The sequence below is a fragment of the Carya illinoinensis genome, chromosome 8 (assembly GCF_018687715.1).
Source record: "Carya illinoinensis cultivar Pawnee chromosome 8, C.illinoinensisPawnee_v1, whole genome shotgun sequence".
Taxonomy (NCBI): domain Eukaryota; kingdom Viridiplantae; phylum Streptophyta; class Magnoliopsida; order Fagales; family Juglandaceae; genus Carya; species Carya illinoinensis.
Window position 1 is genome coordinate 16,067,471 of NC_056759.1, and position 125,183 is coordinate 16,192,653.

General features: G+C 35.3%; 6 protein-coding genes and 1 long non-coding RNA gene across 12 annotated transcripts; 5 read left to right on the forward strand and 2 right to left on the reverse strand.

Annotated features, from left to right (window-relative positions):
• The first annotated feature begins 23,006 nt into the window (after positions 1-23,006).
• On the forward strand, positions 23,007-32,084 carry LOC122318354 (protein NETWORKED 1D-like). 3 transcript variants are annotated; one of them, XM_043135630.1, is made up of 5 exons: positions 23,007-23,248; positions 23,613-23,689; positions 23,819-23,966; positions 25,390-29,636; positions 30,686-32,084. In XM_043135630.1, exons 3-5 carry the CDS (start codon positions 23,864-23,866, stop codon positions 31,886-31,888), a joined length of 5,553 nt encoding a protein of 1,850 aa, XP_042991564.1. In that variant the 5' UTR covers positions 23,007-23,248; positions 23,613-23,689; positions 23,819-23,863; the 3' UTR covers positions 31,889-32,084. The 3 variants fall into 3 exon arrangements, with proteins under 3 accessions (XP_042991564.1, XP_042991566.1, XP_042991567.1); XM_043135632.1 differs by lacking the exon at positions 23,007-23,248 and adding an exon at positions 23,318-23,363; XM_043135633.1 differs by lacking the exon at positions 23,007-23,248 and adding an exon at positions 23,420-23,439.
• Positions 32,085-41,474: 9,390 nt separating this feature from the next.
• Positions 41,475-49,084, reverse strand: LOC122318355 (sulfate transporter 3.1-like). 2 transcript variants are annotated; one of them, XM_043135634.1, is made up of 12 exons: positions 48,718-49,083; positions 48,386-48,593; positions 47,832-48,003; positions 47,419-47,484; positions 46,049-46,162; positions 44,656-44,772; positions 44,434-44,560; positions 43,584-43,870; positions 43,115-43,305; positions 42,099-42,184; positions 41,923-41,999; positions 41,475-41,790 (listed from the first exon to the last, which is right to left on the reverse strand). In XM_043135634.1, exons 1-12 carry the CDS (start codon positions 49,016-49,018, stop codon positions 41,608-41,610), a joined length of 1,929 nt encoding a protein of 642 aa, XP_042991568.1. In that variant the 5' UTR covers positions 49,019-49,083; the 3' UTR covers positions 41,475-41,607. The 2 variants fall into 2 exon arrangements, with proteins under 2 accessions (XP_042991568.1, XP_042991569.1); XM_043135635.1 differs by lacking the exon at positions 46,049-46,162 and having other exon boundaries at positions 48,718-49,084.
• A 940-nt stretch (positions 49,085-50,024) lies between these two features.
• Positions 50,025-52,117, forward strand: LOC122319178. The gene is made up of 2 exons (XR_006245032.1): positions 50,025-50,352; positions 51,724-52,117. It is a non-coding gene; the product is annotated as an uncharacterized LOC122319178 (long non-coding RNA).
• A 16,727-nt stretch (positions 52,118-68,844) lies between these two features.
• On the forward strand, positions 68,845-75,358 carry LOC122274273 (serine/threonine-protein kinase Nek2-like). 2 transcript variants are annotated; one of them, XM_043083313.1, is made up of 15 exons: positions 68,845-69,001; positions 70,214-70,320; positions 70,405-70,471; positions 70,875-70,940; positions 71,084-71,130; positions 71,254-71,299; positions 71,435-71,515; positions 71,604-71,646; positions 71,778-71,827; positions 71,915-71,996; positions 72,104-72,153; positions 72,870-72,943; positions 73,163-73,214; positions 73,603-74,061; positions 74,499-75,358. In XM_043083313.1, exons 2-15 carry the CDS (start codon positions 70,235-70,237, stop codon positions 75,126-75,128), a joined length of 1,833 nt encoding a protein of 610 aa, XP_042939247.1. In that variant the 5' UTR covers positions 68,845-69,001; positions 70,214-70,234; the 3' UTR covers positions 75,129-75,358. The 2 variants fall into 2 exon arrangements, with proteins under 2 accessions (XP_042939247.1, XP_042939246.1); XM_043083312.1 differs by lacking the exon at positions 68,845-69,001 and adding an exon at positions 69,485-70,035.
• A 1,889-nt stretch (positions 75,359-77,247) lies between these two features.
• On the forward strand, positions 77,248-79,216 carry LOC122274457 (protein FAR1-RELATED SEQUENCE 5-like). The gene is made up of 4 exons (XM_043083494.1): positions 77,248-77,322; positions 77,388-77,462; positions 77,608-77,742; positions 77,831-79,216. Exons 1-4 carry the CDS (start codon positions 77,248-77,250, stop codon positions 79,214-79,216), a joined length of 1,671 nt encoding a protein of 556 aa, XP_042939428.1.
• Positions 79,217-79,249: 33 nt separating this feature from the next.
• On the forward strand, positions 79,250-80,649 carry LOC122274458 (protein FAR-RED IMPAIRED RESPONSE 1-like). Its single transcript, XM_043083495.1, has 4 exons — positions 79,250-80,104; positions 80,204-80,293; positions 80,413-80,490; positions 80,587-80,649. The coding sequence occupies exons 1-4, from the start codon at positions 79,250-79,252 to the stop codon at positions 80,647-80,649; spliced, it is 1,086 nt and encodes a 361-aa protein (XP_042939429.1).
• Positions 80,650-96,951: 16,302 nt separating this feature from the next.
• LOC122318286 (protein LIFEGUARD 2-like) lies at positions 96,952-100,255 on the reverse strand. Of its 2 annotated transcripts, none has more exons than XM_043135518.1 (4): positions 99,724-100,255; positions 99,504-99,617; positions 97,483-97,640; positions 96,952-97,354 (listed from the first exon to the last, which is right to left on the reverse strand). In XM_043135518.1, the coding sequence occupies exons 1-4, from the start codon at positions 100,226-100,228 to the stop codon at positions 97,151-97,153; spliced, it is 981 nt and encodes a 326-aa protein (XP_042991452.1). In that variant the 5' UTR covers positions 100,229-100,255; the 3' UTR covers positions 96,952-97,150. The 2 variants fall into 2 exon arrangements, with proteins under 2 accessions (XP_042991452.1, XP_042991451.1); XM_043135517.1 differs by having other exon boundaries at positions 97,483-97,646.
• Between the last annotated feature and the right edge of the window lie 24,928 nt (positions 100,256-125,183).

Sequence of the window (125,183 nt, forward strand, 5' to 3'; positions counted from 1 at the left end):
CTTAAAAATAATTAGCATTAGGATTTTTAAAAACTTAAGGCTTATATCTTAGGGTTTTAGTCCACTGTATAATCATGGCATGGTTTTATATATATGTCCATCACTTAAATGAACAATCACTTCCAACAAAGTCATATTAGTTAGGGGTGCTATCTACTTCATACAAATGGATAGTGATGTGAACCCGTACAATTGGAATCTCTTGAACCCACAATCAATTTGAAAACTCACACAAGAAAGTCAAAATCAAGTCAATGGATTGAGAATACAAACCTGTTAAGAACTCATTTCAAGAAATTAGATTATATTAAAATTTAGATCCGTTGAAAAACCCGTCTTAAGAACCCAAATTACAAAGAAGGAACACCACAAAGGTTGTGATTTACCTCTGATAAGTTCAAAAGTTCAATCAAGAACAAGAGGAGATAAACTTAACTCACAATGAAAAAAATTAATCAATTTTAATAAACTTTCATAGATTGTCTAACCTGCTCAAATGAGGTTACAAGTGGTTTAAATAAATAATCCCTAAAAACTCTAATGAATAGTGACGCGGTACTATAGCGTGAACAGTACCGCGCTACAGTAACTTCTAAAATCCTAGTTCAAATAAAATAATAACTTTCTAAATAAGCAATTGGTCAAAATACAAGGTCTTCCCAAAAACTCTAGTTCATTAAAAATAAGACGTGTGGGCTGGACATCCCAAAACTCAATTATTTTAGATTAATTTCTATGACTAATAAAATAAGCATTTTTAATGAAATAAATAAGTCTATGGCCTTTAATAACAATAGGTTCAAGTTGTGTCTTCCATAACATATCATATGGATGAAACTAAATCTTTTTCTCTCAAACTCATTTTGAATATTGAACTCTTACTAGACTTGACCCAAGTGAATTGCACTAATCCTTATATTACTTCCTTACTCTTCTTAACTCTTGATTTTGTAATTAATTTTTAAGATTTAGTCCATCTAAGTACCCATCAGGTACGTACTCACCATCCCAACCACCGCTTGTAGTTAGCTGTAGGATTTTGGCAAATGGCAACTTCCCGCCAGACTTACGTGACCTAAGGTCAATTTCTAGCTAACTCTAGTCACCATCCTTGGTAATGACTAGAATAATAATTGAAAATTGTCTTCAAAATAATTAGTATTAGAGTTTCTAAGAGCTTGGGGTTCATACATTAGGGATTTGAACTTTTTATTAGATGTGATTTAATTCTTTTTAGAATCATGACATGGCGTTATGTGATGGGAGGGTCCAGATCTCGACCAAAAGTGCACCGTTTTATTTTTTATCATGTCTGATTATGCCGTTTAATGTGATTCATTTTAACTAGTTTTATATGTCAACTGCTTAAATGAACAATCACTTAGAACATGTCATATCACATAGGAGTGTTATCCGTTCCATGCCGATAACATTTAATACGTTATAAAATCCAAATATATATGCCTAGATCCTTATAAATCTACCAAACAATAGGGTTGAATAGCATTTTCTTCAACATTTGTTTTCTCTTGTTCTGAATCTCCAAGATGCAGAATATATTCCATGAAATATGAATGATAATATTCATAAAACTGTTTTACAACTTATTTTAAACCAACCTTTTTTTATTTGAGTTTCAAATTTTACATAACAGCCTCTCATTTAAAATGAGAAATGCTTGTCAAAATGAGTCACTCATCTAAGAAATGATTTAAAAAAAAAAGTTGTAAACGATGATTTTAAAAAACTGTACATGTATTATTACTCATCTATAATTCATTTTGACTCTAATCCAAGTGCACCAAAAATAAAACTTCAAGCATGCCAATCCAAAGAAACTTTGATCGTACTTAATAATCAAACATTAACGGGTTTAGTTTCTGAAAGTAAATAAAATTGGGAAAAATATTGAAATATCCAAATTAAAATGTATAGAATACTTTAAGGATGAGTAATATATATAGTATGAAGGTACGTAGCTAGCTTTCATACCATACATTAGAAATTTCAATCAGGATATGTAGCAACATTAATAGAATTGAAATGTACATTCAACTTTGATTGTTCAAGTATGTCCTTGATTCCAAGAAATAGGTGTATGCATTAGGCCTCAAAATTGAAAGTTTTCAAAAGAGAAATGAAGAATGGCTTAGAAAATCTCACTTTTAGAGGTCTCGATGGAAACTATGCATGGGTTATCTATATAGTTCTAGGGCTACAGACCCTTAGTGGTTATAACCAGGGTTGTAAATTAGCCCCCTTGGTTAAGAGAGGAGGTTAGACCAAGCACCACATCGACCCTAGGTAGGGCGATGAGACAACCAAAGTGGATCAATGGAGTGGTTCCGAGGGCACTGAGGTTAACCTTCCTTAGTGTGATCCAATCGGTTTTATCAACTTGGAGAATCCAAAATGAACAAAAATGGATCAAAAGCCTCACCAAATTCAACAATGAACCATCAACCAATATCCAAATGAAAGTAAAACAAATATGGTTCAAATTTTGGACTGATGTTCGTGTGTCGATTGCAAGGCAAACTCTTCAGCCCTTCAATTCATTTTTTAACAAATCATTCTCAATTCCATATATTTTAAGCACATCTTTCACTATCGTGTGGTGAGAAGGAATACTACATTTAGGCTTCAAGTCCTTAAAAGTAGACTTGGAACCCTTCACCCTCCTCAAATCTAAATGGTAGCTCATCAATTATGAGCATACGAGTTAGAGACCTTCTAAATCTACCTAGGTCAAACTTCACAAACCCCTTCCAGGTGTTATCCCCACTACTACCAGCTGCCACCTTTTTTAATCATATCTTCAATCAACTTTGGTTTTTATCAAGTACAACATGTCTTATAGGACTCTTCTTACATTGGTAGTGTATATGATTTTTCATCTGGGAAATGTAATATCATTTATAGTGACAACCGTAAATAATACCATAGTAGTTGCATTTTGCCTATGGGTCATTAGAGTCACCATTCTCTAATCTATTAAAATGCTCCCACACTAAGGATGCATTTTTTTCTTTGGTGGATCCATTGATGTCTGGGTAGGGATATGCATAGGGGCATAACAAGAGTATTAGTATTTGGATTGTTCCAGTTTGGAGAAGTGGCATGATCACTGACATTATCACAATCACCACTATCTATTTCAAAGTATCAAATACCTGACGTAATACAAAGAATCAACCACATAAACTAAAATCAAACGAAAATGCATGAAGTGAACCCTAGTTGATGCTAGGGTTTCAATCTAAAACCTTATATTAGGTTAAGGTTTCAGATTGAACCCCTAACTTAATTTAGGGTTTAAGAGTTCAATCAAAAACCCTAGTCTAATATGGGGATGAAATCCTCAATAGGGTTTTGGGTTTTATCCCTAAATCAGATTAGGGTCTCAATCAAAAACCCAACAATGTAAATAACATAAATAATTAAACATCCAAAATTAAAAATACTAACTCACAATCCAACTTCGTGCCATCTATAATCCAATCAATATAACCTCATCCTCCATTGAACACAATCTCATTGTCCATAGAACATAATCTAAATGGACTGAATCTAATTTATTGTTGTATGCTACTTATAATGGAAAGGAAGAAGCTTCGGTTAAATAGTTATAGCGACAGTGAGGACGATTATGGCGACATCGAGACAAGAGACGGAGGAGAGAGGGTAAAACAATAAGATTGAGGTATCGAGAGACGGGGAGAGAAGGAGAGAGAGTTTTGTGGGGAAGAGGGGAGGGGCATCTAGAACCTAAAATGCGTTGTTCTGGGGAGTATTTCAACTTTTAAAAATAACATCGTTTTGATTAAATAGATAGACACAATGCCCCACCCTACACCTACACCCACTTGAGGGCCTAGTGCTGACCCTACCCGTGGGTGCCGTGGGTGCTATAGGGTAAAATGAGGACGAAAAGTTGGGATGGTCAATTATAATTTGCTTTTGTTTTTAATCGGGGGTAGTGTGAGTCGATTTAAATAGCTGGGTTAGGTTTTATGAGATGAGTTTAGTCTAATAAGATATAAATAATATATTCTTAGTAACATATAATTATAGCATTTTCCTTTTGGTAAAATAATAATTAATCAAATTAAACATAGTATAAATGATGGTAGAAACCTCGACAAGCATTCCAAACAAGTAAATACAATATGAGAAATAAAAACATAGTTAGAAAATATCAATAAAGAATTTGAGCTAGCCAGCTCATGTTTCAATGATATGAAACCAAAATTTAGGGCTCTTTTGGGGAGGGAGATGAGATGAAAATTTTGTAGATAGTAATAAAATAGTTTGTGTATAATAATGAGATAATTTGAGTTGAGTATTTTTTGGATTTTATAAAAAAAGAAAGAAAAAGTTTAAATATTATTATAATTTAGTTTTATAATATTATTTCTGTTTGAAAATTTGAAAAGATTGAGTTGTTTTTTATTTTTTATTTGAAAGTTTGGAAAAGTTGAAATGATTAGTTTGAAAAAGTTGTAATAATTAATTTAAAAATATTTTTATTCAAATTATATTTAAGAAAAAGACAAAATGAGATGAGATGAATTTTATGATGAAATATATTTCCAAACAAGCCAGCCTCGTTTGTTTTCATAATCATTTTCATCTTATCTTATTTCATCTAATCTAATTATTATAACTAAACTTGTGTAGAAAACCACTTGATCCTACCCGCTCGCGAAACCCAATCCAACATGCATCGAAAAATCGATTTTAACTAATGTTCGGGTTTGACCCGTACAACTCGTCTCTTAAAACTAAACCCATGTTTTATGCTTTGCAGATGAAACCCTAGCCAGCTAGCCCCACCCCCCCTCCCCCCACTTCTCTTTGCATCGCCACCGTTCCCACCCTCCCCACTTCTCTTCGCCATCACCACTTCTAAAAAAATGTCGTCAAGGAGGCCAAGGGTTAGATTTGGGATACTACCAGCCAATGATCTCTCTCTCTCTCTCTCTCTCTCTCTCTCTCTCTCTCTCTCTCTCTCTCTCTCTCTCTCTCTCTCTCTCTCTCTCTCTCTCTCTCTCTCTCTCTCTCTCTCTCTCTCTCTCTGGGTATTACATCAAGTTTGTGTGGATTCTCACCTCCAAGCTAAGGTCCCTAATCGACTGGTGTGGTTTCAAAGAGAGACCATACTTGTGTGGCCGTCGACTCCTAGGTTCTATTGAATGTGTTAGATTTTATATAGTTGAGAAGAAGATGAAATTAAAGCTTGAGCTAGGCTCAATGTTTTATTGTTGAAGATTTGATCATATGGGTGAGGAAGTTTCACTTCAATGGACAAATGCCGAAAAACATAGATTTAAAAATATGGTAAGGTCAAATCTTTCTAATAATGCATTCAAGTACTTTCCAGGGAGGACAAAAGAGAACTTAGTGAGCTATTACTTCAATGTATTTCTTGTCCAGTGTAAAAGATATCAAAATCATGTGACTCCAAAGAATGTTGATAGTGATGATGATGAATCAAAGTTTGGACAATTAAGTGATGGTTTTGGGCATGAAGCATTGAAGGTTCTAGGCTCCAAGTTTCCAGCGTGTTCTTACATGATTGTAGCCTTGAAGGAAAAATATATCGAGAAAATATCATTAAAAAAAATAAAAAATAAAAGTTGACCGGATTCAAGTCAAGTCTGGCCAGTTTGTGCTATCCTGAGAGTCGGGTCAAGTCTAAGCAGAGATCAAATTGCAAGTCTAACTAAAATTTTTCAAATTTTTATATAAAATAAAATAAATAATTTAACTTTTTTAAATCTTAAAACAAAAATAATATTAAAAAGTATATTATAACAATATTTTATTTAATTTTCAACTTTTATTTCAACTCATCTCATCTTATTTCATATGCAAAAATAAAAATAAGTCTTTCTTTCCTTTCATACACCCTTAACAACGATTACACATTCTTTATAAAGAAAACAAAACATATTTAATGTTTAAAGGGGTTATTTACACATTCTAATTGTTACAAAAATTAATACTAAGTATAAGTCTTAAATGTATAAATTTTTTTGTAAAAATGTGAATTTCATTAAGAAAAAATGAGTTTTTTATCTTTATTTTTTTCACAATAAGATCCATTTTTTTAATATAAAACTTGCGGAAGACTGTGTATTGGAAATTTGTATATCATTTCTCTTTTACAAATCCCACGTGAGTCCAAGCTGCCAGCCCACGTGATTCCATGAATGGGAATTGATCACGCCGTTCCTCTCGTTTACCTCAAACTGAAGCATGCCTAAGGTTCTTAAATTATTGTATTGCCCATAATCAAGGAGATGGTTTAGCTGCTTTTGTAAAGTGATCCACCTTCTCTCACTCCATTTTGGTCAGTGCATTAACTCCTCTCTACGCAAGGAATCTCCTTTCTTTCTTTCAAGTTTTTTTTTTTAAACAAAAGGGAGAGGTGGGGACGACACGTATTAATCCTCTCTAGATGTGATTAGAAAAGTTCATTTCCACTACAGAATATCCAGTTTGAACTATAACTACTAGTCTATAGGCGAGTTTGTTATCATAATACATTCAAAATATCTAGCTGATTCAAAACCTATCTCATAACCCAAATGTCAGAATTTACTATTACAAATAATTTCAACCTGTATCTTAAGTCAAATTCATGATCTTAAAATCATAAAATATTGGTCTTTTGACTTTCTTTTGCTTGCTCTTGTTCTAATATTGTCATATTCCGAAAAGAATATAAACCTTTCCCTAAATCCCCAAATGATTGATGTTATGACATTTCATGCCTCTTCCTCCTTGCTGAAGTTCCGATACATATCTACTAGGCTCTAGCAATCAAAGGAGACAAAAAAAGAGAGAAAATTTAGTTCTTTATAGTCTACCCAAGTACTTGATGATGGACTATAAACAATATAAGAAAGTTTCAAGTCACATCTGGGTTTATTATTATAATTATGTTTCTCTTCGAAACAAATTGTAAGTTAAAGCATTTTAGTCTCTATTCTCTCCTCTATATTTAAATTTTCAAGACATTTCTTCAAACTTCAAAAGTTATTGCCATAAAAAATAGAAATAAATCATTTTCTTGTGTTGATGAGGTTCCCCCCACCCCCCATTTAATGATGGAAAAAATGTGAATACATAATTGTGACGACATAATTGTGACTAGAGATGTCGGTCCCATTTGGATTCTGAAAACGTTTTATCTCATTTCATTATTACAATTTTCTTAAATTTTTAAATAAAATATAATAAATAATTCAACTTTTTCAAATTTAAATTCCATTTTTTCAAATTTTAAAATAATAATAATATTAAAAAATAATATTATAATAATATTTTATTTAACTTTTATCTTTCATCTAAAACTATCTCATCTCATTTCTAAATTCAAATCAACCTTAAATATAATTATAAACAATTAAACTTTTTCAAATCTCAAAACAACAAAAATATTAAAAAAATAATATTCTATCAATATTTTATTCAATTTTTATATCAACACATCTCATCTCAATTCACTATATTATGCCTATCATAACGAATTATATGGCTTTGTTTGTGCTTCTCGTGAATATACAATATTTATGCATTTATGTATTGTGGTTACTCAGCAGCTTTATGTTAAAATTGATTAGTATTAACTATATGATTTTAATGTCCAACCGAAATAACCATTGAAAGAGCCTTAACAACTTTGACATTAGAACCTTTTTGTCCATCTCTTACACCACAAAACACAGGCCTCGTGTCCCTTCCTTTATTACCAAAACAAAAGGCACTAAGCTTTTTTTTCAATTTAATTTTTGTGATTACCATATATATCCCTTTTCGTTTAATTAGTCAACTAACAATTGAAACTTGCAGCTATGTACTCTTCTATTAATGTTTTAATTTGTCAAGTATAAGACGATGTTCTTCAATCCTAATCAATTATTTAAAGAAAAATGAGATTTACAGTTGTGATTATGCAAGCGCTGTTGAAATCAACCCAAGTGTGCTCACCCACCACCACCTACCAATTGTTAGGTCACCCACTCTTTTCCAAGTCAGAAATTGCTGCATCGATTGAAGGCTTCCTCTCGGTCAATAAGTGTGGGAGTCTTGTCTCCCATGACTTCTCCTATAAAAAGAAATCATTTGCTAAAGATTAAATCATCCTCACTGCGGTGAGAGATCAAAGTAGAGGGTTGAGCGAAATTTGAGTTCTGGGGAAACCCAGAACATAGGTTATTTGAGAGAGATATTGTTCATGAGCGTTTGTAAAATTGTACAAACATATTGAAAATATTGATTTTTCGCTTCAGTGGACGTAAGCAAGTTGCCGAACCACTTAAATATTGTCTCTCTATCGTCTTGTGTGATTTTTGGACAGGCCGGATGCACAACAATTGGTATTAGAGCTCTGGTTCGAGCTGTCTGAAAATTCAAGTTTGTCAAAATCAATTTTTGACAACTCTAGGGTGTTCCTCGCGTCGAGACGAATCAGTCAAATAGAATAAAAAATGGAGGTCGGAAGAGCCCACATGCGCCCCGAGAAGATCAACACGTGCATCTACTGTAAGTCACGCGCCTCACCGTCCGTTTTTCAGATATTTGTTGGGCTAGATCTAAGCCATTCGGAGTCCGATTTCAGCGATGAAATAGTGGTTTCTAACTATTTGGATCATTTCGTACTCATCCGTATGGTGGGAATGTTGAGATTCGCTGAAATAGTGGTTTCTAACTATTTGGATCATTTCGTACTCATCCGTATGGTGGGAATGTTGAGATTCGCCATCAGTACATTCGATCTGAACCGTCCACGTGTTGCAGATCATTTTGGGCTAGATCCATGCCCGTTGGAGTTCCATCGCGATGATCAAATAGTGCTGACAAACTATTTGGATCATTCCGGACTCATCCGTACGGTGGGAATGTTGAGATTCGCCATCGGTACATTCGATCTGAACCGTCCACGTGTTGCAGATCATTTTAGGCTAGATCTACGCCAGTTGGAGTTCAATTACAATGATCAAATAGTGGTGACAAACTATTTAGATCATTTTGGACTCATCGGTATGGTGGGAATGTTGAGATTCGCCATCAGTACATTCGATCTGAACCTTCCACGTGTTACAGATCATTTTGGGCTAGATTTACGCCAGTTGGAGTTTCATTGTGATGATCAAATAGTGCTGACAAACTATTTGGATCATTCCAGACTCATCTGTACGGTGGGAATGTTATGATTCGCCATCGGTACATTTGATCTAAACAGTCCATGTGTTGCAGATCATTTTGGGCTAGATCTACACCAGTTGGAGTTCAATCGCGATGATCAAATAGTGGTTTCTAACTATTTGGATCATTCCGTACTCATCCGTATGGTGGGAATGTTGAGATTCGCCATCAGTACATTCGATATGAACCATCTACATGTTGCAGATCATTTTGGGCTAGATCCACGCCCGTTGGAGTTCCATCGCGATGATCAAATAGTGCTGACAAACTATTTGGATCATTCCGGACTCATCCGTACGGTGGGAATGTTGAGATTTGCCATCGGTACATTCGATCTAAACCGTCCATGTGTTGCAGATCATTTTGGGCTAGATCTACGCCAGTTGGAGTTCAATTACGATGATCAAATAGTGGTAATAAACTATTTGGATCATTTTGGACTCATTGGTACGGTGGGAATGTTGAGATTCACCATCAATACATTCGATCTGAACCTTCCATGTGTTGCAGATTATTTTGGGCTAGATCTACACCAGTTGGAGTTTAATCGCGATGATTAAATAGTGATAACAAACTATTTAGATTATTCCGGACTCATCGGTACAGTGGGAATGTTGAGATTCACCATCAATACTTTCGATCTGAATCGTTCATAGTTGCAAATCAGTTGTGGGCTTGATCGTAGCCAGTCGGAGTCGTGATGGACTCATTTATTTTGGGCTTGATTGCAGCCAGTTGGAGTCTTGATGGACTCATTTATTTTGGGCTTGATCGCAGCTAGTTGGAGTCATGATGGGCTCATGTGTTTAGGGCTTGATCGCAGCCAGTTGGAGTCGTGGCAGACTCATTTGTTTTGGGCTTGATCGCAGCCAGTTGGAGTCATGATGGACTCATGTGTTTAGGGCTTGATCGCAGCCAGTTGGAGTCGTGACGGACTCATTTGTTTTGGGCTTGATTGCAGCCAGTTGAAGTCGTGCCAGACTCATTGGTTTTGGGGCTTTATGTTAGCCAGTTGGAGTCCAATATTGCCGAACTCAGTTCGTTTGGGCTTAATTTAAGCCAATTGGGATTGTGAAGTTGGAGGAGCAAACTTCAGATCATTGGACGATGCTGATTAACTTGTTATATCAGCAAGTTTTGGCAGTCATACAACTTATAGAGCATAATGTTATTAAGAGGAGAACCGCAATAGATCTCATTGTGGCTTTCATTGAAAAGCCAACTGCAAATAACAAAGTGCAGATGAAGAAATAGTTCAACTTTAGAAAAGGCAGAAGGTACTATTGTTGTAACAGCCCGCTAGAAATTCAATTGTGAAATTTCTATTAACTTTAGGAACCTCGTGAAAACCCCATAAGTTTTCACGAATCCATTAATCGTATAGGTTTTTGTCTAACTATATAGTTAGTGTTATTATTTATTATGGTATCAGAAGTGTGTTTTTGATTATTGGAGATAGTTAAAAGTGTCAAAATGTATTATGGTTTGTGCCATTAGACTCGGAGGGTTATTTAAAGTCTTATGGTGCAATAATATTTTTTCATATTTTCGGACAAAACGTCTGTTCAAAACTGTAGATATTATTGGATAAAAAGAAATATCTTGAGGTAATTTTCATGAATATTATTGGGTAAAAATATTTTGAGTTGATTTTTATAGATATTATTAGATAAAAATATCTTAAGTTGATTTTTTGTAGATACTATTGGATAGAATATTATGAGATAATCTTTTATAGATATTTTGGGTAGGAGAAAACTACACTCAACTCTCAACTCCAGCCTCATCTCTTCCATATCTCACCCATAAGTATCTCCAGCCACCTCTCCCCACAAAATTATCTTCATTTACACTTTCCATTGAAAGAATATCAAACACTCTCTCTCGGACAGCTTTTAAGAGGTCTTTTGCACACCCATTTCGAAGTTTTTGTAAGTGTTTTATCATAAAGTCTCCTTCATATAAGTTGTTCCTTTCTGAGTCTAGTTTACATGGATATCTTATTTGCCCCATTTGAAGATTATTTGGTCAGTCAAATATTATGTAAACTATAGAAAGGTCATTCTGGGAGATAAACTGGAGAATATGTTATAGTTTGGAGTTTTTGACCAAGCTAATGGATAGATATTGGTCCGAAATTTTTATGGAATATTGTTAACATGTATATGTGACTATTAGTTGAGGATTTTTGCATGATTAAAGGTTTTGATGAAAGATTTTCTTAGATTTAGAAACTTAGAAACTGGAAGAAGAAAAACAGTTTCTGTTTTGAGAAAGTTTAACTCTTTGGTGGTCTAAACCTATTCTAATGACTTTAATAATTTTATTGGAGGATCCTAAGTATCTTATATACATGTTATATTATTATTTTGAAGATATTTGATATTAGTTTCAAAAATATGAAACTTTATGCAAAGAGATATTCAAATAAGCCAAAGTGTGGATATTCTTGGCTAAATTTATGTTTTGGTTAATTTATAACCATGTGATCTTGAATTAGAAGCTTCTATATTTTTTAGGACATCTTTTTAAACCATGTGATGGTTTGGTTTGAAGATCATATATTTATAAGTCATAGATCAAGAGATTTATCAAAACTAGTTGAGGAAAAAGTTTCTGTTTTTGGACTAAGTGTAAAACCAAAAACTCCAAATGTTATTTTGTGATTCTGGTGACTTTAGTTTGATGATTTAAAGTATGGTTGATGTTAAGATGATATTATGAATATGTTAGATGTAAGATTTGATTTTTGAAATTCTTGGAGATGTTTTGATTTAAGGTCAAAACTTGTGATTCAAGTGCTTGGATCTTTTTACAAAAAAGTTTGGTGTTAATTATTAGATTTTTCTAAATGGATGTTTTAAGTATGGTTTTGAACTTAGGATTGGAAGATGTTTGTTACAAAATTTTGATTTAAGCATGAGTTTTGAAATTAGAAGGAATTGCAACAAAAATCAAGAGAAATGGCCTATGGATGTTTCGGCCATAGTGTGTTCTTCATAGTTGTGTTTTGTTTTAAATTTTTCTGAGTTGATATTTAAGTTTAGGACAAAATTTACATGAGGAATGTAAATTTTGGAAACTTTTGGAGTTAGTATGCAAAATCCTTAAGTTATGGGTAAAACGGTCATTTTCCCACATGTAGAGAGTAAAATGAAAATTTTACTCTTTAAGTTAGTATTTTCCATATTTCAAATTATTAGTGATTTAGTTCTAACTTTTAGAATCACTAATTACAGTTCCTCGTGGTCTCACTTGAAGTTTTATAAGAAACGCGGAGATCGAGGTAAGTTAGTTTTTAACTTACAAGTAGTCTACTGTGTATGTGTGCTAAGTAAAGGAACTAAAGTGTATGTATGTGTGTTATCATATATGTCATGCCATGCCAAGTTATCACGTAATTGTCTATTATACAGAATTTATTCTGTCGTCAATTTTTATCTGTTACATAATATATTCTGTCATGTATTACTGTACCTTACAAGTATGTCATGCTAAGTATGCCATCTATTACATGTATGTCAAGTCATGTAATATTCACTGTTGCAAGTATGTCATGTTAAATATGTTGTCTATTATATGTTATGCAATGTTACGAAATATTTCTATCTCAAGTTGGTCATGTATTTCAAGTTATATTCAAGTCATGTTATGTTATGTCAGGGCTTCAATCATTTCGTATTCCAGTCACGTTTCATTTTGATTACTTATGTATGGGGTCACAGCAATTGTGACGCATACACTACGTGAGACACAACAATTGTGACACGTAGAATACATTGGGCCACAACAACTGTGGAGTATGTATTTAAGCAGTTAAAGAATAAGTTTCCGTAGAATACATAGGGCCACAACAATTGTGGAGTATGTATTTATAAGTAGAATACATGAGGCCACAACAACTGTAGAGTATGTATTTTTCATGTTAAGTCAAGTTTGTGTAGAATACATGGGGCCACAACAATTGTGGAGTATGTATTTACACGTAGAATACATGGGGCCACAACAACTGTGGAGTATGTATTTTTCATGTTAAGTCAAGTTTCAGATCAAGTTCAGTTCATGTTTCAATTTAAGTTATGCTATGTTGTACGCCAAGTTATGCTTTAATTACTTATGAATTTGATTATGCATTTATGCTTTTACTGTCATCCATGCATCATTAGCTTGTGTGGAAGTTTTTTGTTAACTTACTGAGATTTGTAATCAAATCTCACTTTGGTAGTCCCAACTACCATTCCCCCCGAATGGTAGATCTTGTTACAAAACCTGAAGGAGAATCAGGAGCTGATCAACTAAACACAGTTGACTAAGCGACGGTGCGACGTCAATGTTAATATAGTAGTTAATGTAAATTATTACTTGTACATTGGAGTTGCCTCTTTAGTACTTTTTGGATCATAACCATTTTGGACTAGTGTTGTGATCTATTCAATGGGTCTTTATGTATGAAGTATGTTTTAAGCATTTGGGATATTTTCAATTTGGTGCATAGTATTGCTAAAGAAAAATATTATCCGCTGCGAATATTGCATAATGTTAGATGCATGTTAGGAACATTGCATCGTATATGTCATGAACGGGGGCAGGTAACCTTGTGTTGCATGTCTCGACGCTTCAAATGTCTGTCCGATCCCAAACAGAATTTGGGGGCGTCACAATTGTTGCCCAATAGCATTTGGCGTTGTGGTCAAAAGGTTGGGAGGTCATGAGAATGGCTATGAGTAATTCTGCAAAGAAGTCGAAGTTGAAGTTTCTCAATATAAGAGATCTTATCCTAGATGAGGAGGTGTGCAGAACAGATTCTAGCAAGATCTCGAGTTGTTGGTCCTGAATGTTGATAGTAAGGGCAAAGGCAAGTCAAGATCTGGACAACAGATGACTTGCTAGAAATTGTGGCAAGACAGGCCACAAGTGACTACTAAAATCAGGAGAAAATTGAGAATGATGCTGTGAATATGATGACTGAAGAAATACATGACGTTGCATTTCTTGCAGTGCACAATGCTGTTAAAGACAGCTTGAAGACAGCAGTCATTCAGTAGTGTTTTCTCAAAAAGGCGTGGAAGGTCACGAATGATTCATTGGTCTTGGCTCGTGGTAATGGTCGTGTGAATTAGATGAGGAAGTAAAATGAACTCAGTTTTACTTTTCCTCATCTAAACCTGAAGAAATCTCCATAGACCACGACATGAAGCAAAGGTGTGAGAGATGGGAACAAAATGTCAGATATTCCAGGGATATCTACACCTAAAGTTGATGATCGCATAACTGCCAAGACGATCTGACCTCCATGGTGGTTACTATCTTAAACTATATCCTTCTGAATAAAGGTAGTGAACTACGGTATGAAGAAATCTTGTAAGAGTGGAGCTTATGCAAGTCGAAGTTAGCAGAGACTGTGTGACGCCCCCAAATTCCGTTTGGGATCGGACGGACATTTGAAGCGTCGAGACATGCAACACAAGGTTACCTGCCCCCATTCATGACATATAAGATGCAATGTTCCTAACATGCATCTAACATTATGCAATATTCGCAGCGGATAATTTTTTTCTTTAGTAATACTATGCACCAAATTGAAAATATCCAAAATGCTTAAAACATACTTCATACATAAAGACCTATTGAACAGATCACAATACTAGTCCAAAATGGTTATGATCCAAAAAGTACTAGAGATGCAACTCTATTATACAAGTAGTAATTTACATTAACTACTATATTAACATTGACGTCGCACTGTCGCTTAGTCAACTGTGTCTAGTTGATTAGGTCCTGATTCTCCTTCAGGTCCTGTAACAAGATCTACCATTCGGGGGGAATAGTAGTTGGAACTACCAAAGTGAGATTTGATTACAAATCTCAGTAAGTTAACAAAAAAGTTCCACATAAACTAATGATGCATGGATGACAGTAAAAGCATAAATGTATAATCAAATTCATAAGTAATTAAAGTATAACTTAGCGTACAATATAGCATAATTAACATAAATTAAATTGAAATATGAAATGAACTTGACTTGACATGAATTTGATCTGAAATTTCACTTAACATGAAAAATACATACTCCACAGTTGTTGTGGTCCCATGTATTCTACGTGTAAATACATACTCTACAATTGTTGTGGCCCCATGTATTCTACCCAAACTTGACTTAACATGAAAAATACATACTCCACAGTTGTTATGGCCCCATGTATTCTACACAAACTTGACTTAACATGAAAAATACATACTCTACAGTTGTTGTGGCCCCATATATTCTACGTGTAAATACATACTCCATAGTTGTTGTGGTTCCATGTATTCTACGGGAACTTATTATTTAACTGCTTAAATACATACTCCACAGTTGTTGTGACCCCATGTATTCTACGTGTCACAATTGTTGTGTGTCACGTAGTGTATGCGTCACAATTGCTGTGACCCCATACATAAGAAATCAAGATGAAACGTGACTGGAATACGAAATGACTGAAGCTCTGACGTAACATAACGTGACTTGAACATAACTTGAAATACATGACCAACTTGAGATAGAAACATTTCGTAACATGGCATAACATATAATAGACAACATATTTAACATGACATACTTGCAACAGTAAATATTACATGACTTGACATACATGTAATAGATGGTATACTTAGCATGACGTACTTGTAAGGTACAGTAATACATGACAGAATATATTATGTAACAGATAAAAATTGATGATAGAATAAATTCTATATAATAGACAATTACGTGATAACTTGGCATGGCATGACATATATGATAACACAAATACATACACTGTAGTTCCTTTACTTAGCACACATACACAGTAGACTGCTAGTAAGTTAAAAGCTAACTTACCTCGATCTCCGCATTTCTTATAAAACTTCAAGTGCGATCACGAGGAACTGTAATTAGTGATTCTAAAAGTTAGAACTAAATCACTAATAATTTGAAATATGAAAAATACTAACTTAAAGAGTAAAATTTTCATTTTACTCTCTACATGTGGGAAAATGACCGTTTTACCCATAACTTAAGGATTTTGCATACTAACTCCAAAAGTTTCCAAAATTTACATTCCTCACGTAAATTTTATCCTAAATTTAAATATCAACTCAGAAAAATTTAAAACAAAACACAACTATGAAAAACACACTATGGCCGAAACATCCATAGGCCATTTCCCTTGATTTTTGTTGCAATTCCTTCAAACTTCAAAACTCATGTTTAAACCAAAATTTTGCAACAAACATCTTCCAATCCTAAGTTCAAAACCATACTTAAAACATCCATTTAGAAAAATCTAATAATTAACACTAAACTTTTTTGTAAAAAAATCCAAGCACTTGAATCACAAGTTTTGACTTTAAATCAAAACATCTCCAAGAATTTCAAAAATCAAATCTTACTTCTAACATATTCATAATATCATCCTAACATCAACCATGCTTTAAATTATCAAACTAAAGTCACCAAAATCACAAAATAACATTTGGAGTTTTTGGTTTTACACTTAATCCAAAAACAGAAACTTTTTCCTCAACTAGTTTTGATAAATCTCTTGATCTATGACTTATAAATATATGATCTTCAAACCAAACCATCACATGGTTTAAAAATATTTTCTAAAACATATATAAGCTTCTAATTCAAGATCACATGGTTAGAAATTAACCAAAACATAAATTTAGCCAAAAATATCCACACTTTGGCTTATCTGAATATCTCTTTGAATAAAATTTCATATCTTTGAAACTAACATCAAATATCTTCAAAATAATAATGTAACATGTATATAAGATGTTTAGGATCCTCCAATAAAATTATTCAAGTCATTAGAATAGGCTTAGACCACCAAAGAGTTAAACTTTCTCAAAACAGAAACTGTTTTTCTTCTTCCAGTTTCTAAGTTTCTAAATCTAAGAAAATCTTTCATCAAAACCTTTAATCATGCAAAAATCCTCAACCAATAGTCACATATACATGTTAACAATATTCCATAAAAATTTTGGACCAATATCTATCCATTAGCTTGGTCAAAAACTCCAAACTATAACATATTCTCTAATTTATCTCCCAGAATGACCTTTTTATAGTTTATGTAATATTTGACTGACCAAATGATCTTCAAATGGGGCAAATAAGATATCCATGTAAACTAGACTCAAAAAGAAACAACTTATATGAAGGAAACTTTATGATAAAATACTTACAAAAGCTTCCAAATGGGCGTGTAAAAGAACTCTTAAAAGCTATCCGAGAGAAAGTATTTGATATTCTTTTAAAGGAACGTGTAAATGAAGATAAGTTTGTAAGTGATGGCTGGAGCTACTTATGGACGAGATAAGGAAGATGATAAGGCTGGAGTTGAGAGTTGAGTGTAGTTTTCTCCTACCCAAAATATCTATAAAAGATTATCTCATAATATTCTATCCAATAATATCTACAAAAAATCAACTTAAGATATTTTTATATAATAATATCTATAAAAATCAACTCCAAATATTTTTACCCAATAATATTCACGAAAATTACCTCAAGATATTTCTTTTTATTTTTATTTTTATCCAATAATATCCACAAAATCAACTTAGGCTATTTTCCAAAAGTGGAGAGTATACTTGGAAGAGTAAGGTGGTTAAAATCTTTCCATGTGTCCTATTAAAACTTTCTAACTATCTCCAATAATCAAAAACATACTTTTGATACCATAGTGAGTAATAACATCAACTATACGATTAATAGATTAGTAAAAACTTATCGGGTCTTCACGAGATTCCTAAAGCCAATAGAAATTTCACCGTTAAATTTCTAGCGGGCTGTTACAGACTGCACACAAGATGGGCACATCGACTGAAGACAGGATATGTTAGCAGCAGGATGATCAGTCACCCAGATCAAAGAAGGAGACCTCAATAACAGGTTCTCTGATATGTGTCAAGGTCCGTGCGAGACCATTGATTCCCAGTGCAGTGGGAGATGTGTTGTCCTATACAGATGTGTTGATTAAGGGCATTGTACATGATGAACTAAAGTTATGCATCACTTTAGTTAGTCTTCTAACTTGAAGACATGAGCTGTAAAATTGCATAGATGATAAGGGATCATGTTGGAGATAGAGCTCGGCATGTTGAGAACCAGTCTCCAAGTTTAAGATTGGTGTGATTGGAGGATTATGGAGCCTGGTTTTGAAAGCTATAAAGGCACCAGGTAGATTGTTCGCTCGGTTGTGACTCGAGTGAAACTCAGTGTGCTCAAGGTGCACAGAGTGCGGACTCATGGACTCGAGCAAAAGAAAAATCCTAGAGAGTTGAGATTGTGCAGTAAAGCACTTGTAAATCTCCTCTGAAAAAAATTCCTTACAAGCTCCATGAATGTAGACGATGCTGATGCATTTGAAGATGCATTTGGAGAGGCATCTGGACATCCATTTGAAGACATACCTGCAGATGCATATGATAGCGGAAATCTCTCATGGCTAACAAGCATTCCAATGAGGGAATGAAATCATTTGAAGAATGAATTAGTTTGTAAGCAGCCTGGTACGGCACACTTGGGTGGAGGGGGTGATTGTTGAAATCAACCCAAGTGTGCTCACCCACCACCACCCACCAATTGTTAGGCCACCCACTCTCTCCCAAGTCAGAAATTGTTGCACCGATTGAAGGCTTCCTCTTGGTCAATAAGTGTGGGAGTCTTGTCTCCCATGACTTTTCTTATAAAAGGAGATCATTTGCTGAAGATTAAATCATCCTCACTATGGTGAGAGATCAAGGCAGAGGGCTGGGCAAAATTTGAGTTATGGGGAAACCCAAAACAGATGCCATTTAAGAGAGATAGAGAGTTGTTCATGAGCGTTTGTAAAATTGTACAAACATATTGAAAATATTGATTTTCCGCTCCACGTAGGCAAGTTGCCGAACCACTTAAATATTGTCTCTCTATCATCTTGTGTGATTTTTGGATAGGCCGGATGCACAACAAGCACCACATAGTCTCTTTGAAAAAAGGAAATTAATACGAGACTAATATAAAAAAAAAATAACTTTTTAATCATGGACCTCACTCTTTTTCAAAACAATTGTGCGGCGTTTGTACACTCTACAACTGTATGTAGCATTACTCTTATTTAAAATCAATGTAACTATATTAATTGCAACATAACACAATTGTAACCATCTTTAACAGGTCTCTCTAGGAATATTGCCAACAAAAACTACCTTCATGGCTGCCCTACTCTCGACCATGTGAGAGTTTATTGGCCAAAAAAGTATAGACTTTGGTGCCATTTAGATAACGAGTTAAGATAAGATAAATTAAGATAAAAGTTAAAAGTGTAATAAAATATTGTTAGAATATTATTTTTTAATATTATTATTATTTTATAATTTAAAAAAATAGAATTATTTATTATATTTTATGTAAAAATTTGATAAAGTTATAATGATAGAATGAAATGAGATGAGATAAAATATTTTCATTATCCAAATGAGGTCGAACATTAGTCTCAATTTTTTCTCCTTATATTTTTATTTTTCATTTTTTATTATTTAGCTTTTAGGTTTGAAAATTTTGTAGCAATTGTAGGGGTCCTAAGTCGCTCAATCCCGACTTATTGTGCAATATTAAAAGAATAATGATATACATAAATCTCAAATATACAAGTCTTGGGTACGTTTTAAAAAAATAGATTCCAATATAAAAAATTATGAAAAACTCACTTTTTCTTAATGGAGCCTATCTTTTTTTATAAAATACTTGCGTAATATTTGTGCATTTAGAAATTGTAACTCCTAATGTTACCAACTTACTCTATAATAAAACCATTCCCTCTATTTAAATAAATAAAAGAAAAAAAAAATAAAAACTAGCAGTCAAAACTCCTGCTGATTGAAGATCGATCGCTCTAATAATTTATTGGTTTATAGGAGGTAGTATTCCTCCAAATAATCAATATATTGTTGAAGATTCTCATGCCTTCTTCAATAATTCAGTTTCTATACCGTCTTTTCTCACCAGAAAAGTCCAAAGAATAACACTTCACGTAATCAGGACTTAATAAAATATAGAGGTCGAAATACTATATATTAATTATTCTCTTTCTACTTTGGCCCCAAAACAATCCATATTTAATGCTCTTACCCAATAATCTACACTTATGCAAGTAAAATCCAACCTCCATTTTCTTTCTAAAAGGAAAATCACATGACCAACGAAATCTTCCTAACAAATAATTGGGTCTTTCTCATAAAGCTATATAAAAATAAACAGGAAAGGAATCAGATCGAAGCCAATGAACAAAAACTGTATTATTAGTTTATTGATGCTGTGCATGCTCCAAACATGAAACCTTTTTTTAATCACAGAACTTAAACATGCAGCATGCATGATATGGTGGATATGAGGTGCAAATTAAGGACTTTTATTTTATTTTATTCATATGATGGGTTCGTGTTTTTCTTGTCTCGTTTATTTTTACAGATGAAATAAGTTAAGATCAAAGTTAAAAGTTTAATTAAAATATTATTAGTATAAAGGCAAAAATTGACTAGGATTAAATGATTAAATAATAAGATTTATCTTATCATTATTTGATTAAATTTATATGAATGATAAGATTTATCTTATTATTATTTGATTAAATTTGGATGAATGTAAAATAAGTATCGATTTATATTTAAACAATATTGAGTCTATCTAAAAATCTTAGGTGTTGTTTAGATAAGTCTTTGAGGTTAAAATATTTTGTGTAAAAATTTGAAAAAGTTATAATAATGAGATGAAGAGTTTTGTAAAAGTTAACGAGATTAAGTTTCATTTGACAAATATTTTTTCAGAATGGTTTTAGAGTTTCGATCTCTTTCTAGTACTTTTGGTTTGTGAATTAGTTTTAATAAAATCATGAGGAAAACCCTTTTTAAAAAAATTGATAATACTCTTCTTGATTTTAAACCATGTCATTTCTAATCATGCTAATCCACTACAAGAAAAATGATTATTTATGAAGAATATATATGTGATGAAAATGACTATTTACTATCAAAACAAACTCATTTTTATAGAAAATAATTATTTTCGTAAGAAATAACTGGCTACAACTTAACAGTTTTCTTGTAATGTGATCAACTAAATTTCAAGTGAGTATCACTTAAATGATTAACATGACAAGTCACTTGAAATATAACACATCATTTATGTATGATTCGAGATGACAGAATTATATGATTATAGGATTGATATGAGATGAAGAACAACATTCTAAAAAATACCCATATCGAAGATAGAAGGGATTTTCATCTTCCATGTGTGGCAGAGCTCCGCCATGCATGCATGCTCTAGGAGGAGAATATAGCGCACGCAGTAAAGCGCCTCAGAGGAAGTTAGATGATCTCCCCCACCATCCCTAACTTCATACCCCATGCATGTGAGTCACATGAGATTTTAGGACCTTAGGTGGAATTTCTTGAAAAGAAAGAAAGAGGGAGGAATATAAATGTATATTTGTTTGTGAAATACACGTGGTCCTATATTTGGAAAGTGGAATTCCTTGGGCGAGTGACGAATGGGGGATGACCTTACTCACCGCCCCAGCAGCCGCGGCAGCCCCCACCACCTTTCTCCATAAAAGACAACGACACCGTGTCATGTCACACCTGGCACCACAATTCTAACCTCTATCAATACCTCCTAGGACCCAGACGTTCCAAACGATAATAATGGTACGACTTGGCCGTGGACTTGGAGCTCTCTTATTAAACTTTATCGCAGTAATCAGAAGTCTTATAGATATATACGTGTATAGTAAAATGTTAGTATCTGTCCTTTCTCATTTTATGGTTTATATATTTAATTTTTTTAATCATTATGATTAAAGAAGTAATTCTTAATATGTTGATTTTTTTTTTATTTTTTAAAAATATTTAAATATGTTAAAAAATATAAAAGAAACAGATAAAAATAAAAAAATGCCGGCACTACTCTTATGTGTATAACTGTAGAATAATTTTACATACAGTCATAGAGTATGCAAATAATACTCAATCACTTTGAAAAAGAGTGAACTTTACGATTAAAAAATTAATTTTTTTTATAGAAGTTCCGTATTAATTCATTTTTTTTAAAAGATTATGCGACATTTACACAACCATAATTATAAATATCATTTATCATATCTGTATAAGCCTTCTTTATAGGATTTTTGGTAAATTTTGCATATAGCAACGGCTATTACATTTGCTGAATTCTCTCACATGGGCAGTGCACAGTACAGGGAGTACAACTGCATTTTCCTTATGTGTTTGTTTCTAAAATGTCATAGTCATAGACATGAACAAATCTACAGAATAAATTAAAAAAAAAAATAGTAGGAAGAATTCCCAGGATTAAAGTGTCATCATCAACAAGTGTTAAAATAGGGAGTCAAATCAAGAATATGTGACAAAGTTTACATCCAATCAAACCTAACAAAACTTTGAAAAAGGATTTAAGAAACGAAAAACAAAAGATATTGGAGTTCTTAACTTCTTCACTTTCTCAAAAATTTGTAAGAAATTGTTAATTTGACTAAGAATTTTAATATATATAATTAATTAAAATAATTATTTTATATTAAAAAAGTTATTATAAATAAAATTTTTCTAAGATAAATATTAAGAAACACAATTTCAGTCCTCTGTTCCGACAGTCTACAATTTTTCAACTAATAGAAAGCTAAAATTTTGGAAATATTTTCTCTCGTTATGGGAAAAATCTCCGATTATAGATTTATTTCTATTTCCTATCGAAAAAAATCATTTATTATTTTGTTCGTCAACTTTTTTTTTTCCTTTGCTTTCTACTTTTACAGTTCTCTCTGATCAAAAGGGCCGTAGCTCGCCATAAAAAGCATACAACACGAGAGAGAGTATGAGGTAGAGAAGACATAAAGATCCAACTAACATGGGTTGAGAGTGAAATTGGAAAGGCAGTTGATGGTGCTGATGTAGCAGGAGCTAATCGAAACCAAACCCAGAGTCTAAATATTTGTGGTAAGCCTTTTACTTGGAAAATCTACGCCCGTGTGTCTCCTTCACATGTAAACCTTGCTCTTGTGGTTGCCTCTCTTGTCAGTATATATATATATATATACATACTGGGTTTTTAGTAAGTATCTACTTTACTTTCGGATTCATGGAGTTGTATCCTTCAAGTTGCTTGTGATCAGTTTTTAGTTTATCAGGTTGTGCTGAAAAAAAAAAGTGCTTTTGTATGCATACTCATGTCTTTTTCGAATCGAACAGATGTTTATAATTATAATATTCTGAAGCATGTAAAATTTTGTAGTTTTTTGATCATGCGTTCTTTACCATGATCCTTCTGTTTTCTTTCTTTGATCTGGTAATGTGTCTGTAGTCAGGTAGCTTGAACAAATTTGAGGGAGGGCAGTTACTTTTTGTGAATGATTTTTGGACTGGAGTTCAGTTGATCAGGTAATTTGCGTGCCGATTCTGATCATTTCCTTAAACTCGATCTCACGAAGCCATATTATAGCTTTGTCCTGCTTATAAATCATATATCTGGTTCTGGTTTCATATTTCGGTTTCTTCTTGGGTTTTCAGTCGGACTGAGAGCGGATAAGAGAAGTGGTGTTCTTGGCTGGAGTCATGGCAACCCTGTTGCATGCTGATTCAAAACGCAAGTATTCTTGGTGGTGGGACAGCCACATAAGCCCTAAAAATTCAAAATGGCTTCAGGAGAATCTCACAGGTACTGCTTGTTTCGTTTCAATTTTTGTTTGCATTAGTACTGGAGGTACTAAAAATGGGTGCTAGATCTCCAGAATTTAGAGAGACTAGTTTACAGTTTGGCACTTCAATCCTTCCATTCGCAGAAGTTAAAGAGAAGGAAAATGCTTAAATGGATCATTAATTTCTGGGATGAAAGTCATTCTGATTATTCTGATGGAACAAATAAGCTTAAATGCTTAAATATCTTTTTGATGCATTGAAGAAATTTGCGGAGGATGTTACATGTGACTTTGACTTTAAACTTTTTTTTTTTGTTGTTGTCATCTCGGTTCTGATGACAAATCTGATTCTCTTGTTTTCATATTCAATTTTGCCTTGATTGAGTGGGTTGCATATGTGGTGCACATGGCACCATTAGCTTTGCTGCGGAAACAGCTACTTTATTGAGTAATAAATAGAAGGCCAGTTGGAGAGTCCTCTACTTCTGCCGTCTGGCCACAAATTGCAGCAATATGGAAGATGGCTCCCATATGTTTACTATGGTTCATCTGGAGGGAATGGAATAACAGAAGCTTTGATGATTTCTAGCGGACCACAGATGAAAGCAAAAACTCTTTCTTTAACACCTTGTTCCTTTGGGCGCAAGCGATAGATTTTAATGGACTTAATGTTCATGCTTCAAACTTCTAGCTTGGTTGATTACTTCTCATGAAAATATGGAAGGGCTGTTGTGTGCTTGTCAAATACAAATGGAAAAGCCCCATGCTCTAGGGTTGAGCTCTTAACTACTTTCTCATATTTTCTCCCTCTAGCCATGAACACCGCATACCATTTTGATGAACCATTAATCCCCGTAGCTTATCTGGAAACAACATATGGCAAGCATATTATTCACCAGCAAAACCTTAAAGAATCCTTAACAATTGTCCGTAAGAAAGGGGCTACTATTAAGTGTATCCCCTAAGGAAAGTGGCTCGTAGGAATTCATAGGGAAACTAATTCAATCCATTTCTGCTATTAAGTTACCTGTCCTTTTCACTATAAATATGATCTACTTCATTGTAGACACAAGCAAAGTTAATGTATTTGTTTGCATACTGCTCTTCTTGCTCTCAAGCAAAGGTTTGCATGCTTAATTAGAAAAATGACCTCAACTTTACCATTCTATGAGTCCTTGCCTTTTTTAGCTTTCCTAGGTTATTTACAGATGAATCCCTGGCCTTTATGTCATTCTACAGAACCAAATATGTAATCAATTGACCTTATATTTAACTGTTAATAATTGACAGTTCCGTGCGACATGTAAAGATGGTACAGATGAATGACCGTCATTGATCATAGTAGAATTGTCATTGTAAATTCATATCGATTATTTTTAAATGTCACCTTGTCCATCATTTAATTCTCTCTCCAGTTGAAAGATTTTTTTTCTGGTTGAACAGATATGGATACCAAAGTCAAACAAATGATCAAGCTTATTGAAGAAGATGCAGATTCTTTTGCAAGGAGGGCAGAGATGTATTATAAGAAACGACCGGAGCTTATGAAGTTAGTCGAAGAGTTTTACCGAGCATACCGTGCATTGGCTGAAAGATATGATCATGCAACCGGAGTGCTACACCAGGCTCATAAGAGTATGGCAGAAGCATTTCCGAACCAAGTTCCATTGGTACTTGCTGAGGACTCACCAGCAGGTTCTTCTGCTAACGAGACTGATCCTCAAACACCTGAGATACCCCCTCGTCGTGTAATTTTTGACCCAGGCGAGCTTAAAAAAGATGCTTTGGGACTTTCTTCATCTCATTTCCATGCTTTCAAGAGGAATGGAGATTTTACTGAAGAACCTGATACTGTAACAAGCAGAAAGGGTTCAAAACAGCTTGATGAGTCATTTGAGTCTGGAGAAGCTGTGAGTCGAGCAAATTATTCAGAAGGGAAGGCAAGAAAAGGCCTTAATTTTCATGATGCAGAGGAGAAAGAACAAAGTGTGCAAAACAATGGGAGTGATCATATAAAGGCTCAAATTCTTTCCGAGTCTGAGCAAATGGGTAAAGCTGAGACAGTAATTTTGTCCTTAAAGAAAACTCTTGCTAAATTAGAATCTGAAAAGGAGGCTGGTCTACTTGAGTATCAACAGAGTCTAGAGAGATTATCTGCTTTAGAATCAGAAGTCTCTCGTGCGCAAGAGGAATCCAGGGGATTTTGTCAGCGAGCCAGTCAAGCAGAGGCTGAAGTTCAGACTTTGAAGGAAGCCCTTGCCAAATTAGAGTTACAAAGGGAAGCTAGTCTTCTTCAGTACCAGCAGTGTATAGATAGGATATATAACTTGGAGGTTGAAGTCTCTCGAGCCCAAAAGGATGCTGGAGAACTTGATAAGCGAGTTAGTAAAGCTGAAGCTGAAGCTAAAACTATAAAGCAAGAACTTGTTAGAGTAGAAGGTGAGAAAGAAGCTGCCCTTGCTCAATACAAACAGTGTTCGAACATGATATCGAACTTGGAGGAGAAATTACTGCACGCAGAAGAGAATGCCAGAAGGATTAATGAAAGAGCCAATAAATCTCAAACTGAAGTGGAGACCCTGAGGCAAGAACTTGCCAGATTAACTGAAGAGAAGGAAGCTGCTGCCCTCCGGTACCAGCAATGCTTGGAGACTATCACAAATCTGGAGCATAAAATCTCTAATTCACAGGAAGAGGCTCAGAGGCTAACTTGTGAGATAGATGATGGAGTTGCAAAGTTCAAGGCTGCTGAAGAAAGGTGTCTTCTGTTAGAGAAATCAAATCAGACTCTGCAGTCTGAGTTGGAGTCTTTGGTGGAGAAGATGGGGTCTCAAACTGAAGAACTTACGGAGAAGAGGAAAGAATTGGGTAGACTTTGGACTTGCATACAGGAAGAATGTTTGAGATTTGTGGAGGCTGAAACTGCTTTCCAAACTCTGCAGCATTTACATTCTCAATCTCAGGAAGAACTGAGATCTCTGGCTGCAGAACTTCAAAATAGGGCTGAAATTCTGAAGGACATGGAAACTTGTAATCAGGGTTTGGAGGATGAAGTCCGGAGGGTCAAGGAGGAGAACAAGAGCCTGAATGAACTCAATTTGTCTTCAGCTGTGTCAATTAAAAATTTGCAAGATGAAATCATAAGTTTGAGAGAGACTATAGGTAAACTTGAAGATGATGTTGAACTTCGAGTGGACCAAAGAAATGCTCTTCAGCAAGAAATATACTGTCTGAAAGAGGAACTGAATGAGTTGAACAAGAAACACTGGGCTGTGCTGGAACAGGTGGAGTCGGTAGGCTATGATCCAGAATACTTTGAACCATCTGTGAAGGAATTACAGGATGAGAACTCAAAACTAAAAGAGATATATAAGGCAGATAGAAGTGAAAAAGTTGCACTGTTGGAAAAGTTGGGAATTATGGAGAAACTTAAAGAGAAAAATGCCGTTTTGGAGAATTCTCACTTAGATTTGAATGTTGAGCTACAGGGGGTTGGAGAGCAAGTAAAAGCGTTGGAAGAATCCTGTGAATCACTTTTGGGAGAGAAATCCACTCTTGTAGCTGAGAAGGCCAACCTTATTTCTCAGTTACAGATTGCAACTGTAAATTTGGAAAAACTCTCAGAGAAAAACAACTTTCTGGAGAATTCCCTTTCTGATGCAAGTGCTGAACTCGAAGTATTAAGGGTGAAATTCAAGAGCTTAGAAGACTCGTGCCTGTTGCTTGATAATGAGAAGTCTGGCCTGATCACCGAGCGTGAAAACTTAGTTTCTCAGTTGGAAATCACTAAGCTAAGATTAGAAGATCTAGAGAATAGATTCACAGAACTGGAATACAAGCACACAGTTCTTGAGAATGAGAGAGAATCTGCACTTCATAAAGTAGAGGAACTGCAGGCTTCCTTAGATACTGCACAGCAAGAGCATGCCAGCCTTTCAAGGTTAAGTGAGACCTGGTTGGCTGGCATGGAATTACAGATCCATGTTCTAGAAGAAGAAAGCCAGTGCAGGAAGAAAGAATATGAAGAGGAGCTAGACAAAGCTGTCAGTGCTCAGATTGAAATCTTCATCTTGCAGAGAAGTGTACATGATCTTGAAAAAGAAACCATTTCTATATTGATAGAGTGCCAAAATCTCTTGGAGACATCCAGACTATCAGAGAAACTGATTTCTGAACTAGAGCATGACATTCTTGAACAACAGATGGAAGTAAAATCCTTGTTTGGGCAAATTAAAAAACTAAGAATGGGGCTATATCGAGTTTTAAAAACTCTTGACATTGACGCGGACCATCACTTTGATGATAATATTAACCCCGATGAAGTGCTTCTGAGCCACATAGTGTCCAAGCTTCAAGAGATGCAAGGTTCTTTCTTCAGGAGTTGTGATGAAAATCAGCAGCTGCTGATTGAAAAGTCAGTTCTTGTCACACTGTTGGAGCAACTGAAAGCAGATGCAATACATCTTGTGACAGAAAGGGACACCCTTGCTTGGGAGATCAGGATTCAGTCTGACCAGTTATCTTTGTTGCAGATAGAGATTCAAAAGATTTTGGGAATGAATGAAGAATTTAGGTTGAAAGTGATGGAGGGGGATCACGGAAAGGAGGTATTGAAAACTGAAATAGAGAATCTGCGTGGGCAGTCGTTGGACTTGCAAAGAGCGAACCACAACTTACAGGAAGATAATTTAAAGTTGCTTGAAGACAAAAGATCCTTGATTAAGGAGGCATTTGAATTGGTAGATGAAAAACGTAACCTAGATGAAGCAAACTGGGTCTTATATGGTGACATAATGTCAGAGAGCAACCTTTCTCTGATTTTTAGTAATATCATCTTTGAAAAAATTGTGGAACTGAAAAAGCTCACTGAAGAATTGGATAAACTTCATTCTATGAATAATGACCTTGAAGGGAAAGTAAGGTTAATGGAAGGGAAATTAGAAGATGATAAGTTCAAATACAAGGAGTCATTGAATAAGTCAGAGAATGAGCTTGTGTTACTTGAATCTATTAGTAATCAATTAAGATTCGAAGTTGCAAATGGGAAGGATCTAATATCTCGGAAGGAAAGTGAACTTTTGGAAGCAGAGCTGATGTTCAGTGCAATTACAAATGAGAAGATAGAGTTGCATAAATTGGTGGTGGATCTGAAGAATAAGTATGAGGAGGGTCAAGTGATACTCAAAGATCAAGAGAAGCAGATTCTGAAATTATCTGCAGAGAATGATCATCAGAGTCAGGATATGGGATACTTACGTGAAGTGAATCTGAAATTAGAGTCTGACCTATGCAGGTTGCATGAAGAAATTAGGGAAGCTAAAACTAGGGAGGAAAGCCTAAGTTCTGAATTGCAAAAGGGGGGAGATGAGATTGCACTGTGGGAGACTCAGGCCGCCACATCTTTTGCTGAGCTACAAATCTCGAGTGTCTGGGAAGTGTTGTTTGAAGGAAGAATTCAAGAACTAACCATTGCATGTGAGAGCCTTGAAAAAATGAGTATCTCCAAAGACATAAAGATTGAATTGCTGAAAGAAAGGGTTAGTTCCTTGGAAGGTGAAAACGGAGGACTACATGCTCAGTTGGCAGCTTATACCCCTGCTGTCATCTCAGTTAAAGATTGCATATCTTCTCTAGAGAAACGCACTCTTTCTAATCATAGGCTTCATGCTGCTCAAACTGAAAAGGCAAAGGTAATTACCATCTACTCTACACTGCTGAAATTCAGTTGTTATGAGAACAAGATGATACTAACTGTTTCATAAATGCTTCAAACTATTAATTGGCCCATCTTTTTCTGCATACCATATGCATTGGCAGAATTGGATTGATCTTGCCCCGATTTTTAATTTATTTCTTTAATTTCTATTTTTATTGTGTATTTCTTAAAGCTTCAATTGAACACGCTACAAGAGTTCTTTCATAGAAGTGTTACGTGTGTCCTTTGTGATAGCTCCTATCATCTGTGTTCCTTAAACATACTTACTAGCATCACTTGCATGTTTAAGTCTTTGTTCAATGAGCTGCTTAAAATCTATATAAGTTTTCCAGGGCTCTAGGCAGCTGCTGCTTTGTGATCATTTCACATCTTATGACATGGTTATCTTTTTCTCTTTTTTTCCCCCAGCCCTACCATGTTGTTTTGGGTCTTATGTAATGTCCGTTGCTTATTTTCAGTTTTGAGCCACCTTATCCTGGAGCATTAATTGACCTCATGTAAATTTGTGAATGTTTGGGGTCATATTTGACAGATTTTGTATTGATTTTATGATTTCATGCACTGAAATAATATTTTAAGAGAGCTTTTTTCTTAAAAAGTAGATACATTACAATTTGAGTGACACGGGACAGAAAAAGTTGAGAAGAAGATAACAAATCAAAATGGTGATCTTAGCCTGTCTAAATACATGAGCCACCTTGCCACGTGTCACTTGCCAATAATAATTTACCATAGACAATGGCAACTGATTCTGTTAGACTTTTAATATTATTTTGAATAATTATTTATATTTTTCTAAATAATGAATGGTGTCTCATTAAATTTATCAAAAGAGAGAACTTTTTATAGCCTATAAATGAGCCAATTATGCAATGGTTTGGAATATAAAAATTGTGGAGAATAATTATTGATTAAAGATAGATTTTTATTTTTTAAAATTAATCAAATGTTTTATTTATTTAATTCCACATCCACCGAGGGAAAATTCTAACTCCCCACGGTTTATTATCCAATTGTCTGCAGGATGCTCATTTGGTCACCCATCCACATACAAGCTATCAACCAATGTATGGGGATCGGATTACCATGGTGCCAGATGGATTTTTGGACTTGCAGGATTTGCAAAGAAGGATGAAATCTATTGAAAAGGCAGTGGTGGAAATGGAAAGGCATGCAATGCTGGAACACCTAAATGCTAATGCCAAGCTAGAGGCTGCAATGAGAGAAATTGAAGAATTGAAACTTCAAAGTCGTTTGTGTGAAGAAAATGTTCAAATCAGCAAGCATGTAACTCTACACCTAGCTGAAGAGGAACTGGGGGATGGGCACGGTAATGAGCTCAAGATGGGGATGCGGACACGCAAAGTCTCTGAAGCAAGGAATGAAGCTCTGACTAAAGACATCATGCTTGATCAGAGTTCTGAGTGTTCACCATTTGGGATAAGCAGGAGAGAAATTGTAGAGGCTGATCGGATGATTGAGTTATGGGAAACCACCGATCAAGATTGCAGCATTGACCAGAGGATTGGCAAGGCACAGAAGGCGGCCAAGACACTTGCCCACAATCAGAATCAACCATTCAAACGCAAGTCTTCACGCGCTACTTCAGACTCATTTCTTGAAAAGGAACTGGCTGTGGACAAATTAGAAATAGCTGGACGACTTGCTGAGCCCCGTCAAGAAGGGAACAAGAGGAAGATTTTAGAAAGACTAGATTCCGATGCACAAAAGTTGGCAAACCTTCAAATAACTGTGGAAGATTTGAAGAGGAAGGTAGGGAATACTGAGAAGAGCAGGAAGGGTGGCAAAGTTATTGAATATGGTCCAGTCGTTGGGCAGTTGGATGAAGCCGAGGAGTCCATCACGAAGTTGTTTGATGTAAATCGCAAATTAGTGAAGACTGTTGAAAATGGTTCCCGCTCCTTCAGTGGAGTTTCTGCAACAGACTCAGATGAGAGTGTGAATGTGAGGAGGAGGAGAATCTCAGAACAGGCACGAAGAGGATCCGAAAAAATTGGACGGTTGCAGTTGGAGGTGCAGAAAATACAGTTTCTTCTACTAAAGCTTGATGATGAAAAAGAAATCCGACGGAAAACAAGAATCACTGAACGAAAGCCTAGAGTTGTTCTGCAAGATTATCTCTATGGTGGTGGATCAAGAACAAAGCAGAAGCGAAAGAAAGCGCCTTTTTGTGCATGTGTCCGACCTCCAACAAGGGGGGATTGAAAGCAATTACATTTATGTTAGCATATAATCAGGATAAAGAAATGAGACATTAGTTGCATTGTTCATAGAGTTCCATGCACAGATCCCTGCTGTAAATTTCAGAAGTATCTAATTTTAGGGTCGACACTCTACTCCTATTTTTCTATTCTGTATACTCAACTTGGACGTCACTGAAAAAGTAACAACTTCGAGGCAACTAATTCTGTTCTCGGTTGAGATTTTCTCAAGAAAAATCTCTCAACTTGTACCGATGAAGGGCCATCTCTCAAAACTTAAAGAGACGTGACCATCTCTCTCTCTGATTTCATGCCGTTTCTTTATGCTATTGATGTATATGATTTGAGACCTGCCGCATACACGGGTCTATGCATGGATACAGTGCACATACTAATGTGGCACGAGCAAAACTATATATGCTAGTAGAGGATGCAAGTGTCGTGTAATCGTTTGAAAAAAAAATTAAAATTTATTATTAAAAAATTAATTATTTTTATGTAAATTTCGTATTTATTCTTTTTTTTTTTTTTTAAATTATACTGTATTTATATATTTTAAAACTATATCATTTCTTGACATTAAATGAGAATTGAAAAACAGTAATATAATTTACGCATGCATCTCAAGAGGAGAGGAGGCCACGCATGCACGTCGGCGTTTTCTCTCTTAACTGTTTTTAGTTTTTTCGTTTTTCTTGTTTTGCTTTTGGAATTTGGCTTTCCGACATGGCTTTTGATCAAGCCCTGCCGGTGACTGGCTTGTCGATAGTTTTCTAATGTGATATCTTATTTTTATGTGTATTTTTATTAAATGAATAAATATTCATTCTTTTATTTTAATTTATCGTATTTTAATTAAACTTGTTTAGTTGTGAAAAGTTTTTTTGTAGAGCTTTTTTAATATTAATTATTGTTTTGAGTTTAAATTGTTGTGTAATTTATTTTAATTTGTTTTTAGATTTAAAATTATGTTGTTAGTATTTACTAGTTATTTATTATATTTTAGTTAGATGTGATATTTAAATTATTTTATTCGTTTTATAACTTTTAAAGTTGTTTTCATCAGATCAGTTTTTGGACTCCAGGGGTGAGGACTAAACCTCATTTATTTTTCCTATCTTTTTTTTTTCCTCCTTTCTCTTTCTTTCTCTTTTTCTTTCTTTTTCTTCTCTTTTTTCCTCTGATTTCCTTCCCGTGCGCACGTCTCTCTCTCTCTCTTCCATTTTTGTCGTTTGCCTTCTACCGCCCAGAACCACCACCCACCGCCGACGTGTGCAACACCACCCACCCAGATTTCTTCCCCTCTGACCGGTGAACATCTCCACCAAATTTTACCTCCATCCGAGCCACTGTTAACCACCACGATCTCCTCCAAGCCGCATTTTGAGCTCCATCGTCGCCGTCATTCCACCTCTGGCCACAATCTCTTTACAGCTTCATCACCTGTCTCTTGCCGTCCTAAACCACACATTTCCAGCTCCGATCCTTTGTCGGAGCAGCCCCACGAGCTCAACTTCGTTTTAGCCGTTTTTCACTTCCACCGCCGTTTTCGCCGCCACCCATGGTCAACCCTCACTTCCACTAGCTTCATAAACACCTCTAAACCATTCCCTACCAATCTCAAGTCTTAGTTAGTCCCCATCCAAAAGTGAGTATTTTACAACCCACGGCCACAGTGTTTTTACACTGTTACGTTGCTTTTTCTTCGCTCTTTTCAGCTCATTGATCTTTCAAAAATTATTATATAGCGTTGTAAGTATTTTTCAAATTTCATTTTAGATTTAAATATATTATTGTTTTAACAATAATTTTGTGACTGGTTGGTTATTCCAGACTGAATCCAAGGAGTCGAGGGTCGGATGGATTTGAGAACAGAGTTGTTTAGTTATTGTTGATGTTGAGTTTTGTTAGATAAATTGTGTCTTGAGGTGTGCATTGCATGTTGCATACATGTGTATGTGTTAAATTGAGAAAAACTTATTTTATCAATATAAATGGATTTTTTCGAGTGCGTGTGTATCACGACCTCAAGCTGAGATGGAATATTATCTCAGTGGACCTCCTCTGGTCACTCAGGAGTGGATAATACTGACTGGCATCTCCTGAGTTGTCGCTAGGCAACGACCGAATCGCACGATACGGTAACACTGTCGTGTCGACTCCGTGGTCCCTTGGCTGGCGGGAACTAGAGGATGGCCTGGTCCAGGTACGCGCTGGGCGCGAGATTGGGCATAGCTCGTTTAGGTGTCACATACATAGTCGTTACCTACGGTATGATACAGGAGCCAGAGTGTGCGAATGATCCTTAGGGGAGATCATGGTGCATGCATTAAATTAGAACTGGTTTTGGATACTTGATACGGGTCATTTTTTTTAGAAAATGGCAAGGTTTTATATGAAGATATTGTGCTCCATTTTCTGAAAAAATGGTGGTTTTCTTGATTTGGACTATTATCTGGGATAATGACAAGAACTTATTTTAAAGGATATGATTTGGGCCAAAATGAGATTTTGGCGTGCGTGAAAAAATGTAGATTTTGGGACATGTGCATTCAGCATATTTTCATGCATATTGTTGAGTGTAATATATTTTTATCTTATGGAGTTTGGATTATTATTTACCTGCGGCACTATTTTGGTACCGTAGATTTTTATGCAGAGATTGAGGAGGAGGAGGAGGTCGAGTCCGAGGAGGCGGCTCCGCTAGAGTTTTGACTTAGAGTCTTTTATGTTAAAAGTTATCTCTACTAGTTATTATGTTTTGTAATTTGGTTTTGAAACAATATTTGAGACTTGTAATATTTTATTATGTGTGATTTAAACGAGTTTAGTATTTAAACAAAAATTCTGGTACTTAGTTATAAGACTTTTATTATCCACTATGTTAATTTTATTGTACACTTGTTGCATGTACACACACTTGGCACTTGGAGATAGGATGCGTGACCCGTATTGTTATCATCTCAACGCCTTGATTTTCATGTGTCTGTACGTGAGAGTTGGGGGCGTCACATCTTAGAGTGGTGAAGATTCGATGAAGAGTTATGCAGTGCCTTGATTATTGTAGAAGATGAAGTACCAATTCCCATTTGGGATCCGATTCCTGTAGCAGCACCGGCTTCATCTTTTCTCCTAAACAGTTCGAGTCTACAGAAAAGAATTTCCAATCTCTATCTCTAAGCTATTGGTAGATCGGTTTAGGGTTGGTACATCCCAAGAGATTGGATTTTGGCGGAGAATCTTGTATGAATGAGTGTGTTTTTCTGTCATTCATGTAAACACCATGGTCATACCTCAAGTGCTTGCAACTTGACTTGAAAAGGTAATAAAAGAGGACAGGATGGAGTTGGTGGCGTGAATTAATTAGGAAAGAGTAGAGATTGGGGCAGAATGGTAAGGAAGCAGGCGAGATTTGGAAAAATGGCAAGGAAGTGATACCCCCTGATATTAGGTGGATGAGGAATATGAGCAGGATAAGCAGTGTCAAAAGGAGGTTGTTGGTGATGTGTAATGTGTTGATATATGCGCTATTGGGGAAGGAGGATGTGCCAATGAGAACGGCTTTGGAAGCCATTAATGGAGTAGCTTATAAAGGATTGGATGATCAGGAAAGGCTTATGGATGAGCGGATTGTGGAGCCTCCTATTAATGCTTTGGTTTCTCCTAATGCTTTGTTTCATGCCATTAAGGGATTTGAGTTCTCTGGATTTCCATGTCTGCCAATGGCTGGTATGGGGTGATTTTAATATCATTCCAAGAGATAGTAAGAAGATGGGTGGGTTTCCTAAGCCAAGTTTAATTGACAAGACTTTAGTGACTTCTTTGAATAATGGTCTCGTCAAGTTGCTCTTTTTTTTTTTTAATAAAAAAATGAAATTATCTTGGTGTAATAGCTTGATAGAGTTTTTTTTTTTAATATATATTGTTTCAATTGAATTACAACTTTGTGCTGAAATATTTGCTCTCAGACACATGTCCAATAGCAGTTTCTTACAATCAAGATTTTAATTTTTATGGCCCATTGTCTTTCAAATGTGTTCTTACCAAATCTTTCCATCTATTAGCCATTGTCAATTATTAATATTACTATCTTTCCTTCTATTCCAAATATTACTATCTTCAATTATTAATTAACATTGTCAATAATAATATTAATTAACTGTTTTTATGCATAGTTATTAATATTGTTATATCTAATTATTAATTAACATATGGTTAATTTAGTTGAAAAATATAAAAAAAAAATCAAAAATATTATTATTAAAAAATAATATTATATTCATATTTTGACTAATATATAGATAATCCAATATGGGATTATATGTTGAATGACTTTAACTTTAGGTAAAACATGTAGTTTTAGGCAAATTAAGGCTGCGTTTGGGTACTGAGAGTTTCTTAGGTACTCTCAATACTTCTCACTACTATTCGTTACTTTATTATTACTTTTTACCTACTTTTATTACTATTTCTTACTTTTTACCTACTTTTTATTACTATTCATTACTTTATTATTACTTTAAATTGCGATACATAGAGTACAGACCTCCTTGCTGTTCATGTGGTTATGGCAAATGAAATTATTCATGGCTCCGAATGATAAGAATTATAGACGATAGTTTTCTCGAAGCTCGTAGCTAGCGCACGCCACGCATGGGTGAGGAACAATATGGTTGCTAGGTGGGTGGCCTCGTGCCATCTCCCGGATGCTGCAGATTTGCTCGGAAGGCTATCATCTCTCTAAACGCCCAACTGTTACGTTCAAACATCAGATAAGATTCTAGAGTTGTTTATACATCATCATCATCCTCACATAATTTTTGGGTAGAGACGTATATCTTATGTGTTTCAAAAACTTCACCGGACTGTTCATCTCTGCTTTTCCTTGTAAAGATCTTGCATGTTTCATTTGTTACCACCATGAGTAGTAACAAGGATATATATGTAGCAGGGCCTGGCCTCGTACAGTTATGTTGTTTTAATTTACTTGGTAGTTAGCCCAAGCCCAAGCTAGTTCTCTCTCTTCCGGCTACAGTGCTATGGAGGAGTTTAACTAAAAACTAAAAGCATTTTTATCTTCTCCTTCCTTATTTCTCTCCGTTTTTCATGGAGCTTCCCACCCTCAAATTGAGATTGTTCTTTCAACCCGCTGGGTGTGTTACAAATTTTTCTCAACTTTTCCAAGTTGAGCAAAGGAAGTAAAGGGAATGAACTCAGCTGCCTCTCCTCCACAACCACTTTTCTTTGTATTCATTCCGCTGCCACTTCGCGCGCCATTGGTGTTTTGAGTATCATTGGCTCTCTGCTCTCCTTTTATTTTTCATTGGACAGTTTGGATGGACTTCGCCATTCCTTCATCATTGCAATTCTAAATACCTTTTGCGACAATGTTTTATTTGGTGTAAATAATGATATGCAACACACAAAATAAAAGAACTGAGCTTTTACTGCTTTTACTCTTCATCCCTATTGTGAAACCCACATCTTCCTCTTAATCATTTTATCATTTTCATTTTCAGTCATCAGATTCTCAAATTTGATGTTCAAATACACAAATGATCGGTCATTGTGAAGTTTCTCAGTCACCGAAAGTACTAATTCTTTGAAACCAAGTTTTCCTATTTTTTCTGTGCAAAATAATTCCCCACGCTCTACGAACTTTGTCCATTTTGCCGCTCTCTCTCTCTCTCTCTCTCTCTCTCTCTCTCTCTCTCTCTCTCTCTCTCTCTCTCTCTCGATGCATTTGTAAAATCTACATTCGTTTGCAAGATTGTCCATCATGCGAAAATGAGGAACGGGCTAGCAGTGAGGAGAAACAAGGCTGTCTTGTTGTCTATGACGGTGTCAAGGCCGCTCAGGTATGGAAGAATCTTTCTCTCGATGCATTTGTAAAATCTACATTCGTTTGCAAGATTGTCCATCATGCGAAAATGAGGAACGGGCTAGCAGTGAGGAGAAACAAGGCTGTCTTGTTGTCTATGACGGTGTCAAGGCCGCTCAGGTATGGAAGAATTTAAGAAATCGTTCTTTACATGTATTTGTCACAAATTTTTAAAGCATATTTTCAGAAAAATAATGGTGATTGGGGAAAAAAAAAAAAGAAAGAATTATGGGTGGGCTTGTATCGTGATTTCAACTTCTTGGAAAAGATGTGAAAGTTAGGACCTCTTGAGAAAGTAACGAAACTTTAATTCATGCCTTGTCGATTGAATAAATCTAGCTCATTTATAACAAACGCACAATTTGTTGAAAAGATTTAAGTGTTGAAGCTTGTTACTAGTTATACATTGACTGTAGTTGCTCCAACATAGAAGTCTAGAAGAGGTTGAAGGAAGTCTAGAAGAGGTTGAAGGTAATCAAGTGTATTTTGTTTGTGTGTTTCTTTTGGTCTGGCATATAGGCTTTATTTTATGTATGAAATTGGCATAGAATGTTACGGCTTCAACTTGCGCCTCTATCTTCATTTGTATTTCTATACTTACATAGCTAAAAAGTTAGCTTTCTGCTTCTTATATTTTCTTTTAATATTTTTGAGTTTTGGATGACAAGTGTGAGTACCTCTCAACGTAGTTATTGTTCTTTCGTTTGGTGTATATGTTACTGGCTAATTCATCCTTTGTTTCTTCCTTTCCATTCATTCAAAAACAAACCTATTAGTGTGTAACTTGTCTTGTAAAATGATTACCAGAAATTTTATAACTTCTCCAGACAATATTAGGCATAGCATATCTCAGATTATTGATTTTCTTTTCTTCTGCATCTAGAAAAGGAGGGTAAAGCAATTTTAATGACCAAGTTGCTTGACAAACAACCCAACTCTAAGCATTGTAAGAGATGACTCTCCTTCCCTTAATCTCTGTAAATAGTGTCTTGAAATTAGTGTTTCCTTTTTATGATTGTTGATAGGATATATGATTTTTTGTTACAGATCTTTAACTATACTAAATGGTCTAACTAGTGAAACTGATATTCAAGTTTCTTCCAATAGGTACACCTTTCAGTGAACTGTTTTCCTAAATTTGTTATCTTCTTGAACAAATTGTATAAGATGCATTGATATAAATTTTATTCATAAACATATTGTATATGATGCATTGAAATGATTTTTTTTTTTCAAACAAGGTGCTAAGTTGCTACAGAGGTGGAAATTACAATGAATGAGAACGAATATGTTTAGTACATTATTTATTCCAATTATTTCTTTGATGTAGATTGCAAATACTACATTTTTTGAATGAAGGATGCACCCAAGATTCTTTCCCAGTCATGAGTTTGTCTTGCTAGTGTTTTTCTGGTCTGGTCACCATGCTTGCACATTATGTTTTCTTGTATTCTCACTTTAGTGAGGCTCTTCTTGGATTTTTCAAACATTAGTTGCTCTTAGTAGGCTTTTTTTCTGCATCTTTTCCTCATTGAGGTAGATAAGTCTGTGACCATTTAACCAGCCAGCAGACCTATAAATCCAATTTACGTAAGTTTCATTTCAAATGGGTCTGCTATGTTGTAACTCGCAAGTTCCATCAATCTTAATAAATATTTATCTTCATTAATGTTAATGTGATGATTGGTGGAACTTAAGATACTTTAGTATTCATCAATCTCAATAAATTTTTATTATATACATTATTTGCATAAATTGTTCTGCTAGCATACCAGTTTAGTTCTTTGGTTTCCTTTCTAAACTCATCAGTCTTTACTTTTTGATACTGCTATAATCAAAAATATGAAAATATTGGATTTAAGATATGATGCATGATATTGCTGAAGTGATACTGTAATCTAACTATAAACATTGAGAATAGTTCCTTGACTGAAAATAGTAATTGAAACTATTCTGGACAATGAAGGATCTTTGCATCCTGGAGTGGAGTTTAATATTTTCTATTTACACTATGTTGCCACCATGAATGTTTTCACATTTATTTAATACTATTTAGTTCTTCATTAATAATATGTTATATGAAAGCTTCTTCCAGTTTCTAAACACCCTAGTTGACAAGCAAATTATGTTACGAGTGGAAAGACTTAATTGGCTAAAAAGTGAGGATTGCCCTAGAATCATCACTGCTAAAGCTTGAGGTTGCTTTCTTGCTTTCCAATAATTTATAAATGGTGGGTATTTCATGGGATAATTCATTGGTTCTTCCTCATCATATATCTTTTTGGGTTGTTAAAAGCATATTAGTTTTACATGTGGTTTGTCATTTTGTGTTGCCTTACTATACTTTTATGCTTCTGTTGTTTATGTTCTCTATTTGGTTCTTTGCTGTACTAATGTGCCATTCCTTATTCTCTTTGGTTGTTACTTGATATTGCAATTAATACTATGTATTCATCTGATTAAATGGAATTAAAAAGTATTTAAGTATTCAGATTTTTGTTGAATTACTTCATTGGTAATGCTCATAATCTTTGTTTATAAGATCAATTTAATAACTTTGGATGTCTATTGAGTTTGTAATAAAGAACATGTAGTATTTTTTTATGCCTTATGTTGAACCATTGATTGTGCAAGTTTTAACATTTAGGATATGGTTTTATTTTTATTTGCAACATACTCAAATTTGTCACAATTATTTTTTTTGTTCTATTGCTAATCAGTATTTGTGAAGAAAAAATATTCGTTGTATATGCTATTTTCAGCAATTCTTTATCTCACGCAAGGCTCTTTTTTTAGACTACATTTTGATTATTTCTGGCGAGAATCTTTTGCCACAAAAAGTTGATACTCCATATTGAGTGATGAATGTAAGTGGTGTATACATCTCATATTGCTTGGGACGAAGAAGTTATTGCTCTTTATAATGATTCCAATGAAGCTACAATTATACCATTGACTAATCCTTTTGGAGTAGAACCCCAATGTAGCTTACGCTTCCCTTGAGGCGTTACAAATAGTATCAAAGTCTATCCCAATCAGGAGTGTGAGACATGAGCAATGCCATTTGTGATAGAATGGCTAGACAAGAAGGTAGGAATTTAAGAGGAGGGAGATTGTGATACCCCCATATTTAGTAATAAGTGTAGGTGGTGTATAGGATTTTATATTGTTTGGGACAGAGAAATTCTTTCTCTTTATAATCACTCAATAGGGCTTCATTTGTATCATTAACTAGCCTTTTGAAGTAAATCTCATATGTGATTTGGGCCTCCCTTGGGGCATTACACATATTTCCTATAGAATCTAAAATTTGTTGCAAATGAGCTTTTGAGACAATTATTTCTGACAAACCCATGGCAAAAACTCCTCCATGCAAAAACTCATATTTTTTGTAGTGGGTCACTTCTAGAGAATGAAAGCTTTTGTGATTTGATTTGATTGGTTTGGTTGATTTGTTTAGAGCTATACTTGTGAATTTAGAAACTTGCTAATTTCTTGGCTAATCATCCTTATGAATTAGCAATAGTCTTATTATTTTATTCCTACAATTTAGTTTTAAGTCATGATTTTACTAAAAGAAGAGACCCTTGAGTGCTTATTGCAACCCCAAAATTCTTGCCATTGTAGATTTCTTCTATGCTATATATAATTATGCAACTTACATAATCTTGAAGGTATTAAATACCTACAACTCAATTAAACATTAAGGTTAATGAAAATCAATCTTTTGTTGATTCAACGAGTCCAATATGTTGATATCTCTTTTATAATTGCATTTGATACACCCATATGGCATACTTTAGTTAATGAAACTCTACTTGATTAGTAGACAATAGGAGAGCTCAGGTGAGGTTCCGTGTCTCTGCTACTATCACAGGGTTGGATTTGCATGTTTGAAGCATGTATTTGCATCCTGCAACGGCCTCTCCAACTGTCAAGTAGATACATTCTTGACCCATGTTTTCAACAAACTTGGATTTGTGCAACTTCTTCATCACCTCGCCTCCAGGATTGGCCAATACAAGCTAAACAGACATGATGAAGAAAGGAAAATTTCGTAACTTAATAGGCATTATGAATAAGGGAATAGAAAGAGGTATAACATTGATCCATGTAATGAAAAAAGTCGAAGAGTAAATATAAAATAAAGAATGTACCTTAAGCCCTCTTCTATCAATAGCCTTTTTGATCTCTTCAAGCATGCTAATTCCACTAGTATCAATGTTACCAACAGCTATCAAACAAAATAATATTAATGCATGTTAGAGTTTGAGTTTTTAATTCGAAAGAGATTGTATTAATTCTTTCAATGATTTCCAAATCCATCACTTACCACTCATAACCATTATTACATACTGTAAGCAGGTCTCCCCCGAAGATTTAATTCTATCTTCCTCTTCATCGATCCACCTTGCAATCCTAAGAGGTAAGTAGTGAATTTTTGTTAGTTCTTTCTGCCCAAAACAGAAAGTTTGTTTCTATTTACTTTGATTGAGGACAAATTTATCTCATGATAACTAATAAAAGTGCTTTATGATAATATTTAAGCTTTTCCCTTGAAAGGATCAGTGAGGTTCAAAATCATTTTCAATTGACCAATGAGGCCATTTTGTTCTCTCCATATAAATTTCATCACCTTTAATTAATCTATCATACATACATTATTTTTCACATTTTATATTTTTATGTCCGAAAATAAATTATGTATCCAACTTGTAAAGGATAATAAATGTCAATTATTTACAAGTTTTAACTTTAAGAGTCAATAAATGCTGAAACTTGTTGAGACACAGTATTGTAGTTAATTTATTTTTTATATACTTGTGTAATAATTATTTATTTAATAAAATCTGAGTTTAATTTCATATATATAACAATTTTCAATATAATAATTATGAGTTAATTTATAATTTTAGTATTTTCAGTATTGGTTTGTGAGGACTGACATATATGTATATATATAGTCAAGGCATTGAATCAATATGAAATTATACATTCTATTAAAAGCAAAAACAAGTTTAGAAGGAGTATATGTTTTATTTATCATATAGAATTGAATTTTTTGCTAGCTATAGGGGGATTGACTTGAGTTTTGTTGGGGATGAATATAGTGTGGAGGAGTTTCTTTTGCACATATTTTTTTACAAAGCTGTTTTAGGACAAAATAAGAAAAAAAAAATGAAAAGCTAGAAGTTAGCCCTAATAGCAGTGCAGAAAACTTTAGGCACTGATGAAAGTAGGCTTTACATGCATGCACTTTTTCCAAAATTAGTACTATGTAAAAGTAAACCTTATCAATTATTTTCCTAATTATCATGTTACATGTTACAATCTAGATTTAGTATTTACCTCTCTCTCAAGTAGCTTGCATTGACAAAGTAAATGGGAGCATCAATTTGGAGTATAAGAACTCCAGGAACATTGCTAGCATTTGGATATTGTTCAGCATTTCTGAAAATTGTGGAATTTGGAAGGTTTCCAAGCACCATGGTCCTTGGTCTGGCAATGAATAAAAGTACCCTAAGCAAAGATATCGCCATCTGCATAATTTGAACATTAAGAAATTGTAATCATTAAATTCTCCATTTTTGTGAGTCAATAAGTAAACAAAGTGCATATATGGTGTGTGAGGAATTAAGATGTCTGACTCAATTGGTACAGCAAAACCCTACAACATTTATTCAATATTTGATGCTGCATGTCAAAAAAATTTACACGGGCAATACTAAGTATTGTAGAGTTCACTTCATGTGTTTATCTCTACTCTCACTTGAGGCCTAAGATCTTAATTCGGATGTGAGAGGCAAGTGTTTCATACCGCTATAACTAGCCCAATCTCGACGCTGCCGAAAACCACTCCAATGTATGCACTGATGCACACTACAAAGTCAAATTTGTCAACCTGCCATAGATGAATGGCTGCTTCGTAATCTATTAGACAGAGCATTGCGGATATGATTATGGCTGCCAACACAACAAGGGGAGTGTAGTGGAATAAAGGAGTTAGGAATAACAATGTAAACATGACAGCAATTGCCATCACAATGTTTGATAATGCTGTCTTGCATCCTGCGCTGTAGTTTACTGCTGCTCTTGAAAATGGACCTAAAATTGCACCAGAATTTGATAGATTATAATTAGGCCATGAAAACATGCTTACGTTAGGCACTATTTTATAATAAATGCAGCAAGTTAGAAGTGAGATCAGATGGAGAGAGTGCTGGTGAAGCCACAGCACTACTTATAGGAGTCAAGGAAGCCAAGGAAAGGCATATAGGAAAAGTTGTAATTGAAGATGACTCACTGCTCACGCTAAAAGTAATGAATGAACCAGAAGCTACTGCAAACTGGTCTGTTCAGCCTATCATAAAGGATTTCCTGAATTCATTTCTAAGTTGGCAAACTAGTAAAATTCATTGTTTGAATCCATGCGAGCATTCAATTGCATAGTGGGCAGCATCCAATAATCTTTATGCAAACATACCCCTCATCTCAATTCTCCCTTGGCTCCTAGACTTCCATGGTGGTAAAGACCCCCCAGGTCTACAATATTTATTCTGGTCTGTAATGTACTAACTGTTTGGGTTGATGAACAATGCTTGTATTTTTTTTTTTTTTTCCTTTTTTTAAGATAGAGAGAGTGCATGTAAGGAGTGGCTTGCATGCACCTGTGGTGAGGTAGCAAGAGGTGCATGAACCAGCAATATTCATCATTCCAAAAGCAATCATCTCTTTGTTGCCATCAATATGGTAATTCTTGAACATTGCAAAGCTTCTTCCTACTGCTATTCCTTCCTGCATGCACATGACCATAAGCAGTCCCTTCATCACAAGTATTAGCTCGGTGTCTGATCAATTCAATCAAAGTAGCAAAAGGAGTGCATGCTTACAGCGAAACCAATGACACCAGTGATGATGCCGGTTTTAATAGTTGCTTTGAGATAAGGAGAGAAAAATTCTAGATCCCCCAACGACACTGGATTCAGCCCCTTCTTCAACTCTCCTACCTGATAACAAAAGTTTGCAGCAGCGTCATACATCAGTTTAGACCTCTTCACCATTCAAATAAGACACCGATAAAATAAAATAAAAAATTACAAAAAGAAATTACTACCAAATTAAAAAATTAAAAATTAAAAATAATAAAGGATGACCGTCCAACCAAATTTGTGAAAGGAAAATGATAGGGAGACCAAGAATGATGTCGGCCTCCATTTTTACCGATACTTTTTTTTTTAATAGTTAAGAAAGTAACTATTAGTGAATTATTTTTTTTAAAAAAATATATTTAAAGATATTTAAAAAATATTTGAAAGAAAAAATCAAAAATAAAAAAAGTGCTTTTGCACTTGTTGGTACAATGTAGGGCACCATTCTCAATCTCCCTAGCATTGATTTTTGTGATCAAAACCTTTCCTTCAAATAAGTTTCGAGTTTTTTCTTGTTTGATTTTTTAAAAAATTCTCACCTATTTAAAAACTTTAACAATATATAGAATTTGATTTTTATTAGGATTCACATGATCATAGCTACAAATTTAACACAAATTTGATTTTTGCTTTAAAAAATATAATTTTAGCTCTAAAACATTTTAAAAGCCAAAGTTATATATTAAAGAAATTCATATAAGCGTGTAATAATCTTTTAATATTCTTCTTTGGGTCTCTTTCAAATTTTTCTTTTTTCTTTTTCTTTCCTATGATATATCTTTTTTATGCATGACTTGCTTTTTACGTTGCTTCTAACAACAATCGTTGTGGTTAACTGAAAATGAGAAGTGATTTGCACAAGTTTCAAATAGATAAATTTCGCAAGCCCTTATATAGAGCCCCACCTTAAAAAAGTATAACAAAAACTATTTTTTATTAGTGAAATTCAATTTTTAATAAAAAGTTTGTCTATTCGAAATTTGTACTTAACATTACTCAACAGAAAATATGTTATATATGCTTTTCTTTTGTTAAAGGATAACTCCTTTTTTTTTTTTTTAAATTACTATAGATGTACGTCATATATGATCTCCAATTGATAGATACATTAATAATATTTCTACACTTCATATTCTTTTATAACATTATGGTATTATATATTTTAATATATATATATATAATGAAAGTATATAAAAATAATTTTAATACTTTAATAATAATAAAAATAAATAAATTTCTAGATTCGACGTTACTGCAACTTCATACCGACTGCCCATTTATCACTGAGAGAGACGACAGAGAACAGAGATTCAGGAAAATTTGTAAGCATGACGTACGAGTGAGTTATTCTTACCACTTGAACACCATGTTTCTCAGCATGGATTAGATAAACGAGAAGGCTTCCCAAAACGACAGACGTCAACGGTGCTATCGCTGATATCCAAAAGAAGTTGGGCTTTCTCTTACTCTGTATTTTGTGAAACATGGACACAATTAATATTATAAGATCTTCTTTTTCTACCTCAATTCAAATTTCTCTGTAAAATCTAGAATATAATAACAAAAATTCTACAATAATTAGGAATTAATTAAAAGGAGCGGGCTACTCTGTCTCCTGAGTAGCACCGCTCTATTCGACCGCACGTTTTTTTCTTTTTTAAAAATATTTTACAGGACGTACATTTGAGTGCGGTATACTTTGAAATGCAAAGTAGTTTTTTCCTTAATTAAAATTAAAAGAATCAGAGATTTTTGTATTAATTTATGTTTACATTGATCATGTCAAATCCATGCATTTGACGGCCTAGCTAGAGGCTAGCATTAATTTCTAGCTTCTAAATCGATATCATGTTTGGTTGGTGCAATAAGATAATGAGGATCGAGGGAGTGCTTGAAAAAGAAGAAAAGTTCGTCAGTTGGGTTAGTTAATATCAAAGAATTGCCGAGTCACCTTATCATGTTCTGCTTTCTCAGTACAGACTAGAGCATGCATGCGCAGTTTGTCTAAAATGGGGCAGGCAAGGACGTCAAATAGTACAATTTCTATTTAGTTTTCCAAGTTATTTTCACGCTTTATATATGCTTGCTGGGGCTGAAAGCAAGTGCATGCATAATATACTAGGAGTACTCAAACTATAGTTGAAACTTTGCTTAACTTGGGGTGTGATCGGGGTTAATCATTTAGGGTTGAAGTAAGACACACGACAGGTAAAGATATAAAAAGTTGACGTGGGTTTGAGCCTAATGGAATTAACAAAAAAAAAAAAGAGAAAATTGGTAGTTGCTGGTGAAAAGTACTTTGAGAGAAATGCTCATATTCTACTATTTATAAGTAGGTAGATAAAACATCTATTATCATGGATGTGACCCAGTGACCCACTATATAAAGTTATAAAGATATTAAAACAAAAATACTACTTTAACATGAGAAATAATACTTGTAGTGGTAAGTATATAAACGTCGTATAATTATTTTGAAAAATTTGAATAAATACAGGACTTACATGAAAAGAAATTAATTTTAATAATAGATTCTACTAATTTTCAAAAATATTGCATGACGGTTATGCACTTCACGACTGTATAGAGCATTACTGTTTTTATTTGTGTTAACTCATACAACAATTCCGCATGCAACAATAATCTATTTAACGTGTGTGAATAAACGGGTTTGTAAAATAGAAAGTTTGGATCATGGAAAATTAGGTTAGATTCAGTACTTACGAAGTATCTGGTGCTGATGAGAAAGAAAAGGGAACAACATCCCAGAACACCGCTTTCCCATCTCCACTGTAATATCCACCAATCATGAGATTAAATATTACACAAAAAGGAACGAAAGAAAGACATTAATATATATAGAAGAAAATAATCTAATTTCTTGAATAGAAATGAAAAGTCAGCTTCCTAATTAATTAATGAACATCTCGTAAGTCATGAATTAGGTATTAAATCCAGTTTAAAGACACAGAAATTAGCCATCAATATTTGCAAGAGAGTGACAATATATAGACCTATGTATATATTCGTATTCTTTTTCTTTTTCCTTATTAGGTATCCACAGATGCTGATCATGAAGTTGATTCGATCGAGTTGTTTCGATTAAGTTGTTCATTAAAATGGTAAAAGCTACCTACCTCATGTGTCTGGCTGAAGACAGAACGCAACACTGAGACAAGATCCGTTGCATGCGTGAATTGATCCAGGCCAAGGATTTCTTTTAGCTGTTGCAGGCACACCACAGTGGCTGCTCCTGCCATGAACCCTACTATGGTTGCATGCGATAGAAAATCCACGATAAACCCTAGCCTAATTCACCCACGAATTATATATAAGGATAGGTGAATCGCAGCAGTATTGTATGAATGTAAGAAATTACCAGCAGAGATCAGAGAGAGAGAGAGAGAGTGATCAAGCATAATACGTCTCCTTAACACTTTTCTTGCCGAATTAAGTGCTTAATTATTACTTAATTTTTCTTCAAATATTTAGCAAACTACGTGTCCTTTTAGATTGCAATGCTTAAGTACTTTTTGTTACTTATTATCGTTCATCTTACCAAACCTGAAGATGGGTTAAGAAAAAGGAGAAACTTGCTGATATATATATATATAATTATCACTTTCTGAACTTCCCTTATTATGCAATACTCAATTTTCTTTTTCTGATGGATTGGGCATGCAATTCTAACCTTAATAAGCCTAAAGAGGCTTGGAAAACACCGGCGAAGAATGTCGCCGTGAAAGCAAGGTGAAGATAGAGCTTAGGATTCTCATTAGCATTAACTTCATTCCCCAACATTGAAGCCAAAAGAAGCGATGGAACAGCTACAGTCCCCACAGCCAAGTCTCTGGAGCTGCCCATCATCGCATAAGCCAATGGTGGAACAAAGCTCGAATCTGCAGTTTTTTTACAAATAAAATTATTTAAAAAAAAAAAAAAAAAGAAGAAGAATGAAAACATGACTTGAAAACTACTCGATCAGTTATATATGCGTTTGTGTCAAATTTGTAAAGCACTCACACAGGCCAAGAATAGGAGGCAAATTGGCAAGCTTTGCATAACTGATCCCCTGAGGGATTGCCAAACTAGCAACGGTGATCCCAGAAACAAGATCAGATTTCAGGAACTCAAAAGTATAGCGAGGTGCCCATTGGAGGATTGGGAAGAAGTAGTGCAGTCCTAGCACGAGTTTCCTCGATGGTGGCTGGTTCTTGAACTGCCTTAATGGGTCATCAGGAAAGAAAGTCTCTTTGAGAGAGCACTTGAGTGACTTCACAAACGGTTGCGGGGGTGGAATAGCCACGCGGTGCGTGCACTCCATGTTCAAACTCAGTTTGTATTTTGTACTTCTGAGTATTGTAAGAAAAGGAAAGGATAGGATGCCAGGAGGGTTTGGAGCTTTATATAAAATGGGGAATGGTGCATGTGTGCATAGGATTGGCCTTTAGAATTTGAATGCTTACGTACGTAAATTAAGGGTCCCGCCTTGGAGAATAATAAGTGTCTGACACGTTTACATGATGGCTTTTTGTTTCAAAATTTTTTGAAGAGCCCACCTCGGTCGTGATGATATACTTCCTAATGCGAAAGATCATGACTCATTCATGAGATGGCAAATATCCCAGAAGTTCCGTCTAATATTGTATGTTGTTTAATTCAAGTGATGGATCAACATCAAAGCAGCCTTCCCTAAAGCCAATATTGTTCCATGCCCTAGCTGCTTGCAATTACGTGCATGGTATAATTCGATTAGTGGTAACATCATTGATTGGCAAACTGTTCGATCAAAATTCTAAGCATCTTACGCCACATGAAGTGTGTTTGCTCAAAACGATCTTCCTCTGTTTAACCCTCAAAAGTTGCTTTAATTTATAGTAGAAAAAGATCGCTTTAATTCGAATGTCCACAGATATTATAAAGGAGGAGAGACCCATTTGTTTTTTGACCCAAAAGAAGTGAACTTTTCCTACATCATATCTTTGAGTCAAAACTTCAAACGTTTCGGAAACTGCCGTTAGACCACCATGACCAGAAAACTGTGATGCTAGTAGTAGCTCTGACACTTCCACCATCATGATCACGCAATACACGTAAGGGTTGCAACGTACGCAAGTTCTTATTTTCTGACGCATGTCATGTTGAGAATCATGCTACCCATGCAATTGACTATATGACTCTCCCATATCTTTTATATATAAAATTGGCTATCTAACGGATAAACAGTAATTTTTTATTATTTTTTGTTTATTTTTTTTGTCTCTCTTATTAAGTTACCGTAAGTATCCGTTTATATTTAAGAAAATAATAGAGTTACGTACAACCGGGCTACGAACCCATTGGGGAACCGACTGATACCATGTCAGATTATATTAATTAAAAAAAAAAAGAGGCAAAACCCAACATAGACGAAATGGAAAGGAGGGAAGAATGTAGATTTCAAAGCCAAAGTTTTCGGTTTGGAGAAGACCTTGCAATCGCAGATGTTGAAGAAGATGAGTGCCATTTCAAGTTCACCTTCCTAACCTCTCTCTCTCTCTCTCTGAAGAAAACATTACACGCTCGGCTCGTCAACAACTAAATCTGCTCATCTTCGCGTGAACTGGTAGATCTCTCTGTTCGTCGGCTTCATGTGGGTATCTCCGTGGTTAACTTCAGGTAAGATCTTCGTATTTTAATAATACATTTAGTTTTGGCGAATATTTTTCATTCTTGGTTCAATATTGCGATAAAGCTTGGTTTCTTCCTTGGACAGATCTCTACCAAATACTCCATTTTTAGTTAGATCCCTGGCAAATACTCCATTTTTAGATAGAACAAGTTATATCTTGATAGTTAACAGATCACTATGATCCCAAGCATTTATGTATGGAGTAAATGGAAAATCCTTACAGAAGTAACGCATCGAAGTGCAGAAGTAAGAACAAATCAAAAGAAAATAAGACTGAAAAAACAAAAAAAATAGGAAGAAAGAATAAAGGGAAGGAAAAGCCAGGAGCTATTTTATTTACCATGCATTTGCTTTAAATCCTAATATATCCTCCAACGTATATATTTGAAGGTGCAATGAGTGCCCACCAAATTCTTAAATCCTTTTAAATTCATGATCAAAATGGACACCCACCAAAACTTATTTATACCAACCATATTTGAAGGCCAGAAATGACTTCTATTAAACTCACAAAAAGTATATGCCTTCCTGTTTATTCTAGCAGCATATAAGTATTCGAAGTGCCTTCATTCAATACTTGCTGCACAAGATTTTGATCAAAGAAATATCATTGCAATCCTCTATGTTCATTGCACAGAAAAGAGCAGAAATATTTTTTTTTTGCATAAACAGGCAATATTTATCAGCGAATACAATTTGGGGCCGAAATAGCTCGTTGGCTGGAAATTGTGTTTTTACTGAACATCAATTGACATGAGTTTTGCATACGCTCAGGTTCATATTTGTGAGACTGGTAAATTTATCTATTAGGCTGATAAAAGACTTGGTTTAGGAATATAACTATGGCATTAACTGTTATCAACGTAAAAGTTATAGGCCTTTGTGGCTTTTGTTCAACAGTTGTGCTGCTGCTGTATGTCTTATTTCATTAGGTTGATTCTCTGCTGCTAAGTTTGATTCTCTTCAAAACTGTTTTATTTCATTATGTTTCAAAGATGATCATATAATTAGAGCCTTAAGTTCCATTCAGGATAGTTTCCTATGATCATTGTAAAGTTGTACACAGACACTATAGATGTGCTTTAGTATTAAATTTGTAAAGAATCCTCAAATTGTAACAGCATTTCTACCAAAAGTGTAGAGAATGTTGATTGCCCCTATGAAGTAAAGAACCATTGTTGTTGGTCTTAAGTGCTTCACTCCCTCTACCTTCAAACACAAAAGAAAGAGAGAGAAATAACTTAAGGTGAATGATAAAAAGAAAATTATGCTAATTATGGTTGTACAGCTCTCATTTCCTATCTAGATCAAAGTATTCTCAATACTGCTCTATATTTATGTGACTTTGCACTTGACAGGTCTACTTTATCTGCAACTCCTCACAAAGCATCACCAGCAATTCCAAGAGTTAGTAGACCAAGCAGGGGAGAAGTCGTTAAATCATCCTGCTTCATGACACTCTGATTAGTCATTAAATCACTCCAATTGGTGGAAGCCTTGTATCTTCGGCTTAGAATTTTGCAGTTGACTATTAGCTGCAGTTGAATAGCCGTTACTTTGTGTATGTAGTGGTCGAATTGTATTTGATTCTAAGAAACCAAATTAATGAAGTATTGTAGTTGGGATATTCATTCATTGGGAATATTTGAAACATTAAAAAACCAAGTGTTCATGCTTGAGAGGCTGTTGTACCCTTTTATGTTTGTAGTGGTGTTCTAGCATTTAATAGCTTAATGATGCCATTTAGATAAATTGCTGGCAAAATAGTGAAGTCCTTTATAGTTTATTCTCATTATTAAAAGAAAATACCACAAAAAAGTGACTTCTTGACTTCTTCAACTTGCACAAGCTTTCCAAAACTTGCACCAACCAAATGGAATGGAAGATCAAACCTTAATTGCAAATATCCAAATATCATGTTTGAAAAATGCCAAGGCATGTGTGGGATAAGCATTTCCCCATCTTATTTGATAAACAAATTTAATCGAATGATTGTGGTAGGGGTTCTGTTCTAACCCAAAATAATAGGTTAAGGAGAAAAAGAGGGTAAAAATTCGCTATCCCTGTTCTTTGTTTAAATTTAGTAAGCAATTGTAGCCATAACACTAGGATCTCAAAGTAGTTTTATAAAAAAAAATATATATATATATTATTTTTGTAAAATAATTGTTTACTACAACTAAGCAAACGTACTTTGTACGTTACTTTAACCTAGTATATATATATATATACACACACACACTTATAGGGTTTAGATACCCCACATTATATAGAAAAAATTTAGTTGTAAGTATAATTATACACTAATACGTACATCAATATAATGTGATTAGTCAAAAAGGAGATTTTATTAAAAAAAATATTAATTTAAATTTTAAATATAAAAAAATCAATATTGATACGCAGATTAGTACACAACTTTACTTGTATATAGCAAAACTCCGTTATATATATTACACAACAGTTCTGCTAGGTACAAGCGAAACTTTGCAACCATGTATACCCATGCTGAGGTTGCATTATTGTCAGATGCCTAATATAATAAAAAAATTAAAAAAAATAAAACAAAGAAGAAGGAAAATGAATAGAAAGAAGTAGATATTGGCTGATTTCATCTTCTCCCTTCCTCAACACAGGCAACTCAAATATTCAGATCCCTTCATCTCCCCAAATCCCACCAACTCTCTTCCTCTAACCTTTGGCAAATCTCCTCTGTGCCAATAGTCTCCTCTGTGCACAACAGTCTTAGATACTCCATTCCCATTATTTTTGTTAATTCCGATTTTGCAATTTTACGCTTCCTTCAAGCGATTTTGTGCTCCTATATAAGTGATTGTTTCATCACCAGTTCAAAGCAAAAGCTACCAATTTAACCAAACCAACCTCAACTACTAAAAGTAAAGTTTGGTTTAGGAACTTGCAACCTTGTGATTACACTTTGTTTAAAAAGGAAGTGTTTTTTTTTTTTCGTAAATAATGGATATATACAACCATGTAACCATAGAAAGAGAACCGTGCAGGTAGTTTTGGTAACCTAGGATTAAACCTATGATTGTTGTTGCACTGAGGAATCAGCATGTACCAAAACTAGGATTTTTGCAATTTACTTTGCAATCATAAGGTTGATGCTGCTCCACTAATTTTCGTGTTAGGCTAGGTAGTTGTTTCTGAGTTCTATCGCTTTGTATATAACCAATCGTAATGCACAAGTTGAAATGTGTTAATGGATGCTATAAGGGTCATTGGGTTTTTAGTATTGAGGATCCTCTAGTGTTTTACTAGTACATAACTTAATTTGGGGTGGTGGAGCTTGATGAAGGGTTCGTTGTGTGAGCTGGGCTTATGGGTCACTAATCCAACCTTATATGAGTCAGGCATATCCAAGTAGCAAGTGGGATAGCTCTTCCATAATTTGAGTTGTGTGTTAACTGAATCTGGGATGCTTTTGGATTTTTTGAACTCTATAAATTCTGGTACTTGCTAGCTTTAACAAGTAGTTCTAGTTAAAGGCTTAAGTGACTTCAATTTTTCTAGATAATTGTTATTGTTCTTAAATATTGGTAAATATTCTGTAGATGGAAAAAGGGTACTGGTGCTTGCTATGACGTTGATGGGTTATGCCATTATGAGGTTTTATGGTTGCTTTTATTATGTGGGGTTTTATGAGGTCTTTGCAAATTATATTTTTGATGTGGGGTTTTACACGGATTATGTTTGCATGTTAGGTTTGGAGACTGCCCAGAAGAAAACCATTGAGCCTCTACCAAAGACTTGGCATCTATTACAGTGATCATCATGTTGATGCACTTGTTTGCGTGCCAAGCTAACAGCACCTTGCCATTTTGATGTGTTTTGTGTCTGATGTTGAGGGGAGGGGGTGTGTGTGAAGTCATTGTACTGGTTTGCCATTTTAATACTTTCATCCATATGACAATACTGGCATTTAACTCTTATATAATGTGTCAACTTAACTTCTTATGCAAATACAGAATATGGCCATGCTGATATAATGCGTTGCTCATGTGTTATTGTACTCATCTATAATTTGCTCATAAAATGCAAAGTTCTGTAAGAATCTTAATTTCATCATTGGTAACTTAAATTTTCATGCAGGATATTTAGGATCTAAACTAAAAGGCATATAAAGAAGTTCTATCATGTTCTTATTGGCATAACATACTGATTTAAGCTTGCTTATTCATGCCATCAAAACTTGCATGAAGGAAGAAAAATCATTGCTAGAATGCTTTATCTATATTCATGTAATCGGGTAAGTGCTCAAGTAGAATTGCTAGAATGCTTTAAGAATAGCTAGAATGCTACCATAAATAAGATGACTTAAGAAATGGGTAATAATTGGAGCCACAAATACCACGGATGCATTAGAGCACCAATTACAACCACTAATGGAAAAACAAAATCCAGTTATTTAAGCTCCTTCAACATTACAAGGCTAATATGTAAACTTCTACCATACACAGGGTTACAACATACTAAGGTCACTATGGTGACTACATACACATGGATCTAGTCTATACATTTTTTGAGCTTTTGTCCAACTACAAACAAAGCTCTTCCTCTCTTCTTCGAAGCTCTTACTCATTTCTTAACCTCTGAATTTTTATCTTCACATGTTCTATTTCTATTTCCTCACTGCTATCTACCCATTTGAAATAGTTAAAGGGCTTTGCTAGACGCAGTCGGCAAATGCAGTCGGCATGCAGTCGGCTGTACGGAATAAATAAATAAAAAATTATAAAAATATTTTTTTTTTCATGGTTGTACAGAATGAATAAAAAAAAGTTATAAAAATAATTTTTTTTTCATATAGGTCCCATATTAATTCATTTTTTTCAAAGCGACTGCACGCCGACTGCATTTGCCGACTGCAAAAATCATTTCTCATAGTTAAAATATGGTAATCCCTGAAAGAAACCAAAAAATTAAGTATGTAAAACAAACAAACCATATATATGTAAAATAAATGAACTTTCCAAAAAAATTTCTACCTGTTATTGTACTTTGGACATCTAAAGAATGATCATCCGAGATTTTTTAGGGTATTTGAAGTTCTAAGTACAGCGGGTTGACCACAGGTGCATATTGTGTTGTTCACCAAAGTACGATTAACAAGAGAAGATGAAGAAGTTGACATTGACATCCTATCAATTAAAGAATCAAAATAAGTATAGTGAAGAGGTTTGTGATTCCAATATCATTAGCAAGAATCACTAGCAAGAAAAAAAAAAATTAATCAGTAGCAAGAAGAGATTTGTGGATCCAATATCATACTTGAAACCATCCTTTGTTGCAAGACTTGCTAAACCTTGCATGTTGACATTATATCAACTATGAGTTTTGGAGATTATATCTCAAAATCATCAAATTAAACTGAAAATTTTCTATGAGTTTTGGAGAGATTATATCAACTATGCATGTTGACATTCCAAGCTCCAAAGGATCAGTTTTTCTTTAATTAGAAGAAAGACTATTATATCATAACAAAATCTGGTAGGTAAATACAAGAGGGAGGTATAGGAATGTGCATTCTCATGATGACAATGTTAGTCAACACCCAAAATACATGGCATTAAGTATTCATCCCACTTCTACTCAAAGCTCAAATCTAATTCAACAATGAATTGGTTGCAGAAAACACCTCATTACCAAGAGGATTACTTATTTTTCATTAATGACCAAAACACATAAATGCTAAAAAAAAGAAAAAAAACAATAATATATATTGCACCTTTTGGTTCATTGGAGGGGTACAGTACTTTTAGATCTCTCTAGCATTATTCACAAGTGCAAATAGTGGATTTCACTATGATATAAAAAATCATTGTTTCCAACTTCTTATGTCTCTGCATCTATTTACTTGTTTTTATAAATGTATCTATTTTTTTCTTTTTTAGTTTCATTAGTTGCTTAGTTGTGGGAAATAAATATTATTATCAATGGAGACATAGAGAGCTAGAGAGAGACAAAGGAGAGGGATCCTCACTCGAGAAGACACTGTTGAACGGTGACCACACTGCAAGAAGCGTGACGCAAAGGAGAGCGGAGCTCGGCCTGGGCTCGATAGGAAGAGGCTTCTGGACGACGAAAATTTCCAGGGGATGGATGAAACAGTTTGAGTTAGGGTTTTCTAAATGAGATTTGGGAGAAGGGTGCGGAATGGATGAAGGAGAAGGAGAAGGGTGTGGGAATGGATGAAGGAGAAGAGTGATCTAGGAAAAATGTATGAAGGAGAAAGGGAAGGGGAAGGAGAAAAAGAAGAGGAAAGGTACGGGTGGAGATGCATACGAAATGTTAAGAGAAATCTAGTGGGAAGGGAAAAGGGAAGGGAGGAGATACGAAATGGGTAAGGGTTTTGGTAAACGCATAGTTTTAATAAATGGATTCAAAAAATTTGAAATCCCACTGGTTTATTTGCATTGTCGCTGCCTGATGTCTAAAACCGCATCGTTTCATTAATTTAAAGCTGACTTTTTGACTTGCCACATTGGATCAGTGAGCTATGGGTGCGTAGGACTGCTTACAAGCATAATTTTCCATTACACAATCTTGCACAACCGCTTCCAACCCCAAATATATTTTAAAAAAAAACTTGAGCCAAATAATTTCACAACCTGACATTCTCCCCAGCCATGCGTAATGCCGACACGACATTGTAGTCAGTGGTTGCTGCTGATCCGTGATCGTCAACGTTAACGAGCTAGGCACCTCAAATACTATTCAATGTTGCTCGCCTACCAAAGGGAAACTACGTTTGAATTCTCCTACGCTAAGCCCACAAATCATGGCTCACAAAAAATACTAGTCAACAGTATCATAGGCCGATGGTGAACACCAAGGTACGTGACCTCCACATCCAGCTCTCTCTCTAATATATCTCTCTCCCCCCTTTAAACTAAAATTCATAACTATGCAAGTACACATCTGACATCAGACACCACAAGTTGCTCTCCTAACATCACCTAAATGAAACAAACGCTTCACTCAGGAGTGGAACCAGAATTTTTTTATTTGGGAGGCTAAGTGACATAACTTAAAAGCATCTAAGTTATAGTAGTTTCCCTCTATTTGAGTGCGTGTGCATTATCAAAGATATATTTCATGACATGAAGAAATAATCAATAGTGTACTCACTCAAAATCAATCAAATAATAACAATTCAACATTGTTCTACAAATATATTACAAGACCAAAAGCAAAGGATAAAATTAATTGAGCAAAAATTAAACTTCTTTATTGATCTAAAATTGAATGTTATAAAGCCTTTATAATTTAGATAGTAATTAATAGCCATGTGAGATTTGTTGCCTTCACTCCAAGTTGTTAACTCGATGGTAGCATATACTTTACTAACAAAACTAATCAAAATAGGCTAGCTAGTGGAAAACTTGAAAGGAAAGTGCAAATAAATAAGATAAATGAGGTTATAAATTTACCAAATAACTTGTAAAAAAAGACTAAGGTATTTTCTTGCCACTTATGAGATGTGGAAACAAAATAAAAACCAATATGACTATATGAGAATGTGATATTTTATTTATGATAAAAAATATACAAGTATGAAAAAATTGTTGAGAAACTAAAAAGAAACCTAGAAGACTAAGTACTAAGTGAGTAAGTGAGATTTTTTTTAATTTTTTGGAAAGACAAATCGTCTTTATATTGAGGACATTTTATAAAAAAAAAAAAAACTATATAATAAAACGGGTTTATGAAAAGTTTTGTGGGGGCCATGGCCCCCAGCCCTAAACATGGGTCTACCCACTACACCTCATCGCCCACTACAAGTTATTAAATTTTGTCTCAATCCCTTATTTTCAGGCATCCCTATATTTTATAAACAAAGTGGTGTACTTAAATGTATTGTGGCGCATCGTCCCTTGTATAAAGGTCCCGAAAAGGTTCCATGGTACCAAGGGTGCTAGCTAGGCAATCAACACCCAGGATTTGGTCGGGTTAGGTGTGTCTCATCCAGATGGTAGTGCACATGTAGGATGTAGGTATAAAATAGTAACAGAAAAAATAAAAATTTAGTCAGTAAACTAGACCTTGCAGTACCAAAGTCTATAACACATTGTAGAAAGCATTACTATCATTTCTCATAAATATTAGCATAAAGTTACATACAACCCAAAATGGTATGTTCATCACCTAATAGATGGCAGATTGAATACAATTGGCTACCCCTTTCCAAAAGGCTAAGTACGACTAACCAAAATGAATGATAGAGATAGATCTCTGTCTTCAGGGTTCGAGTAGGGTTGGCTCTTCATCCTCAAGGCATCACTCCTGGTTCTAACTTTACACCAAATTATATAGTTCTGACAATGAAACTATAGACAGGTTAGATAGTCATGATAAAAACTGCTAATCAAGAATAAGGCTCCTAAAGATGCAATGAATAGTTCATGTAAATAGAAAAAATGCACATATATGTATGCTTGACGAGGAACCACCCTCTAGGACATAAACACATGGTTCTGTAAAACATGACTAGGAATCACCCTCGTAATCATGGTGATGAATCGCCATCTGAGGAGTTACCTTCTCGTGCATTGTACTTTAAAACATGAATATTATTTAGGTGAGGAATCACTTGTCTCTCTAATTTTTCAAATCCATAAAATCATATTGGTTTCAATTGGTACGATTTCCAATGAAGAGATTCATCACATAAATATTAGTCACACAAACATTTCTTTGCCTGATAAGCAAACAAACAATGAGTTGCTCCACCATCTGGGAAATCCCTTTTACCTGATCGGCCTCATGCAAGCCAACTCAACTCTCGCACATAGATAACATGTTGCACTGGGGATCGTTTACCTAACAGCCAACTCAAAGACACAACCATGTGATACGCTGAGAGATTCTGCATCCCAACTATTAGGTGAGACCAACACGATACCACCACACTCCAATCATTCATGGAGAATCCCTTTACTCGTTGGAAGCTCTGGCGACATCTCACAGGAATGGGCACCAGAAACTCACACAGAGATATAGATACATACATCGGGATCATGAATCAGTGAAAAACAACAACACATTTAAAGTCATGGAAAACAAGTAGTGAACATAAGATAAAAATAATGGTCCAAAACATATTTATTTATGTCAGAAATGAGGAGGTTATAGAAAATGCAAATGCCTCATACATACAACATTCACCCCACATTCTCCAATGCTGACGTAGAAGCTAACCTACCTCACATCTTCAGGCTCACTATTCAATTGTATCATTCATTCCTTGCTTCCTTTGAAGATTTCAACTTTACGAGGTCTCGGTGCCTTAGATCGTAAAAGTGAGATTTTGTCTCATGTCTAAATTCCTTTTACAGTTCCACTTGCAATAGCACGTCTGTTGCTTAGTGTTTAATAGCCTCTAATGGGAGTCCTCCACATTAGCAAGCCCACACAAAAATCATAAGGATCAACATACTAGATGAAATCAAAATTTCTGCACAATCCATTCCATCAACATAAAAATCACTCAACCAAGGTCGAAACTCTGAGCCCCTCACAAACTTTAGACCAATGCGTTAGTTGCAAGATCCATTGCCCACCGCCTCATTTTGCATCACCCACCAGTTCCTTCACCACCAGCTCAATGGATCCATTGTCATCAATAAAGGAAAAGGAAAAAAGAAAGAGAAAATATGTAAGGATGATTTTTTTCTTGGACAACATATGAAAATGAATTAAACAGCCCCACTTTCTAAAATTCTCTAAATTCTCCTTCGTTAGCACCACTTTCTTTTTCTGTCTCATTTTCCTTCTTCTTGTTTCCCTAATTTTTTCCACTGTTCTGGTGCTCCAAAATTTTCATCGTGATGCTTTCTTTTAACTAAATCTTCGCAGATCCAAACCCAATCATTTAAGAAAAGAGCAGGAGGTTAATTAGATAACAAAAAAGAAAATGGAGATAAAGCAGGAGCGGAAAGATCCAAATCTTCACACTTATAACTAAATCTTCGCAGATCTAGATCCAATCTTTGTAGGAGAACCATAGACTTGTAACTAAATCTTCGCAAATCCAAATCCAATCTTTGTACTTATCTAACGATTGGATCTGGGACTAAAGAAAATGGTTGCTCCAACTTTTTCTTCTTCATTCCATTCTAGTGGGTGTATCTTTTGTTTGACTAGTCTGTGGTGCGATCATAGTGGAGATCAAATGGGATGCATGCGTGACATTTTTTTTTACGGCTGTTATTTGGGAGAAAATAGATGGACCGGTTTGAATTTTTTCTCTTCCTTTTATAGGGTGGAACTGCCAGATATCCTTTTAACACATCTCTGGCTCCAAGTATACATGAATAGAAGTCTTTTGGAATTGACTATCATACTGCAGGATGATAGAGACAAACAACCAGGGCATTCCACCTGGCATCGGGCCATACATTTGAATTCAGATGATATGACTTCCAAAGTCATAGTACTTCCAGCAAACCCACTCTGGATGTGAACCTTCCAGTGGAGTGTGATAGAGCTATACAGGAACCGATAGGACCAACTATTGCCAATAGGAACTGGCCACCGGAGTCTAGAATTGGTGGAGAATCGATCAGCTAGCTGTAGGAAATACAAGACTATATGCTAACAGCACCATATCTATCTAATTGAAATAATATAAAAAGTATTTCAAGTTTGGTAGAATGTTCCGAAAAGACAATGATTGCTCTTTAAGTCATTAGAGGACTTCAAAGGTTTGTCTACTCTAAAAGCTGATTCTTAAATGTACATTACTAAACTAATGAGCCATATTCCATATCATGTAAACAACCCTCCGCCACCCCTCCTTAAAAAAAGGATTGTCATGGGAAAAGGAATGTTGTAATAGAAAACTCAACAAAACATATTATTTTCAATACAATCACCATCTATTGCAAAGATGCATAAACATTGATTTCAATCAAAGATGAAAGCATGAAAGGCAATTGCCTTTCTACAGAAATCGAGTGAAACTCCTACTACCATTTCATTGAAGATGACATGAGGGAAAAGCACTACAACGTTTTAAGTATCTTCACAAAATTCTAATTGAAGGCAAAAGGAAAATGGATCTGCTAAATCTTTCTACGTCTTCTAGTGATTGAAACCCAAAACTTGGGGTGGATGACTTAGTATGCAAGCAAACCACACTATTCTCTCACAATACAAAAACTAAAGCTTTCAATCTCCTAGCTTTGAAATAGAACTCTAGCTATAGTCATTACTTCTATGACTATATTCTACCACTGGAGTCAGTTATCTGATAAGTTTAAGATAAAACCCAACTTCCAACAACCATTATTTGTTTCAAAATCTCTAAGAAGAAAAAGCAAACCCATGATTTTCATACAATTCAAAATCATAGAAAATTTTTTCTTGTACCTATAAAAGTGAGGGAATGGGTTCTAGTCAAATATTCAAACTCGAAGAAGTGAAATCGACAAAGGGAAATAGAAGACTCACATTGACCAAACCTACTACATTCCTTCGTGACTATGAATGCACCGAGGAAGAATAGACAGACACAAGTGAGGGAGAGAGGGCATATTCAAACGGGAGGGAAAAAATAAACAAGTGAGAGAGAGAGGTCTACGGAAGTGAGAGAGGGAGAGAGAGCTTGAGATTCAGATGGGGAGGGGAAGGTCAATACTGAAAGGGTTGATTTCGTTACTCGTGAGGGAAAGATCAATTCTTCAGCCTTTTTGCATTCTGCATGTAGGAGAAGCCATAATATTATGTGTTCTGCTTGAGGGGCAAATTTGAGCAATGGCTGAAAAGCCGTGACATGGCAACTAGATCGGGTTCGCCACGTCACGATGCGTGTTGTTGGAGTAATGGACAGGCTTAGGAATAGAATTTATTTATTTTTTATTTTTTATTTTTTATAATTAAAACAACAAACCTTCATTCAAGAAGAAGATAAGAAACATAATCCAACATAGTACAATTACATGGCAACATCTATCATAACTCTAGAATTAATAAATTCTGGACAAGATTGCCACCATTGTAACATATCTTCAATAAAGTAAGTATGCCGTGCAAGAAGATAGGGGCAGTTTCGTTCCCTTGATGACCAACATGACATACATCATATGAGCCAAATTGAAGAAAAAGATTTTGAACTCCAGCTATCATGTCAGGGACCAAGAATCATGGGATGGGAGTGATTGATGCTTACCATCAATAATTAAATAAATGTTATTTCCTTTCAATAAATTTATGCTAGAATTATGCTATTGTAATTTTTCTTTTTGTAAGAATGGGTTATTGCCTATTCCATCAAATGCTGTTTGGCTATTTAATAACTTGAGGCCAAGAATGACTAATATATCATCAGTATTATCTTCAACATTGTGTTGATTTGGAGTTGTGGTTTTCCTTGAATTAAACCAACTAAGGAGGCCTAGGATCCCTCGAAGTGTCCTACCAAATTCCATCATAGGTAGAGCATATAAGGACGATTTTTGTTCTCTACCCATTCATAAACCTACTACGCAAACTCTGGCACGCAACAACTTTGTATCAGAGCTAGGTTTGCCTGACCACCGTCTCAAGCAAGTAGAGAATGAGCTTGGCTCATTGGTTACGGGCCAAAAGGAACTACAACAAGCTATGAAGGCTAGTGAAGAACGTCTCTTGAAACATATGGAGAGCATGTTTGCTCGTTTTTCTACGCGAAGTGGAGGACATGATGATGATGCCAAGTCTTCTTGTGGGCCTTGTCGTAGCCTTTCGGGAGGCTCTCTCGCACCCAAAATTACTAAGTTGAACTTCCCACGTTATAATGGCATGGATGATCCAACCGGATGGATTTGTCGAGTGGAGCAATTTTTCGAATTCCAAGGCACGGAAGAGGCGAAAAAACTCCCCATGGCCGGTTATCACTTGGATGGCAATGTCCAATTGTGGTATCAACGTTTCAAAAATCAGTGAGAAGGCGTCAATTGGAAAGTTTTTAAGTACGATTTGCATTTACGATATGGGCCTTCAAGATACCAAATTGTTTTTGGGGATCTCACCAAGCTTAAACAAACGGGAAGCGTCCGTGATTACCAAATGGACTTTGATCATTTGTTACATCGAGCTGGCCATTTGTCTGAAGAACAAGAAGTTGGGTGCTTTGTGAGCGGGTTCAAGGAGGCAATATGAGTTGATGTGCAAGCATGTAATCCAATTTCATTATTTGCCGCTATCAATCTTGTACGACTCTATAAGTCCCGTTTGTATGACCAACAAAAGGGAGGGTACGTGGAACCTCAAAAGGCTCCATCCACCATGAGACATCCACCCTTACCCTCAACATCTCTTACTAGAGCTTGTACCCCCACCATTTAGAGGTTGAGTTTGGCTGAGTTGTAAGAAAGGTTGAGTCCTTCTATTGAAGAGTCGTTGGATAAGACTGCCATCGAGGAGGAAGCAGAAGAAGAGATTCCTAAAATTAGTTTTCATGCTATTTCAGATAATGTGGCACCTCAAACTATGCATTTTTTTGGAAAAATTGGAGATTCTGTGGTTACAATATTGGTGGATTCTAGTAGCACTCATAACTTTTTGAATTCAAAGTTAGCTACCAAAATAAGAATTTATCCTACAAAGAAATGAGAATTTTCGGTTCAAGTGGCAGGTGGAAATAAAATGAAAAATGAAGGATTGTGTGAAAGGCTCCCTATTTTAGTGCAAAAGGTTCAATTTCACGTTGATTTTTACCTTTTACCGGTGGAAGGATGTGATGCTGTTTTTGGAACTCAATGGCTTAAAAAACTGGGTCCAATTATTTGAGAATTCAATGAGCTATGGATGCGATTTTGTTGGGAGGGGAAAGAAGTAGAGTTATGTGGGACAAGAGGGCCTAGCAATAAAATCATGGGTGATCGTGATTTAGAGGTGCAGTTGCAGAAAGGAAAAAGAGTTTTTTTATTACAATTCAATTCCTTAAACTTGGGAGAGAAGCAAGGAGTTGCGGCAACAAATTTAAACTTGGATTTAATGGCTATTTTGAATCAATATTCGGCCATTTTTCAAGAGATTCAAGGCTAGCCACCTCAGCAATCTCAAGACCACAAAATTCCATTGGAAAATGGAGCTAATCCAATCTCAGTCAAGCCTTATCGGTATCTCCATTACCAAAAAAATGAGATTGAAAAAATAATCAAGAGGCTATTGTCATTCGGTGTGGTAAGGCCTAGCACGAGTCCATACCCGTGCTATTGGTTAAAAAACAAGATGGCTCTTGGAGGCTTTGTGTGGATTATCGGGCACTCAACAACATTACCATCATTGATAAATATCCAATACCCATTATCGATGAATCATTGGATGAATTGCATGGTACACAATTTTTTACAAAGCTTGATTTGAGGTCGGGGTACCATCAAATCCGTATATACCGAGAATATGTTGGGAAAACAGCTTTTCGCACGCACCAAGGCCACTACGAATTTTTAGAGATGCCCTTTGGTCTCACTAATGCACCGGCAACCTTCCAAAGCATCATGAATGAGGTATTCAAGGAATTTCTTTGTAAATTCGTCTTGGTATTTTTTGACGATATTATTTTTAGCAAATCTTGGGAGGATCACTTATTACATGTTGGTTGTGTGCTACATGTTTGCAAGCTAACAAGTTTTTTGCCAAGCGTGAAAAATGTCAATTTGGACAAGAAGAAGTAGGCTACTTGGGTCACATGATTTCTCATTGTAGGGTAGCCATGGATCCAGAAAAAATTTCCTTCATGATGACATGGCCTAAACCAACCAGCTTGAAGGGGTTGCGAGTTTTTTTGGGCCTCACTGGTTACTATCAGAAATTCATTCACCACTATGGAATGATCGCTCAACCCTTGACAAATATGCTCAAAAAGGATTCTTTTAAATGGAGTGCAGCCACCGAGCAAGCATTTGAAGAATTAAAAATGGCAATGACATCCGGACTCATACTTGCTCTACCTGATTTTTCTCAACCATTTATTGTGGAATGTGATGCCTCTAGCGTGGCTTTAGGTGCAGTGCTCATGTAAGAAGACTGACCAATTGCTTATTTTAGCCAAGCTATACATGGCAAAAATCTTGCATTATCCATATATGGGAAGAAAATGTTAGCCTTGGTTAAGGTAGTCCAAAAATGGCATCCACATCTTTTAGGAGCCAAATTTATTATTAGGACAGACCAAAAAAGCTTACAATTTCTATTGGGTCAAACCATTACTACGGGCTGCTCAGCAAAAATGGTTGGTGAAGCTCTTGGGATTTTCAAATTCACTACAAAAAAGGCAAGGAAAATTCAGCCACATATGCCCTTTCTTGAAAATTTGAAATTCATGCAATATCTTCTCCTATTCCTAATTGGGTGGATCCCATAAAATCAGAAATTTCAGATAATTCCCATTAGTAGGATTTGGTGGAGAAAATCAAGGAAGGAGAAGCATTAGGACCATGGCTATTCAAGGAAGGATTGATTTTATTTAAGGATCGGATTTATCTCTTGCCCACATCCAAATTGATTATTCCTATAATCAAGGAATTCCATTCCAACAAGCATGAAGGGCTCCACAAATCTCTCCACAGAATCAAATCAATTTTTTTTTTTTTGAAATGCATGAAGGGGCATGTACGAAAATTTATCCAAGAGTGTGATGTTTGTCAAAAAAATAAGGTGGACTAAGTCAAGCCAGCGGGTTTACTCGGTCCTCTCCCAATTCCTCACCATGCGTTGATAGATATTTCATGGTTTTGTGGATGACTTGCCAACATCTAGAGGTAACTCTATCATTTTTGTGGTCGTTGACTGATTATCCAAATATAGCATTTTATTCCCATTAAACATCCTTACACGGCCACCACGATTACCCAAATGTTTTTTGACCACATATTCAAGCTTCATGGCATACCCGAGTCTATTGTGTGTGATCGTGACCCAGTATTCACAAGTTCTTTTTGGAAGAATTCATTCTTATTAAATGAAGTTAAATTCAATTTTAGCTCGGCTTATCACCCACAAACCGATGGTCAAACCAAAGTGGTCAACAAGACCTTGGAGATGTATTTGCTGTGTTTCACTAGTTCTAAGCCCAAAGAGTGGGCGATTTGGCTTTTGTGGGCAGAATATTATTACAATACAAGCATCCACTCTTCCACCAAAAGACACCATTCGAAATTGTCTATGGGCGCGAACCTCCCACTTTACTTGCCTATGTTCATGGCACTTCGCGTGTGGAGTCCGTTGACAAATTTCTATTTGAAATGAATGTGGTGATTAAGGATGTCAAAGCCAATTTGAAAATTGCATAGGAGTGAATGAAGAAATATTATGCGAAGCACACGGATAGAAGTTTTCAAGTGGGCCAATTTGTCTATCTAAAATTGTGCCCATATCATCAGCTTTCATTGGCTCAACAGAAAAATTTCAAGCTTAGTCCCAAATTTTTTGGTCCATTTAAAACCTTATCTAAGATTGGCACTGTTGCATATAAATTTGAGTTACCTCCAAATCTAAATTATACCAGTTTTCTATGTTTCCCTCCTTAAAAGGAGGATTGGAGATCAATAGAAAATCTCTCCCAGTCTACTTGAATTACTAGCAAAATCAACACTCCTCCCACTTCCTCAAGCCATTCTGGAAACTCACAAAAAAGGAGTAGAAATTGAAGCTCTTGTTCATTGGCAAAATCTCTCTCCTACTGAGCCAACATGGGAGAATTTGGCAAAATTGAAGACACTCTTTCTCCTTGAGGACAAGGAAATTTTTAAGGAGGGAAGAGTTGTCAAGGACCAAGAATAATGGGATGAGAGTGATTGATGCTTACCATCAATAATTAAATAAATGTTATTTTCTTTTAATCAATGTTATTTCCTTTCAATAAATTTGTGCTGGAATTATGTGATTGTAATTTTTCTTTCTATAAGAATGGGTTATTGCTTATTCAATCAAAAGTTGTTCGGCTATTTAATAGCTTGAGGCCAAGAATGAATAATATATCATCAGTATTATCTTCAACCTTGTGCTGATTTAGAGATGTGGTTTTTCTTGAATTAAATTAACTAAGGAGACCTAGGATTTTTTGAAGTGTCCTACAAAATTCTATCCTAAGTAGAGTATGCAAGGACGATCCTTGTTCTCTTCCCATTTATAAACCCACTACGAGGTCGCAAATTCTGGCACGTAACATATCAGATACTCCTAGTTAGGTAGATTAGTATCTTTAGAATGAATATCTTCAACAATAGTTAAAGAATTTCCTTTCCAAATCATATTATCAGATTAGTCACACCCATATGCAAAATTAATTATAGATCCCTTAAAGTTGCTAGAGTTTCAATATCATCAACTTCAAATACTGTATTCCTAATAAGCCATCAAAACATTTCTATAATCCACTCCAATACCAATCAACTCAGGTTTGAGTTTGGGTGTTGAGAAGTGTTGAGATATATTATGAATAATAATGAAAAAGTAGGTAAAAAGTAATAATAAAATATTAAATAATTATAAAAAATAATGAATTGTAATAAAAAGTAAATAAAAATTAATAATAAAATAATAAAATATATTAAAAAGTGTTGAAGTATCCTCAACACTACTCAACACTACAGCCTCAGAAGACAAACAATTGAACACCCTCTACTAATTATAAAAATTAAAAACAAAAATAGCTGCACACGTGGAAAGTAAAACAGAATGGTACGGGTGTAGAGAACCGGATCCCCTCTCCCTACACCCCACCTTTCACTTTCAGTCACTCTCAAGAATCTCTACGATATCAAACAAAATGTTATTATGACCTTTGCTTTGACCCGACCCAACCCCACACCCCCCCTCCCTCCTCCTCTCTCTCTCTCTCTCTCTCTCTCCCCATCTCCGTCAGACATTAATAGCACTCCCATCATTTTTATTATCTTATTGTAATTAGAAAAAAAATTATTATTTTTCATTCAATTATTAATATTTTTAATCAGTTTCAAGGTTTATTTCATGTTTTAATTAAACATAATTTATTTTTGAGATCATTTAAATCATGTCAAAACAAAACTCAAGAACTAGCATAAAAAATATAGATAAATAAATAAATAAATTTTTAAATATTTAATAATCTATTTTAGAGCTTGTTTATATTTAAAAAATATTTCATCTCATTATTAATTTTATTAAATATTTACATAAAATATAATAAAAAATTTAATTTTTTTAAATCTTAATTTAATTTTTTAAAAATTTAAAATAATAATAATATTAAAAAATAATATTTTATATAATTTTTATTTAAAATTATTTTACCTCATCTATCCAAACGATCCTTAGCCTAAAATGTTGACAAAAAAGTCGAAAATGTCAGCTTCAATAAATTAAAAGATGGCTACATTGTGCTTATCTCTAATCTTAAGACAGTACGGAGGGATCCAAATTTGATTTTAATCTCAGATTCTTTTGCCGCTCTTTCTCTCTCTAACATATAAAATAATATAATAAATAACAGTAGGTGGAGAGCTTTCAGGTTTCTTTCGGCTCCCTTGTGTTGGTCTTTCAAATATCTCCGCAAATTCAAATGAAGCTGAACTAGTTCCCATTTTCTCTCTCAACCACGAACTTGAGGATCTACTTCTTCACCCAATCTACTTCAGCTTTCAGGTACTTGCTATTTACTTTGCTTTTCTTCTGCACCATTTCTCCATTTCTTATTTCGTTTCTTTATTTGTTGTTTTTAAACTACCCATTAAAATTTCTTGTTTTCTCGAGCTTTTTCGTTTTTGGGTTTCTTGACTTACCTTCTAGATAACCTTTCGCAGCTAGAAAATATTTTATCTGTTTCTTGGTGCTACTGTTCTCAGCTTTCTTAAACAATTTCTATTTCAAAAAGTGAATGCATTCGAAGTTTTTCTTTTTTTTGCCTGTTTTTGCTGGGTTCAATCTTTCAGATTTATGATTTTTTTTGGGCGGGAGACCAAGGTTGTTGTTGGGGGGGGGGGGGGGGGGGGAGATTTTGTGCATTACATTTAGTGGGTGGCTTCTGCTTTGGTTATGACGTACATGAGCGCGTTGATCTTATATAAATTTACAATCGTGAGCCAAAAGGAACTCTGGATAGCTTTGATTGTTTTCGGCTCACTTTTATCCTATATATTTTCAAATAGTAGGTTTGGGGCTATGAGTTCATTCTATTCACTTATATTCGAAGGCACCAGGGGGTAGCGAATGATGGAGGCACATGCACTTTAAAAATTTACCATTATTTACCTCCATAATGATGCAACTCTTCTCGCCTTTCATTCTTCGTGGTCCATACATGTCCTCAAGGATTCATTTTTCTGGGTTTTACACCTAAGTACCATGTGATTCTAATCTAAACTCTCGCCCTTCACGAGAGTTTCAGTTTGATGCCATCCAGCTGAAATCATCATGTAGAAATCTGCGGAAGTATCTTACGTACTGCAGACTAAAACCAGACTAAAACCCAAAAGCAAATGATATTTGTAAAACCCTACTTAGACCAGGCGAAGCTTAGATCTAGCAGTTAACGCTCTGGACATGTACTTCATAGTTGTGCTGTGATGTTCAAATCATGGAGCGTTATGAGTCTGTACATCCTCTTTTCAATGTCTTCTCATGGCCTGTCTTAATCTCATATGACTTCCAGGGTACCTTTTTGGTCAGGTCATCATCTGGTGCGGGGTTTCAGACACTTCATTTTTTTTATGGTTCTCTCTTCATGATTTCATTAGTTTTTCGCAGTAGATAGGTGTTTACTTAGTAACGACTGTTTTAAATGTGTTGTGTGTAATCTTTCATTTGCATTTTTATTTTCTAAATAATTGCCAGGACTGATGGCTCTTTTCTAAGCAGGGGAAAGTTGTAACAAGAAAAATGGAGCAGTATGAAATTCTGGAGCAGATTGGCAAAGGTTCTTTTGGTTATGCTCTTCTTGTGAGGCATAAAACTGAGAAAAAGAAGTGAGGACATTACCTGTTTATGTTTAACATTTGATTTGAAACTTGAATCATGTCTGATAGGAGAAATGTTGTTTCCTATGTAAGGTACGTGCTGAAAAAAATCCGTCTTGCACGCCAGACTGATAGGAATCGCAGATCTGCCCACCAGGAGGTCAGTATTTTTTATCTTTTTATTTTTTAATCATTTTCTGAAGCTTCAAAAGCAATATTAATGTCATTATTCCTTTCTGTTGAAAGATTTAAGGGATAGAGGGTGAGAGTTTATTTCTCTTAGCCTGTGAAGTGATCATAGAGGTGAAATTTAAGAGTTATTGACTCACTGTTTGAAACTAAATACGTACATTAGTTCTCAGTTTTTTTCTATTATAAAGATGAAAAGAAATGGAAACAGTCAGTATTACTAATATTTGAGAAGTTACAGTTGCTCATATTTGCGTACTGGATACTTTATTAGGTGTTTGTCTTCAATTTCAGATTTGCTTGATGTTTAGATCCAGATATATTTCTTCATAATTACCAGCTTGTAAGATGCTGTATTGATCTTTATCCTGCAGATGGAGCTTATTTCTCAAGTACGGAATCCATTTATTGTGGAGTATAAAGACTCCTGGGTGGAAAAGGTCAGTTTTGAGCATGCACTTCACTTGTTTAACTTCTAATGTAGCATTGTAGATTTTTTGCTTGGTCCCATACATCTTATGGAACTTATGACCCCAATTTTGATTTATCTAAAGTTGATGACAGTTTGTGTTTTGACTTCCAGGGTTGCTTTGTATGCATTGTCATTGGATATTGTGAAGGAGGAGACATGTTAGTAAATTTAACGGTTAAGTTGGTCATTTGGTTTTGATTAATGTTTTGCTATCGGCTTGAACATAATTCATTCTGTATATTTTTTGACCTATGCATAACTGCCCACCTCTTGTTATGCAGGGCAGATGCAATTAAAAGGGCCAATGGTGTTCATTTTTCCGAAGAGGTTGTCACACTTTTGGACCGAGTCTCCACTTTCTTTTGTTTTTGAAAATACAATTGAATATTCTGTGTTAGGAACTTATTTGAAAACTAAGGCGCTGCATGTGTGCTTCATACTAGAAATTTTCGGTAAATGCAGAAACTTTGTAGATGGTTAGTTCAACTCCTAATGGCGCTCGATTACTTGCATGCCAACCATATTCTTCATCGCGATGTCAAGGTTAGTGGAAAATTAATAGAGAAGCTAGTTTGATTTATACATGAAATTGCATAGCTAATTTGCTTTGATGATTCCAAAATTGCTTCAGTGCTCAAATATATTTCTGACAAAAGATCAAGACACACGTCTTGGTAAGTGGTCCTCCTTTTGTCCCTTTTGGTGTACGTTGTAAGTTTGTTTTGTCATTGTTCAATTATGTCTTGGTTTATCATTCGGTACATTTTAATTAGTTTTACCAGATTAATTTGAATATTTGTTACAGGTGATTTTGGTCTTGCTAAGATGTTGACTTCTGATGATCTTGCTTCCTCTGTAAGTTAACATGACCAATGATATGACAACATCTTTTCCCAACCTCTGCTTTGCATAGTCACCATGGATCTTCTGCCTCATATCCAGATTGTCGGAACTCCAAGTTACATGTGTCCTGAGCTTCTTGCAGATATACCTTATGGCTCCAAATCAGACATATGGTCTTTGGGTAAATTGAATTTTTTTTTTTTTAAACTTTGAATATCACTCTGGACATGATCAGTGTTCATAATTGCTGGATTTTAATGTGCATACGTAATGCTGTGCATATTCCAGGATGTTGTATTTATGAAATGACTGCTCACAAGCCTGCATTTAAAGCCTTTGTAAGTTTCTGACCTGCAGTAAGTATGGATTGTAATGTCGTCTCTTTGCCATTTTTCCTTGTTTAGGGACATTTTTAAGTACCAAGGAGTTTTAATTAGTGCTGTTATTTTCTATTTTCTTCAATTAAGTAGGCCTCCGGGACCCTGTGATGATGACAGAAAATCTAATCTTACCTGTCATATCAAAGTTGGTGGGAAAAGAGAAGGGGGGGGGGGGGGTGGGGGGATAAAGGTATCATCTAAAGCCTATCATCTAAGACTAAAATATGGAAACCTTTCTCCTTACGATATGAGACTGTATGGGCAATTGGCAACTTAATTCTTTACTTAATTACAAAGAAATGCTAATTTAATTCGAACAATTTGTTTCGTGTGCTTGTGGGTGACTAAATGAATAATTCCAGTATGTTTCCCATAGCAGTTGAAGAAATGCTTCCCTTAAATAAGCAATACAAAGTAAAATTGAGTCAACTCATATATCAAATCTCCAGTAATCAATTTCTTTCTTGTAGTTCTTAATTCTTACTCTAAGCCTTAGAAAGATATTCTGTTGGAGAAACTCATTGAAGATGCTATTTAAAGTAAAAAAAATGATTCCATATCCCTTGATATTCATGCTTTTGATTCTATCGGTCTCTTGTCCTTTAGTGTCAAGTTCCTGCTCATTTGGTCCACTTTATATAACTATTATCAGTTTGTCTTCTTTCTCTGAGCAGGACATGCAAGCTCTCATTAACAAGATAAATAAGTCTATTGTGGCTCCCCTTCCGACCATGTATACTGGTGCATTGTGAGTCCTCAACAATTTCTTTTGAAATTATTATAATTCTATATCGTTTTATGTCATTAATGACTTGAAATTTTCCATCCGGGCAGCAAATAATGACATTGTTTTGTTCTTTAAATGAATGTTCTCTTTCTTTCTCTCTGTGTCATAAACTAATGGGCTTTGGCCACCGCTGCTGTTTTCCTGTCCTGTTTCTGTTTTCTCTTTTTCTTTTTTCACCAGTCGAGGGCTCATTAAAAGCATGCTGCGGAAAAATCCGGAACTTAGACCAAGCGTAAATCTATCCGTTCCTTTCTTCTTGTAATACTTGTTTTATTTTATCAGCGCATGTATCCTTTCTGTTATCTGATTGGCCATATGCATTTGGCATTTAAATCATGGAGTCTATGTTCCATATGGGTCCCTGAACTGTTGATGTATTAGCTTGGGTCACTTCCGTGTTAGCCATTCATAATTCAATTGATTACGGATTACCGTGTGTTGGATTTATATGATAAATAACTTAAGGCCCAAAATTCAAAGATTTTGGCGATGTCCAAAATTAAGAACCATATTCATGTCCATAATATGCCACAGCTTGTCAGTGTAAATTATTTAAATGCATATGCTTCAGCATTCATTCTTCATGCTTATTCACCATAAGTGTAACTTTGTTTTGTCAGGCTGCAGAGCTGTTGACTCATCCACATCTTCAACCATACGTCCTTAAGATTCATCTAAAACTGAATAGCCCTAGACAGACTATCCCAACCCGGTGGTCTGATTCCAACTATATAAAGAGAACAAGATTTGTGGAGCCAGAAACAATTTCAATTCACTCTGTGAAAGTGAAGAGAATGTCATTCAGCAATGACAGGACACTGAATCCTAGTATATCTGGAACCGAACAAGACTCCATGTGTTCTTCTCAGAGAGCACAGGAATTCCCAAGCATGAATCAAAAGTTCGCAGAATTATCTGTTGGTTGCATGCACAAAGAATATTATCTTGACAAGTCAATAACCAGCAAGTTTTCAAGTGTTTCCAAAACCCCAAGATTGACACCAAGAAAGATTTCTGCTACGCCAAAGAGACAGACAACACCATCAAAGATATCCCATATTGTTTCCAAACGTGACTCAGTAAGTGTATATATATATGTGTGTACATGGTAAATGCAGCATTTCAGCTTCATTTTTCAATATCAACGTTCTTAACGTTAGTAGCTGACGGAATAACATCTTCCAAAACTTCTAATGCCTTATATTTTTTTCTGAAATTTTTCCAGCTGGAAGAAAATAGAGTCTGGCATCTTAATCCTGTGCTGTGTGGTTATTGTGAAGTGTCACTGCATTTGTTACTTTATATGACTATTATCAAAGACAGTTGTCAAATCAAATGGTTAACAACAAAAAATCATTAAGATTTTGTGATTGATGATCATCCATGACTACCAAGTTATTTGGGGATCCTGCAACCCCCAACTTCTGTAGAGGATCTGGGGATCGTGATTAAGAACTCAAGTCTTGTCTGTGTTATGTGTCTGGGTGATTATTTAAAGCAATGCTTATATTTGCAGCTTCCGATGTCACAAACTCCACTGAGAAGATCTCAGGCAACACGAAGAGCATCTCTTCCATTACCAACAAGAGCTGCTGCCTCAGGAACCCCTTATAGAGCTAATGTTGGCTTACTTGGCAGCATGGAGTCTACAGACATCTCTGTCAATGCCCCCCAGATTGACAAGATTGCCAAATTCCACTTAGCTTCTTCTGAAGATCCCCTCTTTACAATCCATCAAACTTCATCAACATCTGCACAATGCTCTTCTAACTCGCCAGACAGAGGTGACTGCTCAATCACAAAGGACAAGTGTACAGTCCAAGTCGTGGACAGAACCTTTGTCAGGCCCAATCCCACTGATGCCAGCCATGGAGTTGCAGGAAATGTTAGCGAATGCTCGGAGCATAATCCAACTGGTGTTTCAAGTCGTTCATCTTCTGAGTCACAGCAGCGTCGTTTTGACACCTCATCATACCAGCAACGCGCAGAGGCATTGGAAGGGTTGCTTGAGTTCAGCGCGCGGCTCTTACAGCAGGAAAGACTTGATGAGCTTGGTGTGCTGTTGAAGCCATTTGGGCCTGAGAAAGTTTCTCCGAGGGAAACTGCAATATGGTTGGCTAAGAGCTTCAAGGAGACAACAATTTAGATGAAATACTGATGCCACATTGATTGTTGCAAATGCAAGTTTCTACGCCTGATGATTGAAACAGAATTTGCAAGTCTTCGTCTTGAAGGCAGCATAGACTGATAGTGATAACTACACTTATTTCCCAGTAGACTCAACATGTTGTGATTTTATGACAGGCATCAGATTTGCTAGTACTTGGTTGGTTTCTTTTTAAGCCAAAGAGGAGAAAATTGCAAAAAAGTTGCTTATCCTACTGTTTTATAGGAGTTTAGTTCTGAAACTTAGAATATAGATTTGCATGAAATGGACTCACAAATATCACATCACCGAATTAAAAGGCTTACGCCTGTTGGTGAATCAAAAAATTTGATGCGTGCTAACGCGTCATACCCATTACACTTCATCTACATTTATGACAAGAATTAAACTAATCTGATTTAGATAAAAATAATCAGTTTAACTAAAATAATTAAAAAAAAATCTGTTTTAATTTAAAATACTAAAGAAAATCAGTTTAACTAAAAAAATCTCAAAAACTATGTTTAGCTAAAAAGAACATGCAATAATCAGTTTAACTAAAAACAATTATAAAATTATTTTTAATAAAAAATCTAAAAAGTCAATTTTACTAATTTATATTTTAAAAAGAGTTATTCTCCGTACAGGCAGATTGCGCACCAATTTGCGCACCACCTGCTGACGTGGCAGGTCAAACTTTTTAAAAAAAAAAAAAAAAAAAAAAAAAAAAGACAGAAAAGTGGGAAAACTCTATCTGCATTTCATTTCGCGTCTCCCTCCCATACCTCCCGCTCGAAATACGCGAGGACCACGCAGCAGCTCCGACCTCCGCGAGCAGCACCTCCGTCCTCCGCGAGCTGCACCTCCGTCCTCCGCGACCACCTGCTCCGGCCTCCGCGACCACCTCTGCCGTCCTATTAAAAAAAAAAAAAAGACAGAAAAAGAGGGAAAACATCTTTCCTGCCATTTCGCGTCTCCCTCCCGCACCTCCGGCACGAAATACCCAACGACCACGCAGCACCTCCGTGGTCTGCGACCACCTACTCCGGCCTTTGCGACCACCTCTGCAGTCGTAAAAAAAAAAAAAAAAAAAAAAAAAAAAAAAAAAAAAAAAAAAGACAAAAACTCGATCTTGGCTCTCACTTGATCAAACCGGCTTCCCGGAAAGGTAATATTTTTGACAAGTCATAGTTTTTTTGTTTATTTGAAAAAAGAATGTAACTTTGATCCATTTTTGTTGCTGAAAATAAACGAAATACTAGTTTTTGTTGCTTTTGAATTGTAAGCAGCTGAAATCTCCCAGATTGAGTGTCTTTTTTGGCTGCCACAAAAAAAAAAAAAAAGTTAAGAAAGAAAAAAAAGGAACGAAAAGTATTTGTGCTTAGTATTGAGAGTACAAATGGATGAAAAGTATTGCCTTAAAAAATGAACACATAACCAACTATTATATTAGGCATCTAAGGAGGTCTGTTGTATAATTTGATTGTGACCGTGTGCATGACTCTTTTTATCAAGTATGCAAGAAATTAGTCAGTATTGGATTTTTTGACTCAAGAAAGTGATTAGATGTAATTATTCAATTTCCGACAACTATATAACTACATATATAACCTATATTCATCAAGAGTTACCACAATGCATCTTCCTATATATATATTATATATAGATCATTAATTCAGGTTAGGATGTATTGAAAATATTAAGTGTAAGTTCATTTAAATATGGTCAGTTGAGAAAGCTAATCATGTGCTTATGTGTGGATTATTAATTGGGAGTTGGGTGCATGGAAGAATAGGACTATGCTTTTGTTGAGATTCACAGCCCACAGGACAATTGGGCTTTCTAATCAAATCATAGTATACCTACCACTAATTTCTTTGTGGTATAATTTTTAATATATGGGTTTAATAAAAATATATGGTTTTTTAATACACTAGCATACTTTTTAATGATTATTGATGTTGTGCACAATCTGATAAAGATGTTTCAGATTTAATTATGTATACATCATTATTACTGTCTCACATGTCACCAACATTTTTATTATTCATATTTACTAAGGATAAAGGCTGGTGTAATTTATAAAAGATGATTTATAATGTTGTAAAATTTTCTTTAGATGGAGAAAGGAAAGGAGCATGCATCTCCTATACCACCGACGACCACAGTTGCTTCCTCAAATCCACCAACCCAGGTATTCATTGATTAACACTGCTTTTTCACTTTGAGTTAATTATAATGAATGGTTTTGTTCCATAGATGATACCAAGACCATTCAATCTACTCGGGTCAACACCTCCTCCTGCTATTCCATCAACCAATCTACCAAAACAGGTGATGTTCTTGTTAAATCTCCAAAATTGCTTTTGTTATAATAATCTATGTATTGTATTTTGTTTGTTTTCATAGCCTCATTTTTAATGGATTTGCATGTAATTCCGGAACAATTGACACAATCCACTGACATTTTGTATGTTAGGTGATACCAATTTCGCCCTTTGTGATGGATGTCTCAAACTATATGCATGGGCACCATCCACCATTGGGGTATTCGTGGTTACCACCACCCTTTCAGGATCGTCCTGATACCAACCCATCTACATGGACTAGTCAGGTGATAACTTTAATCATTAAACTGTCGCACTATTTTTTTTTATCATGATTGTAATCGATTTAATTGCTTCGTTGGGTGCAAACTGCAGGGAAACCCGCGACCCCCAAGATATTCATCACTTAGCCCTCCGATTGAGTTACACTCAGCAAGTTCAAGTAATGTTGATGAAATTGAAGATGCCATGCCTGCCTCTACGACCCATGGTATTGAGTCCGTGCATATCGAGGGGGCTGATACTGTGCATATCGAGGGGGCCGATACTGTTCATACCGACCGGGCCACAACCGTGCATACCGAGGGGACTGATATCGTTGAAGAGCCGAAATTGGATATGGTGTTTAATTCTGAGGAGGAGTTACTTGGTTATTATAAAAGATATGGGCAACAGTGCGGTTTCGGGGTAATGACACAAAGGAGTCATAGACTTGAGGATGGGAGCCTTAGATATGTGACATTGGGTTGTGCCCGTGGTGGGAAGGCTCGGAATCGTACGTCAAATGTCATTAGGCCACGTCCGACTTCAAAAACTGACTGTAAGGCCAGGATAAATGCTACGTTAGAAAAAGGGGTGTTGAAGGTGTCGAGTGTGTACAATCACCATAATCACGGCTTAAGTCCCCAAAAGTCGAGATTCTTTCGCTGCAATAGAGAATTGAGCGAATCTGTTAAAAGAGTGTTAGATATAAATGATCAGGCTGGGATTAGAATGAACAAGAGTTTCGCCTCTCTTGTTCAAGAAGCGGGTGGGTTTGAAAACTTGCCATTTAATGAAAAAGATTGTTGGAATTATATAGACAAGGCACGGCATCTTCGACTTGGCAAAGGAGGTGCTGGAGCCCTCCGTGAGTATTTTGCCAGGATGCAATATAGAAATGATGGATTCTTTTCATTAATGGATATTGACGATGATGGACGATTGAAGAATGTATTTTGGGCGGATGCACGAAGTAGGGGAGCCTACAAATATTTTGGTGATGTCGTCACGTTCGACACGACGTATTTGACAAACAGATATGGGATGCCGTTTGCACCGTTTGTTGGTGTCAACCATCATGGCCAGTCAATTCTGTTGGGGGCAGGTTTAATATCTAGTGAGGATACTGAAACGTTTACTTGGTTATTTCAGACTTGGTTGAACTGTATGGATGGTAAAGCTCCAAAGGCTATTATCACGGATCAAGACAGAGCCATGAAAAATGCAATTGCGCTGGTCTTTCCAAATTGCCGACACCGGTTCTGCTTATGGCACATATTGAAAAAATTACCTGAGAAGCTAGGTGCACATGGTGCATACAAATCTGGGTTGAAATCTGAGTTGCTCAACTGTGTGTATGACTCTCAAACAATACTTGACTTTGAGAGTTCTTGGGATGTGTTAATTTCCAAGTACAACTTGCAAGAGAATGTTTGGTTGCAGAGCTTATATGCTGAGCGTATGTGTTGGGCTCCAGTATTCATGAAAGATGTTTTCTAGGCGGGAATGAGTACAATCCAACGAAGCGAAAGCATGAATGCTTTTTTTGATGGGTATGTTCATGCCAAAACAAACTTAAAAGAGTTTGTTGATCAGTTCGATAATGCGCTGAGGAAGAAGATTGAGAATGAAAACGCGTCGGACTTCCAATCATTCAATGTCACTATACCTGTTGTCTCTCCCTCTCCACTTGAGAAGATATTTCAGAATATCTACACATGCAACAAATTTAGAGAAGTTCAAAAAGAAGTCATAGGGATGCTTGCAACTCTTTTCACTCTACACCGGAAGGATGGTGTAATTGCAACATACCTTGTAGAAGATGAAGTGGATGTTGATGGTTTCATCAAGGAGGTGACCCACAAGGTATACTTTAATGAGGCGGAGTGCGAGGTGAAGTGTTCATGTGCCTTGTTCGAGATGAGAGGCATATTGTGTAGACATGTATTAGCCATTATGAGAGTTAACAAAGTCCGTTCAGTGCCAGAAAAGTATATACTAGATCGATGGCGGAAAGACATTAAAAGGACATACACTCTTATACCAAGTAGTTATGACATGGTTGATCAGAGGCCTGAAGTTAGAAGGTATTCCCGTATCATCAAGAAATGCTACGAAGTAGCCACAAATGCTGCTTCATGTGATGAGTATACTGAGGACATGGTAGTTCAGTTAGATGCAATGAACATAGCATACCGCACCGCCAAGCCGCCCTCAAAGGTTGCAGTTACAAGTGCCGATGGAAAAGAAGGTGGGAGTCCTAAGAAAGTATTGAGTCCCCTGGTAGTTAAGGGAAAAGGCAGACCGCCATCTCTGAGGAAAAAATCAATGGTTGAGAGAGTGAAACCAACGACGAAGAAGCAAAGTCAGAAAGGAAAACGAAAACAGGTATATAGTTGCCCCCCGTGGTTATGAACATTTTAGCTAGTGATAACTTTTTTGAGAAACAATATTTTTTGAAATCACGGCTTATTTTTTTCTTTGTAGCCGCATGGAATAGAAGGCGAATCCCTCTCCACTTGTAGGTCACTATTTCAGCAAACAGATGTTGGGACACAACACTTGAACCTCGTTCAGGTTACATAGGGAGTTATAATGCCAGGACAATTCCCATTAATGCTTTTAAAATGCTGTTTTAATTCTTCTATATTAAATGAAGATGTGTGCTATCTAATATTTTGATTATGTATTGTTAGCCGCATCATAATACATCCGACGTGTTGGACATGAGTGTCACGGAGTTAGGCTTTGCAGTGAATGAGACTCAAGAAAGTGTAAACCGTCTTCTTTAATGATGTCATACTTAGGAAATGTTGCCTCGACTACCTCAACTGCTGAAAAGATTTCTAACTGTTATGTTATGTTCACAGATGCAACTTGGTGGGAGTGGAAGCCAGCCGGATAGCACACCTGGGACACAACCGTGGCAATAACTCACATTAGTGGTTTGTATCTTGAATGTTGATGAAATCCAAAATTATTTCTAATTTACCTTAGTTATGGGGAAAAATAAATCACTTTCTAATGGGGTGTGTGTACATGCATGTAAATCTAGTACTTTGAGGCCTCAAATGAGTATACCTGGTTTTAAAGGTATGATCTTTTTTTAAATTATTTCTATGGCCGGCTGGTGTGGTGGAGTATTAGTCAAGATGTTGATCTTCATGGTGGATTCGAGCTTGGCTGTGATTATGTTGGGATTGGGTACTAATAGAAATGATGTAAATTTCTTGTTTTTTAAATCTAGTTTGATCGTAATTCATGCTATTTATTGAGCGTATATAGTTGATTTGGTTTGCTTTGCTTTCAGATGAAGATGTAATTAGCTTCATGGCAGTTTTGTACAAAAATAGGAACAGTAAGGCTTGAACGAAGGGGATTCGAGCAGCTCGGTGAACAGTTATAGGGTCATTATGTAAAGGGAGAATATTAGTGGAGCCACTCTTTGTAAATATATGACTTTAGTTAAGGTTGTTTTTTGATGGGTGATATTGAGAAGATGTAATTATTTTTTGATGGGTGGTATTGAGAATGGATGGCAATTATTTTTTGATGGGTGGTATTGAGAAGATGTAATTATTTCTAATTTAGGTCAAGGAAGCGTATGTGTTGTAATTATTTATGTTAGGTGAAAGTGAACTGTTGTAATTAGTTTTTGGTGGGAGCTGAAAGTGAGGGGCTGATATGGTTTTTTGATTGCTTCCTACTTTTTTAGCAAATCTCAAAAGTGCCATGTATTGCAAGAGCTTATATTGCAAGGTATATCATTTTCAATTGAATTAATTGTTGCAAGCAAATTCCTATGTTAGGTTATAAAACCCCTGATATTTATGGTTGAATGTCGAAATTGTGAAGATGATTTTAATTGTCCAGCTTAGTTAGAATTAATTAGCAGGTTAATGGTTAAGGTTGTTTTGTTGTATAGGTGGGGTCATATTTATCATAGCAGGTTAATATACCAAATGACACAACAATTGCCAGGGTTGCACTCTCTTTCATGGCAGGATCGGATTGATTTACTGGCAGGTTATAGCGTATGGTTTTTTTCTGGGCAGCAAAGCTGCACACGTTAGTAACTTTAACAGATTCATGTGCCTGGTTCTGTTTATGAATGCTACCTGAAAGTTTCTTCGTCTGGCTTGATGGGTACATTGTCATGCAATTATATAGAGAAGTCAGCTCCCCAAATATGCTTTTTTCAGATTCACTAGGCAGAACATCAAAGGCTAACATTCACTGAAATGTGATTATGGATCCAGGAACTTTCAAACAAGGCAAAATGTGTATAGTACTACTAAACATAAAATCTAATTCCGGATGCAATTCCAAAGACTAACTGTCATACTTTTAATCAAATATGGTCTCCCACATGTTCCAAAATACACATATCAGTTATGGTACTAATAAACATTAAAACTGGCCGGCTGCAATTCCAAAGCCTAAACCGAACATTGTCAATATATACAATCATAGGCTTTTAATCAAAATTGTTGTCCCACATGTTCCAAAAGGACCTAAACATAACAAAGTACTTCTAAATTCCAGATTTATACAATCAGCTGCCGGCCAATAAGTCACTGTGATCGAGTCAAGTATAAATAAAGTAAGATAGGGATCGCCCAATAGATACGCAGATGAGGACGTTCACACCGGACTCCCGAGTCCCGCTTGACAATTTCACCATGTATTTTTCGTACCTCTTCCATCCAAGTTCGAGCCTCTTCCATCCAAGTTCGAACTTCTTCCTCTCTTTTTCGAACATCTTCCTCAAATTTTCGAAGCTCTACCTGCACTTTCCTAAGCTCTTCTTCCTTCCGACACATCTCACCAAATATGTTCATCAGTTCATTTTCGCTTGCCTGATCACTATCTGCCCATTTGAAATAGTCGCAGTGGGGTAACCCCTGTATATTCCCAGAACCATATTGTAAATGTAACAATATGGTTAACATTTAGTCAAACCAAAATGTGTACAAGAAATATGACAAGAACTGAATGCAAAATAAAAGTACCTTCTTATTGTACTTTGAACATCCAAAGAATGCTCGACCTGGGTTTCTTGGTGTATTTGATGTTCTAAGTGAAGCAGGTGACCCACAAGTGCACATTGGGTTCTTTCTCAGAGAATGAATAGTAAGTTCAGATGAAGAAGCTGACGATGAGACCTTTTCTGGTTCAGACATGTTCCCAGTGCGAGGTGGGAGTATACTGTTGCTTCCAAATAAGTGTTTTCATTCACTATGGTCTGTTATACTTTAGAATCATTTTTTTAGAGAAGAGAGGTGGAGTGTTGGAGTGTATGTTCTAAGTTAGTGAACTATTATTGGAAACAAGATAATTCATGCAGTTACAACAAGTTAACTATTTATTTCTTTTTAGCTTTAATCTTCATAGTTGGAACAAATCTGGGCACAACCCAATGGATCTGCCCTCCACCTCAATCAACCCCGAAGATAATTGTATCAATAAGTAAAAATAGATAACAAATCTCAAAAATACACAGGGTTCCAATAAACACTTCAAACTAGTCATTATGTGGTTATAGAATTATCTAAACAATATTTACATAAATGGAAAAGTAATATTATTGTAACTAGTCATGGCTCCAATGCCTTTATGGTTACCCAATCACCAAAATGCCATTTAACTAACATAGTTGGTGAAGAATTTTATGACTAGAATATAAAAGGCATTGGTTATTCAGATTCCAGGACTTAGGACCAAACAGTTTGAGAAGCATTGGTTATTCTCCCAGATTTGAGAATGCTATTTACCAATTTGATTGGGATTATTTCACTGTGCTTCCCATGAAACAATAAAATTTTCAAGAACGAAAAAAACTAAAATCTTACAAATGCTACTCCACTTTCTACTTTATGGTTTTTAAAGCTTCATTTCTCATATATTTTCAAAGCAATTGACCAGTATTAACTACTCGGCTTGAAAACAAGATGAGTTTTCAAGAATATTTAACTGAATCAACAATTGAATTAAGGAACCGCATCTGCATGACAACAAAGAGAAAAAAACATTGGCAAAAACTAATCTAAATCTTTAGTTAATTTGAAGAAAAATGAAATTAATACACACACACACAAGTTCCATGTGAATGTTGGCCCAGTTGTCCACCAATGACCTACATCGATGGCAGTACTCTGATTATCAATCCAACCACTTATAAGAATATAAAACGTGGGAAAGGAACAGAAATAAATGAAAAAAAAATAGGGACTTTCCAATCCTAAACAAGGAAAAAGGGCTTTCACACGTACAGCTTGCAGATCTGCCCGAAAGTTTTAGAAGTAAGAATCTTGGCAGGCAAGAGTCAAGACTGTACAATAGCTTTATCGTTCATTATCTAATTTTTAATACCTCTATCAGTCTTTTATTCCACGATCTAGTCTCATAGCGAAAGCATTATTATCATGATCTCCAACTCAAATTAATGGAAACAAGCTGTAGGAAACAACCCTTGCATTACGTGCTTCTATCAGTCTTTTATTCAACTAATTCCCATACATGCTTCTATACAGATTATATAGCAACCACAGAGTAGCTTCTAAATTTAATGAAACAACTGCTCTAAGAGAGAGAGAGAGAGAGAGTGAACCTGTCAAGCACGATAAATCACGAAGCAGCAGCTTCTAAATCACGATAACTGTATGGCATTTTGGGTTAGGGTTCAGAACCCAAATCACGAAGAAACAGCAGACCAACTCAAGTCTCTGCACCTCCCGATTTCTTTTTGGGTTAGGGTTAGGGTTCGGAACCCAAATCACGAAGGAGCAGCAGCGAAACTCAAGTCTCCGCACCTCCCGATTTCATTTTGGGTTAGGCTTCGGAACCCAAATATAGGGATAACTACAGCTCCAAGATGCACTACGCGGCAGTAGTGACTGTGAAATCGGGAGAGGAGACCAGAAGGGAGGGGAGAAGTGTTTCTCGGAGAATGGGAAGAGAGGGGGAAGAGAATAGAATGGAGAGAGAGGGGGAAAGCAAACCGGACGGGAGGGGAGAAGTGTTTCTCGGAGAATGGGAAGAGAGGGGGAAGAGAACAGAATGGAGAGAGAGGGGGAAAGCAAACCGGACGGGAGGGGAGAAGTGTTTCTCGGAGAATGGGAAGAGAGGGGGAAGAGAACAGAATGGAGAGAGAGGATGCGATATTCATTTCCACTCAAAATTCTTTCCCGCTCCGGACAAAACGCTGCGTTTCATTTAGCCACATCAGCAATGGTGCGCGACTTAGTCCGCAAAACGCCTGCAAGAAGACTTTTCCTTTTAAAAATCTAGGTTAGGGACTCGTCCCACCTAACACATGAACACAATATAAAATAAGCGAGATTAGATTTAATATAAATATGTTCGAGTTAAAACGGACTGATCCAACAAATGAGTCAATTGTGAGTTCACCCATGAAAACCACAATCACTAGGTATAATCCAAATAAATTTTATATTCAACGAGATCAAGGATGAAGCTCTACTTCTATATTTAAATGTTATAAATCTTTAGATTTATGCCTTCACTGTTGTTGGTATGTAATATTGATATTATTATTTGGCTACTAAATATCTCAAATCAATTAACCATTCTTGTTAATATATAATCTTATTTCTTTAAGATATTAATTTTTTTATATATTACTTGTTTGAATATTGATTATAAAATATTTTGTCACGAATCTAGTTGTAATTCTATATATTTATATAGTAACTTATTTATTATATATGAACTTATGTATTGAATTTAAAAAAATGTACATGTCAGCTTAACCCATTTGCAAAATGGTTTCAATGGATTAAAATGGGTTGTGTTTTTATTAGACTAACAAAATTTGATTATTAAATAGGTTATATAGGTCGTGTCATGTCACCTACTATTTATATTAGTCTTGTTAGGATTTTAGGGTTGGATCCATTTAATTATGGAAAGTGGTGTCATCCATGAAGATTCGCTGAGTTCAAGTGTAATGACCACTCGGCTTAAGTTCGAAGAGAGATGAACTTGACCACACTTGTGAGGATCGATGCCCTAAAGAAAGTGGTTCCATCCGTGGAGATTCGCAAGGTGCGAGTGTAGTGACCACTTAGCTTAGGTTCCAAGAAGGATGGACTCGACTATACTGGTGCAAGCGCCATGGCCACTCGATATGTAGGCAAGAGAATATTTGAAAGAAAGTCAATTTTATTATATTACCAAGTTACATTAGAGAGCTTATGAGAAATAATACTAGGTCTCCTACTTTGGACGTCCTAGGCTTAACCCTCATGCTAAAATATTACTCAATCTTTCTATTGTGCTAAGCCATCCTGATTCCTGCCTCCTCCCTCATTTTCTCTAGTAGGTTGAGGTTGTCTTCAAACATTTGGCTATTCAACTCTCTGTCGTAATGTTGAATATTGTAGCTCGGTATCTTAATCCCAACAGGTATTACCGCTTCACTCTTGTATGCCATGGCGAATAGAGTTTCACCTATCATGGTCTTCCTAGTAGTCTTGTATGCCCATAAGACTCCATGGAGTTCCTTGGACCATGCCCCTCTTTTACTCTCCTACCTTTTCTTAAGAATAGTGAACACTGTCTTATTCGTGGCCTCAACTTTACCTATAGCTTGGTATGACTTAGAGAGGAGTACCTGACCTTGATCACAAGTTCCACATGCCAGTTGCGATAGTGATCGAAGTCAAACTACGTTAGTTCTTTTGACGGGCAATGAGGCACAGGAGCATGTAGCTAACAGTTTGCACACTTCCTACCGAATTCTTCTGCATCATTAAGGGTGTGCATCTTTCCCTAAGGACTTTCCCACCAAGGCCCTTCCATCGGAGTGATTCCTGCACACGCCTTCATGCATCTTTGTCATGACGTACTGCATTTCCTCCAATGAAATGCACTTTAGGAGTGTGGAAAAACTCCGCTTGTACAATATCCTATCCATGAGAGTGAAACTAGTTACTCTATTTCTTGTCTTTCTGGTCTCCCACCTCTTGTCGAGAATTTTGCCACTGATCAAGTACTTTACGATACTTAACGCCCACTCAAGAGTTCCTAAACTTACCCTTAAGATTTCACGTTCAACTGATGGGGTTTTTAGCATCTGGATCTCCACCTTCCAGGGTAGGGTTGTCTCGTCTATGCCCAAGGTGACTCGTGCTAACTTGTCTGCCTTCCAGTTATCCTCTTGTGGTATTTGCTTGATACTAAATTACTGAAAGCGAGCACACATTTTCCATACCTGCTGAAAGTACACCTTCAGCTTTTATCTTTTTGCCAAATATTCGCCTGTTACCCAAATACCTACGACCTAGGAGTCTACCTGAATGTTGACCTCCTTTACTCCTAGTGCCTTTGCCACGACGAGTCTCACCAGCAATGCCTCGTAGTCTACTTCATTGTTGGTGACTTTCAACGTGAACTTTATCGCACAATGGATCCTTTTACAGACATTGGTTATGATGTGCACACCTATCCCGCCATTGGTGCAGTATAAGAAGTCTTCAATGGAAATCTGCTAGGGCCTATTGGTAGCCAATGTTAGTATCTCCTCGAGGAAGTTGGTTAACTCTACCAAGAAATCTACCAATACTTGCCTTTTCATGGTATTTGGAGGGAGATACCTGACATCGAACTCGCTTATCTTGATCAACTAACTCATGAGGCGCACCGATGTATCAGGCCTTCTTAGCACCTTTCCCAAGAGGACTTCTGTCAGTATCTTGATTGGTGGGCTTGAAAGTAGGGCCTCAACTGCCAAGCTACTGTTATTAACACAAATGATAACATGTCTATGTGCATGTGACGGGCTTCAAGCCTTTACAAAACCCAACTTGTGTAGTACACTGGCTTCTGAGTGTTCTAGTTTTCTTCAATTAAGGCAGTTGAGATTATGTGTGGGGAAATTGACAGGTACAAGTATATGGTTTCCCCTTACCTGGCTTGACTCAAGAGAGGTGAGTTGGAAAGGTACTCCTTTAGTTGCCCAAATGCCTTGTTGCATTCACTATTCCAAGAGTAAGCCTTTTGAGAACACTTGGTAGAAGGGCAAACACCTATATGTTAACAAGATCACGAACCTATTGAGAGTCGTTATCCTTTCGATCAATCTCTGCACTTCGTTGAGGCTCCTAGGCACCTTCATGTCAATTATTGCTTTATCTTCTTGGGATTGGGCTCAATTCCCCTTTCAGAGATCATAAAACCCAAGAATTTGTCCGAATCCATTCTGAAGGCACATTTTGTCAATTTGAGCTTCATCTTGTACTGTTACAAAATAGTGAAAACCTTGCATAAGTCTACTATGTGGTATTCATGCTCCCTACTCTTAACAAGTAAGTCGTTCACATAGACTTACATGTTGCACCCAATTTGGTCTTTGAACATACGGTTTACCAATCTTTGTTACATGGCACTGGCATTCTTCAACCCAAAGAGCATCACCTGGTAACAATACAAGCCTTATCCATTATGAACGAGGTATTCTCTTGGTTCCTTGGGTTCATCTGTTTGCAATTGGAGTATTCTCTTGGTTCCTCAGGTTTGGAATCGACTTTCAGGTCGATGTCAGGCAAAGGGAAGTTGTCCTTTGGGCACACTTTGTTTAAATCGATGAATTTGATGCACATCCTCAATTTGTCGTTCGGCTTCTTCCCTGAGACCACCTTGGAGAGCCACTCCTAGTAATGGGCTTCCTTGATGAACCTTGCAGCCAAGAGGCATTCGAGTTCCTTTGTTACCACAGCGTAATTCTCCATTTTGAAGCTCCTTATTTCTAGCAGAGTTCATTGGCCTCTAGGCCAACATAGAGGCGGTGCTTGATGATTTCGACACCAATGCCAAACATATCTTCGTGACTCCAAGTGAACACATCCTTGTGCTCGATTAGGAGTCTCTTTAGTCAGCAAGTAATTTTGGTCCCCATTCTTTTTCCTATTCTTGTTGTTGCCTCGGGACAATCTGAATATAGGTTTATGAGCTTCGAGGGCTCATCAACTCCACCCTACTTCAAATTTTACCGGTCTAGTGCCTTAACCCCATGCTCGATAAGTTTTGTAGGTGGTGGTGGTAGCTTCTCTCCAATGCTTGATCTCATCATTGTCTTTGCTATGCATACATCCCTTCCTCCATCCTTAAGTTCTTGCATATAACACTCACGTGCCAACGCTTGCTCGCCATGGACTTCGTTGACGCTGTCTTTATTGGGAATTTCATTATTAAGTGGTAGGTGGAGGTGACGGCTTTCAAGCTATTCAAAGTTGATCATCCTATAATTGCATAGTAGAAGGAATGGGTCTTAACCACTACAAAGTCCACCATGGTGGTGACTGTGCACAGTTAAATTCCCATGGATATAGGTAGCACAATAACACCTACTAGCTTAACTATATTGCAAACTCGTGTATCTCCTTGTTTTGTAAATCCTTGTGGGACTTGCATATATACTTCTTCATCTAGCTCTCCATGAAAGAAACCATTATTCACATCAAGTTGATGTAAATGCTAGTTGCGAACAGTTGCCAAAGGTATGAGACATTGAATAGTGACAATCTTTGCAACAAGGGAGAATATATCAAAGTAACAAATACCTTCTTGTTGTGTAGCTTTGCAATGTTCTAACATCCCATTTGTATTAAATTTACATTTGTACTCCCACTTATTTCCAATTGATTTCTTACTCGATGGTAGATCAATTAGAGCCCAAATTTTATTTTTTTTAGGAGCATTTATTAAGCAACCATTTTTTCTTTCTAGTGTATGTATTTGATAGCTTGGTTAAAGGCTTTAGGTTCATAATGGGAAGAAATAGACAAGTAAAAGCATAGTGAGCAGTAGAAAATTTTGAATAAGATAGAGTACAAAAGATAAGATAATGTACTTGTAGTTTGTGAACCATCTACTATGGAATCAAATGGATTGGAGAAATCAATAGAGGTAATCTTGCAAGATATTTAGGTTGTCTTCTATTTTAAGAGACCTTTTTGAGTGGGAAGAGGAATATCATTAGATGTGATGGAAATAGAAAGAATATTATTTTCTTTTGTAATGGGAGAAGGAATGACTAGAAATGGATCTAAAATTGAAATATGTGGTAATGAGGATTGAAAAGGAAAAGAGTTCTCATGAAAAATAACATCTTGGAGTTGAAAACAAATTAGGTGGAAAAATAACATCTTGGAGTTGAAAACAGATTGGATAACGGGATATTCTTAGATATTTTTAAATTTTCTCATAATTTCCTTTCCAAACGTCACTCAAACACAAAATACTTTTCAATTTGAAATCTTTAACATTTTCATCTAATAATTACCTCATCCTAACACAAAATCCAATATAGCTTTTCAAATTTCTAAACAAAATACAAAAAATAATACAGCTTTTTTCAAATTTTAAAACAAAAATAATATTTAAACAATTTTTTAACTTTTTAATATTTTCATTCAAAATTTTCTCTCACCTTTTTCAAAACCCAATAAAATATCTTTATATAAACTATTTCACAACTATTAACAGAATTCTAAAATATTCAAAGTGTTCAAACGAGCCCTAAGTAATTTATAGCCTTTAATTATGGGAGGATAACTAAGGAAGACACAAGGTTCAACTCTTGCATCAAATTTAGAACGATGGGTAAAAAGTATACATGAATAATAGAGACATCCAAAAACCTCAAAATGATTATAAGAAGTTAGTTTTGGGATAACATTTAAAATGGGGATTTGTTAGACAACATAGGTGTAGGCAATTTATTGATAATGTAAACTAAGGTAAGAATACAATTAGACCAAAGAGGAAGAAGAAATTTGGATTGAAATTTGAGAGCTCTAGTGACATTTAGAATGTGTTGATGCTTAAATTCAACACCATTTTATAAGGTGTGTATACACATCTTTTATGGTATATAACACCTCTATTATTGTAGAATTTTATCATATTGAATTCATTGCCATTATCATATCTATAACTTTGATTTTGGAATCGAATTGTGTTCCTAGAAGCTGGAAAAAAGGATTGGATGTAATGTTTACCATGAAAAGAAAATAATAAAAACCTCGATAAGATGGGGTGGAAAATGGACCCCATATGTCATAATGAATGAGATCAAACAAAAACTAGATTTTACTATACTAGCTCGAAAAGAAATCCTCTTTTGTTTAGCAAGAGAACAAATAGTACAATGATTATTATTTGAGATTTTTATGACTTGAAAATATGGTGTAAAAGTTGCATCCTAAAAGGAGATTAGTCGCCAAGTCTACAATGCCACATGTATTGTTTTATTGAAAAAAGCAAAAGCACATGAAGAAACATAAATAAGTTTTGAACTTGTAGATGAAGTCTTGCAGCAAGTAATATAAGCCTTGAAAGAAATTAGCCACTCCAAACGTTCTACAGCTTGAAAAGTGCTGCACAAGACAGTATTGATGAAAGAAAACAAACAGTAAAGGGAATTTGAAGTTAGTTTGCTAAAAAAAATTGAGATTGAAGTTGAAAGAGGGAACACGCAATACATTCTTGAGAGTTAAAGATATAGAAAGGTCATCTGTCCATATATAACACATAGGTACAAAATGTCCATTTGGTGATTTCACAAAAGAATTGTCAATGGATAGAATTAAAGTGAACAAAGAAGGAGAACTGATCATATGATTAGTTATACCTAAGTCAGTTCTCCAAGATGTGATGAAATAGTTGGCCGACAGAGTCAAAGAGAACATAGAATGTTTAAAGAAATTTGATATACTTGAAAAACAAGGAACTAATTGATAAGTAGCATATTATGGTATAGAACTGCCTAAGTGATTGGCCATAGGTTGATTGGCCATGGGTTGGTTGGACTAAGACCGGATAAAGCAAGGATTTGCTGGCATTACTCTTGTGTTATAGGCAACATTGGAGTATTAACAGAATCAAAACCACTGGGAAAAGAAGCATTAGGAAGATTTATTGCTAATGAATTTGAAATATGGAAACCCATGGAGCTTGTAACACTTGTAAGTAGTATGGCCTTCTTTCCATAGTATGTGCAAATATACTTATATTTACCACGAGCCTAGCTAGAATTATTATTTTTGTGAAAATTTTTGTTATAACCATTTTTATTGAAAATCACAACAGGTTCTAGAATAATAGTCGTGAGCGTGATAAATCATTGGCATTTTTCTCAAAGAGCAAGAGAGAAGACGTTGTTTATGTTTAGCAAAGGAAAATGAATTCAGGATCCACAAAGTGTACCGAATGCTTTGATTTTTTTTTTTACTTAGTGATTAAGTAAGTATTTTTTTAGTGATGTTGTGAATTTTTTTATTTTTAAAAAAATATTTAAAAATATAAAAAAATGAATGAAAAAAAAAGGCCTATTCGGTGAGTATTCAGACTACATCTTTCAGTGGATTTAGCGCTACCCTTTAGCAAATGATCCAGCCACGAACACTAGCATGTCTCATTAAAACCTATAGAAACTACAATACATACAATGTTTGTTGACAATCAAGAACAATTTGCAATACTCCACAAGTGCATTTTCGGCATCGGATAAAAAGTCAGCACCTCATCTTAATAGCTCCTTGGACAATGGATTAATTATCCCAGATAGCATCATTGTGTTGCAACAAATCTAATAAACATATAGAGGATCATTCTTGACAGGTTGAGGCAAACTTCCATCGTTAAAGGCATATTTGTTTTTCACAATCAATGCCATAGTCATCAATCCAATTCAAGTGTGGAAATTCTCACCAATGAGTACTGGTTGTTAAATAATAAGAACACCAAGACTATCCGCTTGATGAAGAAAGCAAGGTTTTATAGGACCATCAATTATGTTCGTATTTGCCATACTCTGAGCAAAGCGGATCAAGGCTTTCTTTGATACCATTCTAAGACTAAGAAGATGATAAAGTTCATATTATTGAAAAATGGAAAAGTAAAGCTGCTTTTATATATATATATATATATATATATATATATACACACACACACACACATTTGAAGTGGTAACCGCTATTCTTCAAGTAATCTAACAAAATAACTAAAGAATCTTATAAAAGAGTTAACCGATGTGATTAATTTACAAGACTGATAATAAGGATATCTCTTCCCCTCTGTAGCTTCTCTTTCAATCTTTCTAAGAAAAAGGATACGTTTAGATGAGAATTTTTTATTTTAGATGAAAGTTAAAAATTGAATAAAATATTATTATTAATTTAAAATTTAAAAAAATTATGTAAAAATTTAAAAAAATTATAATAATAAGATGAGATAAAAAAAATTTATATCTCATTTTAGATGCCAAACCTACCTACCTCAGTCAAACTTGACCTGGACTCTTTTTGATGGCAGTCTGTCTCCCTCTTGTAACTCAAGTTCTTATACATGAGAAAGACAATTTATTCAATAATAGTACCCTTGGTGGTCGGCCCAATTGATAAGACCTTTAATTCTGACCCATTGATTTTGGGTTACTTCTTACCTTGTAAAATGAGTTATATTATTTGCAATTATGATATTTAATAGTAATGAAAAGTAATAATAGAATATTAAAAAGTGTAATAATAGAATATGTTCATGTGATTGAGTTTGGATGTTGAGAAATGTAATAATATATAATAATGGAATGTGCAGTTGAGTTTGGGTGTTGAGGTATGTCGTGAATAGTATTAAAAAAGTAGGTAAAAAATAATAATAAAATATTAAATAGTAGTAAAAAATATGTAAAAAGTAGGTAAAAGGTAATAATAAAGTAATAAATAGTAATGAAGTATGTTAAAAAGTGTTAAGGAATTCTCAACACCAAATACAATATAAAATTCATTATATTAATAAAAATATTAAAATGTCAATACTTGTTTATCTAAGCTACTGTGGTAGGCTTTTATATCAACAATATACAGTGTGTTAATAGATATAATTGCAGTAATGAGATTTATATAAAGTATTAATAATTCCTTCTAAAATTAGTCCATCAAAATCCATGATAAAATGTTCCTATAATCCAAATGCGTGCAAAATTGCATATGATTAGTGAAGCAAGGTCACTCTGGCTGTCCGGTACATATTTTGTCATGTTTGTCTACAATTAGCCTGTTTTGCTAATGCATCAAGTACGTGTGACTGATTTGGTTTCATCTTGTTTTAGATTATAAAATTTAAGATTAAATTGGTATAAATTGATTTTTTCGGTTTTAACAGTTCCGATCCGGTTTTTAGATTTTAATATACTTTATTATATATTATATAATATATATTATAGTATATAATAATATAGTGATAATATATTGTAGTATATTATAATATATATTATAGATTATAGTGATATATTATAATATATTATAATATATATTATAGATTATAGTGATATATTATAATATATAATATAGTAATATATTGTATTAATATAACTATTAATACAATAAGCTCTTGTCATATAAGATTTTAAAATTTAATATTATATTAATTAACAATTTATCATATAATACAAAACTATCTTATATATAATTATATATTATATATAAAAATTATATATAATATAAAAAATTAAAATATATATTTAAATCGGTCCGGTCCTATTTTAGAAAAAGAAAAATTAGAACTACCGGTTTTAAGAAAAATAAAACCGGTACTAAACCGAACCAAACTCGATATCGGACCAAATTCACTAGTTCAATTCGGTTTACCCGTTAACTTTTTTTTTTTTTTTCACCCCTAGTTACTAACATAAAATCTGAACTCAAATAAATGTTGTGATCTCCATGGACCATAGCTGGTGAACGGCATCACAGATATTTGGGAGCCCATTTTTTATTTTTTTTATAATAATGTTATATACAATTGTGGAGTTCATAAACAACGCACAATTCTCTTAAAAAATAGTTTGGTCTATAATTAAAAAATTATTATTTCTTTATATAAATCCCATATTTCATTGCTCATTTGTTTTTAATGATAATTTCTTTTCAGATAGCACTGCTCTAGCTCACATCAATCAACATTTTTCGCTTGAACGTTAAGAGAGAGTTGAACGCAAGCCTACTTGCTAGCGTAACTTGATTGCCTTGGGGAATTTCACTTCCCCTATTTTTTTTTTTTTTACTTTGACTTGAAGTCTGATTTGAATTTAGAAATGAAATAAAATAAAATGAGATGATATAATTTTAGATGAAAGATAAAAGTTAAATAAAATATTATTATTATTATTATTATTATTATTATTTTAAGATTTGAAAAAATTAAATTGAGATTGAAAAAAATTAAATTGTTTAATATAGGGGTGTACAAAAAACTAAAAAACTAGTTGTGACCGACACAAACCGACCGCCTGATGCTAGAACTTGTTGGAAACAGTAGAGAATTGATCGGCGGGCAGCAGCATTATAGCACAACTAACAGACATCGATTCGGTCGCAGTTTGAGACCAGCTCAAATTGTTGAACCGGCTGACCCCATATCCTATTATTATTATTATTATTTTAATTTATACCTATCTAAAATGATGTGCGTCATTTTATGCCTGAAGTTGTGTTTTAAACACAGCTAATCAATGCCATTTTGTATTAAATCAAACAGCGTCGTTTTATCTATGAGGTACCAAAAAAAAAAGTAGAATGACGGTATTGGATTTAAAACCAAAGGGCACCGTTTGATTATTACATCTTCTTCTTCCTTTGCTTCTTCTTCCCTGCGATTCACTTCAGTTCCTCTGTAACTCTCTCTCTCATATGTAACTCTCTCTCTCTACTCTCTCAGATGACCAGCACTGCTAGAAGAATCGAGAACCAACTGTGAACTGCCAATGTCGATACGGCCAGTTTTCCTCCTCCCCATGATCGGTTACAATCGGTTGCTCCTCCCTATTTCATCCCATCAGTTGACATTGATTTTATCCAAAAACCGTACCAAATGGGTCGGTTTTCACCCCTACACATTTCCAATCAATCTTTTATAATTTTGTGATTGTCTAATTGTTTGCATACGTAAATTTCAACACATTTTTAAATTTGTCTAAATTTTAACCTTTCGTAATTCTTGAACATAATTTATATTGAATTTTATGAAAATGATAAGCAGAATTGAAAATTATTTTAATGAAATATCCTTTTAAAAAAATTTATTTTACTATTTATATTAGCCAAATAGTAAGGTAAACTCAAAAAAGAAATTGTTTACTTAAAATCCCTTTTGTGAATTGTCAGTATTATTTTGTTAATATTGTTAAGAATATAATATAAATATTTAAATTTAGCTCTTTTTATCAGGTTAAACTTTTGAAATAAATGATAATTTCACGTAATATCAAAACATACCCAATTCTAATATCTCTCATAAAATCGCTTGTCTGTACTCCATCTTTTTGTTTGCAAGCATGATAGTAACAAAATGCTAAACTTTAGCTCATACCAGTCCACCAATTGACTGTATAAGTTGTTGGCATTTTGATATTAGAGCATAAGTTCTGAGTTTGAATCCGGACTTAAATTTTTTTTCATCAACCTAAACTTTTAAGATAGTGATAATTGCACAAATATAATATATTATAGGCTCATTTACAATTGTGGGTTTGTTTATAAAATTATCGAGGTAAGATGGTAAGGATTTTAGTATCAATTAGGAGCCTTGCACTTTGTTAAAAATGGTGTATAGATCATATGATTATATTTATTTGTGATTACAATTTTAGCACGCCAAATTAAAACACCATTCATCCTCTATTCAATGGTGGGGGTGCCAGTGTTGGCAACCCTGGCGGTTGAGCCTAGACAGTTGGAAGGTGGATGAAGGAAAGGAAAGAGAAGAAGAAAGAGGAAACCAGATCCCACCATGCCCAGCTTCATGCAGCTGTCTACGTTGCTGCAGTAGTGGCTTTTCCCATAGCAGCCATAACCTTCGAATGTTCTATATATGTTGGGTTCGTGTCTTGTTAGATCTAGGTCAACTGCATAAGCACTTTACCACTCTCTCATACTACAATTAAGATTTGCATAATTTTCAAAGCTCGTTCCTGTGGCATACTCGCGCATGCCCAACCCGCATTTCTTTCAGTTTTCTGACTCAAAACACTTTGAACAATTTAGAGAGAGACACAATATTAAACCCCATTATACTCTCTCTCTCAATTGTAAAAATCGTTTGAATAAAAAATTGTAATGAATCTCAATCCTTGTTTCACCATATGTTGACTCATCCGAGTGCCTCAAGCCAGCATGCTCCATCGTTTTGTCAAAATGATGGGCAGTACAATACTGTTGATTCAAACCGGTCACTTCCATTATCAACAAAAATATACAATAACGAAATACATGGAAAGCAAAATTCCAATGCCATTATTTAGTATTTACTTACAGTGTAAATACTAAAGATGAACCTATTGACAACAATGTATTTCTCTTTTGATCACAGAACATATACGAGGAGTAAGAGATCCAGCATACTTTCCTTTTTTCGCTAATCCGTAGCCCTGAAAATAGTTAAAATAGCCAGGAAGAGGTTGATGATATCCAAATACAAGCAGATTGCAGCCCAGATGTACTCATCATAGGAGAAGCGTTTGATCAAATTATCAGTGTCGTAAATTATGTAGCCACAGAATATGAGTGATGCCAAGCATCCATAGATCGTAACAGAAATCCTACCAAGCGGAAAAAAAATCTGCAGCCAGATATAAAAATCTCAGTCCACAGTAAGCACCAAATGCAACAAATACAAGTACGGCGTGCACTAGTGAAGGAGGGATGATATAAATATGCAGGGGAATGAATAGAGGATACTCAACATACCTGAATCATTGCGAATACCACAAGTACAAGCACAGCACCAAACAAAAAGGGACCAAGGAAGTTAAAATCGTGGCCTCGCTTTGCAGCCCAGAATGTGTACAGGGTGAGACTCATGACGACAACAGTGGTCAGAATGACAGATTCTAAAATGACCTTCCCTGTGCCTGGTTGGAAAATAATAAATCTCACAAGTTCGTACAAATAAGTACCATATAAAAGCTAAGCTACACACTATTCTTTCTGGATGAAAATTCACCATGGATGTTACCATTACAGGGACTCATATCTAACAATAGAGTGAGCCAAATATTTAGGCTAACAGAGCAACCAATCACCGTTTACTAATCTATCTGATGGGTTTCCATAATTTATAATCTATTACAAGAAAACTAGAACTTCTACATACATACTGAAAACCACAATTAAGCAAGCAAAACAACATTCAAAAACCAACTAAATATATGATAAGACCACGAAACCAAATCCCAAAAATGTAACTATCGATGGACAGGATCTGTAGATACAACTTGGGTAATTACCTACCACTGCGTCGATGGTTGGATCACGTGGAAGGGTTGGGGTTGTTACTGGGATGTGGTATTCGGACGTGCAGTGCTATGGGCAGCTATCATCCACTCAGTATTTTCAGTTGTGTGGTGCTCAAAAAGTCTTTCAATTACATGCGGTAGTTATGATGTTCATGTGTTGGTGGTTAAAAGGTGGTAGTTATCTTGTAAATAGCAGTGCAAGTGAAACTAGCAGTATTTGAGTTAGGGAGTAAATGTTTGGTCATATTTGGGAGTTCATATAGAAGTTTGATCAACTAGTCAATCGCATAGAAAGTTGGAAACAGAAGGCTTTGATTTGAACATTTATGGGAGGATTAAAGGAGGATATCCACTGTCTAGTGGCGTTTATGCTTAGTCCTAACATAGTGTTAGAGGCCATGTTGTTGGCAAGAATGCAGAAGATAAGCTCAATCAGCAGAAGAAGATGACTAGGAATGTACCCCGACAAGTTGTCTATCTCACAAAGCAAATTTAGCCTCTCCATCAACTTCAAATGTAATGAATGGTTTACCCACAGGCATATATGCAGAACTCCCCAAGTATATATTAAAGATGAGTGGAAAAATTTCCCCTCAAATTCAAGTTCTGGTAAAAACTTGAGGGAATCTCGTTCCAAGATGAGCAACAAGGCAAGGTGGAGCCTGTGGAAGAAACGATGTTGGAGAGAAAGACCATATGCCAACATTTTAAAAAAATTGATAATGTCGATCACAAGTGTCTTCCCAGTGGTGAGATAATTATAGCCCACGTAAACCAAATTCCAAACACCCATACACTCATGCGTAGGATAAGTATGGGCAGGATAGCAAACCTACCACTACGCCATGCAAGTTGGATAATAACTGCTCATTGTGCTGCACGTCACACGGAAATGTGTGAGGCATTTAACAATATCTAGGATGTAATATTGGGTCATACAGCACTATAAGCAATTATGATGCATTAGACATTTATCAGTTATGTGCGCAAGTCACATATTCGTGTGTTGGTAGTTAAGATATGGAAGTTATCTTGTAAATAGCTGTATACATGTAAATAGTAGTGTATGGTTAGTGGTCGAATGTATGGCTAATTGTATTGAGGTGTCTCCTACCAATGGAGAATTTATCATTCTTTGTCTATTATTATCTAATTTCCATTCCAAATTATTCTGTTTTCCATGAGGGACCGAACAAAAGACTCACTCAAATTACAACTGCCCTGTTTGCAAAATGGCTCTGCCTCCCTTTTAAAGCCATAGGATCTGCCACGTTACCACGACCAAAACAAGTGGGTTGCAGTTGCAGAACCCATTACTGCATTAATCTTCTATCAATTACTACTAGAAATCTGAATGGGAAAAAAACTAAACAATCAATGCCCATATCCGAAACAAAGTCGTTTACGATTCCCAAACAAAATACAGCAATATGTTAACATGGAGAATGGAATTCGAATGCTAGGATCACTTACCACTGGTGAATGCACAAGTCAATCCAACCGCAAAAGCAAGAGAAAGAGTGAAAATCCCAAGAAGAAGGTAGTTAAACGGGTGCTTCTGGTGGTAGAAGTACAAAGGCAACATCACTGCCACACCACACAACACAACCACGAACGATATCAAACAACTAAATTTAGAAAAAAAGCAGAACACGAACATAAGCACTTGCAAAAAAAAAGTGTAATAACATACCGAGGAACGGCATCAAGATGAGTAAGATGTAGAGAGAGAGGCCGGCCCCGGTGCTAACGAAGAAGTGCGCGATTGGATGGACGAAAACAACCACGGCGCCGACGGCAATAGTGGCAAGCAGTTGGATGGTGAGGATGGAGTAAACTTTGCGAATGAAAGCCCAGCGGAGTTCCGGGCTCTCCAGCATCAACGGGTAGAGAGGCCTGGCTCCGGCCTCCAAGTCGCTCTTCCGGTAAGGCTGGGTCCACATCTTCTTCTGCTCAGGAGCTATCACCAAAATGGATAGTTCTTCTCGGAAAAAATCGGGACTTTTCTTCTCAGTTTGGGTCCGAAGGTTTGAAAGCGGTGGAGAGGGGTAAAAGAAAGAACAAAAGAGCGCTTTTTGGTTGGAAAACGAGGGAGAAAGAGGTTTAAATAGCGGAGGTTGACACGCGGAACATAGCATAGATGCTTTCGGGAAGAGTCGAGGAAGAACCGCATACGTTCCAGAGGAGTCGAAGAACATAGCATAGCATGCTTTACCGATCGTGGAATGATCACAACTCGTCTTTTCAAATTATTATAAAAAGATAAAATAAAAATAAATAATATATTTTAAATTTAAATATTTTAATAATATTTTAAAATCAAAATAATAAAAAAACAAAAAATATTTTAATAATTTAACTCTTACCTCACCTAACTCATTATCTTCCTTGACCTAATCTCTTTACACACATAGATAACAATTTAGGGCTGTTTAACCGGGCCGGACGGCCCAGAATCATTGGATTTCGGTTTCGGTTTTCGGCCCAGGTCAAATCCAGGCCAGCATTCGGATTCAAAAAATCGATTTAAATCAATTCAAAAAACTAGTCCGGGTACCGGATTTTAAATCCAAATCCGGGTTTAAAACTCGGTACCCGGGTGTTATAAACTAAAGATGCAAAACCCTAGCCGCGCCCCACCCCCCATTTCAGATTTCCCCCCCTCTCTCTCAGTCTCTGCTCTGCCATGACCTCCTTCGCCTCCCTCCCCCAGTTTCCTCTCTCTCTCTCTCTCTCTCTCTCTCTTTCTCTCTCGCTCGCTCTTCCAGCTCTCGATCCCTTTGCTATAGTCGAGGAAACTGCCACTCAGCCACCATGGGGTGACTAGTTTACCTTCCTCTTAACTATTTTCTTGCCGAAATTTCTCGACAATCTTCACTAATTTTTTTTTCTTATATTATTCCTGCATCTTTTTAGTTATGGTTCTTTATTGTTGGGTTGAAGGTACTCAGTAAATTGAAATAAAGCGTATAGCGCATTATTTCGATTTGGGTCCGTGTAGTTTTGGTTCTCTATTACGGCTTGATCTGTTGCATCCTTCTTTAGATCTTTGAGGACTCTTTTATTACTTTGTTGATTTGGGTCTATTTTGATGTGAATGTTTGAATGTAAGAATCTTTGTTTTAGTTCAAAGTAGCTAGATGCTAGATCTGTTATTTTTTCTCTGTCTCTCTCTCTCTCTATTTTGTTAGATATGCTACTTTTGCCTTCTGCTTTTTCAAATGTGTTCCAGCTTGTGCACAAAATTCTTGAAGCTTGCGTGTGCCATTTTTTGAGGTAACTTGTATGGTTTGAGAATTGATAATGATGGGTAAAAGTGTATTTTTGGGTTTAAACTAAAATAATTTCACATTATAAACTAAAATCATACATCTGATCATGGGTTTTAGATTGATTCTTTTTTTTCTTGGGAATTGGTAGAGCTGGAAGATTGCAGGCCAATGGGCTTGAAGTAAAGAACTGAAAGCAGAAAAAAAAATACTCAGAATAAAGCATAAATTTTCTTTTATGATGTAATTTTATAAAAGCAGGAGGAAGATAATAGAAAGTAGTCATTAGGAAGACTTGTATTCCTCTTTAGCTATTTCTTTGTTTATTTTGCTTCTGGAATAAGACTAAACAGCATATGCTTCAAGTTGAAGATGGCCTTCCATTATTTCTCCCTTGTACTTCTATTAAACTTTAATCAATTACATGGAGCAAAGTACCCTTCATATCCCAAAATCTTCCCTAATACTAGTAAGTCCAACACCATAACCTTTCAATTTTAAACTCGTAGTACAAAGTTTTGGTTATATCAAAGAAAAGTGCTGAAATGTCGTTATACCACTAGCAATGAGTACAGAGAAAGAGCTTGCCATCTATTATGTTTATATTCACTTCACTATGGAGAGCAGAAGCAGCACTGCCACGAGAGGTTGGGTCTAGAGCAAGAAGTGTAGTCAAAAGGCCAAATGAAGAGGTAGGTAAGGGGCTGAAGGCTTCTTCAAAACTAGGCCTATAATGCCGCGGTGGACGGAAGCTTGCTGGTAGCTTCATTTTGTTCTAGTAATCCTCTAAGGGTGAACCACAAAGTTTGAATATCCTTTGAAGCTGCCCAACCTGTGTACAATAGAGGTAGAACTTAAAAATAGCCAGTGTAGAATCAATGCACACATATCCTTAAATAAAAGTAGTAATTATGCAATGCATGCATGGAACAGAATGTATCCAATTTTTCTTCTAGATTGTATTATTAAAAGTGGTTCTACCTCTATTCTCCCAGGCATGAATGGTCTTCCAACAAACATCTCTGCCAATAGGCATCCTGCCAATAGGTATTGTGAAATGAGGGGCAAGGACCTTTTGGATGCAGGTGTAATTACACCAGCAGATCTCTATGAATGGATGAAGGCAAAGAATACTTATGAATCAGCCATTATTGGCGTTGACTTGCCTTGTTATTCATAGATATGTAATTTTCATATATTATAGTTGTGTTTTGTAATGTAATATATAAATATCAAATAATGTAATTAGTTAAAAAGGTAATTAGTTTTATTTTATTTTATTTTTGAAAGGAAACACTTAATATAACATTAACCAGAAATATTTTTTGTTTTATATATAAAAAAGGATGCTTTTCAAAATTTTTTCTTGAAAAAGTTGTACAGAATATAGGCTTTTAGATTAAAAAAACAATTATGCTTTTCAACACTATCATTTTCTTGAAAAAAAAAATTAAGGAGTAAGATTTCGTTATTAAAAAAAAAAAAAAAAAGACCCGGGTATAGTCTGGAACCCGGATTCTGGGTTGTAAAAACCCGGATTTATCTGGGTTTTGGCCTGGGTCATAATCCGCGATTCCGGACCGGATTTGGAACCCGGATTCCGGACCGGGTATACCCGGATTCCCGATCTGGAACCCGGATGAACAGTCCTAGATAACATGTAACGCACATAGGGATTTTCTGAATATTTTTCATTTAACACAAAAGAAATTAAATAAAATAAGTTAATGACGTTTGGGAAAAAAACTAATGAAAAAACTCATTTTTTCTTAGGTACAGTCCCGGGATCAATTTGAAAAATATTTATTTATTTTTTAGTATGGATTTTGCATTTTTTTTTTTAAATAACGATATGATTTGAATACCTTAAAATTGTATTTAATATTAATTAACCCAACAACTTATTCATGTCTAGAAAATTATCTCTAACAATTGACTTCATTTGCACTTTATGTATGTGTGTGTATATATATATATATATATATGAATTTTGCTAATCATCATCTTTATATTTATTTTTAGTTTTATTTTTTAGTTTTACTCATTATTCACGTACCATATATTTGATAAGTTAAAAAAATAAAAATATAATGTGTGATGTGTAAAGTGAGAATGATGAGTGAATTTATATATATATATATATATGTATGTATGTATGTATGTATGTATGAAAAAAATTATATTTAATATTCTCTTAATTACCATCATTTCACCTTCTTTTTATATGATATTAAATAATTAAATAAGAGTAATGATATTGACAGAGTTTAAAGAGTTTTGCTACATACAAGCATAGTTGTGTACTAATCTGTGTATCAATACTGTTTTATTCATATTTAAAATTTAAATTAATACTATTTTCAATCAAATCTACTTTTTGACCAATCACATCACATTGGTGCACAGATTAGTGCACAACTATGCTTGCAACTATATTTTCCCTTTTTATAAAGATCTAGGCAAGATTTGTATATTTAAATTATATATATATATATATATATATGTGCGCGCGCGCGCGTGTGAGGGCATACCATGGTCTAATTCATTTGACACAACGCAATTTCTATTCTATCGATACGCCTGGTGGTTACTTTTTCAAATATTCTTTATGGCAAGATCTGTAAAAGGTTTCTTGGAATATTGAACGAAGATAAGTTATTTATAAATAGTAGCGAGTTAAAATGATAGAGTAAATTTTATAAGGTACACTTAAAATAAATTTAGATATTAAGATGAGTTTAAATATATTTATGAGAAGTTAAAAAAAGTTGTAAGTCCTGCGTATAAAAATATGTTAAGTTAAAAAAGGTTGTGGATCTTACGTGTCAAGAGATTTTGAGTTGAAATGTATTTAGTAATTTAAAAATTTGTTATTTAGATATTAGATTTAGTTTAAAATTAGATTTAAATAAGTCCAATTTCCAAATGTCCAAAAAATCTGTCCAAAAATACGCCGATCACATATGATTCATATGAACATTTTTGTTGGATGGGCTAAATTATATTTTTATCCTTCAATTTGTTTTGAAATGCTTATTTTATTGGGTTCTTTGTATCCTATTTAGTATTTACTCTCTGTAAAAAAGTAGTTATTTACCATAAGTAGCTCTTTTTCTTTGATGCTAATATTTACGGTTTTGTCATTCATTTGACAGGGGGAATTTATGAGTTTCTTGGTATTTCTCATTATTTTGGAAAGAATAATGAATTGTACAAACCCTAAATAGATAAGTTTCGCTTAAACCCTTCGTAAAAAAGTAGACGTTACTAGGACTGTTCATCCGGGTTCCAACCCGAGAACCCAGGTACACCCTGGCCGGAAACCGGGTCTCAAATCCAGGTTGAAACTCGGCCCGGGTTAATCCAGATCAGACCCGGTGTAGAACCCGGATGAACCCGGGTTTTGAAATAACCGGATTCCGGGTTTCGGATTGAAATCGGATTTTTTTTTTTTTTTTTTTTTTCCAGTGGCTATAGATTATGTGATTAAGACTATAAATTAGCAACTCCACTAAATCAAATAAAATCACAAAGCATTTGCCGACTGGTTTTAACTTATAAGTATTGGAATCTTGCACCTGCTATTATTGTTCATAAAAGAAAAATTAACAAGCAACAACAAACGTGGACTTCCAGCACCTGAACCATCTTGGTATGGTGGGAGAGGTAAAACAGAATGTATTCAATCACTTTCAGCACCTGAACCATCTTGGTATGGTGGGAGAGGTAAAACAGAATGTATTCAATCACTTTCAGCACCTGAACCATCTGTAGAAGTACCCCAAAACGTGCACAAGAAAAATTACATCTAACAACTCTTAACATTCAAAACTACATTCACCAACTGGAAAATAATTCTCCAACTCATCTATAACCCATAATTCACAGAATTTTCAAACTCTGGTCATAAGGGGCACTTGGCCCTTGTTTTTCTGCTATTGATTTGTTTCATGAGGCACCTTATCAATTAAACTCCAAGATTTATTATAATACTAGATGACAGTATAACACTGCCCTGAGTAGTACGGTTACAATAAAGCAGAATCCTCTAATGGGTAACCAAGAAGACAAAACTAAGATGCTTTCTATTTAAAATTAATTACTCATATATATATAAGACTGTAAATAAACAAGACTATTTGAAAAACCTAATTAAAGCAAATCTTATATTTTAAAAATGATCTATAACAGTCTCAAAAATCCAAAAAGAAAAAGAAATAAAAGATGTTTTAAAAACAAGATGGTAACATGTTTAGTAGAATAACACAATTTATTAGAGTATAATGCAACATGTCAATTTATTTACAAAAGTAATCAAGAAATTTATTGATGGACATGGCCGTCAAGTAATCATCTAATTACATATAATTTAAGCATAACATTTTACATAATTCTCTTCTACTATACTAAATATACACACCTATGATATTTGATAACCATTAAGAAATTGAAGTACAGGGTTGAACTTGGCAAGGGGGGTTTATGCATGATCTTAATAGGTATTAAAAAATATACACACCTTGCTTCAACTTGGCAAGGGGGGTTTATCTCTTATATGCTTTGCATGATCTTAATAGGTATTAAAAAGAAGGTGAAGCCTTTTCCATCCACACCACGTTTATTATTTGTTTTGTTTCGTACTGGTTGAAATGTATTTCACATATATGCATGTCTATAAGGTATATGAAATTAACAGGAAAAATTGAAAAAAAATAAATAAAGAGATTCTATGCAAAGGCTAATGTCCATGAATGTTTCTAGGAATTAATTGGTGGGATTTAGTAATAAGTAAGATCTTCTCATTTTTACTTAAAATGGATATGTTTGTTCAACACAAAATATGAGACTTTGACATAGTCTGATATTTCATAAAAGCAAAATCTGCTGTGAACAGAATTTATTTATCTATCATAAAAGCAAACGTCACAGCTCTATCATAGTGGGTTAATTTCCAATTTCATTCAGCCATTCTTCTACATATGGGATTTCAATTCTCTCTCAACCCAAATGAGCAAAGACAAAAAATAAATAATACTACATGTACCAAAGCCATACATCTGGTACCTCTATTTCTAGAAAACCCAAACAGATGGGAAAAAAAAAAAAGCAACATATAAGAAGAAAAATCCCTTAATGCTATCGGCAGAGAAGGAAAAAAAATAGAAAAGAAAACAAACACAGAAGAAAGAAAATAAACCCTAATGCTATCGACAGTCTAAGCTAAACAAACACATTACAGAAGCATCTACTTACAAAGATTAGCAAGGGGATGATGATAAGGCACGAGGATGAAGAAGCTAGAGTTTCGGAGAGACTCAGAGAGGGACGATGGCTATGGTTTCGGAGAGATTGAGAGAGGGTTCGGCGCGAGAGAGAGACAGGAGATGGGTTTGGCGTGAGTGAGACGGGTTCAGAGGGTAGGGTTTTTTTTTTTTTTTTTTTCACTTTATATACACCCGGTTAACCGGGTTTCGGATTATAACCCGGGTATCATAACCGTGTCCAGACCAGGTAGTACGGTCATAGGAATGTGGGTTTCAGCCCGGGTCAAATCCGAGCCGAAACCCATAACCGGGAACCCGGTTATCCGGGTTTCGGTTCGGGCCGGTTTTTAATGAACAGTCCTAGACTTTACTATAAGATTAAAGAATGTATAAAAATGTTGAAAATATGTATTAAATATCAAATAAAAATTATAGGTTTATTTCACTTTAAGTCCAAAAACTTGAATAAATAGCTCTTCTTCTAAAACTTTGACCCTCTAATGAGATCTTCATCCCAAATTTAGCTGTTATTTATTGAGATGAAAATAATTCAACTATCCTGGATTTACTAACATGTCTTATAAAGAGTAATTTTATTGTACCGTGAAGTGTGTAAATATTGCATAATCTCTTTAAAAAAAGTAGGATTTATTATTTAAAAATTAATTTTTTTTCATTTAGATTTCATGTTTTATTCATTTTTTCAAAATAATTACGTAGCGGTTACATAATTCACAATTTTAAATATATTTTTTTCTTATAAATAAAAAAATTCTATATATCATATTCTCATCTTATTTTTATTTTATTAAATAAGATTTAACCTATTTATTATTATTAAATAATTATTTATTATATATTTTTTTATTATTTAATAATAAATATGTCATATTTTATTTAATAAAATAAAAATAAAATGAAGGCGTGATATATATATATATATAGAATTAATCAAAGTAAAATAATGAGCCCAAATCCATAGCTTTTTGGGTAAGAATATGTGAACGACAGAGCGTGGTGGAAAAAATATTCGGCTGTCTAGTCAAAGGCCCAACAAGATGTAATAGCCATTGTTATTGACTATCTAATCATAATGATAACAGCAATATTACATATAATTATCGAATTATAAATATTATATAATTATTTTTTAAAAAAAAATAAAGTTTAAGATTAAAAAATTAGTCTTTTACATGTAAATTTTATATTAATTTATTTTTTTAAAATGACTAAACGCTGCTTGCATAACTATAACTGCAAATATCATTTCTCTAATGATAAATGGCAAAATATGTAAATACTTCTCTTATTCGTAAGTTGACGTGTGAATACACTACTGGTTATAGAGTCAATTATAATTATTAAAATAAGAAATATTAATATTTTTCTTGTTAGCTTACACGGAAGGCATAACATCAAAAATATGTCGACTCGATTAAAGTAGGCTTGAGATAGATTTTTTTCTCATGGAAAAGGCCCATTTTTTTGAGAGAATTATAAGCACATTTATGTATTAATATATGCATCAATTTATTGTAATTGATTAAAAAGTAAATTTTATTAAAAATAATGTTAATTTAACTTTTAAATATGGAATAATCAGTATTGATAGGGGTGAAACCGACATATCGGTTTCGGTTTTGGACAAAAACCGAGACCGAACCGATGGGGTGAAACTGATGAAAATCTTGACCGAAACCGGCCGGAGAAGGGGGAGGAAACCGTCGTCCTCGGTCTCGGCGTAACTCCGATCGGTTCGTCGACGTCGTCGGTGGCTGTGTGCGCCGTGAGAGAGAGCGAGAGACCACGGTGATTGCGTGGCTGGCGAGAGAGAGAGATACGAAGAAGAAGAAGACGAAGGGAGAGAGAAAGAGAGAGAGAGAGAGAGAGAGAGAGAGGAGCGGTGGCTGGTGAGAGAGAGAGATACGAAGAAGAAGAAGACGAAGGGAAGAGAGAAAGAGAGAGAGAGAGAGGAGAGGCGGCTGGTGAGAGAGAGAGATACGAAGAAGAAGAAGAAGAAGACGAAGGGAAGAGGAACGGCGCTGTGTTAACCCTAGGGTTAAACGGCGCCGTTCCTTTTATTATTTTTTTCAACTACTGAGTCCTAAAACGACTCCGTTTCACTTAAGTTTAAGTTAAACGGCGACGTTCCATAAGTGATGTTTTTAATCCACAAGATTTAAACGGCGCCGTTCCACTTAAATGAGTGAAACGGCGCCGTTTAGATAAGTAATATTTTCAAAAAAAATATAAATAATATAGTCGGCCGGTTCATCGGTTTTTCCCTGGGCGAACCGCGAACCGAACCGGCCGACGTCGGTTTGGCTTAAATTCTACCGTCGGCCGACCGGTTCTCTGGCGGTTTCGGCCGGTTCCGTGCGGCGGCGGCCGGTCTGATCGGTTCCGGCCGGTTTGTCGGTTTTTCTGTACAGCCCTAAGTATTGATACACAAATTAGTACGCAATTTTATTTGTATATGGCAAAACTTTTTTTAAGTAGCTAGCACTGGATGTAAACTTGTATTGTAACTCGATATCTTTTTCTTTTTCTTTTTCTTTTTTAAAAATACCTTTTAAAACATTTAAAAATATTTTTATAGTATTTCTAAAAAAAATTCGGATATCATGTTTAATTCTCAGATTTTTTAGAAATATATTTTAAACACTTTTTAAAAGGTTCTTGTTTCCAAAAAACAAAAAACTTTTTAACAGTTCAAAATGCTTTCTTTTATAGGCCTTTTATTATTTTTTTATACATAATAAATAATAATACATCAAAACACACACAGTATATGCATACTACATATTACATTATTTTTTTTAAAAAAAATATTTGCAATCGTAAATTGTGCAACTGCTTTATAATCGTTTTGAAAAAAATGAATAAAAGATATTTTAATAGTGGATCTCACTATTTTTCAAAGCAATTATGCAGTGTTTATACATTTCACGGTTATATATAAAATTGCTCATATGCTTTTACTTTCGGGTCAAAACTGTCCTTTTGATTATACATAATAAATAACTGAGATGAATTTTTTATTTTTTTTTGAATAAAAGGATAGGTTACTGGGTACAGGTGGGTAAAATAATATTCTACCTATTTGGATTCGGACAGATAACAACCCGAATTCACCAAAATTTTCGAGTTTGAGATTGGATCGGAAAAAAAAAATTCGATCCAGTTTTACAATCCTAATATGTCGAATCTTAGCCCAAATTTAGTTCAAACAAAGTCTGGCCCAGTAAATTCTAGGCTAGCAACATGTCAGGGTGATGTGTTTAAGAATCTTGAAAAAAAATAAAAAATAAAAAAATTATGTTGCAATTTAAGGAGTGGGATGGAGTGGCTAGCACATCATAGAAGATTGGGGACATTTTTGTTTTCAACTTTACCATTGATTAGATAGAGGATGCATGATATGGATGTCTGCCGGAATTTAGTGTCTCCCCATATTCTTATAAGAAAGGCTAAGAATCCAAATCCACCACAAACTCACCTCATGATTTGTCTATTTCTATCCATCTATTAAGCAGTGATCCAAAAATAATTACTCCATGGTGTCCCCACCGGCACCACTTCCCAAACCAAACCCATTTCATTATATTCCCGTTCCTTTCCCTTTTTCTTGAACAAAAGGTTCTAAAACATGGGTCCCCTATTTCTACAGTCACCCCAATGGTGAGATAAAATTGGCTTTATTAAATGAATGTTCATACAAAGTTTACGCTACTTTTAATCCTACACGAGCAGAATTAGACCGTTCAATTCGATCAGGGTATTTGAGAGAATCTCTAATCAGATTCTAAAAGAAAATATGTAAGAAACAATGGATGTATTAGTGTTAAAAAAAGGATAAATGATAGTAAATGAGAGTAGTTTGCTAAAATAGTGCAATCATGAGGAAGTTTTTCACTTGGTTTTAGCTTTGGCTAAAACAAAAACAATATGGATTCATTATAATTTGGTGGGGAATGGTGGTTGAGGGGAGCCAAGTTGACAATTTTTAACACTTTTGATATGGAAACTCCCTTTGTCCCCACTTCTCACAGAAAAGAAGTCACCTGTAGCAGGAAAGGACACTTTACTCACTAAAAATTGTATTTTCTCCTGAATTCAAGGTGAACCCCATTTTTCCTGGGAATTTGCTGCTTTCTTTAGATTGCGTGGAAGATGTACATGTTGCTAGTCTAATGGGTAATCACTCTACGTTTTTAGATTGAGTAGAGAGCAGAGATCTTGCAAAATAAAAAGAGAACTTGATTCCATGGTTTTTTGGGGAGATTTCTTGGTTAAGGAAAAAGTGATTAGTCTCATATTCAGTTGGAGAAATTTGTATGGGTTTTCTTCGAACTTCTGTTGTATGTTCTTTTTGATTTGGAGGTACTTTGCATGAGCATATTCATTGGGCCACATGTTGTTGCCCTCTTATTCGCCACCACTTTGAGCAAGATAGCAACGCTGCTCTTGTCTTTGCTCATTGGTACGTACCCTCAAAATATGCCTTCAGAGTCCCATGTTTTGATCATTGTCATGCTCAGGACACGGAACTTGCGAGGGTCAAAATACTGTTGAATTTCTGATTGTGGGGAAGAACTATCTTAACTTTTAGGCATGATTAGTTCACCCATCTTGCCTTTCCCTATCCTCAATTGGGTTAGATTGACATTTTAGGTTTAATTCAGTTCAACTTTCTAAAGTAGCTTTCTTTGTTTTTCCTTGAGTTTGGTTGGTTCTATAGAAAATTTGGTAAACAACACTATCTGAAAGGGAAAAAGAAATTCAAGATCCTTACCTCTCTACCAATAGGGATGGACATCTCTATTTTTACAAAGTCTCTCATATCTCTTTAAGTTTTGTTAATAGAGATTTATAGAAGTTAAGACAATGCCCATTATAAAAAAATTTGTGTACGAGAAAACTCCTCATAGATAAGTAGTTTGACTTATAATTTAGATATTTTTCTGTATTTATCAGTCACAAATGTAACTTCGGGTTCCATGAATAAAATGAAATCTATTTCTTAAAAATAAAAAATAAAAAAACACCTCATTTCGTCAAATGTTTTTCTCCATTTTTCTATCATTCCCTAAAATCCGTTTTTCTATTAGGTTCTTTTTGCTACCCCTCTCACTTTGGCCTTCAATCATCTTCTTTTTCTTTGCTCACCCATGTCAATTATTCAACTACGACCTATTAGGACTAGTTTGAGGAGTGAAATGAGATCAGAATTTTATAAATAATAGTAAGATAATTTGTAAATAGTGGTGAGATCATAGTTTAAGTTAAGTATTTTTTGAGTTTTCGAAAATGAGAGAGAGAAAAAATTATAAAATTAAAATATTATAATAATATAGTTTTATAATATTATTTTTATTTGAAAATTTGAAAAAGTTAAAATTGTTTTTTATTTTTTATTTTAACGTTTGAAAAAATTATAATGATTAGTTTGAAAATTTTGAATTTAAATTATGTTTAGGAATAAGATAGAATGAGAATAGATGAAAATCTTATGTCTCATCTAAGGCCCCAAGCCTGCCCTTAATGTTGCCAATGAAGAAATGAATTCACATCATGAATAACAAATGACAGGAAGATGAAAGTTATTCAATATTGTTCCACAGGGGTAGTAATTAAACATCATATTAAAGAAAAAAAGATTTCACATTGAAATGAAGTTATTAATTAAAAGCGAAAAGGGTAAATTAGCTCACGAAGAACTCGAAGAGGCGCTACTCCTCTCTCCTTTTCATCCTATGTTTTGAATTCATTTTCCTTAACTCTCATCTCTCTCGATACACAATACTATCATTCCCATGAAAGAGCTCTAATCGATCAACTTAGAGAGCTCAAACACAAGCCCTCTCATGCGAGAACTTACAACAACTTGCCTTCCTTGCTCAACCCCGTACCCACACTCTACTAGGCAAGCACCTTTTCCTAAGGACATCTCAACCAAATGGTAACCTCTACCCTCATTTGACTAATTTGGAAATTTACTATAAATATGTTGTCTCCTTTCACCAATTATAAGCACAAATCTCTCATCCTATCTTAATGCCTGTTGCCTTCTAAGGCCATCTCCTTGATTTTAGGGATTGGCCTCTTAGTTTAATCATTCTCAAAATTGATCTCTCACCCTCCTCCTTATCTATATGCATCAATTATTTTAAAAAGGTATTTCTCCCCCAATATTATCATTATTGGAAAACTTGAGCACATATTCGAATCTTTAATTATACACTCCCTGAATACTCAAAAGAAATATTATGTATTTGTTAAAAATATAATATAAATAATTCAATTTATAACTTCTTACCAGTTTAAACTCTTAGAACAAGTGATTATTATTACAATATTCAAGTTGACTTTTCTATTTTTAATCCCTCATCTCTAGATGCACTCTTCCCTTGTCAAACTATAATCCAATTTGAGTGGACTTCAAATATGAATGTCTATCCAATTTTGACTTCCTCTATGAATTCCGACATCACACCAAAAATAATTGTTCTATCTATCACACCTGTCACATCCTTGGCCTCCACACCAACAGCGATCAACTCCCAACCTTTATATCCCCCCACCCATAAAATAAAAAACCACTCCCCTGCCACTCCTGAGTTGTGTTCATCCATATTCTTGACACATGACCTTCCTAGCAGTGCTATTCGTCATCCCTCAAATATTACCACTTCAAGTATATCTAACACTGTTAACTCATTTAAATATTCCTTCCAATACATCCCCACTTCACATTAATGTGTGTACGTGGTGGGCACTTGTTGACAAATTGTGCTTCTTTTTAGTCCCACATTAGTAGATTATTAAATGAGGGACAAATCTTGAGGCTATAAATAAAGAGTTTAGCCTTTTAATTTAAGTGTACTAGTTAAAAGTTTATTTAGTAACTTTTGACTTTAATTAAATTTCTCTATTGTCTATTTTATAAAATGGGAAGAGGTGTGAGTTAAATTTTTACTAGTGGGGTAACTTTATAGGTGTGGTGAGGAGAAAAATTGTGTGATTGTAACAATTTTTCACATAGTGAATTTTCTTCTCTGGGTCTGGTAATTTTTCTCCTGTTTTGGAGTTTCCACGTAAATTTCTTGTGTTGTTATTATTTCTCTATTTTTCTTGTTATTCCTGCAAATGGTAGATCCTAGAGGGGTGAATTTGGAGGTCCAAATTTCTAACAATTGGTATCAGAGCCACTAGGTTCTTTTTGTGGGGTGGAGGTTTGGTGTGGTAGTGTGGATACGTACAGTCTAAGGAGGTTCTGTCTAGGAGATTGAAAATTTTAAGTGTGTCCATTGTGATCCTCCAATCTTTCCTGGGAATTGACTTAGTGAGGTACTATTTACTTCTACAGTACAATTCATCAAAGCAATGTCAGGAAGTAGGCCTTCAAATCTTGTAAAATTTGAGGTAGAAAAATTTGATGGGAGAATCAATTTTAACTTGTGGCAAGTACAAGTCAAGGATGTCTTGATTCAATCAGGATTACACAAGGCATTGAAGGGCAGACCAACACCTGAAGTCAGCACTAGTACTAGTGTGACTGGTGAAATGAGCAGATCTAAAATGAGCGATGAAGATTGAGAGGATCTGGATTTGAGAACAGTAAATGCGATACGTCTGTGCCTGGCCAAAAATGTTCTTGCAAATGTGCATGGAATATCTACGATAAATGAATTCTGGGAAAAACTTGAAGACTTGTATCAGACGAAGGGCGTCTCAAATCGTGTGTACTTGAAGGATGAGTTTCATACATTGTGGATGAGTGAAGGTACAACTATTTCAGATCATTTAAGCGTTTTCAATGGCATTGTCGTTGAACTAGAAGCTATTGGAGTTAAAATTGATGATGAGGATCAAGCCTTGAGACTCATTTGGTCTCTTCCGCCTTCCTATGAGCACATGAAGCCTATTTTGATACATGGGAAGGAGAAAATAAATTTTTCAGAAGTTACCAGTAAAATCTTTTCTGAAGAGAGAAGACTAAGTAGTGGAAGTAATATTCCACTTGAGAACTTAGTGATGGTAGCAGCTGGAAATGGAAAAATGAAGAACTCCATGAAAAAGAAAGTAGTCTGCTGGGAGTGTGGACAATCTGAGCACGTCAAGAAAAATTGTCCAAGAACTGGAGCAGGTTCGACAAGTGGCTCCAAGTCAGTAAATGGAGATACTGGAAATGATGCTAATGTTGTGTCTCTCTCCATGGAAGATTTTGATCTTTAAAAAGATACATGTACATTCTCATGGCATGCCCCTAATTCCTAAAGTTGCCATGATAGAGGATGTGTTAATGTTAGCGGGTCCACAAGTTTGCACACAGGCATTGATTTGGCATTGATGCAGGGTGTGTGGTGGAAATTCATATCGATGGCTGATGAACTTCCAGGAGAGACAAACGTGAAAGTTACACCATAATTTTCAGCAAGGTTGTTTTCGACATGGGCTGAAGTGAAATGCTTGGAATTGGTTTATTCTAAGTGGGTATGCTTTTATGGTGAAGCATGATAGCAGAAGTTATGAAAATCTTCATTAAGGTGGAGTTTGGCTGTGGGACCAGTCAAAGTCGCAAAGTGGAGATTGTTGACAAATTGTGCTTCTTTTTAGTCCCACACCGGTGGGTTATTAAATGAGGGGCAAATCTTGAGGCTATAAATAAGGGGCTTAGCCTTTTAGTTTAAGTGCACCAGTTGAAAGCTTATCTAGTAACTTTTGACTTTAGTTAAATTCCTCTATTAACCTTTTGTAAAAAGGAAAGAGGTGTAAAGTTAAAGTTTTACTAGTGGGGTAGCTTTGTAGGTGTGGTGAGGAGAAAAATTGTGTGATTGTAACAATTTTTCACATAGTAAATTTTCTTCTCTTGATCTGGTGATTTTTCTCCCGTTTTAGAGTTTCTACTTAAATTTCTTGTATTCTTATTATTTCTCTATTTTTCTTATTATTCCTGCAAAGAGTAGATTCTAAGGAGGTGAATTTGGAGGTTCAAATTGCCAACAGCACTCACCTCCAATATCTCTTTTGCAAGTTTCTACGTGGCACTCACTCTCGCCTCATCTACAAATCTGATCTCTATCATCCTAAATCTAGCAATTGTTTGCCAAATTAGTTTGGTCGACCAGTCAATTAGAAACAAAGCCTCTTCAATAAGCAAACTCCCAACTTAAGGAAGACTCACCTACAGTAAATCCCACTCCCACATAAATTGCATATACCAAACTCGAAATATTTTATAGGTTACATATCGATATTAAAATGAGTTAAGTTGAGTTTTAAATAATAATATTTTATGAGTATTATTGATATAGATTTAACTTTTTTAGATTAAGATGAGTTTGACTTTTTAGATTGAAATATATGAAATAAGCTAAGATGAGTTTATTTTTTTTTGTGAAAAGTTAAAAAAGTAATAGATTTATTCAATAATTAATTTGAAATGAATTAAGATGGGTTGAGTTTGGTTCAATTACCAAATACAAGTCTCTTCCATCCCCGCTACACCATCCAATAAAATCTTCCTTGTCATTGTCATTCTTTTTCGAAATGCACACAATCCCCATTGCCTATAAAATTAGAAGTTTTACCACTTGTCATCTCCCGTCACACACCATATATTATATTTATTTTTATTTATTTTATTCTTTTTAAACTAATTTTATTATTTTATTTATCATCTATATACCACATAATTAGTAAGGTAAAAAAATAAAAAAAATTAAAATTATATATACTGTATCGTATAAAGATGATTAATAAAATTTTTTATATAATTATAACTCCTAAATAGATCTTTTCTCATTGAAATATTTTCTGCATTCCCAATAAACATCAGACCCTTTATATCTAGAGTGGCTCAACAACCACATGAGGATCGCGACGGGACACTACCAATACTTTTTATTTTGTTTATATATTTTTTAATACTTTTAAATAATTTTTATTAAAAAAATTTATAAAATTATTAAAATTTACTTTAATGATTTAATGCTTTATTAATCATTAAGTAAAAAGATAAAATAAAAAATTGTCGGGATTCACCCGTCTGTAAGAGAAGCATTTCTCTTATATCTAACCCTTTGGATTAGTCAATACGTAAGTACCCTTTATATCCAACCCCATAGACTGTCATTACCTTCAACGCGGCACTCAGCTACTGTGCCCTCAAAATCTTCGCCAAGAACACCGATAGAAATAGGCTAGGCTACTTCCCATCCTCCACCTCGAAATATAGGCAATCCACGCCCCCCCCCCCCCCCCCCCCCCCCCCCCCCCCCAAAAAAAAAAAGTTATCTCTACTCCCTTAGACTCTTGGATTTGATCTAAAGCATGCACCTAACAAGTTGGCAGACCTTTTGATCTCACTTAACTGATCTATAAGGTTTCTCTCGAGGTTTTATCCTAGCCTTCTGTTGTTTCCTCATCATTGACAATTATCAAAATAAAGAATCAGGTTTTATATATATATATATATATATATATATATTCCTAGAAGAAACCAGGTCAACTGATGACATTGTATCCTCATCCCTCGATGAATTAGTTTTAGGAAAGATTTGGACACAAAAACATCTTTCATCTCATCTGATTTAATAATTATTATAATTTTTTTAAATTTTTAAATAAAATATAATAAATAATTTAATTTTTTTTTAAAATTTAAAATAATAATAATATTAAAAAATTAATATTTTAATAATATTTTATTCAATTTATCTTATTTCAAATGACTGCCGAAACGTCCTCAATTTCACTATTTTTTTTGTTAAGCCACTATTTGTTTCTTCGTTAGTTTTGAGGGTTCCACCAACTGCATTTTGAAATTATTTGTTGACCAGATTGTAATCATTTCAAAGCACATGACATTGTTTTGGTGATCCTAACTTGATTATTTCGCAAGGCATAAAAAATAAAAAATAAAAAATGAGGTTATGCCTCTCATGCTTGGAAAAATATATAAGGAGTACATCACTTTTTAGAAACTTGGATTGATTGATTTCAACTTTAGTGGCAACCCATTTACCTGGAATACCAGACAATGCTACCCATTTTTTCACAATTTTTGTCAAGAATATCCAACGACAATTGCAATGAAGATGACTATTGCAACAAAAGTATATTTGTTGAATAGATACACTTTTTTGCACCAAAATATATTTCGTTACAAGTAGATATACTCTTTTGTAACGAAATGTACATTTTGTTGCAAATAAAACCCTAATTGCAACGAATGTGCATTTCATTGCAAATAGGGTTCTATTTGCAATGAATGTCCATATTATAGTGTTGGTAGTGCGGTGGTTACAATGATAAATCAATTTGCAATGAATCTTGTAGATATAAGTGACTATTTGCAACAATAACAAGAATCCATTAGGATAAATTTTCACCAACGAGGCATTTGCTAGAGTAGGGTAACAACATGTTATTGTTGCAAATACTCTTTTACAACGAAATTTGGACTTTTTGCAATGCTTCTTTTCCTTTCAAAAAGCCATTTTTATTATAGTGATGGTAGTGCGGTGGTTACAATAGTGGCATGTTTTGTTGTGAGAGGTGCGGTGGAGGGTAGTGGTGCAATGGATGTGGGATGACAGTCAACGTGTTCCTTGAGCATGGGTTTCAGCCATGCCATGGTGTTTGTTGTGTGATTCTTGCTACATTATTGGGTTTTCAACATATGGGGAGAGTCTGCCGTGTGTGGGGGTTGTTCACAATGCTAGAGGTTGGTAGCACAAGATGTGGTGGAGAAAAAGATGGTTCAAGGCCTGCTTGATGGTCTTGCGTGCGGAGTAGTTTAATTGTAACTTGTGGCAACATACATAAGAGGTGGCGGTGCAGAAATTGTGATGAGCATGTGGTGGTTTGTTGGCTTACGATTTGGTACAGAGAATTAGTTCATGTGGTTTTTCCAATGGAGGCACTGCAGCGTGGGACGCTCAAATGGCAACACTAGGGCTTGAGGAAGAAGATGGGTATACAATGTATAGGGCTCTAGTCATATATATTATACGGGTCATAGGTTTTGGGTAGGGTTGACCCATGGATTTTTAGGATTTTTCTTGGGTCCTTTGTGGGCTTCTAGTAATTTCCTTGAGCTCGGAAAATAGGTTGAGCCACTTTAAAGGATCTAAATAAATTATCGGAATTGCCCATATCTTTATCTTAACTCCACCTGAAATAGTAAATAAAACTCTTCACATAAAATAATAGCCTCAAATAAATAGCAAAAACGAAATCTCTATAAAGTCCGTGGTCCCGAATTTTATACTTATTCATAAATACATTCAATTGGTGTCATCTAACTTAGTTTCATACTTACATCGCCACTAATTCTTCAATTCTACTTGTCTACACCCCATGTCTACTATATTTTACATCGGGGTTCCTAGAAGTCTCTCGTTCCAAAAAATCCCTAAAATTGAAATCCAAGATGTTCTTGGACCTATGGGTTCTAGGTTTACCACGTCTTGGATGTGCTACTCTATTTCATGTGTTTGTCCAATATCCAACTTTAATCCATTAGTATGATTACGCATATGGTAACATCTCATGACACTCTCCTATTATGCATGCCTAATCATTAAACCTATAATGTGAATATCTAATACACGTATGTACTTGTTCAATAATCTTCTTATCATAAACCCTAAATCTTCACACCTTAAAACACATTGACTTCACGCATTCTTCCCATAACCATTTGACACGTAAATCCATGATACATGAAGTTTCCTAAAATCCTTGATATCCACCATTCTTGCTAAATGAGAATCTTGTTACCTATTGAACATAAGATATAGTCCATTGGTCATCATGTGATACCATCCAACATGCATAAGTAGTCCATGTCATAACTTTAAAATCTAATTGATTTATTCCTAGCTTTCTCAAATAAAACTGCACAAAATATAAGACCATTTCCATCCATTCTTACCAACAAGTACACCATCAATCTTAAAAGCAAAAGCTTACTAACATCACTTCTTTCCTTGGGTATAGGAGTGTACATGTATCCTTAGATTTATTAGAACCTTCTTTTTCAAATTGAAACTCTCCGGGAGAAGTGTTTAAATAGTTTCTAGTCAGCAAGTCATGCAAGGGAGTCTGCCCATTGCATGCTGCTTTTTTTTCTTTGTTTAATATATTATCTGGATTTTTTATTTTTATTTTTTAAGTTTCGTTAGTTTTGAAAATTTTGAGTAAGATTATTTTATGTTATCATATTTGAGAGTAAGATGATCTTTGATTGAAAATTCTTTAACTTTGGAGATGAAACACGCTAGCCGAACATGACCTTAATGATTGCCAATTAGGTCATCATCAGGTTGACCTCAAAGTATCATTCATTTTGTATTAACTTTTTAAGGCGGGGTTGATATTTATTTCACGATCTGGTGACAATTCAGATTCATCCACTAGGTTAATGTACGTTGCATATAGTTATAGATATATGGATATATGCAATGTTTTAAGTTCCATTCTAGTGATCATTCTGGTTTAAGTACTAGAACAAAATATTTTGATACATACTAGTGCATTCCCGTGTACCATTTTGGAATTAATTATATATTATATATAAATATTTATATGTATATATAAAATAACAAGTAATAGAATAAATACATATATATGTAAGTGTGTATCATGTTCATGTGTATATATATGAAAGAATTGAAGATTTATACAATGAATGTATGTTGAAAAAATCACAAACTTAAGTTGAGATGGAATTTGACCGAAATGGTTGAAACGGACAAAACGGGCTGAAATTTAGAGTAAAACAGAAAAAGGAGGTATAGTGTACCGTATACCACATCAAACGGAACGGAATTTAAAACTATGACTATATGGCTTAATTACTATGACTATATGGCTTAATTGTAATCCTATTCATTTAACTAATAGAATGGGGTGTCAGAGGCCATTTGACACACCAATATAAACACACCACGTCAGTGTATTACAACTTAAAGAGATGAGACCAGTCATATGGGATTCCTACTGAGAAAACAAAACCTATGAGATTTTGCTTCATTCACTTACTTTTTCACTTCTATTCTTTGATGCTCGAGAGCCTCTTCTTGCCACTAGTCACTACTAGATCGCCGCACGCCACTGAGTTATATCATCGGATGCAAGGTTGGGAGAGATGGTCACATAAAATACAAAGGATGATCACGGGAGAGGCTTAGACTCAAGCTTGAGGGTCTAGTTTTCGGGGAGAGAGAGAGGGGGGTGGGAGGGTCACAGGTGAGGCTTAGGCTCGAGGGGGAGGGTCAAGGGAGAGGGGGCACTTTTGTTCTCATGAGTTATAGGTTGTTGTGTGGTCATATGGAAATTGAAATGGGAGGCCTACGTGGCACTCCCCCATCAGAGGGTGTTATTTTGGGGAGAATAGCCTAATCGGTTGGAAGTTATTCTCTTTAATTAAACAAATCAAACTCTTCTAACTCTCATACATTTTGTTCAACAAAGGGATCGGTCATATCCCTTATACATTTTGTTGGGGGGATTTTTTTCAAAAGTATTAGTCCAACCCACGTGGATGCAACGCCTGGCCAAAAATCAAGCTGAGGCCCATCTGACTCATGATAGCCAATCTGCAGGATTCCCAACCCTAGGAGAATGTAGGTCAAGTTGACGGGCCTGGTGGGCCATGGCTCAAAGAGCACCCAATCCCTCTTACCATGGAAGGAGCAGCACGCCACCTTGATGAGACTCCATGACCTGGTGCCCTCTCTCTGTGACCACGCTATATTAAATGGGTTCTAGTAGGAGGCACCCCTGGGTCAAAGGGGTAGGGCATGATTTTCCAACCCCAGGGAGGGGTATAAAGGTGCCCCCCCCCAACGGCCCACGAACACTAAGTATAGGTAACGAAAAAAAGACAACTTGGTTTTAGAGTCTCCCCCTTTTCTCCTACTGACTTATGCATCGGAGACTCCATCCAGCTACCACCTAGCCGCTAGATGTCAGAGTGACTTTGTGTGTGTAGGCAAATAGGACAACCGCACTTACGGAGAAGAACCATGAAGAACCCGCAGAAGAATCTACCTATAGCAGCATGAGCACTGTGAAAGCTTATGGATGATCTTTACAGGCACAACCACCACGAAGAAGCTTGGGGACAAAATGGAGAAGCTTACGTGAAGAAGCTCCCGGGAGAACTCACAAGAAGAATTGCCATACATCGTAAAGGCTCGCGGGCAGCGCAAGTGGAACCACCATGAAGGCTTGTGGGCAGTGTGAGTGGTACCACCATGAAGGCTTGTGGGCAGCACGAGTGACACCATCACGAAGGCTTGCGGGTAGCGTGAGTAGAACCCTCATGAAGGCTTTCGGGCAGCGCGAGTAGAACCCTTATAAAGGCTTGCGGATAGCGTGAGTCGAACCCTCACAAAGGGTGGAGGGCAGTGTGAGTGAGACCACTATGAAAGCTTGCAGGCAGCGCGAGTGAAATCCTCACGAAGGCTCGCGAGCAACACTAGTGGGACCACCACGAAGACACCTAGGCAGTAGTACCAACGTGAAGGACTTGTTGGCCAAAACACTCCACCACAAGCTTAGTCCCCACCAGCTACAAGCGGGCAACTGACATCAACCGCCATACTTAAACCAGGCACAACCCCATTTCAAAGGGAACCAAAAAAAAAAAAAAAGAATAAGAAAAAGAATGAAGAAAGAGAGAGAGAAGAGAAGGGAAGATAAACAGAGAAGCAAAGTAAAGCAAGGAGGAAAAGAAATAATGTTTAGTAGTGGTCAATTTCAGTTGAGCAAAAAGTCGGCTACAATGGCTAAAATAGTCTGGTTTGTTTTCCTCAAAACTTGTGTGAATTCTATTTTTGCTAATGTAATTACCACTTGTGATGGGGAACCCCAGCTATACAATCTTACTCAGAATTTTTGTAGACAAATGAACGAAAGATCCCCTGAGGGAATGAACGAACCTCTTTCGAGGAAATGCACCTCACGAGGGAATGCTCCTTTACCGGGAAAGCTCCCCCTAAGGAAATGAACAATCCTCCCCTGAGGGAATGCTTATTTAAGGGAATAAACGAACCTCCCTCGAGGAAATGCACCTCGCATGGGAATGCTCTCCCAAGAGAATCAACGATCAACCCCTGAGGAAATGCACCACGTGCTGGAATGCTCTCTAGTGCAGGAGAAAGCTCCCCTGAGAGAATGAACGATCCTCTCCCTTGGCCCGGCATGGGAAAGCTCCCCTAAGAGAATGAATGAACCTGCATTGAGGAAATGCACCTCGCACTAGAATGCTTTCTTGAGAAAATGAAAGATCCTCCCCCGAGGGAAGGAACAACAAGCCTTCTTCGAAGGACCAAAGGGGAGAGTGTGGTTTGAGGGGCCCCTGCCTCTCCGTTGGAGGGGTGCGGGTAGTCCCAAGACTACCCGTATCAACCGCGAGTACCTCAGAGTCCACCATGCCAAATCAACAAGACATGTTGGTAATTGTCACATAAAATATATATATATATATATATATATATGGGCTCTAATTTTGCAGTATGTACAAGGGGAATTTGGGCAAGCCTGGTTTACGTGTCGCTCGGCCCCCTCTCACCGAGCATCAGGGTCAACGAGGCACGTATAATCTTACCGCATAGCCTCCATCAGAGTATTTAGGCGAGCCCGACTTATGCACCACTCGGCCCTTCTCGCTGAGTGCAAAGGTCAGTGAGGCGCACATGATCTTACCATGTGGCCTTCTTCAAAGTATTTGGACGAGTTCTGGTTTATGTGCTGCTTGGCCCCCCTCTTGCCGAGCGCAAGGGTCAACGAGGTGAGCCAGGCTTATGCACTGCTCGTCCTCTATCAGAGTATCTGGGAGAGCTATGCTTACACTTCGCTCAACCTCAATCAAATTAGTTGGGTGAGCCCTGCCTTAATGTGCCGTTCGGTTGCCTCTATAGATTCGGAGCGAGCTCAGCCTCAACACACTGCTTAGTAATCTCCTACTTATCTCGCTAAGACGAGCGGCATGGTCGCACTTCGCGCATTCGTCCCTATGTCCCGCCTAATCCTAGTTCAGAATCCTTTATTGCTTAACATGAGGAACAGATGGATGAGAACCAGTTACCGAAACTTTTTTCTTTGCGAACTTGGACATATAAGTTCGGATGCATATTGAATCTTTGAAGATTCTCAAGGTCAGCTTTAGAGCAAAATTGCTCTTAAGAATCACGGGCATCTGTTAGGGGGGATTTCTTTCATAGGCCTACAAAGGCCCTCGAAGCCCAAGCCTACCAAGGGGGTTTCACTAGAGGACAAGATATGGGAGAAATGAGGGGGTAAGGGACAAGGAAAGAAAGAAAAGGAAGCAATGTTAGGCCTACAAGCAGGGAATGGAGGAAAAGATGTAAGGTGAGGTGACGCAACATAAAGTAAGGAAAAGAAATAGATAAAAGGAGGAGGGATAGATGACTTAGGGGGACTTTTTCAATGGACTCTGAGCCAGACTTTTGAGAGGCTTCTCGGGAAGTCTTCTTCAACCTCTAGACGTGGTATCCTACAATAATGTCTAGATCGAAAAGAATGATTTATAAATCTACTGTACAATGAGGATGAGAGACTCTGAGAAACTATAAATCAAGTTTATATAGTGGATTTTCCCATCTACAAACCCCCGTAAACATAGGCTTAGTACCGAACTACGTAAATTAATGTGCCTATTTCTCTATATTTTTTCTGTATTTATCTACTGTTCACTGCCATGAACATATGCATGGACTCCATATAGCCGCACTGGATCAACTGTGAGCCCATATTACCTCGTCCAAGCCCAACACCACAGGGCCTACATATCACCGACACGGGTCCAGCAACCGCCTCAGCGCACCCATGGGGGTATCCTTCTCCTTGTCTGATTTGTTGACAAAAATCATACGTTAACACATATAACTAGTCTAATAAATATATTTTGTTGGACTGACTTGAGCATAATCATTCCAAACATTTCAATTTGTTTATCAACACTAGGTTGGATTTATTTGGGCTAATGAACATGATTGTGCGTGGTTCTTTTTTACCTATTGGCAACACAATTGTTTATCTAGGTGATGTTTTTTGTAATGTAAGAAGTTTTTATGAATGGTGTAAGAATGTTTATGAATAGTTGTAAAAATGTTTTAAGAAGATGATTAGGCCTTGTTTGTGTTACAATGTATTCTTAAGTATTTTTTTTGTCGTAAATATCACTTAAATACAAAATAATTTTTAATTTCAAATATTTAATTTTTTCATCTAATCATTACCTAAACACAAAACACAATACAATTTTTCCTAATTTTCAAACAAAATATAAAAAACAATATAACTATTTCAAATTTTAAAACGAAATTAATATTAAAAAATTTATAATATTTTTAATCATTTTTTTCCCTCCCATTTTCAAAAAATAATAAAATATCTTAATTTAAAAAATTTCATTACTCTTCACAAACTATTTTACAAATCATTTTATTACTATTAATAAATATTCTAATGTCCAAATATGTCCATTTGGTTTTAAGTTTGAGAGCTTAAAATGTATGTTTTAACAGTTTAAAAGTCATTTTGAAGAAAAAAGTAATATGATTAGTAAATCTATAAAAAAA

Excerpts from the sequence above, each read along its gene's own strand:
- LOC122318354 (XM_043135630.1), top strand. The coding sequence starts at position 23,864 with ATGGCAACCCTGTTGCATGCTGATTCAAAACGCAAGTATTCTTGGTGG. Across the intron at positions 23,967-25,389 it reads GCTTCAGGAGAATCTCACAG|ATATGGATACCAAAGTCAAA; the intron begins GTACTGCTTGTT and ends CTGGTTGAACAG. Across the intron at positions 29,637-30,685 it reads CTCAAACTGAAAAGGCAAAG|GATGCTCATTTGGTCACCCA; the intron begins GTAATTACCATC and ends AATTGTCTGCAG.
- LOC122318355 (XM_043135634.1), bottom strand. The coding sequence starts at position 49,018 with ATGGAGTGCACGCACCGCGTGGCTATTCCACCCCCGCAACCGTTTGTG. Across the intron at positions 48,004-48,385 it reads GCCTCTTTAGGCTTATTAAG|GCTAGGGTTTATCGTGGATT; the intron begins GTTAGAATTGCA and ends TGGGTGAATTAG. Across the intron at positions 42,000-42,098 it reads TGTAATAATGGTTATGAGTG|CTGTTGGTAACATTGATACT; the intron begins GTAAGTGATGGA and ends TTTGTTTGATAG.
- LOC122274273 (XM_043083312.1), top strand. The coding sequence starts at position 69,997 with ATGACTTCCAGGGTACCTTTTTGGTCAGGTCATCATCTG. Across the intron at positions 71,131-71,253 it reads TATTGTGAAGGAGGAGACAT|GGCAGATGCAATTAAAAGGG; the intron begins GTTAGTAAATTT and ends CTTGTTATGCAG. Across the intron at positions 71,516-71,603 it reads TTCTTCATCGCGATGTCAAG|TGCTCAAATATATTTCTGAC; the intron begins GTTAGTGGAAAA and ends AAATTGCTTCAG.
- LOC122274457 (XM_043083494.1), top strand. The coding sequence starts at position 77,248 with ATGGAGAAAGGAAAGGAGCATGCATCTCCTATACCACCGACGACCACA. Across the intron at positions 77,323-77,387 it reads CCTCAAATCCACCAACCCAG|ATGATACCAAGACCATTCAA; the intron begins GTATTCATTGAT and ends TTTGTTCCATAG. Across the intron at positions 77,743-77,830 it reads CATCTACATGGACTAGTCAG|GGAAACCCGCGACCCCCAAG; the intron begins GTGATAACTTTA and ends TGCAAACTGCAG.
- LOC122274458 (XM_043083495.1), top strand. The coding sequence starts at position 79,250 with ATGAATGCTTTTTTTGATGGGTATGTTCATGCCAAAACAAACTTAAAA. Across the intron at positions 80,105-80,203 it reads AGAAAGGAAAACGAAAACAG|CCGCATGGAATAGAAGGCGA; the intron begins GTATATAGTTGC and ends TTTTCTTTGTAG. Across the intron at positions 80,491-80,586 it reads TGAATGAGACTCAAGAAAGT|ATGCAACTTGGTGGGAGTGG; the intron begins GTAAACCGTCTT and ends TTATGTTCACAG.
- LOC122318286 (XM_043135517.1), bottom strand. The coding sequence starts at position 100,228 with ATGTTCTTCGACTCCTCTGGAACGTATGCGGTTCTTCCTCGACTCTTC. Across the intron at positions 97,647-99,503 it reads GACTTGTGCATTCACCAGTG|GCACAGGGAAGGTCATTTTA; the intron begins GTAAGTGATCCT and ends TTTTCCAACCAG. Across the intron at positions 97,355-97,482 it reads TGGTATTCGCAATGATTCAG|ATTTTTTTTCCGCTTGGTAG; the intron begins GTATGTTGAGTA and ends ATCTGGCTGCAG.